At 35.5% G+C, this 144,179-nt stretch overlaps 1 protein-coding gene across 1 annotated transcript; it reads right to left on the reverse strand.

Annotated features, from left to right (window-relative positions):
• Window positions 1-5,717: 5,717 nt before the first annotated feature.
• On the reverse strand, window positions 5,718-71,476 carry ZBTB41 (zinc finger and BTB domain containing 41). The gene is made up of 11 exons (XM_001367611.4): window positions 71,258-71,476; window positions 69,423-70,673; window positions 49,217-49,424; window positions 47,729-47,798; window positions 39,335-39,482; window positions 27,434-27,563; window positions 23,160-23,255; window positions 20,736-20,842; window positions 19,306-19,411; window positions 17,539-17,627; window positions 5,718-12,379 (listed from the first exon to the last, which is right to left on the reverse strand). Exons 2-11 carry the CDS (start codon window positions 70,555-70,557, stop codon window positions 11,727-11,729), a joined length of 2,742 nt encoding a protein of 913 aa, XP_001367648.1. The 5' UTR covers window positions 70,558-70,673; window positions 71,258-71,476; the 3' UTR covers window positions 5,718-11,726.
• Window positions 71,477-144,179: the final 72,703 nt, after the last annotated feature.

Below are 144,179 nucleotides of genomic sequence, written 5' to 3' on the forward strand. Positions count from 1 at the left end.
TTATTGTAACTGTACACATTTATGCCAAAAGGGACTGCCCCTAATTTGGCTTTCTGTCAATGCACCTAGCAAACATTGGTTTTGCTTTCTTTTCTTTTCTATTTCCTCTCTCACTATTCTAATTTCTCTTAGAAAATTGAATATTGTGTATATCTTTAGTTAGAAGTGAATTTAGAACTACAAAATGATTATGTTAAATGATCAATGGGGAGACTAGTCTCCCAATGATCATCAGGGGGGATTGTAAACCTCAAAATTTCTTAGACTTATAAATGTTGGAAATTTCACCATTGGGAAATTTCATACTTGGAAAATTTCTTAGTGATAGTCTATTGGAATGTGAACCCAATTGACAAGGGAGGTTCCTCCTCCTCCCTTCTTAAGATTACTTTAGGACAGAAACCTTTTGCTGAACAATGGAAAGGGCTTTGACCTATGCTTAAGCACAGAACAGGAATTTCTTTGAGTCATGATTGATTTTAGAATTGATACAATAGAGATACTTGGAATGACAGAACCAGGTCTTGGAAAATACAATTTCCACCCCACTCAGTCCTAACAGGATTTAGGAAGGGCTGCAGCATAGAATAAAATTTAATTATTCCAATCTCTACCCTACTCAGGGTAACAGGATTTAGGAAGGGCTGTAGCAAAGGATCAAAGATTTAATTATTTGAGAATATGACCTTCAACAGACATGTGCAAAGCCACAGACCTCTGGGCGGTCCTAGGTTAAGCTAGAGCCACCATTGGCACAGGGAAGACATAGACAGTGATTGGTAGATGTGAGAACTGAGGGGAGGGAACTTGGATGGTTTCCTTAAAGATAGAGGGGTCTGAGGACTGGGAGGTGGTTGGTTGGAGAGTTTTGGCTCTGAGTGGTTGGAGAGGTGCTCTGAGAAGCTTGCTCTGAAGGAAGCTGGAGGTGGAGGCCCTTGAGACTGTTTCTCCATTTTGGTCACTTGAGTAATAGGGACTGCTCTCCTTTCTTTGCCCCAGCTATCTAAGGGCTTGGGCCTTTTGGCCCAGCCTAAACAGAGGGGGTATTTAAGCCCTATTCCCTTCTCTCCCCCCCCCCCTAATTCTTTCTTCCTCCTGTTTGAAATTAAACTCTATAAAAGGTTGACGGCTGACTTGAGTTTTCATTTAGGAATTACATAGCTGAATTCCTTGGCAACCTTAAATTAATATATATCAGTCTTTTAAAGTGATTTCCTTGTCACACCTGAGAGGCCCAGGTTCCAAAAACATTATGGTAAGTTTCTTGAATTCTGCTATATTACTGTGTTCAACTTTGAATGCTCCAGTTTAAGGAGCACACTGATAATCTGGGAAGCATGGAGAGGCAGTCAACCAAAACAGTGAAGGGCACTGAGTCCATTCTGCATTAAAATTAGCTAAAATGGGGTGTTTAGCTTGAAGAAAAGAATTAGGGGTACATGAAAACTGTGTTTAAGCTCTTCAGGTGAAGGGTTGACAAATAAAAGTAAGATTAAGCTTCTGTTTTACCCAGGGAGTAGATTGAGAAGCAAAAAAAGTGGAAGTTACAAAAAGACAAATTTGGGTTTGATATAAAAAAAAAAATCTTCCTAATAAGAGCTATCCAAAAGTAGGATGAGGTGGTGTCTTGGGAGACAGTGTGTTCTCCTAGTAGTTTTCAAGAAGCTGGATGATTACTTCCGTATTTTTATAAAAATCCAAGATTTAAACATTTTGTTCGAGAAAGATCTTCAAGGAAAGAAACTTGCTAACTCCTAAAATCCAGAGAATGAATTGTTTGCAGAAAGATGCCTGAAAAAGCTATACCACATCAAAAAGATCCAGAATGAACTTTGGCTGTGGTTGATTGAACATTTATTTCGAATATACACTCTTATGCCAAAGAGTTCTGCCACCTCATTGGTTTTTGTCAATTTGCCCTTTGCTGTCTGTCTCTCTTCTATTCTTCTCTTATCTCTAACTATTGTAATTTCCTCTTAGAAGGTGAAATTTTTGTATGTACCTGTAGTTAGAAGATTTAGAGGTTACAAGATGATTACGTTAAGTGATCAATTCAGGAGTCTAGTCTCCCAATCATCATTGGGGGGGGGGGGTTGTGAATTTTAGATTTAATCCACTCTGCTTAGTCTTTAAAATTTTAGCCAAGAGGAATGTATACACCCCCACTTAAGGATTAAGTATAGGGGAAGAAGGTCTATGACCTGCATGAGCTAGCAAGTGACAAATCAGAAACAACTGACCCCCTGGGCTGTCCAAAGCCAAGTTTGAGCCACCATTGGTACATGTGAGACACAGGAAGTGACATAAAGAACTGCCTTTATATTTCCAGTGACTTTCTGTGAGAGGGACTTGGCTGTGGAACTTGACTGTGGAGGAGCTCGAGTGTGAGATCTCAGACTGCTTCCCTTAGACTATCATGTGGTGAGTGCAAGGCTTACTCCCCTTTCCTTGGCTTTTCTGGAGGCACAAGCCTCTGGAGAGGCTCATCTCTTGGGACTACCTTTCCCTTGGCTTTCTGGAGGCACCAGCCTCTTAGGAGGTCCCTCATTTTGGAGGAGGCCTCGTGGCTGGAAGCCATGCTAGATTTAATCCTGTACCCCCCTACCCCCCTTGGCTGGGGACTCTGAACTCTTGCCTGGTATCTCTCTCCTTTTCCTCTCTTTCTTTCTTCCTCCATATCTTTACTCAATTGTAAATATACCACCATAAAATTCCATTCTGACTTGAGTATTTCATTGGGATTTAGAATTTAAAATCACTGGCAATCAACTAAAAGATATATTCAGTCCAACCATAAGTTTTACCCCTAACACTTCTCAGGTAGATCATAGTAGGCATGCCTTTCAGGTATAAGTTGGACTTGATCATCACGTAGATCCTTTCCAACCCTAAAGTTTTTTTTTTCTTCCAGAAAAGAAAAAAAAAGACTGGTACAGATGTAGTCATTGCTAAAATAACTGATTGTAGTCATATCTATCGTCACCTGAACAAAACAAGGGTTAAATTCAACATCAAACTGGAAAAAGGGAGCAGGTCAAAAATGGATGACTTTTTAAAGATAGAAAAAATGACAACAGGAAAATCACTGACTGTCACAGTTTTTCCCAGTATAAAATAGCTATCAAAATGAGACCAAAAGAACCCACAACCAATTTAGCCAGATACAGTCTTACCAAATGGGGATCCAGTGACCCAAGACAACAATGGCTAACAGAACAAGTTCACCTATAAAACAATACAGAGGAAGCAGATGGAAGACCAAAGCAATATTATCATCTCAAAAAATAATCAAATTGGTAAAGAAGAAGTACATAGTACACTTGCAATTCTAAAAGCATTTGTGGGTAAAACCTTAAAGAGACAACAACCAAATGCAAAATAGAACAGACACAGTGGCATTTTTAGTCAACTATTTTTATTTGAGAGGTTAGGACCACCAGCTCTGGATTATAACACATGAACACCAGATATAATTAAGGAAATCAAGAAAGCACTTTAGCCTTTTTGACTGTATCTGGCCAAATACACACAGAAGCAATAAATTCTAAAAGTACCCTAGGATCAATCGAACAAATATGCCAAAATGATTATAAAAATCATAAATGATGCTTTTAGCAAAAACAAAAAGGACAAGAAGCCATAGGCAACTACAAACCCGTCAGCTTGCTAATGTGACAAAACTGATACAGTATATAAATATTATTAACAGTACTGTTGCTGAAAATATTTGAACAGGGAACATAGTTTATTTTATAGAACATGTCAACAAAATGTCCTCAATGCAATACATGCTAACTGACAGAAAAAGGCTTAACCACATAACCAAGATAAAGTATAAGAAAACACATAGTCTCATTTATGCCATTTGGCTAGATTGATGCTCTACAGGGCAGATGCTGCACATCTTAGGTTACAGCTGGACAGGAGGAAACTGGACAGCACTATATTTGGGACACTTTGTGGTACGTTCAACAATCTCAAATTGGTCACTTCTGTGAAAGGCTATTTCAAATATCAATATTCTAATCATGTTAAAGTATGATCCTTAAAGAATCAAGATTACATGTAACCCAAGAAGAATATTGGTGTGTATAATAGGCAAGTTACCAATTGCAAATTTCAAAATGCTGTGTTAAAAGCTTTTAGAACATTTTTGGCTAGAAAAAAAAAGAAAGATCAGTTTTATAGTGAGGATAGATTTGCTAAAGATACTATCAGATATGACAACAGAAAGCTAATGTTTTTAGTACATTTTTGTTGTTGTTCAGTTGTTTCAGGCCCATCCATTTGGGGTTTTCTTGGCAGTGATTTTAGAGTAATTTGCTATTTTGTTCTCTTCTTCATTTTTCCAGATGAAAGAGACTGAGTGAGGCAAATAGGGTTAAATGACTTGCCTTGGGTCACAATGATAGTGTCTGAGGCCAAATTTAAACTCAAGTCTTCCTGGCTCCTGGATGGGCACTTTATCCACTATACCACTTTGCCCTTCAACAGTCACTAAAGGGGGTTTAATATAAAGATATAGAGTAATATATGGCATGTGATTAGGGTAGGGAAGTTGCAAGAAGAGAATACCCACAGTCAAAAACACAAACCCCAAATTCTTCAACATAGACAATATTAGATCCTGGTTGAAAGATGTGTAGAGTGATGATAAGGGTAGAACACATAACCCAAAGTAGAAATAATTCTAAGGGATCTGCACACTGAGGCAAAAACAAATCTTTTGATTCTTTCAGGTCCATTGAGGAAATTGGCAACCCAGAAATTACAAAAGTGACCAAGAGCACAGATATAGCTATGTGCATTTTCCCAATCATAAGAACTTGGTGGAGGCCCAGATACTTTGGAAAAAGACATGAGGAAATAATGACTAGGGAGTGGCACAATTGACCTGGGAAATCTTGCTGTTTTAATAGGCCAAGATCTGATATCAAAGGTATCCTAATTCCCTCAAGTGACCAACACTGGCTAAGAGGACCCTGGAGCTCATTCTACTTCATGCCCTAACTGTACTCTAGAACCTTGGCCCAAAATGATAAAGGAACCATATAAATAACACAGTGACACCACAATGATAAGGTTTGTTCAATTGGGAGTATATTGGAAGCCAGTCTTATAAAGTATCTCTGAAGCAAGTGTTAGCAGTTTCTAGGGATTACTGAATTCTTTAGCCTGCAGCATATTTAGTCACAGTCCCACAATTTGGAGCCCAGTACAGTTTTACCTATCCATTTAAATTTTTTGCTCTCTTCACTTAAACTATTAAATAATACATCTAGATCATAAACTTAAGTTAAGGATTCAAAATTTATTCCACTGTGCTCTTTCCACTCAATATGAGTCTCCTACCTTCCAGTTTCCAGAATGTGAAATCTTTCCATAGATTTAAATCCCAAAGATCCTGGTTCCTTCAGCTTTTCGCATCCAAGGGCTGGTACATCCTAAGGAAGAAAGCTTAATTTTGCTTGTTCACTTATAGGTTTTGCCTAGTTTGTATTGAACTAGTCAATCGATTAGTCAAATAATATTTTGAATCATTTTAATATAAATAAAATGCAAATCATGAGCAACAAAATTAACACAACTCTGAAGAATTTACTTGAATTCTACTTTTCATGTCTTTTAAATTAATTTTTTTTAATTACAGAGATGTAGTGCATTTGCAGGTTATTAAATTATGATTCATACCACAATAAAACCTAGGAAAGGCTTAATTAGGATAAAAAAATCCCAAATTTATTTTAAATTTCAAAGTAAAACAAAGGACTGATTTAAATTACAATATTCTTCAGAGAATTAATTCCTATTCTTCAGAGAAAGGCAAGTAATTTTTGCTAAAGATACTTAACATAAGACAATCTAAATATCTACAAAATTCACAAGATGTTTTACATAGTTGACAAAACAGCAGCTTTAGATGTCTTATAATTTGACTTTGCCTCTTTATTTTAAAAAAAAGTTTTAAGTGAATTCTAAACAGTTTATGATGTGGCCTTGCAAATTAAATTAGAAATTATCAATTATTTTTTACTTTAATGCAAATCATAAATCCCTTTTCCCAGAACATTCACAATAAAATAAGGAATCAGGGTAGTTAAACTCAGGTATACCTCTATACTCTTTGTTTGGCAGTAGTATTCACCAGTTCCTATACTTTATAACCATAAAAAAAAAAATACCCATTCAATTACTGGAGGATAAAACTAGGTCTATGACTACATCACAGTATTTGTCTATTTAAGCAAGCAGGGAGAAATTATCAGATATGTTTGTGTCTTGCACTCAAAAAATGTTCCAGAATCAATTTAAGTAAAATTTAAAATTCCATTTAACATGCTTCCCAAGAAATGTTCATAGACCTGAAAACAGATTACTTTTAAGAGAAAAAAACAAACATAAATTTTGTAGCTATAACAAATATTTTCAATTCTTCTTGGCTCTGAACATAATCCATAATTTCTCTTTCTGTAAATAAATGAAGGGATTAACATCTACTAGTATTGTCTACTGAATGTGATCTTAAATTTTTTTTGGATTTGTATTAGCTGAAGCCACCATACATCATTTTGTTTACCTCTACCAAACTACCTAGCTTCCATATAACCCAACTTTATTTCTATTGCTTCTAAATTTCTAAATAAGGAAAAGCAGAGAATATACTTATTATTTTACAATAAAAAGCTCACTTAAAAAAACCATGTATGCCAAGACATAAATGAAAAATATGTATTAAAAAGATGAGAATATAAGAATTTCTATACTTGGCAGTATATGTGCACAATTCCCACAAACTATGATTCAGTTTAAGAAACAAGCAATTTTTAAAAATGTTTCTATTTTTGAAAAAAGCTTCATTTCCTGAACACTGAGATTTTTAGAAAGATTTAAAATTTGGCACTAATCATAAAATAATTTAGACACTGGCTTTTCCACAGATTTGTATCTTTTCCTGAGCTCAGTAACTCAAGTTGTATGACTGATGGGATGAATATTGCTACATCAAAAAAAGCCCCACTGATTTCCTAACATAACTCCCTTTTCCATTTCAGTTACATCAAGATGGTATGTAGGATAGGTGCTAAGTTCAGAACTATTTAGTTAAGACAAACAGACCATCTGATGAACTAAAAATGACTTCTCTTATTTAGAAGATTGCCTTTGAGAGATATGCCTAGTAGGTAGATACACTGTACTTATAAAGGCTAAAATAAAGATAGAAATTATGACATTGAAATCATAAAAATGAATTTTAATATTAGCACTTGGTGCCACTCTACCTACATAAACCTCAAATAATTGCAAAAAACCATTGCCTGACCGGCAGACAAAACAGAACATCACTAAAATATAACAATATTGATATACAACTCATATATTTTGTATCCACCAGTACAATCTATCAACCAGAAGGAACATTCAACAACTATAATACACAAAAAGGCACATAGCAATTAATCAAGAAAAGATCAGATTTAAAAGGACACTATCAAAGAGCATATACACAAAATATAACTTCTACTAAAAGTAACATTCAATAATTTGGTGGCAAGAAAGAACAAGCTTATAAATAGTATATACTCAGTAGTATAATTGTGTAGTTTTTTTGTCAATTCTGTGAAAACCAAGGTTGCTTATACTCTAGCTCTTTATCAATTTATAAATGCCAGGTTACTATAAATCATCACTATTAAATATCCACATCATAGTGATATTAAGAAGCTTTCTCAGATTGATAAAAAATATACCAATTTTATGATTTGTCAATGTTTTGGTTTAAACTTGTGACTTCAGAAGAAATTCCCCATGGGGACTGTGAAGAACTTCCAGTGAAAAAACTCCCTCTACCAATGTAGATCCACAACTGTTCTGCAAACTATAGTCTTAAGTTGTCTAGGACAGTGAGAGGTAACTGATATGTTCAAGGTCACATGCCAGTATGGGTCAGAGGCAGAATTTGAACTAAAGTCTTCCTATCATTTCTGATTCTCTATCTACTAAGAAAGAAAGCAATGAAGAATGCATTGATTTAAAAAATCACTCAGGCTTATTCTAAAAAAATCTACCTTTTAATTCAGAATTAAACATCTCAATAACTTCTAAGAAAAGATCTTTTAATTTACTGGTTACCAACCTTGCTAAATTTTTTTAGCTTAAAGACAACCCACAAATTTAATCCCTAATTTTATTCTATAAAATTGCTTCAATTGAAATTTTAAAATAATTGCAAAAGGAAATATTTTCCATCAGTGGAATATAGAACAGCATTTGATAGTGTCCATTTAAAAGATGACTTTTAATTACTTGAATTAAACTCTAATCATTCTTACTTGATATATTTTACAGAGTATGTTCGCTTGTGTGTGTATATCCCTAAAGTATCTTCTGCTCTTATTTTCATAGAATACATACATATAAACAGACACACTTCATAATAATGCTCACTACTGATACTGAATATTTAAAAAAGTAAACTAGGACTTCAACTGTGCTTCTTTGGACAAGTCCTTACTCAAACAATGTAGAACTTAAATTATCTCCATCCTATTTAATATCTATTAGGATCTTTGGTGTTTTAAAGATAGAATCAACTAGGCTGACAATTTTTTCCATTTGATAAAAGTTAATTTATGGTGCTAATTAAGTGCTAATTTTCCTTAGATGAATAAATGAATTTAAAGGCTAAGTTGTGTTCCTGGAATGCACATTTCAGTTGTATAAGTAAAAAATTTTGACATGGTTACACTAACAATGTTATATTTAATTTATTGTTTTTCTAAAGACTCTCCAAATATCTGAAACAATAGTACAGCTGACAAATGCAAGCTTCACTGCATTTCTTCTGTGCCATGAAATCATCTTAAAGCACCTTTCTGTTCAGTTTGCCCAAATTTGTAAGGCTTTCAATAATTTTTGGATTCCTTAGAACTCTGGGGAATAAGAGGCAACAAAAGAGATAATGTCTTTAAATGGTACAGTGAAAAGAGAACCAATCAGAGAAGGCATCACAATACATGGTTTCTTGTTCTGCCACTAGACAAAAGCTTTCACTTATCTGTGTCCATTTTCTTAAGAGAAAAAAAAAAGGCAGCATGTATAATTGTCCTAACTATATTATAGAGCTTTGTGATAATTAAGTGAGATAATGTATTAAGATTATTAAGCGAGACAAATGTAAATAACTATTAATTGTAAAGTACTGTACAAATAAAAGATAATTTCACAAAATTCTGGAGATGTACTTCAATTTGCACCATGTATGCACTGCAAAACAAGTTTTATATAAATAAAATTACTGTAAACCAAAAATTTTGTAAAGCATTTAGGAAAGTCACTAAAGAAGAACCCTGTTGCAAAAATTTTGTAAAGCAAAAAAAAAAAGTCTTTTGTTACATAAAATTTAAAAATCACCTAAAACCTTAAATGTTTACAAATTAAGGAGAGATCTATAGATGTAATTTGTTTCTGTGGCATTAACAGTTTTAGTTAAAATAAAAAATATCTGTTATTGTGACTTTATAATTTAACTTTGAAGACTGAAAGTACTTCAATTATCCAATTCTCAATGCAAATTTGTTCCCATTGTTAAAAATAAGGTTTTAAAAAATGGGATGAATAAAAATGATCTAATTTAATTATTACCAAACCCTGATGAAAGAAAATTTGGGAGTAGGGGGTAAGAAAGGGAAGGGCAGTGTTTTGGTTTTCTGTTTTCTCTATTGTTTTAGCATAATCTTCATAGGTAGGCACATCTATTTATGAACATCCTGGTAAAATACCTCAATTTTTCAAGTATTTCACTAAAGAAATGTCGTTGGCCCTTCTAGTGTGAGGAAACCTTTAAAATTCCATTTTATTTATGACGTATGCAAGATCTGGCATGTTTACTAGCAAGTCATTACTATAAGACTGATGAGAAAAATTTTTTCAGTACTAAAATTTTTTCAAGTAGTCTCAAACACTTAAATTTATATATAAATACTATACCAATTAAAAATCTCTCAACCTCTTGCTGGTGACCCATATTGTTTGTTCTCACTACATAACCAGTTCATCATTCCTTCTGGGGATTCATCTAGTTCCTCTTATGAAATCCTTTATGCCACTTTCCTTCAAAAATTCTTCACTAATAACGGATGCAGCCTCCTCTTACCTATACACTTACACATTTTACCTATTCATTAAAGAAATTTCCCCAAGACAACATTTTGTTAACCTAATTGAAGTTTCTATACCTACTTGAAAGTAATAGAACTGTATTACTTTAAAAATATTCTGTAATTCAAGCTTCACCAACTTATCTTGGCTCCCTACTCCATCAATTATTTTGAAACAGTAAAGTATTTTAAGTAAAGATGGTACTACAACTGGTATTTCCTCACTCCTTATTTCTCAATAAGATAATAGTAATGGATACTAGGCATAAAGGAATTAAAATGAAAAAAACTTTAAAAAATGTGAATTATGACGTACAAGTGATATTTTTCTTTGCCTTTAATGAGGTGAAAACAACATTCAGTAGACTTGACCATAAATTTTAGGGTTTATCTTAGTTCTTTTTCTATTGATTAAACATGAAAAATCTTATTAATCTACTTATCAGAGCCTCAATTATCCAAGATTAGTAGAATGACAGGATAACATGAAGAGATCTTAGAGATCATCTAGCTAACCTCAAACCTCTCCCGAACTCCACCCACCTACCTAAACACAGTTTTGCAGATCAGGAAACTAAGGGTCAGAGCTGCCCATACATTATTCTTTCAACAGAAGTCATAAAGCTAGTACTGAAGTACTGAGTAGTAGAGCCAGAATTAGAACTCAGGCTCTAACTGCCAAACTGTTGTTCTTTCCATTATAACATCATGCTCCTCCAAAGGTGTCTTATCTACTCCTAATAAGGGAAATTTTTTTTGTTATCCAAACCTTTAAGAAATGAAGATAAAAGTCAGAAATAAAGTAGAGGCATTAAGTGCTAAAATCTAAAAAATAAATTTAATTATAAAAGAAAAATTCTAGACATAGAATGTTTTTTCTTTCTATATTTTTTCATCTTGGATAACTGAGGTATGTTTCTATTGTCACACGTTACCTTGCTACCTGACCATACAGTGTCAGTCTACTTTTTACTTTCAGCCTGTCAAAAAAGACCAATGGGAAACGCTGGCTAGAAATAATAAAACTATGAAAGCCAAAAGAAGCTTTTAAGCATTTTTTAAGGAAACTTAGGTGCATGATACTAATAAGAAAAACATGCATTTGGGGCAAGATCATGTTAATTTCAAGCTGGAACAAAAACAGCTGATAGCTTCCAGTACATTCATTTGTTTTTTTTTAAAGGCTTGTATTAAAATTAATTTTTTCACTTGGGGGCTAGAGGAGGGAAATGAAGAGGAAAGTAAGGATGAGATGAAAATGAAAAACAATCATAACCAAAAATATATCTAAAAATTCCTTTAAGTGAATATCTAAAAAACTATATCTAAGAAACTATTAAAAATTAAGATCTCAAAAGATTTTAAAATATTTAAAAATTATAAGATATACACTTTAAATATAATGCATCAAAATATGTCCACATAATGTTTCTTTGATCTTAAACTATACACAGAATTTTGGAGGTCAGAGAAAATGCAAACTATAGTAGCCCTATTAATTTAATAGCTATCAGCTACTGCTTGCAATCAGCATATAGCCACTAAAATTTTGTGGAATGTTAGGCCTGATCATGAGTGACGTTCATTATTAGCAATATTTTGCACAGCTGTAGTGTTATCAAGACCTAGTAACGTTCCAAGGTAAGACTGATCTCTAGGGTCAAGCATTTGTTCAGGACGAACTGGATGAACTATGTTTGTAGGCTGAGGAGTGAGAGTATATTTTTCCAGAAATGCTAAATCTGTTGTTCGTGGATAATCTGTTGGCTGTGGCTGTGTAGAAAGGATGCCCTGGGAGGGTGGTGGAAGTGCAGTGGTATGGCGCACCAGATCATTCTGAGTATCTGGCATCTGGACTGGAACCAATGTTACTGGAACACAGACTTCATTAGGAACATTTGGTAACATTGTTTTAGATTCTGATTGATATTTGGGCTGGTCCATGTACTGTTTAGTTTCTGTTTGGTAACCTTTCCCATCAGGAGGGTACTCCATTGGTAAGGATACAAGTTTCTCCTCAGAAGAAGTTAGTGGTTCATCTGGAGATTTTATTCCATGCACATGGTCAATGTGGTATTTCAACTTGTCCTTCCGTTTAAATGTGGCATTACAATGCTGACAGTTGAAGGGTCGAGCATCAGAATGAATAACCATGTGTTTTGTTAAAGTTTTCTTAATTCTGAAAGACTGATTGCAAATTTGACATTTGTAGGGCTTTTCACCTATGAAAAAAGAAAAAAGTAGCATTAAGTGAAAAAACCAAATTTGTAAAATGTATACCAAATGATTCTGTACTGTCTTTAGTAAATCTTGCTTTCAAGTTTTTTTTACGACATAGCTAACTGTCAATACAATTTGATAAGCTTTCTTGCATACTTTTATTTCCCCTTCCAACTGGCATGTCACCAAGAGGTACTTTCAACAATAACATTTAAATAGCATTGTCCTAAACCAAAAGAACACAAGAAACAGAGAAGTAGCTTAGGCTGCTTCTTTTGACCTAAATAATTTATCTCTAGACTCAGTCGACCAATTACAGAACAGGAATGGAATCTCCATATGTTTTGTTCACCTAATTTATTTATAATTTTCCTCTTTATATTTAAGTCATTTACTCATTCTGAATTTATCTTGGTTGTGGTGAGATGTTGATCTAAACCTAATCTCTGCAACTGTTTTCCAATTTTCCCAGCAATTTTTGTCAATTAGTGGGTTCTTGTCCCCAAAGCTGGGATCTTTGGGTTTATCAAACACAGTCTTGCTGAGGTCATTTACTCCAAGGCTATTCCATTGATCCACTCTTCTATCTCTCAGCCAGTACCATTTTGTTTTTATGATCACCACTTTCTATTATACTTTAAGATCTGGTACTGCTAGGTCTCTACCCTTCACATTTTTTTAATTAGTTCCCTTGATATTCTTTTCTTCCAAATGACCTTTGTTATAATTTTTCCTAATTCTTATAAAAGTTTTTAGGTATGGCACTGAATAAGTTGTTTTGGTAGGATTGTCATTTTTTTTTATTATCTCACCCTACCCACGAACAATTAATGTTTCTCTAATTGTTTAGATCTAGTTTTATTTGTGTGAAAAATGTTTTGTAGTTGTGTTAAAATAATTCCTGAATTTGTTATGGGAGATATATTCCCAAATATTTTATATTAATTAGAGTGATTTTAAATGAAGTTTCTCTTTCTAACTCTGCTGCTGGTTTTTACTGGAAATAAATAGAAATGCTGATGATTTATGTGGATTTATTTTATATCCTGCAACTTTGCTAAATTTATTAGTTATTTCCACTAGCTTTCGAGTTGATTTTCTCAGGTTCTCTAAGTATACCATCATATTATCTGCAAAGAATGATAATTTGGTTTCTTCATTGCCAATTTTAATTCCTTCAATTTTTCTTCTCTAATGGCTAAAGCTAGAGTTTCTAGTACAATATTAAATAATAATGGTGATAATGGGCATCCTTGCTTCACTCCTGATCTTATGCGGAAAGCTCCTAACTTATCACCATTGCAGATGGTACTTGCTGATGTTTTTAAACAAATACTGCTTATTATTTTGAGGAAAGATCCTTTTATTCCTATACTTTTTAGTATTTTTAATAGGAATGAGTATTGTATTTTGTTGAAGGCTTTTTCTGCATCTATTGAGATAATCATGTGATTTCTGCCAGTTTGGTTTTTTAAAACAAAACTTTATTGGTAATAGTTTTCAAATGTTTACAACAAAGCACATGGTTAAAGAGGAAATCAATTCTGTGGAACAAATTTCTTCAAATCACATAGGTAAAACTCCCAAGTACCCTCCACCTCCACCCCTACCCCTGGCCTATGAACTCCTTCAGGGATTGGGGGAAATTGAGAGAGGGGCAAAAAAGAGAAAAGGGTGAGAGAAGTGGGCTGCTCTCCACCCCAGCAACTTCGCGCGCGCGCGCGTGTGTGTGTGTGTGTGTGTGTGTGTGTGTGTGTGTGTGTGTGTGTGTGTGTGTGTGTGTGTGTGAGATGATGATAATAATTCAGATGCATCAACAAGGGTGCCTCTAGGGATAGGGGATTATGGGAAGGCTATCACAAACCAGGCTGCCTGGGTAGGATGAGAATTTTTTTTTCCAGTGCCCTAACACCTCAGGTGGGCAAAAAATGGGGAGCAGGGAAGATGTCTGGGTTAGGGGAGCTAATCATGAGGAAGAGAGACCACTGGGAGTAGGGGAGAGGGAATGTTGAAAGAGGCTAGGGCTCTTTCAAAGTTGGCAGGATACCCCTAAAAGGGGAATCTCACAATTGTTCCCACAACTCCCTGGTTGAGATCAGCAGCAAGAAATCCCCATCCCCAGGCCACAGACCCAGCTCAAAACCATCAACTAAGATCCCAGAGGTTAAAAGCTCCAGAGCCTTTGACCTAGGCAGATCCAGACACATTAAAATGTATTTGGGACAGGTAGGGAAGGTGGAAAGTAGTTAGAAAGTATAACTTAAATAACATTTTAAATTTTCTTTTATGTCAGTTAGGTGGATGGTTTTCCTATGTTGAACCAGATTTGCATTCCTGGTATAAATCCCACCTGGTTATAATGAATAATTCTTGTGATAATTTGCTAGTATTTTATTAAAGATTTTTGTATCTATGTTCATTAAGGAGATTGATCTGTACTTTTCTTTCTCTGTTTTTGGTCTTTCTGGTTTGGGAATCAGTATCATATTTGTGTCATTAAATGAATTTGGTAAGACTTTCTTTGCTTATTTTGTTTTTTTTGGGATTAGCTGTTCTTTAAAATATTTTATAGCATTCATGTGTGAATCCATCAGGCCCTAGGGATTTTTTCTTGGGGAGTTCCTTGATGGCTTATTCAATTTCTTTTTCTGAGATGAAGTTATTTAAATATTCTATAACCTCTTTTGTTAATTTAGGCATTTTATATTTTTGCAAATATTTGTCCATTTCACCTAGATTATTAAATTTATTGCCATATAACTGGGCACAGTAGCTCTTAATAATTATCTTAATTTCCTCTACATTAGAGGTGAGATCACAGTTTTCATTTTTGATACTATTAATATGATTCTCTCCTTTTTTAAAAAAAAATTAGATCTACCAGTACTTTATCTATTTTATTTGGTTTTTCAAAGTACAAACTCCTGATCTTATTTATTAATTCAATAGTTCTTTTACTTTGAATTTGATTAATTTCTCCTTTAATTTTTAGGATTTCCAATTTTGTTTTTATCTGGGGATTCTCCATTTGTTTTGGAATTAGGTTCTTTCATTGTTTCATTATTTTATTTAAAATGATGTGTTTCTCAATGATTGGACACATCCCTAATTAGATAAAAATAAGAAAAATTGTTTTCAAAACAAAAGGTATTTTTTTCTTGTTTTCTATGTGGGATTAATTATGGAAAACTGTTCAAAATGAAGACATTTCCAAAAAAAAGGAAGTTTCATAGCACAGTAAGAAAGTCACCAGTGTCAGTGGTGTCAAACTCAAAAAGGAAAAGAATTCTCTGGGGTAGCATAATGAGACTTAGAAAACTACATATTAACATTATCTATGTCTCATATTTTTATTTAGTTAAATATTTCCCAATTACATTTTTATCTGGTCAAGCACCATACTGTTCTGACTCAGATAAAAGTGTTCAACTTTATAAATATAAAATTAGATATATTGATCTATTTTATGTCCCACACCAAGGATGTCAAACTCAAATAGAAAGGCAGTGACTAAAGCATACATCAAGTATCTCTGTGGTCTGCTTATTAACTAAGAAAACCATTTATAATCATTATCTATATTTTACTTTATTCTTATTTATTTTGTTAAATATTTCCCAATTATGTTTTAATCTGGTTCAGGCCACTCTCAACAATGTTGCAGACACTACAAGGGTAGGTGTTTGATACCTCTGCCCTATACAGATTCAAATGAATTATGTTTCAAGAACTGGTATTCATTTCTATCTTAACGTTATTTATAAGTCTATTTTATCTACCCTGAAGGGACATAAAAATAGCTTCTTACTACTCTATAGGTAATAATACTCTGTAATTTTATATTACACAATATTAACATTAAGGATTAAGCACTTTTGTTCTACAGTTTCTTATCTCCAGCATTTAGTACAGCATTTTGCACATAATAAGCTAATAATACATGCTTTATATGCTCTCTCATGTGAATTCTCTCCAAGTTATTTATATCTCTCAAGCCAAAGTCCACAAATGGACAAAGTATTCTCTACCTTGGTTTGGCTAGTGCTGAGAATAATACCATCACAGTTATAACATTATTAATAGTTCTATTTCAGCATGGTAATATTAGATCTTTAAAAAAGGCTATGTTTATTAACTTAGTATTACTTTTCTTCTATAATCATTCCCTTATCTCTTTCTTTTTTTTTTTTTTAAAGAAAACCCACTGTTTTTCACCTTATGCAAGGTTGTTGTTCAGTTGTTTCAGTCATGTTCAATTCTTTGTGACTCCATTAAGGGGTTTTCTTGGCAGAGATAATGGAGTGGTTTATTCTTTCTCCAGCTCATTTTTAAATGAGGAAAGTGAGGCAAATGGGGTTAAGTGACTCACCTAGGGTCATATTACTAGTGTCTGACGCCTGATTTGAACTCAAGCTTTTCTGACCCCAGACCTGACACTCTTATCCATTGTGCCACCTGCCTGCCCAGAGCAATGGAATAACTAAGTACAAATCATAGATAAAAGAAAGTAAAATTATATTTTATGAGTTGTTTAAAATTTAGCAAATGCCACATATAAAAACAAAGATAAACTAAGGATTGCAGCATAACCAAATCCAATATTATTTCCGGAAATGGTATCACTCTCAAGTTCATAAGGAATAGAAAAAATAGAAAGTGGATTTTTGAAAACTGAAATTGTCATTCTCCTAGATACTTGCAAAAGGCATGATTGGTCAACAATGTTAACAAAGTACACAACAAAGCACCCTCTAAAGAAACTATCAGCAAAACCACTAGACCTGCTTTGCCTTGCTACTTAAAAAGCAGTATAAGAAAAGTAGTAAATGTTTGCTAAAGCAAAGGCTAGAGATGAATGTCTTCGAAATTGGCTTTAAAAATCACGAAAAATTCTTTGAAAAAATAGCTGCAAATGAAAAAAAAAGTAATAACTGACAAAGAAATACACATTAGGTGGAGAGAAAACAACCAATTTTCTCTTTGCAAATCCTTTTTATATTACCACTGTAAAAAAACTGAAGATCTGAGTTAATGAAATTAATGTAAAAAATAAAATCTTGACTGGCGTGCAAATTATAACTGAGAAAAGCATGTTTTGTAGGATCAGGTTTCATTCTTAATTAACCACTAAAATACATATAACCTACCCATTAAGTTTTACCTGAATGTGTCCTAAAATGCATTTCCAGACTTGATTTGCCTTTAAAAATTTTCTTACAAACATCACACTGGTGAAATGTTGCTTTATATCTAAGTAGAAAAAAATTATATTATCATTTTTTCCAATTAGGGCTTAAAAATTCAAATTAATAATATAATAATCTAGACAATATTCTTTCAAATATTCACATTATTAAAAAAAGAAAGAAAACCTAGAGGACAGAGGAAGGAAAATCCCCTTAGGTTCAGACTTTCCTTTTCTAGGTAGATGGTATTACAAAATGACTATTATAGAACAGTCATAAAAACTTTTAAATTCAGAATCTATGTACAAGACACTGCTACTAGATTGAAGGAAGATACAAAGATGATGAAAAAAATATTTATTCCTCTCCAGTTCTGATACTTTCAAAGTCATGTACCTACAATGAATTAAGTATTAACTGTTAACATCTATTTTATTTAACACACTCCACCAATTTGTCCTACCTTTCCTATCTGCTTCTCTCTCATGACATACCATGCCCCATACCAAATAAGGGAAAAGGGTTGTGTTTCACAGAAGAGGATGGCACCTGAACTGAGCCCCAGAGAGAAGGATTCTGAGAAAGAGATATGAAGAAGTGAATTCTAATCATGACAAAGAGTTTATTAAAGAAGAAATGTGGAGTTCATAGAATAGTAGGCAGTCTAATTTGACTTAAACACACAGAATATGTAATAGGAAGTAAAATGAGATAAGTATCTAAAGAGAAGCTGAAGTCTGATTTGGGAAAGCTTTCAACACCAGGCTGATGAATGTATATCTTAGATTTTAGAGCATGGAAATTACATGATCAGAATTGTACCTTAGGAAAATTATTTGACAATTGTGAGGTACAGATTGGAAAGTGATCAGGGTAGCCCTAAGTGCAGAGAGAAGGGAAAGGATGAAAAAGTTATTATAAATATAAAAAGGAGGGGTTTTGGAACTGACTGAACCTAAGATGCAAGAATGACTCTGAGGTTAAGAACTTGGGTGGCACAAGGATCAGGTAGTGCATTCAACTGAAATGGTTTAATAGTTTAAGTTGAATAATGGTGTAATTCCATTTTGGACTTGCTGAGTTTAACATGATGGTCAGAAAACGAAACTCTACAAACAACATATGTATATCTAGATGCATACCAGTTAAATGTGCTTATAAAATTTCTTTAGAGCCTCCTGACAATCCCAAAAGGTAGGTGTTATAGATATATTATTTCTTTTTGAAAGATGAGAAAACTGAGGTTTAGAAAAATCAAGTAACTCACTATGTGACTGTGGACAAGTATCAGAGGTAGGATATAAACCCAGGCCTTCTGAATGAAAAATTCAACACTTGTATTGTACCATAGGATGTTGAGGTGGTGATGTCTATTAGGCATTTGGTGATCATTGGATTTAGAATTCAAAAGAAAAGTTTGAATAGAAAGATGTGGTAACTACAGAGGCATGACCTAATAGTAGACAATATAACCAAAGACTTAAAATCTAACAGGGTGGTTGAAACAGGCAAATAACTATAATATTCAAATGATTAATACATAGGAAAGGTTGGAGTAGCATGAAAGATATGAAGGGATGGATCACTTTTAGGTGAAGGATCGAGAAAGTAGGGCAGACATCATGAAGAAGGTGTCATTTAATCTAAGTTTTTAAGAAAGAATAAAATTTCAACTAGATAATTAGTCACTAAATAACCAAAATTAATAACTAACCTATGAAAAGCTGAAGATTTTTACTTACTTTTGCCACACTTTCTCACCAAGGTGAACACTTTTATAATGAACAGTGAGATGATCCCTTCGGCCAAAACATTTTCCACATTCTTCACATTGATGAGCTTTTTCACCTTGAAATAAGGAGCCAGACAAAAATCATAATTAGAATACAATAAACATTCTAATTCACTCAGAAATATTTAAAAATCACAATGTTAATGAGAAAGATACCAGGAACTAAATAAAGCATCAGAATTTCATCCACCTTTTATTTTGGGATATACTCCCTTCTACTCCTCACCCAAACTTCTTTCTTCAAAGAATTTATGCTTATTTTCCTGGTTATGAGTCTTCTCCCAACTTGGAGAAGAAGGTGCAGCCTCTTGTTGGAGACTTCAAATATCACCTTTTAAAGTAATGGAGCAAGATAACTGAGATTACTTCAAAACTCAGTTTTCCCCACCATGGATATTTTTCGAGTTATCAAGAACTACAAAATGTAAATTAAATGCTATAAGAAAAAACTATATTATTTAAAATGGGGACCTGAACATTTTCAGATCTTTGTATTCTAATTTTAAAATGATTTTTCACCCTTGGGGATTTCTTACATTCCCAATGAGCCAAAATACAAAGTAAACTCTAGATATTTTTGCCTTCCCATTATTTTAAGGCATAATGATTTTCAAAACTCATGCCTGACCCAAATGCACAAGATACCATTAAGAATTTAGAAACTGAATCCTAGGGCTGCCACTATAAATGCATGAAGAAATCACCAGTTCCTTAGCATCTCTGATAAGTGGTGATAACAACAATAGCAACCTACCTCATAGAAATGTTCTGAGGAATAACTATTGATTATAGCATATTTGACATTTACATTATGTTTATAATAATAATAATCACCTGTTCTACTGTGCTCATAGTTGGCTCTCTCCCATTACTGTGCGCACAGAGTTGGCTCTCTTAGCACTTCCTGAACATCAATCTGAGAGGAAAATACGAGAGAAATCCCCAGAGTTTGAAAATTATAAATACAGTGTGAAGATCTGAAATTGATCAGGGTTACTACAAAAGAACCCTTTTACAGAGAGGGTTTCAACACTTGCCATGACATGAAAATCTCGAATACCTTACCCTCCTCCCCATTTCTCTAGAAATCAATTATCCCTTCAACATAACAAAAGTGTAAAATAGACTCTTGCCCTTTCCACCTAAAGTATCACAAATTCCAGGTATTTCACTAAGTATGAAGAATATGAAATAGCATAAGAATGTAGATTTTTTTCTAAATACAAAATATCATTTCAAATAGATGGTCTATATTCAAAACATCTTCAATATGAGTTAAATAATGAAAAGTAGTCAATACAAATACATAATCACAATATAATTTCCCTTCTATTTGCCTTATAAAGTGTTAAAAAATTATTATTACAAGATACTGCCTACCTGAATGTATTTTTTTATGTTTTGTAAGATGATCATGACGAATAAATGTTTTTCCACATTCATCACATTCATATCTCTTATCATCATGATGGACTCGCAAATGAAGTCTAAATATAAAGATGAATATTAAGAGGAATTTATACTGGTGTGAGAGTAAAAATATACACATATATATAAATATAACATAGTAATATAAAGGCTTCCTTTAAATATATACATGTATTATCAGCTTTGTATTAATGATTCATGGTATTCTCCCCACTACCCACACAACTGAATACAAAGTTACTATTTATTTCCCTACATGTTTCATCCAATATTTTAACACTTTTCCCCTCCCACCAAGCTTTTTAAAATGGCTATTCCTTACTATGAGATCTGGGGATTGTGAGAAGTATGTGAAGATGGAAATAACTCTCCCTTCACCTACTTTTAAATTTTATCATTGGAAGTGTATACAGCTTACTTAATGATTAAGTGGGGAGGTCTGCAACCCATGTGCTAAAGTGGGTGACAACTCAGAAACAACTGACTCTCCTCTGGGCAATTCTAAGCAAAGTTATAGACTGCATTTGGTCCCCATAAAGTGGAGGAAGGCACAGGAAGTGATGAAAATAAGGGTGTTTAAAAGTGGCTGCAACTTCCTGTGAGTCAGTAGTTGAGATTTTTTTTGAGGCTACAAAGGCTGGTGGAGGATCATCTACTTCACCGTGGACCTGGGACTCTAGCATTTGGTAAGACTGCTCTAGGACCTTCTCTCCTTGGACTTTGGATTGGTGAGTGGAAAAAGCTGAACTTCCTTTCCTGACTTCTAGAGAGATTAACACCAGATAGGCCTCCCTCTCAGAGGAGGCCGCATGGGTGAAATTCTTGCTTAATTTACCTCTGGGCCTGTCCAGTTGGGGCTTATGGAGCCCTGCCGAAGTAGAGCCAGGGACTGGAGCAAATATTCAGAGTGATAAGCCAGACTTCTCACTCTGCCCTCTTTCACATTTCTCTTTCCCTCCATTTTGTAAATAAAGCTGCTGAAAAGTCATTTTTGACTTGAGCTATAATTTTGGTGACCACATTCTCTTATATTTTAGTCAAATCATTATTTTAACTCTTACAAGTAGAAGGATTGAATAATGAAAGAATAAGCTTAGGGCTCAGAATCAGTAAATATAAGAGGTTTTTTAGTTTAATACAAGCCAAACAGTAAAGTTAAAAAATTCTGGGGTTAACATTTCTTTTGATAATATAGGAAATTATCATTCCTTTTCCTTTTAAAACTAGTAGTTAAACACATCATAATAGTAACTAATAACATACTAGAATTTTTTACTAGTATTTACACTTTAAAAAAAAGATTGATTTTTTAAATGGATATTTTATGTTTCTTCTGTCATCATACTAGTCCATGTATTCCTGTCTCTCCCCAAGTATTTATTGTTATGAAAACTCTGCCCCACCCCCTTACAAATCATATGGCTTATTTTAGAAAATCTGAAAAAATCATCTCCAAGTTACAAACAAGGGTCATTTATGGAAGGAAAAAACAAAACACTAATTCCTATTAGATAAATAGCTATTATATATATATATATTTGCTACTCAGAGCATAAAAACAATTGAGTAAATGGATGAACAGACCATATCATTTTTATTAACCTTAAAACCTTAAAATGGATGAAATTCATAGATAATATATAAGAAACAATTTAAAAATTCTGGTTTAAAATTCTTAAAACAGTATTAGTAAAGCAAAGATTATGTGTTCATTTTCATCATCTTCTACCTGTTTATCACCATCTCTCTACTCCCCTCAAAATCTCTCATAGAAATAAACTGTAAATATAGTAAGTGATTAGCCTCATAAAAAAGGCAGATGGATTATGACTATGCATGGCACAATTTTATGAAATTAAGAGAATGGAGGATATTTCCTAGAATGTACATTATCTATAAAACAACCAGAATCAGAGAAAAACAAAGTGGAAACTCCTACATAGATCTAATGAGTTCATTGTACATAAAAATAGCTTTATTAACTATGTATACACACACATAGGTATATGTATATGTGGGTATTCTCTCTCTCTCTCTGCACATATACATTAAGTATAATTTACCAAGAAAAGCACTGAGAGCACAGTAGGCTCTTACTGATGTGAAAATATCTCACAAATTATATTTATCTAAGGATAGTTATAATATCAACAGTTATACAAGTAAGAAACAGAAGGCCAATGCGCCTTTGTAAATCTGTGTAGATACCTAGGACAGTTATATCCTATACAGTGCTCAAGAAAAGGTTTTTGTTGCAATTAGTACTAAAACAATAAAAAGATATATAATGTACACATATGTATACACACACACACTATACAGACTGGTGACAATTTCACTTTATTATTTATACATGAATAGTTGGCTTTACCTTACCTATATGAGCTCCCATGGCGAAAACTCTGTCCACAAATACTACAGAGATGAGGTTTTTCACCACTATGAATCCTCAGATGTTCTTTTAAGGTAGTTCTGTATTAAAAAATAATGCATCATCATTTAATACTATTTAATCCTGTTGTTTAAATAAATCTTTGCTTTATAAATTAAAGCTCAAGGAAACAGTATCTTGGTATAAACAGTTTAGGACCTCAATGGTATTAAGAGAAAGCTGAAGAATTAAAACTAGTAACCAATTATTCTCTCATATTACTTATTACAAATGTTAACATTCATAACATATGTAAGCAATTTTATATTCATAAAGATATATTAAAGTAAAATTAAATGAGACAGGCAATAAAATGAATAATCAATTCTACTTCTGTCTATTATTGGAAATATTAGTTTTGTTATTACCAATGTGTGCTTTGTGCACCCAACTGAGGTAACTACCATAAGACCTGGGAGGTTACAGTTGAAGATGTACCAACAAATGGAAACATCTGTTCAGGTCTTACTGAGCTCCTTAAATAATTTCATTCAGCACCTTAATGATTTTGGCAATTTGACAAGACAGAATGGACTCTAAATATGCAAAGATAGAAAGACTTAGATAGTTCTAACAACAGATTTTAAGCCAGTCTTCTTAAGGCCATTTATTTAGAGTGTAAACACACACACACACACACACACACACACTATATATATATATATATATGTATGTTTTAAACCCTCCTTTTTAGTAGAATTGGAAATAGTATGAAATAAATACTTGGAAAAGCACTTTGGAAAAGTAGGTGATAGACCAAGGAAAGACAAAAATGTTTTCTTAAGGAAAATGGATTATGGATGATAAAACTTAACTATGGTCTGTCTATATGTGGTCTATGTATCACTGTGAAGACCCAGTAGTAGGTAGCTGTCATCTATTCTTTATATTAAAAAAGGATTAAGATAATGATGAGAGGGAAAGTACTACTCCAGGTTTAATTCAGAAGCTATCAGATGGTAACTAGGTTACTCAACAATTCTAGATTAGCCCAAACTGTATTTTTATATATTGCAATCTTTTTTCCTTAAGATTTCTACAAATGTTACTGGGGTATAGGAATATGTCGATAAATGTTTAACAGTGAAAATGCATGATACACACACTTTTTGTGTATCATGCATTAATCTGCATTAATAATAATTGTTCCATCACTTTCTTTAGATAATCAACAAAACAGTAAATCAAGTTCACACTGAAAACGTAATGATCAGCATTCCAAATCCATTATGAGCTCACTCTAGCACACCTTGGTATCTATGGGGAAAATTTTCTTCAGATGGTAAAGGAAGTCAGGAAGTATGGGGGAATTTGCTAGTTTGAACTTCTTTCCAAGCCAGAAATGTCTTCAATATCAATTCATGTTAAATTTTTTGGTTTTTTTGCAAACTTGAGCCTAAAACTGCAGAGTATATTTCAGTACTATTTTTTTTCTTCCCCACAATTAAGTAAGCATTTAATAAATATTTTGGCCAGGAGCAATAAAATTATCACCAGTTATGAATAGTCACTAAATGATGAATTTTTTCCAGTCAAAGTAACTCATGAAGACCCTGATGGAGTCCAAATTAACACCAACAAAATAACAGATGCTTAAAGTACTAAACAATTAGTGTCAATTAAAAATTGCTTTGTAATTATGTGGTTAAGAACTTTATGAATAAAGTATAAAAGTCAATAATGAGCAAGAAAAAACAAGGGAGTCAAATAATGCTATTATCCTGTTTTCTTTCCACAGACATAGAAAATATAAGTAATCTATACTTAAAAAGTAATAGAGATATAATGTAGAGGTATAATGATTCAGGAGGGGTGAGGGGAAGGAGTTATTGAGAAAAAAAAACAATTAAGAAGAACCAAGATAATTGGTCCTTTCTGAAATTATAGCGTGAATTTCCAAAATTACAGTGTACTGATTTGTTTGTTTCAGTATATAAAGACAGTATATTATTTAATAAAAGGCAATTAGGTGGCTCAGTGGATGGACCTAGAGACAGAAAAACCTAAGTTCAAATCCAACTTCAAACATTTATTATGTGACCCTGGGCAAATCATTTAACCTTTTTTTGACTTAATCCACTAGAGAAGAAAATGGTAAACCACTCCAATATCTTAGCCAAGAAAATTTCATTGACAATATGGTTCACAAGGTCATGAAAAGTTGGACACAACTGCACAATTAAATAACAATAAAAATATTCCTTAATGCAATCAGTAGCACTACCTAACCATTCTTTATCCTTAACAATGTTATAAAAAAAGGTTTTCCTAAACCCGTAAGCAGCAAAGAACCAATCACAGAATCTCAGAGTTTTAAGTGACCCCAAATGTTACCTAGTCCAACCTGTATTTGAATAGGAGAGTCTTCCATAACAGGTCTGATACCAAAAACTCTATTTGCCTCAGTTTCTTCATCTGTAAAATGGGGATAATAACAGCCCCTATCTAGCAGGGTGGTTACAAGAATCAAATAAGATATTTGTAAGAAGTGTTTTGTAGAGTAACTGGTACACAGTAGGTACTACATAAATGTTATTATTATTACTGCCACATAATTACAGTCTTTATCTTTTATAGTCACAGTCAACAAACTTTGTCTTTTCATCAGTCAGAGCTTTTTCCATTCCATCAAAAAAAAAGTTTGAAACTATGTGCAAACAGGGCTAAACCCAATTGAAGCTAAGAAAAGTCAAACTAAATCATGGTGCAGGAGTTAAGCAATTCAGTTTAGACCAGTGTCATTCTTCATCACAATAAGTATTCAATAAATAAATATTTCCTCTATATGTCATTTAATCACAGAAATTTTAGGAATTCTAAACTACGTAGGTGATTAAGGCCATGTGTTTCTAGGAAGCTACTTTATCTTGTTGCTCTGTTACTAATGAGGTAGGGGCTTCTCTTAGATAGAACACAGTCTGTAGGTAAATTGAAAATACATTAGGATTGTAAATTTTTGGAAAACTTTTGGAAAAGTATTACTTAAACCATATTGTTATGTTATCACTCTTATTTCTATCTCATATCCAGTATGTCTGAAAAGCAGTGTTATGAATTGAAGAAAAAACTGCCAGCAGATGGTGCTGTTAAAAAAGGCATAGTAACATTTGAATGGAAACAACAAAAATGTAACTCACTTCGCATCACATGGAAGTTGCAAATCAAATCCTATTATTGAGGTAGAATAATTACTTTCTCTGATTTTCTTTCCTCACCTGTTAAATAAAGAATAGACTAGATAATCTCTAAATTCCCTTCCAACTCTAAAGCCTGGGATACAATACTTTATCACTGACTTGTAGGATAAATTCAGAGATTTATTTTTATTACTTTTACTTTAGATTGTATGACTAATAATAGTAGGGAAGGCACCATGGAACACTTGAAAGAACACTGACTCTGGAATTAAAAGGACTTGGGTTCAAATCCCACCCCTGACACTACCTGTGACCTTGAACAAGTCTCTTAAATTTCTGTAGGCCTCAGTTTCCTCATCTGTCAAATAAAGGGGTTGGACTAGATGACTTCTGAGGTACCTTTCCAGTAGTTGTAGTCCTAATAACAAATAAAAATTCTTCTATCAAAACAAAGTGTTTTCAGTATAATATGCATACATACTTATGAGCTAATCACAGAATTTCAGTTCTAAGGGATCTCCAAAACCTACTCCAATATATACCTCAAATAAGAATCCCTTTCTACAACATATCCATGGTGATTATTCAACTGTAGCTTTAAGACAGTGAAAAAGAACAGTACATGGCATAACGAGAATGCTTAATAAATGCTTTTTTCATTCATTAAGGGGCAATCTACTACCTCCTAACACTAGAAATCCTATTTTTGCACAGCTTTATTTGTATGCTTTTTTCCTTACATCAACTCTAAATTAGCCTTTGCAATTTCCACATGCTGCTGTTGGCAATGCCTTCTGTGATAAAAAAGAAAGTTTAAAGTTTATCTTTCAGCTGATTATTCTGTCCAACATTAAGACAGAATATCAGCTGGAAGAGAAACTTAAAACTAGCTATCATATATCCCATAAGTTTGCTTTCCTCCAGGCTGAACAATACCAGTTCCTTCAGCCAGTGCTCTCACTTGATCTAACCTTCTACAAATGTTTTCCAATTTATCATTATCTGTCATTAAAAAAAATCATCAACTATATTTTTCTGATTAGCCTTTCAATTTGGAGTGAGGTCTCTAGATGATACCTCACCTTTCTCTTACTGATTTTCCACAGATGAAACAAGTCCATTTTCTCTTTCCACCATGAGTACATTCTATGTGTCGTTTCAGATTTCCAGTGTCATTAAACTGGCGACCACAGATATCACATGGAAATGGACCTAAACAAAGAGAGTAAAGTTTATTTATACAAGTTAAATGAAAACATACAAAAATAGATTAATCTTTTTATGGGGAAAGGGAGAGGTAGAACAGAGGAGAGAATAGAAAACACAAAAGGCTCTACAGCTAATATTGACATATAAAGGAAATTAATATTTTCAAAGAATTGCAATGTAATGCCCTATTCTAGCTTTAAGAAAATAAAAAATATTTTCTAAAGTAAATTTCTCTCTCTCCCATGTCACTTTCTTCATGTTACCTGGAGGCCAAATACCAGGGAGTAAATTAAGATAGATGAGCCACCACCAAGGGAAGTTAAGGGCCACAAGACAGGAAGCAATAAAGTCAAGAATCTCATGATAGAGTAGAGCAATTTCCTAGGCAAATTGAGAGACTGTGATTGGCTCCTGAGATGTGATGAGTGAGAGTCTATGGGAGGAGAAAAGACTTTATAAGGTAAGGCTCCAAGGTAGTGGGGGACTTTGGCATGGTGTCGATGTTTAGGACTAAATCTGTGGTGGAGTAGTGAGGAGGCCCACAATGGTGGCCACAGTTTAGCCAGCTAAGTACCTACCTTTCCCTCTCCTTCCACCTCCTCCACCTTTAGATTTAATAGAGTTGTTAAACTACAACCAGTCTCATAATTTTTAATCCTTATAGTCTCAATTACTAGGTTACAATTTCAATATTTATTTAAAACTTTTTTGTTTGGAAAAATATCTAGATGATGATTTTAAAATATTTAGATAAGAAAGGAGGACCTACTCATACAAAAATATTTATAGTAGCTCTTTTTTTGTGGTCACAAAGAATTGGAAATTAAAGGGATGTCCATCAACTAGGGAATGGTTGAATAAATTGTGGTATATGATGTTGATGGAATATTATAGTTGCTGTAAAGGAATGATGAACAAGATGATTTCAGGAAGCTGGCCAAACTTTCATGGATGGTCTGCAGAGAGAAATAAGTAGAACTAGGAAAAAATTGTGAAATGATCAACTGTGACAGACTTGGCTATCATTCGCAATGCAATGATCCAGGTCAATCCTGACGAACTTATGACAAAGAATGATATCTACCTACAGAGAAAAAACTGCTAGTCAGAATTAAGACGAAAGTATGCAATTTTAAAATTATTTAATTGGGTTTATGTTATTTATATATATATATATGTAGAGAGAGAGAGAGAGAAACAAACAATAAAGAATTATGTTTAGCATGAAGATATATATATATAATCCATATTGAATCATCTGCCAGCACTGGGATAGTGAAGGGAAGAAAAGAAGGGAGGGATAGAAGTTTGATCATATAACTTAGGAAAATTTGTGTGGAAATTTGTTATTATGTATAATTAGTAAAAATATATACATATATATAAATATTCAGGTAAATTTCAAGAGTTATTACCAATAATCAATCAATAATCATTATAAATTTACAATATGTCACATACTGTGTCAGATGCTGCGAATACCCTTAAAAAACCAAAAAGACTATATTATAATTAGAAACTGTATCCAGAGTATAAATTGTATGGAGTAGTATTCTATAGTGCAGAAGCATTCACTATGTGCCAAGCACTTTGCTAAGTACAAGATATAAAGAAAGGTAAAAAATGAGGTCCCCTCTCACAAAGGAAAATTATTGGGAATGAGTTTCTGAGCTCACTGAGATACTGATAAGTACTTATACTTTATTCAAAAGAATCAAATTATACAAACTCCCTCCAGAACAGAAGAGGGTAGTCCACTGCATCTTTCTTCCCTTGAAAGGGGGAAAACCATAATTTCAGAAGGTAAGATTTTTTTCTTTGTCTTTTTATGGGGACAGATTATGTAGCCACTGTTCCATATATGGTGAAAATAAAAATAGTCAAGATTATTCTATAGTTTCAAAATCAAATGAGATACCACATTCTCATGAAGTCAGGATATATTCCAGGATACAAAAGGTATGTTCAAACTCTCCTTGACAAAGGTATTTTGTAAGGCCCAAAGGGAATTCTTATTGTTTTTACTAAAAATATAATTATTAATTTTCATACACAGTTATTCAATGAATTAATAGTTAGAATTATTCCTTACTATTAATTCTACCACGATTACAATACTGAGTATCTAACAGGATTAGATGTGGAGGATATAAAGCTCTAAAAAGGAATACAATGAAATATAAACTGATAAAAGCTGCTTTACCACCCTTAATGAGCTCATATTCTAAAGTGGAAGTCGACACACAAACAGCTTTGTGTCTACAGGATACATACAAATAACAAGGTAATAATCTCTTCAAGGGAAGGCAGGAATTGAAGTTGAGGTGAGCAAGATGGGAAGAATGTGATGGAGAAGATCTGGAAAAGTATCTTATAAAACATGAGATCTGAGCCAAGTCTTTAAAAAAGTCAGGGGATTCATAAAGCAGAGTGAAAAGAGAGAGAGAGAGCAGTCCAGGTATGAGACAGATCCATTGAAAAAAAGGGAAACTATCATGTGGAAGAAATAGCAAGAATGTAGCTGTTGCTAGATCATAAAATATAAGGAGGAAAGTGAAGTATAAGACTAAAAATATAAAGATCAGCATGGCTATAAAGAACTTAAAAAAATTATTAAATTGTAATGAACAAGCATTTATTTTTCCTCCTTCTCACCTATATGACTATTGGAGGTTAAGTGACTTGCCCAGGGTTACAAATCTAGAAGTAGCTAAGTCACATTTGAACTCAGGACCTCATATTTCTAGGCTCTGTCACCTCCCTTTAATACAAAAACCTCCAACAAAAAAACAAAACAAAAACCTTTGTAACAAACATGCATAGTCAGGCAAAACAAATTTCTATATTAGACAAGTCCAAAAATATGCTTTCTTTTCTGTTAAACCCATCTCGTGATCTTCTTTAAGCTTATGGCTTGTTCTGTTATAATTAATTAATATAATTAATATAATATAATATAATTAATAATAATAAAAAAAGCTTATCTTTTGTCTTAGACTCAATACAAAGTATTAATTCCAAGGCAGAAGAGGTTCCTAGGTAATTGAGGTTAAATGACTTCCCCAAGGTTACACAGTTATGAAGTGTAACACTTTCTACTTGTCATGTTGTACGGTCAAATGAAAAATCCTTAAAGCATGTAACACAGTTTCTGCCACATACTAGGGACTTTATAAATGCTTATGCTCTCCCTTCTCTTTTACTTTCCCCCTGTAGCAGATAAAAATTAGTTTCTCTGCTAGAAGTATTATATTTTATGAGGTTTATTAAAGATTAAGAATTAATGAAAATACAAGTAAGAAAGCAAGTGCCTAGGAGCACCAAAAGGCCCATTCAATTTCATTTACATCATGAGAGACGCGTCTGCTTGGAAGCGGAAGTAGGAGGAGAGCTCAATAGACTTTTACAGCCAGTTAAATAGAAATTTTGATCTCGCCCAGGTGGAAATCTCAGTGAGATTAGAGGGCATCTTGGGAACTAGAGCAAGGACTTCTGGGGATTGAAGTCCGGGGTTCAAATCTCCATTTTTATATTTCTCCGTATGATCCTTGTGGGGAAAAAAATTTTTTCCCCACAAGGATCATGAAAACATAATCAACTTAAGGATTATAATAATTTGAGGATAAGAGAAAAAAAAAACCAAACAAACCAATAATTGTGAGACGCATTGACAAAAAGCCAGTTAGGGAGCAGTCCCCTTTGGCATGAAAGTATAGATACAAATAAATGTTCAATCAACCACATCCAAAGTTCATTCTTGATCTTGTGCAGCTTATGGTCTGGAGGCTTCTTCATTGTATCTTCTCCAACTGTTCAGTTTCTGGATTCAGAGAGGTAGCATCTTTCTTTACCTAAAATTCTTCTTAAAAGGAATTTAAACTTTGCAATTTAAATAATAATATTTTTTACATTTTCCCATCTTGAGGGTGATTGAAAAATACAGGATCACTTAGGGATGCATGGCTGAGTTATGAGGTATATAAATCAATTGGCAAGAGAAATTAAAAAGACATCAGAAAAATCCAAATAAAAAAATTACTGGATGAAAATATAGACTATCAAAGTCTTATGTGTAAAAATTCTAAGTCAAGGAAAAATAAATCTATAACAGGTCCTTGAATCAGGGCCTACTTAAAATGATCTAAGCAATGAAGCATTTACTCAATCAGTAGCCAGGACTACAGAAAGTTACCACACTATAAAAGATAGAAAAAGGGACCAGATTATAGGAGTCAAGTAGGAGCCAAATTTGGGGATACTCGTCTGTATTTTCAGAGTGAGTGTGGACCCAAGGAAGGCCTATGGCATAACAAATGTTAAACATAGCAACCTCAAGTCTTCACACTAGGTTCAAGACCTTTGTATTGGCTTGGAAGTGCATCAATCTGTCCTGGACTGGTTTTTCTTTGGCCCTATGCAATGGCTCTTTTGTGTATATCTTGTCCTGGAATCAGACAGAAGTATTAAGCAAAGTCCCATAATTATTTTAAAAATAATTAGTGGCATCATTTTTATAGTCTCAAGCCCTTTGGGGCATGCATTAGCAAATGTATCTTAAACTTATATTACTGCAAAATAAAAAAAAATTAAAGAAAATCTTAATACTGGTGACATGTGCTTCAAATATAAAAAAGGAGAGAAAAAATAAAATAAGACTGAAATAGTATATTGCACATGCAAGAAAAATAAGAGTTTTAAAAATAAAAATGTAGCTTATAATCATCGGCACACTGTGTCAGCTAAGAAAATATAGAATGCAAGGATTTCTCACCAAAAATGAGATCCATTTCCTCTTCATATCTGGTCATGATCCACTGTGAGTGCAAGTATATGAATTGAGCAGTAGTACAAATATGTGGTTTCAATATCCCCAAAATTCTCAATAGCCCAATTAATTACAATAGCAAACACACACACTATCATATTTATACGAGTTGCTGTAAGGCATTTTAAAAGCCTATGAACTGATGGATATTTGTCACAATTTTTTTACAATCATAGCAAATCTTTCAACTTTGGTGAATATCTTTTTAAACAAAGTAAAACTCATTTTGGGTTTTAGAACATCATCAAGAAATCTAGAGATCATTATGGTGGAAGTAAAATGAGCTGAAGAGTATAAATGAGAGATGCTCCTTTTTTGGAGGCTTTTTAGGGGTACATGCCCTGGGATTAACTGCCCAACTTCCAGTCACATTTTTAGAAATGTGGGAAGGTTGGGGTTATAAAATGTATTTCATTTCACATTTCAGCTGTTAAAATGGGCCTTACACCTCGTGTTAAGGGCAGGCAAAAATGACCAGAGATTGTTAAAAAAAATTCTAAAAATCATGTCTAAAGAACCCTTAAAATCAATTGAGATATTTAGCACAGTAATTTTTCCAAAGGTTGTTATACAATTATAGCAATTTTCTGATGGAGTCCATCTATCCTCTACAAAGTCAAAAATAGAAAAGCTGTTTTTCATATGGGCTTACTCAATGCTTTTTCAGTATGGTTATAGGGGAAAAGCAACAGAATTTAACAGTAGTTAAAACTCAGTACATTAAAATGATTCAGTGTAACAGAATAGCATTGAATGCAGTGATATATGAACTTAAAATCACAAAGTTAAACCATAAACAAAACAAAGAGTAAAATGCAATAGAATACAGAGATTTTAATAAAACACTGGAGTCTGAAATGCCTTGAAAATATAACCTTGGGTCTCTTTAAAGTTCCTAGGATTTTTATCCATTTATATGCCTATTGTCAAAAGGTAGGAGAATGGTCATGGTTAGGCAATGGGGTTTAATTGACCCATCCAGGGCCTCACAGCTGAGAAGTATCTGAGGCCAGATTTCAACTGAGGACCTCCCATCTCCAGGCCTGGCTCTCAATTCATCGAGCCCCTGAGTTTCCTCCCCATAGTAAGAGTGGATTTTCGGAATTTCAAAGTTGGCTAAAGAGTTGCAGGAAGCTGATTTTTTTCCCCTGGCACACAGGTGAAGTAAATGAAATTATCAATATAGTTAAAAGATATCCTTTTAAATACCCCATGCTTGTAAGTTCCTATTTGGAAAAGTCTCTTCCTTCTTTTCCTTTCTTTCTCCCCTCCTGTGATTCCCTGCCCCCAGTCCACCTGGAGGCTAATAGTAGCCTAAGGGAAAATTACTCCCACTTTTTACCAGCTGATAGAAATGAGTCCTGAAGAAATTGGGTCTGCTACCAGCAGCCTGGGTGATGAGCCATCTGGGTCGGAGGCCAGAGGTGCGAGAATCAGCTGGGCCAGGTGAGCAAAAGACCAGGAGCAGGGGCCACGGTGGTGTGTGTCACAGAAACAGGCAGGCAGCAGCAGGGAGGGTGGGGCAGCGGAGCAGGAGCGATTAAAACAGGTCCAGATTACAAGCAACAGTAGCCGAGTCAGGCTGGTGGGACGGCCGGAGTGAAGGCTGGAGCTGATCAAGATGGTTTTCTAAAAAAGCATCTTGGAGAAACGTGGCTTAAAAAACAAACTAGGCACTAGCTATTAAAGACTGAACTTAAAAGATCAGACGATTGAGGGTATTTCGTTTTCCCGAAGTGGTAAGCCAAACTGTAGCAGATAAAAACTAGTTTCTCTGCTAGAAGTATTATATTTTATGAGGTTTATTAAAGATTAAGAATTAAAAAAAATACAAGTAAGAAAGCACGTGCCTAGGAGGGCCAAAAGGCCCATTCAATTTCACTGTTTACATCATGAGAGATGCATCTGCTTGGAAGCAGAAGTAGGAAGAGAGATCAGTAGACTTTTACAGCCAGTTAAATAGAAATTTTGATCTCGCCCAGGTGGAAATCTCAGTGAGATTAGAGGGCATCTCGGGAACTAGAGCAAGGACTTCTGGGGATTGAAGTCCGGGGTTCAAATCTCCATTTTTACACCCCTTCCTTTTTTCTTATTTTCCTTTTGAGGTGAATGCATTTCTTCACTGTTTTCTACCCTCTGCCCAATTCACATGAAAGTGAGGTTCCAGGTTCACCTATTCTCCTCACTGTTTCCTCTTTTGCATTTATTTTTACTCCTACTCTCCAATTATATGAAATACTTCTCCACTCTATTCTTCCGTGGGGTATCCTTTTTTCCTTCCCTTTCTTTTTTTAAGATCATTAAAACAAACTGCTCCTAGGGTCCTTAATGTTAACCAGTTGTCCCCTAGACCCCTCATGTCATTAAAGTTCTGAAAGAATATTTTTTATCACCACACATCCCCTTTAGAATGCAAATACTATATAAACTTCATCCTTCTCTAATTCATTTTTTATTCGTGTTTACTTTTTATGTTTCTACTTACCCCAGTAAGCAATAATTTTTTTTTGTTTTAAGTCTTTTTGACCTTTTGAAATATTATAGTCCATGCTCTCCCCCATTTTTTGCAGAGATAGCTGCTAAGTTTTATCTAATACTGATCATATAGCTTCTTGGCACTCAAACTCGTTCTGGATACTTGCAGTACTTTTTCTATATATTCCTAGTTCTTAATTTTGGCTATGCAGTTCTTGGAACTTTTCATTTAGGGGTTTCCTTCAAGAGGTGATAGGTGGACTTTATTTTTACTTTGCCCTTTTATTCTCATATATCCATTCCTCTTCCTTAATCTCTTTTCTAGGAAGCACAGTAGATAGAGCTTCAGAGAAGGCATCAGGAAGACCCTAGTTCAAATTCATCCTCAGATACTAACCACCTCTGTGACCCCAGGCAAGTCACTTAATCCTGTTTGCCTCAGTTTTGTCATCTGTAAAATAAGCTGGAAAAGGAAATTGCAAACTACTCCAATAATTGCCAAGAAAACCCAAAATAGGGTTATGAAGAGTCAGACATAACTGAAATGACTGAATAATGTATTTTCCATATCAATTGTTTTTTGATAAATCTTATTTTTTCTTCTATTTTTTCAAACTTTTTATTTTAATATTTATTCTTGTCCCAAAGTCATTAACTATTGTTTGATCCATTCAAATTTTCATAACATCTGTTACTTGGGTTAGATTTTGTATTTCTCATGCTAGCAGTTCACTTTCTTTTCAAATCTTTCCTCTAAAGCTCTCAATAATTTTCTAAATTTTTTCCTCTCATGCTCTCATTTTATTCATGATATTTTTAATTTAAAACATCTCATTTCATTTCTTAGAGGGTCAAGCTTTGTCTTACTTTTAATCTTTGCTTGTTTCTTTTGAAGTTATTCTCTTCTGGATTTATGCCTTGGGCATCCCTGGCATCACAATAAGTCTTTATCCCTTTTTAAAAATTTACTCATTTTAATCCAACCTTATTTATCAGATTAAGAGTCTGTGTTAAGGCCAGGCCCTATACACTAACAGTAGGACTGTATTTTCTTTATACAATCCGAGAGAATTATCTATAGTTCTGATGTTACTTTCTCTAGGTACGGAATATGCTATGCTCTTCTATGTCCCCTTACCCCCAAAAAGTTGTTCTTCAGAGAAGTAAAAGGAATTTTTAATGAAATAAACAAGAGAAAAATTCCAACAAAATAAATGAATGCATGTGGATTTTAAGAAATTACTCACCAAAAGGTACAAAATGATAATAAAATCCAATATTTGAAAATGTCCATGGTAAACATTTAAAACATTGCATTTACTGAGAGAAAACTGTTTTGCTATGACTGAAGGATCAAAGGAATTTGAATCAAACTAGATCCTTCACCCATGTATAAATAGTCTAAGCATTATATTTCATGAAATAGTACAATAAAATTCCTAGTGTAAGAGGCAAAATTATGAAATGCCATAAATCTAATAATTTTATTCAATTAGAAAGGAATAGGAGAAAAGGATGGGGGAGGGGGGAAAGAGAGATATAGATTACTTTCCTTGCTGTTCCATTTGACTTGCTGTTCTGTGGCCGCCATGTGGACCCTCTACTTACTCATGCAGAAGTCCAGCCAACATCAAACATGGAGGAGAAGATACAGAAATCCTCTTGCCTCAGTTTATCAAACTTTTTCTCTGCTCACCGACTCTCATATGTCACATCTTAGGAGCCAACTGTGGCTTTCTATTTTGCCTGGATCACCTAGGGAGGCAGTTCAGGGGAAATCCACTCTGCTCCCTGTCTCCTGGTCTCTTATCTTCTTTTTCATTCTGACTAACTATAGAGGGCATCAAAGTTTTGATTCTATCCTCATGACCAAGTCCCCTCAATGATTTCCTTCACATACTAGAAATATCAAGGCCTACTATGTAACTAGGTGCTATGCTGAGAATAGGCATTAGGGATACAAAGAAAGGTGAATGGCAAAAATAGGACCCCCCCCCCAAAAAAAAACAAAAACAAACCAATAGTCCCTGCTCTCATGGAGCTTCAAAAACTAAGAGGGTAGACAACATGCAAACAACTATAAACAAGATACATACATATACACTGGAGTTCATCTCAGAGGGAGAGGGTACTAAGAATAAGGAATAATGAGAATGGCTTCTTTTATAGAAGGTGGGACTTTAGTAGTGTTATATATATTTTTGAATATAATGTTCTTATAAGGGTTTTCCATCGTAATTATAAGGTAAATTTGAATTATCTTTAGGTACTTTCATTTCTGTAAAATATCTGTAAATATCTATATGTAATATGTGATTTGCCTTTTTCAAGATGTTTTGATTGCTTTCTTTCTTTCTTTTTACTTTACTAATTGTAGAATACATTTAGTTTGAAAGATCCATTTGGGGAAAATATTTCTTCCAAAAGGATCTCAGGGGGGAATATGTTGATTTTAAGGATTTTAAACTAATTTATTCTGTCTCATTAAGAACAGATGTATTAGGGAAGAGGCAAAGTTGTAGTTTGGATACTGTCCCCTTTAAGAGGGAAGAGAGAGAATTTCCAGGGGCTTCTTTAAGAGGTCTAGATAAAAGAGAGGCAGTTGGAGAGTTCTGGACCTGTCTCTTGGCCTTCCTCTCAAGAACAGGTGGCTGGGTCTATTTTCTGACATAAAAAGAAGATTTTAATGACTTTAGATACTGTTAGAGAGATGAGATACTAAACTGATAAAGAGTTTTTACTGAGCTTTTCCTCTCTTCACCATAGGGGGCGCTGAAGAGCTGTTTTTGTGTGAACTGATATAGACAGTTGAGCCTTTTTACTTTGGCTTGGAGCTGAGAGGAGGCGCTAGGCCAGTCTCCTTTACCTGAGAAGAAATTGACAGTTGAGTTTTTGGGTTGACTGAAGATAGAGAACTAAAAAGACATTCATTTACTAAGAGGGCTCTTCTTTGAGAACAGAGCTAATTGCTAGACTGTCTGTGTTCCCTGAAAGCTGACAGCTTTCTCCAGTGACAGGCTCTCTGACTTGGGAGAGAGGTCTACTGTGTCAGATTCTCAGAATCTGACAGATATATCTGATAAGTTTATTTATATATATATATACATTTAAGGAGGATAAAGAAGACTGTATAAATTTGAATAGGTTTTAGAGAATGATTTATGATAGTTGAGAGTAAATTTAAGTCATTAATATTATATAACTAGTTATATAATAACTAGTTATTATATTATAAACTAGGAGAGTATTTTTAATACTATATTATGTCTAAAGTTCAAACCCTATGCTAAAAAAAGGAGAGAAAAAATAAGACTGAAATAGTATATTGCACATGCAAGAAAAATATAATAAAAGAGTTTTAAAAATAAAAATGTAGCTTATAATCATTGACACACTGTATCAGCTAAGAAAATATAGAAAGCTCCATGAGGAGCAGATTTTGGGGGGAATTTATTTAGATATATTAGCATAGGGTTTGAACTTTAGACATAATATAGTATTAAAAATACTCTCCTAGTTTCAACTCTTATTTCTACCTTCTGTTTTCCTTTTTATACCTCTCCTCCATAACAAATTCACATTGTATTATAGACTATATTCGGCCTTCATTACACCACCTGAAACCAGCTTTAGCTGAATAACTGGTCATTACCATATTATTATTAATATAATAGTTCTAACAGCTTAGTCCATACCAGCTCTAGTCTACTTGCTACAATTCAATATATCAGTTTTAGCTATATCAATAGCAGCTTCAGTTTGATCCTAACAGTAGGGAGATGCAGTATCTTATCTGAGGAATAGTAAAAAGGTCAATGTCTTAAGGTGTATAAGATTGGAAAAGTAGGAACAGGTTACGTTATCAAAGACTTCGAAAGCCAAACACTTTATTGCAACAAATCAGCATATTGTTTTGGTCAACTTGTCATCTTTCTAACAATACTGAATGATTAAACATCAAACATCAAATTGACGCCAGGTAGTCGACAGGAGATGATGTCATCTGTGCGACCCCAGAAAGAGGGAAGGATAAATTTCCTTTACATACACCCCCACCCCCATTCTTTGGGAGACCAGCATATTAAATTAACCTTGACAAATAAAATAACCAAATCATCATTGAGATTTCTGACCTATTTGCAAAATTATTAAAAAAAAAAACAACAAATTTCCAATCATGTATCAATAGCAACAGATGAATAGCCAAAGATCTTAAAATGTAAACAGACCTATAAAAAAGGCTTTTAACAGTTTAGATGGAATCACCTTAAACAGTCTATGGAAGAGTATGCACAAGACTTATAAAGAATCAATATGAAAAGGTTGCAATCTGCACTGATGAAAGAATGAGCAAAATCTAGGAGCTTACAAATCCATTAATGTGGTTAAGATATATTATTCTAGCATCAGGAAGCAATGGCTCAGAAAATCAGCTGCTGCCAACATCACTGATTACAAAAAATGATTTACATACCCAGGTGGAACTTTTCTTGGTGCTTTAGTCTTGCAAATCGTGATTTGAAATGCTCTTCACAATAGGTGCACTTAAAGGGTTTGTCTTGAGAATGAAGTATCATATGTTCCTCTAAGTGTGGTCTTCGAGTAAATGACTTCTTACAAATCTAAAAATACATTTTCAAATAAAAAAGTCTAAAATAAAAATTAAATAATAAAGAAAACAAGTCATAATATAAATAAGATACTTTTTTTGGAACAAATTTCTTACGGAAAAGATTTTCAAAGACAAAGTACAGCAAAAGCATAACTTTTACAACAGGCAAGGGATTGGACCTGTGTTTACACTGCAACAGAAAACTCAGAGGAAATTCCTTCTGCCAAAACAGGCTGATACCTTGCCAGCAACTTAAAAGTTTTAGAGAGTTGTCTAGTAAAAAGCCCAAAGTCAAACTGCCAATACATACCAAAAATAAAGCTTGAACTGTTTTTGAGGCTAGCTTTCTGTCCATTGTTTCATGTTGCTTTCCATTAAAATGACATTTTTTATTTAATCCTCACAACACCACTTTAAGGAAGGTCTTGTAATTTCCTCCCATTTTACAGTTGAGGAAACTGATGCAAATGATTAAGTGATTTGCCCAGGGTCACACAACTAGTAGTTTGAGTCTAGATTTGAATTCAGTCTTCTTGATTCCAGGCCTAATACTCTAACCACTTTGCCAGCTAGATTCTTCTTTTACCATGCTGTATCATGAAGTTTTGTCACCTTGTATATAGTTTGTTGTACAGTTACTTGCAAATGTTGTCTCCATTAAATTGTGGGGAGGAGAGCCAGAACTACCTTTTACTTTTCTATCTAAATTGCTTAGCACACTACCTAACACAGAAGGGGCACTAAATAAATTGTTATTAACTAATTATTCAAGAAAGTAATCATGAAAAAAAACCACTGTGTAAATGTTTTGAACTGTTTAATTTTTTTAAACAAATATTTAGTGATTAAAAAAAGGTTTCTAAAAGTATGGAAGAAGTCAAAATATTAAATAATTAAAAAAAAGGAAAGGTTGACCTTAGGTGTATATAAGTAATTAATAAATAACTTCATTCCAGAGAAAATTTTAAAAAGCCTATAATGAGAAGAATTAATCACTCAGTCTGCACATGATCTTCTCTAGTCCTGGACAAAGCTAAAAGTTGTTAGTCCCTAAGTTTCAGAAGAGAAATTCAATTTACTATCACCTGTGGCATTTCCTTTTACTTTTCTACCATGACAAATTTCATTCATTCAACAGATAATTGAATACTATGTCCACAGATAGAGAGCCTCAAAGCCAGCAAGTCCCATATCTGCCACATACTAGATGTTACCCAATCTCAGTGCTCTAGGTAACTCACTAAGGCTACAGGCTGGAGAGGACATACCGACTTGCTCTGTACAGGGTATTCCCTCACCTGGGAGCTCCCTATTCTACTTTTCTTTTCTCCCTGTGTTTGAGGCACTGTGAAAGGTGTTAATGATAAAAACATAAATGAAATACAAGTTTTTGCTTCAAAGAACAAATCAAGAGAAACAGGACAGGCATACAAATAACTATGAAACAAAGTACTATAGATAGGTATACAAAAAAAAATAAATTAGTATGCTTTATACATATGTGTGTGTGTATATAAATACAGTATAGTTAGGATATTAGCACACAAAAAAAATAAAGTTGCCCAGCAAATTTCGTCAGACTGATCCAGCTCTTTCATGTTGACATGACAGGGGAAGTCCTATCTGGTGGAGAGACTTCCGATCGCTTCAACATCTCCAATAGCGTGAAACAAGGCTGCGTCCTTGCTTCGGTGCTATTCAACTTATTCTTCACCCAAGTACTACGACATGCTGTGATGGATCTAAATCTGGGTGTCTACATCAAATACCGACTGGATGGCTCACTATTCGACCTTTGCCGCCTGACCGCAAAAACAAAGACAACAGAGAGACTCATCCTGGAAGCTCTCTTCGCAGAGGACTGTGCTCTCGTGGCCCACAAAGAAAATCATCTTCAAACCATTGTGGACAGGTTCTCCACCGCAACAAAACTGTTTGGCCTGACTATCAGCCTCAGCAAAACAGAGGTGCTGTTCCAACCTGCACCAGGGAGGCCAACGAACCAGCCGTGCATTACAATCGACAGCACACAGCTTTCTAACGTCAACACTTTCAAGTACCTGGGCAGCACCATCGCCAACGACAGGTCCCTAGACCACGAGATTAATGCCAGGATCCAAAAGGCCAGCCAGGCACTTGGGCGGCTGTGCTCCAAAGTCCTCCAACACAGAGGTGTAAGCACTGCAACGAAGCTCAAAGTGTACAACGCAGTGGTCCTCAGCTCGCTCCTGTACGGTTGTGAGACATGGACACTGTACCGGAAGCACATGAATCAGTTGGAGCAATTCCACCAACGCTCCCTCTGGTCAATCATGAGGATCTGATGGCAGGACCAAATCACCAACCAGGAAGTCCTCGACAGAGCCAACTCCACCAGCATCGAAGTCAAGGTCCTCAAAACCCAGCTACGATGGTCTGGACATGTCATCCACATGGACCCACAGCAAATACCAAGACAGGTGTTCTATGGTGAACTGTCAGCTGGACTCAGGAAAGAAGGTCGACCAAAGAAAAGATTCAAGGATCAGCTAAAGTCAAACTTGAAGTGGGCTGGCATTAGTCAGAAGTAGCTGGCGAACCCACATTAACCATGCCGCCACCACCTTTGAAGATGAACGACGTTGACATCTTGCCACTGCGTGTGAACACTGACACCAGGCCACAACCGCACCTCCCGTAACAACTGGCGTCCCAGGCCCCATGTGCCACAAACTCTGCGCCTCAGACTTTGGACTCCAAACCCATATGAGGGTACACCGTAGATGAAAACGCACAAAGACAATTGTCATTCTCGGTCACTGAGAGACTACTACTAGTTAAGTACACAAAAAAAGTATAAAGATGATATGAGATTTCAAAAGAGAGATTATTTTGAACTGAGAGAATAAGAAGCAGCTTTGTGGAGGTTGTATTTCCAATTCAATCTAGAAGGGCAAATAGGATTTCTGCCACTGAAGATGGAAGTATGATAATTCCAGACATAGGAGAAAGAATGAGAATAAAAGAATCAGATACTAGAGAATGGTAGGAATGAAGACATGGAAGAGGAAAAAAAAACCCTTTGATTTACTTATAATATGATAAGTAGCTCAATTTGGATAGTACTTAAGAGAATATCAGAGGAAATAAAATGAATGGTATACTAGAGTACAACTATAGTAAGCCTTAAATGCCAGGACAGGGAATTTGAACTTTATTCAGGAGACAGGGGCAGTCATTGAAGATTTTTAAACAATGGAGTTATAAGAGCTTTGCATTCAGAAGATAAGCAATGTATTGGAGTCTGATTTAACAAATATTTCAGGTGAAAGTTAATATAGGCCTAACCTGGGACAAACAAGAAAAGACAGGAGAGATGGATATTGTGGAAAATTGCAACAAATGTTCTAGTCTGATAATTTCTTTATGAATCCTAACTTTCTTGTCCATAACTTACACTATGTATGTCAAAGTCAGAATTCAAATGATCCTTTCAATCCAAAACATTAATCAAAAATCTCTTATTAAGCACCTACTATGTGCCAGGCAGTGTGCTAAGCAATGGGGATACAAAGAAAGCCAAGTCTAAAGGAGATGACAACATGCAAATAACTATGTGCAAACAAGCTACATAATGAATAAATTGGAGATAATTAACAGACAAAGAACTAGAATTAAGGGTAAATGGAAAAGGCTTCCTAAAGATGGGTGGGATTTAAAAGAAGCCATTGAGTCCTAGAGTAAGAGATGAGGAAGAAAAGAATTCTAGGCCTTGAGGAACAGCCAGTGAAAATGTGTAAGTGGGAAGATAGCATCTTGCTTGAGGAACAGAAAAGAGGCCAGTGTCATTGGATCACAGATAACAAAAAAGGGAATAAGGTGTAAGAAAAGTGGAAAAAGGTAGAAGGAAGGCATGTCATAAAGGTCTTTCATACCAAACAAGGAATTTTATATTTGATCTTGGAAAAGACAAGGAGTTACTGAGGATGGGAGTAAGATGCTGCACTTAAAGAAGATCACTTTGATGGCTGTGTGGAGGACAAACTGGAATAGGGAGAGACTAGAGGCAGGCAAATCCATCAGCAGGCTATTGCAAGAGTCCAGGGCTGGAGTGATAAGGTCCAGCACTAGGTTAGTAGCAATGTCAGAGGGGAGAAAGGGGCTCATATGAAAAATGCCACAAAAATAGAATCAGTAAGACTATGCAATAGATTGTAAAGAAGGTGAGAAGCAGTAAGAAATCAAGAATGAAATCAGGTTTGCAAGTCTAGATGAGTGGAAAGATGATACAATAAGAAAATTTGGAAGAGGGGAGGGTTTGAAAGGGAAGAAAATGAATTCAGTTTTAGATATGCTGAGGTTAAAATGTCTATAGGACAACCAGTTCAAGACATCTAATAGGCCAGTAATGGCAAACCTAAGGTATTGTGGACATGCCTGTAGTCACCCACTTACATTCCTCACTTCATCTGCCCCTCTGCTCAGCAGCCCAATGAGAGTTCTTCTTCCCTCTCCTGTCTGAGGTAAAGGGGTGGGGGTGGGGGATTGGTGTTGTAGTTGGGAGGGGTGGCTCACATGTTGCATAGGAGTGTGGCATGGATGGCAGCCTGTTGAGTCTGTGGTAATGGGGATTCCATTGTTGGAGAGGAGCTAGGTTTGAAGGGAACATAGTTCACAACGTGACACATAGCTGCAGGGGAGCAGAGCACTGGGGCCGATCTCCTCCCCCTCCTCTTCATGTGTGCTTCGCATTACCCTCCCCTCTGCCCAATGGAAGAGTTTCCTCCCTCCCCTGTCTGGGGTAAGAGTGGGGGAAGGTGCCCATGTACTCCATCTCTAAAAGGTTCTCCATCATTGCAATAGGCAATTAGAGATACAAAACAGGAGATTAGAGGAGATTATGGCTGCAGATACATGAATCATCAGTGCAGAGATAATAATTGAATCCCTAGGAATCAATGAGATCACTATAAGAGCAATGAATGAGACATGTAGGAGGAGAACCAGGCCAAATAAAATAACATTAAATTTATTCCTAGTAAATTTTAAGTTATACACTCAGATTATAAATTAACTTTTAAAAATATAAAATGGAGAAATCATGGATTCTATAACAGGCACATCTCAAAAAATTCGTGAATCACAAGTATAATAGGAGTAAGCAATATGACATGACTACCCAAAAATGCCAAGGCTCTTTCAGGCTGCATTAAAAAATATAGATTCCAAAAATAAGGCAATACTTGGGTTGTACTATGCCACAATTGACCTCATCAGCAGTAGTGTGCTCAATTGTAGGTGCCACTGGAGGATGGCTAATGATAAACTGGAGATTGTGACAGAGAGCAACTAAGATGGTGAATGACCTCATGTTTATGCCATGTAAGGACTGACTAAAGAAACAGGAGATATTCAGAAGGAAGAAGACTCCAGGTAGTCTGATAACTGCCTCCAAGATGCTGAAGGACAGTTACACGGAACAGAGATGAGATTTGTTCAACATGGCTCCAAAGAACAGAATGAAGAGCAACTTGTATAAGCAATAAAGAGACAGATTCAGTATTCCTCTAATAAAAAACGTCCCAACAATCAAAGCAAATCAAATACATAATCATCTACTTTAGGACATAATGAGTTTAGCCTAACAGAGTTTGTCTGATTTTAACTTTAAACAAAAGCTGGATAACCATTATTCAGGTATGGCAGCTAGGGGGCATAATGAATAAAAAACTGTACCTGAAATCATTAAAAACTACAATCCTATTTTAGACACTAGCTTCATAATCTCGGGCAAAACATTCAACCTCTCTGTTTCCTCATCTGTAAAATGGGGATAATACCTACTTCATAGGATTGTGAGGATCAAATGAGAAAAAATGTAAAAAGTTTTGAAAACTTTACAAGTGCTATATAAATGACAGCTATTATCAAGTATATATCTATACACACACACACACACACACACACACACAACTTTTAAGGTTTACAAAGCACTTTACAAATATTATTATTACTACCATACTATTTGGGATTTTGTTCAGGTATGTTCTAGACAGCCACTGGGAAACTCCTTTCAAATCTAAAATTTTAAGATTCTGTATGAGTGCTGGCCTTACAGTAAAGAAAACCCCTTACATTCTGCTGCATCTTTTTATGCAACTTGGGCAACTCACTTAAAGGTTAAACTCAAGGTGAATAAAATTACAAGCTAGTTTCTCCTATCTGTAAAATGGGAATAATAGTAGCAACTATGTCACAGGATTATTTTGAGAATATAATGAGTTAATGCACGCAAAACAAACCTTTGCAACCTTTATGACAGTATGTATATTTCAGCTATGATTATTGTTTTACACAAAGGAATCCAAGTCCTAAGGATGTCAAATGATGGTGCCAAGATCAGTGAAATGCTGTTTCCCTTATCCAGCATTAAATACATTTGGCTCCTGGGGTATGTAATTCTTAAATACTTAAAACGACCTACTATAGTAATTGCAAATCAAATATAAACTGTAATAGATAAGTACATCATATTCCCAGGTCTCTTCTGACACTGTCATTACCCTGATGCAGGAGAAGGTCCTTATTACCCCATGCCTAGGCTTCAATAGCTTGCGCTCCCCACAAGTCTATGACTCAAATCCATCCTTCACTCAGCTGTCAAAGGGACATCCCTAAAGCTTAAGTCTGACTATTTCTCTCACTCACACCCTGTGACTCCACCCCCCCCCCCCCCCGCCAACATACCCAATACTCATTAAAAAACTTCAGTAGATTTCCATCAACTCTAGGTTCAAAAATAAAATCCTTTTCATCATTCAAAGCCCTTCACAACTCTCCTCCCTTCCCACACTTTTCTAGTCTACTCCTTATAACTATACACTGTGATCCAGGAACACCGCCTTAGTTACTATTCCTTGAACAAGAAATTATCTCCCTGCTTGTGCATTTTCACTTGCTATCCTCCATCCGTGGGATGTTCTTTCTCATCTCCAACTTCTAGCTCTCCTGACTTTTTTCAAGTTCTAGCTAAAATCCTACCATCTCTAGGAATCCTTTTTCAATCCCCCTTAACTCTAATACCTTACCTCCATTATTTCCAACTTCTCCTGTATAAGGCTTGTTTGAACACAGTCATTAGCATGTTGTCTCCCTTAAGATTGAATTGCTTGAGGACAAGAATTGTTCTTCATCTTTCTTTTTATCCCAATGTTTAACACAGTATAGGCACTTAATATGTGTTTATGTACGTACTAACTAACTAACTAACTAACTAACTAACTAACTAACTAACTATATATATATATATATATATATATATATATATATATATATATATATCGATGCCAGTCAAGTTATTTCTTTTTTTTAAACCCTTATATATATAATGTATATTATATATATGTATATGTATGTATATGTATATGTATATATATGTATATATATATATATATATATACTGTGTATTGGCTCCAAGGCAGAAGAGTGGTAAGGGCTAGGCAATGGGGGTCAAGTGACTTGCCCAGGTTCACACAGCTGGGAAGTGGCTGAGGCCGGATTCAAACCTAGGACCTCCCACCTCTAGGCTTGGCTCTCAATCCACTGAGCTACCCAGCCGCCCAATCCACTGAGCTGGCATATATATATGACTGGCATATATATATATATAAATTTCTTTTGAATACAGTTAATAGGATAATTTGTGTGCATTATTTTGATAAAGTGTCAATAAGCTTCAGATCCATGTAAAATGTTTCGTCTTTGATACCTAGCTTTTTGGTACTTCAAAGAGTCTATTTCTTTAATGTGAATGCTCCTTTCATTAATGAAAATCACAACCTATCCATACCATCTCTCCCTCTGTAATAAATGTTCACTTTCTTCCATAATTCCTCCACAAAGGATCTAACATGTTAGAGGCCTTCCTCTGAATCTTTTCCTATTTTGTATATCAATGGAGCAGTCAGGCTGTCTATCCCTAGCCACCAATTTTTCTGATAATACAGTACCTCAATGATATCCCTTATACAGTTTCTTGCATGTAGATGATGACTGGAAAAATGCATCTCTCCATTCCCCTTTGTGTCATCTGCAACTCTGATTCCTCAGAGGTGGTGGTGTTCTAAGATTCAAAACCATAGCATATTCCTGGAAGAATATTTCTGTTTAAAAGATGGATTTATCTTATTGCCATAAAGGGCAGTAAATAGGCATAGCATGTTTTTTGTTTGTTTAGTTTAGTTTAGTTTTTAAAGAAAGAAAAAATAAGCTCCTTACATCACATTTCCAACTTTCACTCTTAGTCTTCTTGATGGAAATAAATTCTTGTGCATTCTCAGGATGAAATCTATAATGGAAAAACAAGGATGATTTGGATACATTATCCCCTTTATCAAAGTAATGCAATTCACAAAAATATACTTAATGATCAAAGATAATCAAGGATTAATTTTTCACTCAAAATATATGCATACATATTAGTAATTAATAAAATTTTAATGGAGTCAGAATTTTCTTTATGTAAGATATGTTTGAAGAGGGAATACACATTCAAGTTGCATAAACCAATATTTTATAGCAACCAATTCTAGCTGTTTTAAGAAAATCTGCTATGATTAAACATCATTTTATGGGACACAGTCATTTCACCTAATAGTTCTCAGTATAAGCATAAGCAAAATAAGCCTCCATGAACATGAATAAAATATAAACATATTAAGAGTTGGAACTATTTAGTTTTTATAAAACTGCTTAAGGCAGTTAGGTGGTACAGTAGATAAAGAGTGCTAGGCATGGAGCCAGGAAGATCTGAATTCAAATCTGGACACATAAATTTACTGGCTGCATAATCCTGGACAAGTCGTTTAACCCCATTTCCTTAAATTTTCGTGTCCTTGTTCTTAACAAGAGCTGGAAAAGAAAATGGTAAACCACTCCAGTATCTTTGCCAAGAAAATCCCAAATGGAGTAAGGAAGGATTGGACACACCTAAAGACAACTCGACAACAAGAAGTAGTTTTTGTATACCTAACATAAAGTACAGTACCTGTCTAATAATATGGATTTAAAGTTTGTCAAAATTAATCCACAATTATTTGTAAATACTATTGATCTGGATTTTTGTGCAATTTAAAAAAAAGCTAAAATACATCCACCCTTACGGATGCTGTCTAAATGTAGCTAACTCATAGAAACACACCCTATCTTTAGGCAATTAAGCATAACAACTTAACCAAAATAGAAAATTAAATGGACTCTTCACAAATTTGCATTTCTCAAAGTTTTAGATGGTACAATGAACAGAGAACTGATCATGGAATTGGGTAGACTTGAGTTCAAATCCTTCCTCAGACATGTAACAGTCGTGTGACCCTAGGCAAGTAACTTAGCTTCTGTTTGCCTCAGTTTTCCTCAGCTGTATAGGGATATCAATAGTACCTACCTTCCAAGGAACAAATGAGATAATAATTGTAAAGTACTTAGCACAATGCCTAGAATATAGTAAGCCACATATAAATGTTAGCTAGCACCACTACTTTATACCATTTCTACGTATTGCAGGTTAAAAGGTCTTTGTCAACTTAAATAAACTATATTTCTATATCTAAGATACATGGATTAAAGATAAATAAGAACTTCAATATTCAATCATTCTTTCTGCTCCATCCTTTCAAATTTCATTCACAGAAAGATACACACACAATTTTTGCATTTCCAGAAAAACATCTGGATATCATTTTTAAAGATAATAAAGTGAATACTTGCCTTTTAACATGTTTGGCTAGAGTCTTCTTGCTCGCATGAAGTTTATTACAGTAAGGGCATTTATGTTCCTTTTTATGAAATTCTGTTTCATTACTGTGCTTCTTTCTGTGAACAGTTAGGTTAGATTTTGTTGAATAACGCTGATGACAAATGTCACACTCAAAAGGCTTCTCACCTGTGTGAACACGGGTGTGACTTTCATACTTTCCTATAATAAAAAAGAGACAAAAATTAATTCATCTAATTTACTACATAGAATTTATTGGTTTATTTATAAAAAATAATTTATAGTCAAGTGTAAACCTATGATTTCATTAGTATAAGAACTTTCCTGGTGAAGAAACTGCCAAATGAGGAAATATTTTCTTTCTAACAAAGTTAGTCTCTTCTCTGTTTAAGACTTAGTTACCTATAACACTAAGATGTTAAATTGAACCCATGTCCTCCTAGGTTTGAGGCCAGTTCTTTATCATGCTTTACATTATGTTGCCTCTCATTATATCGTATTGGACACTAACCAAAACAAACACCATCTATGCCTTCAGCAAACCTCAAATATTAAAAAGCTACACCTCTCCTCACACCACACCCCCAAACAAAAGCAAAACTTACAAAACATTACAGTTCAAGGAAATTTGTGGATTAATAACTATGTAGCTATTCTAACAGTAAATTCCTTGAAGTCAAATATAAGATAAACTTTGAAATATAACTTATGTAAACATTACAAACAGGCTTTCCACAAAATTTTTATTCATCACCTAATTGTCCAAAACTTATCTGGACCATTAAATTCATGGAATAAAGGGGTTTCATAATTTTCTGTGTTTTAAATTTTTTTTAATTCATAAAGACAAGTTTAACTTAAATTAAATTCAGTTTTTATTCTTTCTACATATACAATTGCAAAGGATACTCTAAAACAGGGGCTCTTAGCTTTTTGTGTTAGAGACCCTTTCACAGTCTGGTAAAATCTATAAGACTGCTTCCAAGAATGTTTTTAAATGCATAAAATAAAATATATGACATTACAAAGCAAACCAATATTTTAGAGTATTTATATGTGTTTTACAGAGCAGAAGTTTAAAATCCCTGCTTTAGAAAATTTGGGGGACAGTTATTTCTATAGGTTCTTCCATGGACCTATTAAGACCTTGTACCAATTAAGCAACCTTTTCCCATTCTCCATTGGTAACATGTCATTCCAGCTTACCTTCAATCCTATTAGTTCTCCAAATCCTGTTTTCTAATTTAACCACTTTGGAGCATGAACATGCACTGTTACTTGTTCCTGATTAATGAGGTATGTAAACCTTAAAATTTCTTAGACTTATAAATGTTGGAAATTTCACCATTGGGAAATTTCATACTTGAAAAATTTCCTATTGAGAGTGGGAACTCTATTGGAATGGAAACCCCATTGGCATGGGAGGTTCCTCCTCCTCCCTTCTTAAGATTACTTTAGGACAGAAACCTTTAGACAATGCAGATCTGATTTTATTTACCGATGGTTCCTCTTTTATGAGGGATGGCATACGTTACACTGGAGCTGCCGTAGTCTCAGAATTTGCCACTGAATGGTCAGCTTCACTACCTTCTAACATTAGAGCTCAAGGAGCAGAACTCATAGCTCTAAAACAAGCTTGTATAATTGCCAAGGATAAAAAGGCAACAATTTATATGGATTCTAGATATGCTTTTGGCATTTGTCACTCAGTCGGGATGCTATGGCTCCAAAGAGGATTTTTAACCTCAGCTGGAAAATCCATAGCTAATGCAGAAATTATTAATGAAGTTCTTTCTGCTCTCAAACTGCCTAAAGCCCTAGCTGTAGTTCATTGCTCTGCCCATACAGGTGGCTCTGACCCTGTTTCTAGAGGAAATGACCGAGCAGATGCCGCTGCAAAACTAGCAGCCATAGAAGGACCTGGATTAATTTTAACATTAACAACCAGAAGGGGGCAAAGAAAGGAGATCAGTCCCTATTACTCACGTGACCAAAATGGAGAAAAAGTCTCAAGGGCCTCCACCTCCAGCTTCCTTCAGAGCAGCACAACCTCTCAGAGCCAAAAAACTCTCCCACCAACCACAACCATCCTCAGACCCCTCTATCTTTAAGGAAACCATCCAAGTTCCCTCCCCTCAGTTCTCACATCTACCAATCACTGTCCATCATTTTCCCTGTGCCAATGGTGGCTCTAGCTTAACCCAGGACCGCCCAGAGGTCTGTGGCTTTGCACATGTCTGTTGAAGGTCATATTCTCAAATAATTAAATCTTGATCTTTTGCTACAGCCCTTCCTAAATCCTGTTACCCTGAGTAGGGTAGAGATTGGAATAATTAAATTTTGATCTATGCTGCAGCCCTTCCTAAATCCTGTTAGGACTGAGTAGGGTGGAGATTGCAATTTCCAAGACCTGGTTCTGTCATTCCAAGTATCTCCATTGTATCAATTCTAAAATCAATCATGACTCAAAGAAATTCCTGTTCTATGCTTAAGCATAGGTCAAAGCCCTTTCCATTGTTCATTCTTGATCTTCTTGATGAAGTGTAGGTTTTCGGCATCTTTCTGCAACAGTTCATTCTCTGGATATAAAAATTTGAACATACTTTAGAGGCTACAGTAGTTATACCAGGGGCTATCCATACTCTCTTGACAGAGTCCACGATGCCCTGGGTGCCAAAGTGACCATTTTTATGAATAGATTGACAAATTTGGTTATAGAAACTTCTAGGGAGCAGGGGTTTTCCTTCAGATGACACCCATACTCCATTAACCTGTTTTGCTTTAAATTTTTGTTTCCATTTTTCCTCTTCCTTTTCATTATAGGAAAGTGATAAATTTAAATTATCAGTGGTTGTTACTGTTAAAATTAATCCAGGTCCTTCTATGGCTGCTAGTTTTGCAGCGGCATCTGCTCGGTCATTTCCTCTAGAGACAGGGTCAGAGCCACCTGTATGGGCAGAGCAGTGAACTACAGCTAGGGCTTTAGGCAGTTTGAGAGCAGAAAGAACTTCATTAATAATTTCTGCATTAGCTATGGATTTTCCAGCTGAGGTTAAAAATCCTCTTTGGAGCCATAGCATCCCGACTGAGTGACAAATGCCAAAAGCATATCTAGAATCCGTATAAATTGTTGCCTTTTTATCCTTGGCAATTATACAAGCTTGTTTTAGAGCTATGAGTTCTGCTCCTTGAGCGCTAATGTTAGAAGGTAGTGAAGCTGACCATTCAGTGGCAAATTCTGAGACTACGGCAGCTCCAGTGTAATGTATGCCATCCCTCATAAAAGAGGAACCATCGGTAAATAAAATCAGATCTGCATTGTCTAAAGGTTTCTGTCCTAAAGTAATCTTAAGAAGGGAGGAGGAGGAACCTCCCATGCCAATGGGGTTCCCATTCCAATAGAGTTCCCACTCTCAATAGGAAATTTTTCAAGTATGAAATTTCCCAATGGTGAAATTTCCAACATTTATAAGTCTAAGAAATTTTAAGGTTTACAGGTACCACTTGCAACTCTGACAAGTAGAGATGTAAGGGGTTAATAAGTAACCCTTTACTGTCTTACAATAATAACCCCTTACTATAACACTGATATAATATAATATGGCCTTAAAAATGAAAACTAAACATGGGAAGAGAAGGAATACAACAACCAGGCTTCATGATTTGTGGTACAGAGTGCCTTCCACCACATGCTGTTTCCATCTAATATTGTTTCCCTCATGAACTGCTACCTCCAAAAGGAATAGTTAAGGGAAGGAAAAGAATAGGAAGATCTATAAAGGCAACATCACAGAAACTGGATATTAAAGAATATTTCAGAATCAAGTACTTCAGACATCTTATATTCATGAGGAACACAATAAAATAAATAAGGTAAAAGTTAAGTTATAGCCCATGAATCAGAAAAAAATTAACAGAATAGAAAGGAAGAGAATGAGTAAAATACAACTGAAAATATGACAGCAAAAGAAAATTACACAAAAAAGTCTAGGATAAAAAAATTTGGAACCAATGGATAACCCAGTTTACTGGGCAAGGAAAGAGATGGATTAAAAAAAAGGGAGGAGGTGGAGAGAAGAGGGAAAAAAAGTAAGGGAGCGAGGAGTCTAAGTATAGTGTCTGGCCATTCTTTTGAAGTATTGGTTGTGAATCTTAAAAATTCTCAGACCCTTGTTACAAGGGAATCACTTTAAAAGACTGATATATATTAATTTAAGGTCGCCAAGGAATCAGCTATGTAATTCCTAAATGAAAAACTCAAGTCAGCCGTCAGCCTTTTTTGGAGTTTAATTACAATAGGAGTAAGAAAGGAATTAGAGATAGCGAGAGAGAAAAAGGGAGAGAAGGGAATAGGGCTTAAATACCCCTTCTGTTTAGGCTGGGCCAAAAGGCCCAAGCCCTTAGATAGCTGGGGCAAAGAAAAGAGATCAGTCCCTATTACTCACGTGTCCAAAATGGAGAAACAGTCTCAGAGGCCCTCACCTTCAGCTTCCTTCAGAGCAAGCCTTCACACCCTACTTCATAAGATTTGGTTAAGACCATTCCCCATTTTAAACAATGAAGGAACTTAGATCAGGAATGTGAGACCTTTACTCCACCCCTACTTAAGCATGCTTTAGGGGAAGAAACTCCTTGCTGAACAATGAAAAATACTTAAACCCATACTTATAGTAAGGCAAAAGTTCTTAAGCTGTGCCTATTTTTAGATATAATACAAAAGAGTGCTAAGTACCTATAAAGGTCAGGCAACTTGTGAATTTACAAGGAGCAAAGAGGTGAGAACTTACTCAGAGGTTTTTTCAGGTGTGAACTTAATCAAAAGTTTAAGTCTACTCAGGTGTGAATTAAGAATGGTCTGTCCTTTGGAAAAATGTCTACTGTGATTGGTAGATGTGAGAACTTAGGGGAGGTGACATAGGAGAAAATTCCCTTTAAAAGGAGGTCAAAAAGGAGGTCTCGGGACTCGGGAGGTCTCAGCTGGGAAAAGCTGAATTGGAGGAGGCAGCTGGTGTCTCTCTGAACACTAGAATCTTGCTTGGACAAATCTTGTGGTGAGTGGATAAAAGACTGACTGATCTCTCTCTTAGGGTTTTCAGCCTAGGCTGGCTCATGCTGGCCTAGGCTGGTCTAGCCCATGCTGCCCTAGGCTGGTCTAGCCCTTTTTCCCCATTATTTCCTTTTTCTCTCTCTTTCATTAATTCCTCATTTGTATTAATTAAAATCTCTATAAAACCCAGCTGACTTGGGTATATTTAATATTTGGGAATTTTTCCCTGGCGACCACCTTATATTTGATTTAAAACAAGACACTGTCTTGAAACCATATTTTCTGTGGTCACAATTCAAGCCAACCACTCTTTTATCTGTAACAGTTTATGATTCCCACTATTTTAATCATCACATAGTGTAAAGACTCACTTTTGGACAAAAATTATTGGAAAACTATAAAGCAATATGGTGGAAATTTGGTACAAACTTCTCACACTTTATATCAAAATAAGCTCTAAATAGATACATGATTTAGGTATAAAGGGTGACATTATAAATTAGGAGAACAAGAAAAATTATTTTTCAGGTTATGGATAATATAAGAAAATACTTCATGGCCAAATAAGAGAGAGATTACAGAAGGTAAAGTGGATGATTTTTATAGTACAAAATTTAAAAGGTTTTTGTACAAACAAAATAGATGCAGCAAAAATTAAGAGGAAAAGCAAGTGGGGGAAAATCTTGACAAAGTTTTTCTGATAAAAACCTTAAATTTAAGAAATATAAGGAATAGATTAAAATTTATAAAAACAAGAGTCATTCCCTAAGATATAAATATTCCAAGGATAGGAAAAGACAATTTCCAAATAAAGAAATCTAAGGTATCAACAGCCATATGAAAAAAAATGTTCTAAATCACTAATAAGAGAAATGCACATAAAAGCACCTGAATCTCGCAATGTTCAGACTGGCAAAAATTACAAAAAGGGAAAACAATAATTATGGGGACTTTTAGAAAACAAGCACACTAATTCACTGTGTGATTTGGGCTGACATTCTGGGAAGCAATTTGAACCAAAGTTACCAAAACAATGCATACCCTTTGACAGAGCTGTGCTTCTATTACTCCTATACCCTAAAGAGATGGAAAAAAAGAAAAGGGATTCTTGTACACAAAATTATTTATAGCAGCTCTTTTGTAGTAACAAAGTAGATGCTTCATCTATTGAGAATAAACAAAGCATGCTACATGAATGCTATGAAATATAATGTGCCATAAGTAATTATGAAATAAAGAGTTTAAGAGGACCCTAGGAAGATTTGTATTAACTGATACAGAATGGAATGAGCAAAACTTGGAGATACTAACATTATTCAGAAAAATATATTAAAAAAAATTTTTTTTAATCCTTACTTTCTGTCTTGTAATCAATACTGTGTATTGGTTCCAAGGTAGAAGAATGGTAAGGGCTAGGCAATGAGGGCAAGTGACTTGCCCAGGGTTACACAGGTAGGAAGCTGCTGCCCAGAAAAAATAATTTTGAAAGAATTTATAGTTCTGAATGTGAACAATGACCAATTATGATTACAAGGACTGATAAAATGTCCTACCCATCTTTTAACAGAAAAGTGATAGACTCAAGACAAACATTTTCAGGCTTTGTTTTATGCTTTGTTGTGTTTTGATTTTTTCATGGGGAAAGGGTAGAAAGACAAAGGAATAGGAATTTTAAAAAGAAAAAGGTAATTGAACAATCTTTATTTTTTAAGCAAAGATAAGTAGGACAGCTTTTAATAGCTACAGGTTTAACATTCTCAAAAAGAAAAGAAACTTGTACATAATTGAGATCAGTGGTTTCATGTGCAATTTTATTTTTCTGTCCATTACCATGTACACAGATGTGGTCAATTTATCTTGTCTTTAAGTTCATAATTTTTAAATAAAAAATATTAATTTATCTAAGCAAAATTAAAATATTTAAATAAGTTGTATTTGACTCCTAAATGTAATAAAAGAGAACTTTTATAAAGTGGGAAGAGTGTTGGACATAGGGTCACAAGTTATGAAGTCGAGTTCTAGCTTTGAACAAGCTTTTTAAAGTCCTTCACTTCCCTATTGTAAACCAGTAATAGTACCTGCACTATGTCCTTCTTGAGGCAATGAGGGAAGATCTTTGCAAATTGTCATATGCCATGCAAATGTAAATTAATATTACTAATATTAAACCATCAAGAACTATATGCAGAGAAGATTGAAGAAGAGAGAAGGGAAGAAAAATGGGACAGATATTGAGTCATTTAAATTCTTTTCATTCACATTTGAATATATATCTGAATTTTGAATTTATTCCCACTGCCTAGAGCAGTGATGGCAAACCTCTGACACAAGTGCTAAAGATGGCACTAGGGTACTAGTGGGTACTAGGCCACCCTCCCTCCCCACCCCCAGAGTTCATTACTAGAAATACAGAGGAAATTGGGCAGAGCTGCTCCCTTCCCCCTCTCCACTGTGCCTGATGACATTTTTTCACATCCCCCACCCCTCTGCATAGCAGCCCAATGGGAGTACACAGTGGGTAAGGTTGGCAACTTACAGGCAGCAGAGTTGGAGGGGAGTAGAATGCTTGGCTCCCTGAGGACATTCCTCACTTCACCTACCCCTTTGCCCAGCAGCCCAATGGAAGCACTTCCTCCCTTCCCCTGTGTGGGCTATGGAGGGAAAGGCATACCCAACATATGGGAAGGGGGAGGGTTACAGCATTTGGTAGGGATGGGCACAGTATTCAGTGGGGGTTGGGGGTGGGGCCCGGCACTCCATCTCTAAAAGGTTTGTCATTACTGGCTTGGAGGATCGAGAAACCAGATACAGCCTTTCCCAAGTAGGAATCTAGCACAGGAAAAGAAACAAAAAGAGAAAGTAAAACTGCAATTTGCTTTTACATCCTTACTCTAAAGAAATACTCATGACCCACCATAGTAATTCAATGCTATAAAATCAATCCAACTAGAAATTTCTTTCACATTTTTTAAAAGCAAAAACATACTAAAATGATAAACTCCTTCTTAAACAACTTCTGTTAAAAACAAATGAACAAATCAGTCATTCATATTGTAATTAGCCTATGTCAACCCAAGAGAATTTTTTAACACTTCTGACCAAGCTCAATGCTGTCTGAAAGTTTAATACCATAGGTTCATGGTGGCAAACCTATGGCACATATGTCAGAGTTCCTGACTAGAAAGCCAGAGGGACTGGAGTCAAGCTGCTCCCCTCCCCCCTCTCCACATGCCTGAGGACATTTTTTTCACATCACCTACCCCTCTGTGGAGCAGCCCAAAGGGAGTGCTTCCTCCTTCCACTGTTGCAGTAGGGGTGTGGGGGTGGGTGCACAACACTCAGTCTCTAAAAAGTTCACCATTATTGCCATAGTAATGATTTCAATAAATAATATATTGTACAATGATATACAAATATGTATAAACATTTTATTTACATACACATGGAAGAATATTCCAGAATCAGAGTGGCTTGAGGAAGTCGGAGAGGGCCAATAGCCACTACGGGAAGCAGCAGAGATGGAGACAGGCAGAGGAAAAGCTATCCAGAAAATAAATGTCAGCTCTGAGATCTTCAGCACTGAATTCCAAGCCTGGGGCTATGTCTGCCAAACATGGGAGTATTGGGATGAATATTGTGCCACTGAAACCCTTTTGGACTGTAGACCAAGGCATCGATTCTTGTTTCTCTTTCTCCCTAATGTGGTCCTATATTCACTTAATAAATGTTTATTGGATGATTTTCCTAGAAGCTGTGCTCCTATTTCCCAAAACATTATGTGTTTCTTAAAAGTTTCCTTATATTTATTATATCCTTTAAGTAAATAATTATGATAATGTGGTCTATATGTCATATATATATACACATAAATATATGTACATACATATATAGCCCTTCCTGGGAGATTGCCTTCAGTCTTGCTTCCTTAATATTTACATTTTCATGTTTAGCATTGTGCTTGATATATATGTACTTTAAAAAAGCTTTCTATATGTAGATATACATCAGAAACTGAACTGAGAATAATTACATTAAACAATGATAGGGAAAGTAATATTTTAATTTTAACTAAAACTAATCATATAACATTCCTTAATCAACCCTGAGATTTCACCTCATCCTTGCAAACTGACAAAAATGACCCCAAAATGGCAACAACTAATGTAGAAAGAATTGTGAGACGTATAGGGATCTTATTACATGGTAGAGTTATAAAATGATATAACCACTGTGGAAAATAATCTGGAATTATGCAAAGAAAGTGACTAGAATGCCTATACCTTTTGAACCAGTCTCCATTCTTAGGCTTATAACATAACACTGATAAGAAGGAAGTCTTCATATACTCCAAAATATAGCAACACTTTTTGTGATAGCTAAGAATCGGATTAAAAATAAATGCCTAACAATTAGGGAATGTCTAAACAAACTGTGGCATGTGAATATAATTGAATATTATTGTGTTGTAAGAAATTATGGAATTGTGATTTTCTTTAGGGTAAGTACAACCAAGATAGCCTCCCTAGTCAAAATATTCCAGTGGCTCCCTATCACCTACATAATCAAATATGAAATCCTGTTTGCTGTTCAAATACTACTAGTCATATGGTATGACACCCTGGGACAGGGTAGAAAGGGATATTTAGGCTAGTTATGGTAATGTAAGAAACAGAAAATAACAATAAAATTTATTTTAAAAAATGAACAAGAAATTAGCCTTGGCCAGAAGTACTGTTTGAAAATGTTAACATCATGTCTTGAAAATAAGAAAGAACTGAGTCTACTTCAAAGGAAAAAGTAAGAGATGGACAGAGGAGATGGCAATGGGAAATTAAGACAAATATAAACTGAAGTCTTATAAGGTTTTTTGCATATGTCAGCAAATGACTGAGGTTAAGACCATTCTGGAGTCTACTCTGCAGGCCTTCCTACTTTTTGGTGTGATTATGTAAGAACTGATGAAATGGCAAAAATACTAAAGCATCATCCATAAGTTGCAAATGAAGGGAGGGACAACTAGGTAACACAGTGGATAGAGTGCTAGGCCTGGAGTGCCTGGGTTCAAATCTGGCCTCAGAAAGTTCCTAGCTTTGTGACCTTTCACAAATCACCTTAGCCAATTGCCTAGTCCTTGCCACTCTTTTGCCTTATTATTGATACTAATATAGAAGGTATAGGTTTAAAAAAAAAAGATGCAATGAAGGGAGCCAATTTCATGAACATGCTACACTTTGGGACCCACAAAAATTTAGGGAAAAAGAGTCAGCAAAAATGATAAGATAATAGAATAAAAAGCCCAGGTTAGTTAAAAGTTCAATGGATCCAAATACCTGAAAAAGCAAATAATATAACAGCATTATATATATATATATATATATATATATGTTATTTATGCTAAATGCAAATAATTCAAACAAAATATTATTATTACATTCAACCCCTAACATAGACAAATCATATATAATGTGTTCTTGTTGTTGTGTAATCATGACCACAAAGAGCTCACAACTACTGCCAATGAAATTTTCATGGCAAGAATACTAAATGGAGGTTAAATGTCTTGCCCAGGGTAACACAGTTAATAAGTATCTGAGGTTAGAGTCCAACTTGGGTCTTTCTGACTCCAGACACAGAGCTCTATAGTTCTCAATTTGGACCTAAAATATATATGCTACATACCATCATTCTTCCCTCCTGGCTGGGGTCTAGTGCAAGGAAGCATCAAAGTAAACTTAACATATACAAAAGTGGCTAGATTTGGAGATCAAAAGGGCAAACCATAGAAACAGAAGATATCTCAAAAAGGAATCCAAACTCATTTTATAACTGATGAAACTGAGGCCTAAAGATGGAAAGGCTTTAATTTAACAAACATTTATTAAGTGCCTACTATATTTAAAAACTAAAACAGTTTTTGCCTTCAAGGAGTTTATAGTCTACTCTGGACTTAATTTATTCAGCTAACCAGAGACAAAGTAATTTGAGAAGGACAGAACTCTAGCCACTAAAAGGTTAGAAGGGAAAGGTAGAGATCAGCAAAGAATTCCAGAGGAAGTGAAATCTGAGATGTGATAAAAGATTCATAAAGACAGCAACTAAGAGAGAATGTATCCTAAAATTGTGGCAGGTTTTGTAATTGTGCAGTAGCCCAAGATAAGCTAAAGAAGGCTAATAACAAAGATTATAATTTGAGTAAGGAAAGGTAAATTGGGACTAGACTAGAAGAGGCCTTAATTGGTTAAGTTCCTGAACTTCAATGGTGATGGTATAAGTGGAGAAAAGGCAAGTAAATTTGTGAAATTTCAGTGTCATGTGATTAAAGATAATAATTTAAACCATCAAAGCTGAAGAAATCACTCTTTCTCTCCTTAGAGACACACAAAGGCAGAGACAGAGAAAAAGAAAGAAATGGGCCCAAGGCAGTACTGTCATATTTAATGTGCCTGGATGATGTTCTAGTAAAGGAAACCCAGTAGTGGTCAAACAGGAAGGAGAACCAGAAGAGAACAGTATCACAGTGGTATAAAAAGAGAGAAATTGATTAAAGTCAAAATCTGCAGTAAGATCATTGTATTTAGCAGAAACGAGGACACTGATAATTTTTAAGAAAATACTCTACACAAAGAGCTGAAATGGAAGTAGAGGCAGAAATTAAACACAAATATTGTAGAGTCTGGTAGTTGAAGTGAGGGAAAGTTATAGGATTGAGGTGGGAAAGGAAAGAGTAGCAGAGAATGAAATATCATTTTGTTAACAATGTTCTAATAGCTAATTGGCTCAAATACGGTCTAACTAGGTTTGAAAATAGAGAAACTATCATACCTCTCATGTGGGACACTGCATCTCTTAATAGAGTAAGATTGTGGTAGACTTTTAACTGTATTTTCACACTGCTGACTCATGTCCCCATTCCAATCGTCCACCAGTCAAGATGATCTTTTAAAAATAAGGTGCCGTATTTGGAACTATGCCCAAAGGGCGATAAAAGAATGTCTACCCTTTGATCCAGCCATAGCACTGCTGGGTCTGTACCCCAAAGAGATAATGGAAAAAAAGACTTGTACAAAAATATTCATAGCTGCGCTCTTTGTGGTGGCCAAAAATTGGAAAACGAGGGGATGCCCTTCAATTGGGGAATGGCTAAACAAATTGTGGTATATGTTGGTGATGGAATACTATTGTGCAAAAAGGAATAATAAAGTGGAGGAATTCCATGGAGACTGGAACAATCTCCAGGAAGTCATGCAGAATGAGAGGAGCAGAACCAGGAGAACATTGTACACAGAGACTAATAAACTGTGGTATAATTGAACGTAATGAACTTCTCCATTAGTGGCGGTGTAATGTCCCTGAACAATCTGCAGGGATCCAGGAGAAAAAACACCATTCATAAACAGAGGATAAACTGTGGGAATAAAAACACCGAGGAAAAGCAACTGCCTGACTACAGCGGTTGAGGGGACATGACAGAGGAGAGACTCTAAACGAACACTCTAATGCAAATATTAACAACATGGCAATGGGTTCAAATCAAGAACACATGTGATACCCAGTGGAATCATGTGTCGGCTATGGGGGGTGGGGGGAGGAAAAGAAAATGATCTTTGTCTTTAATGAATAATGCATGGAAATGATCAAATAAAATATTATAAAATTAAAAAAAAATAAGGTGCTGGTTTTTTTTCCGTTTTTTTTTAAACCCTTACCTTCTGTCTTGGAGTCAATACTGTGTATTGGTTCCAAAGCAGAAGAGTGGTAAGGGGTAGGCAATGGGGGTCAAGTGACTTGCCCAGGGTCACACAGCTGGGAAGTGTCTGAGGCCAAATTTGAACCTAGGACCTCCCGTCTCTAGGACTGGCTCTCAATCCATTGAGCTACCCAGCTGCCCCCTCAATTCTAATTGAATACTCTCCAACAATGCACAATGACATCAATGTACCCTATCATCCTTAGCTTTATGCCATATGCAAATTTGACAAATATTCCATCTCTGACTTTTTCAGCTCTCTGACTCATTATATAGACTCATTCCAAAGTGACACTTGAAATAACAGACCACTCTTTGGGTCCAGGCATGTTCAATTCCAAATCTGTCTAATGTTACAATCATCTAGTCTATATCTATTCATTCTGTCCACAAGAATAGCATGAAAGATTATCAAGTAACTTCTTGAAATCTAAGTACTATAACATTTTACTTACAAGTCTAAGTCAATCCTATCAAGAAGTAAATTTTTAGTCTGGTATGATGAAGTCCATTCTTGACAAAGTAATGTTGGCTCTGGGATGACAATTCCTTTTCTAAATGTTCATTAATATGTTCATTAAAAATCTCTGTAATGCAGTTCTAGAATTTGGCCAGAAATTGAAGTCTGGGTTGACCATTGATTTGAAGACCCTCAGATCTTTCTTTCTGAAGATAAAGGCAATATTTAACTTTTTCCTATCCTAATTTAAACTCATCTATTCCCTTTTTCTGAATAGGTAACTTATAACTCGAACATGAGAAATTCTTGTTTCTGTTTCTGTCTCCTATTACTTAACTTGAATCACTTCCATATGCTTGCCTGCTCCACTTCTTCATAGTATGTCTCCTTAACATAAAATACTACTCAACCAACATTTATTAAGTGCCTGTTATCTACCATGCACTGTGCTCAACCCCCTACTACTCTTGTTTTTCCAAGTTTTATATCTTTTGAATAATAATGTGATAGATTTCATCCTATCAAGTCACAGAGATAAAACCATGAAGTCATATTTTCCTCTTTGTAATAAGATTTTTGGTTCAACTTAATTTTAATTCATACTTTGTGCGTGTGCAAATTCTTCCTTGGATTTTGCTTCCTGTGAATTTCTGGCTGTCACAGCTACTCTATAGTATTAAACCTGGTGGTTCTATCTAGGCAATATTCTTCTTTCAAACTTCAGGGAAAATGGGAAGAAAAATGGAAAAATATTAGGCACATTTCATCTCTGGCCAGGAGTATATCATTTCTGAAATTTAAGCAATGGTTCAGAAATCCAAATTCTATTCTCAGACATTATCTTCCTAACTAACTCCTCAATTCCCAAACCTCCCTCTTTTCTAAAGCCTTTGCCTCATATCTGCAACTGTTATGAAACATTTTGAATTCTTGTAACATTATTAATTATATGTTATAATTAAAAATCACCACTAATCTTCTGGTTTGAGAAGTCTTGGAAGTGTCCATGTCACATCCTACGTATGACCTGGGAAGATAGACCACGTTTAGCACTTATCATATGCCTCAAAAAGGAGGAAAGTCACCACTACTCATCTTTTTCTAACCTGATACACTCATGGATCCATGTTATCACTTCTTGGAAATTAAGCACAATTTTCTCCTAAGAATTCATTCCCCTTTTTTTCAGGAAGAGCCTTATATGACAAAATGTTCAAAGGTCCTTCTAACTTTCTTCCAATACTTTATTCTACCCTAAAACTTCCTAGCACAGGTGTTCATCCTCAATGTTGCTTCAAATCCTTAATCTCCATTTTTATAATAGAAGTCATTCTTGTGTTTTTGGTTTGTTTTAAAGACCACTTCATCTTCTCTCATAACCTAGAGTGGTGAAGTGCTCAAACCTCTTCACCATTCAAGGAAGAACATCACCTCATTAAGCACATTGTAAACCTTAAAATTTCACAGACTTATGAATGTTAAAAATTTTACTCCACATTGAGGAATCCTCCAATTCCCTACTTGAAATAATTCCCTACCAGATAGTGAGAACTCTACTTGAATGTGAAAACTCCTTGCTATGGGAGTATCCCTACTCCACCCCTACTTAAGACTGCTTTAGGGCAGAAAACTCTTTGCTAAACAATGAAAGTACTTGAAAACCATACTTATAAAGGAAAGGAGTTCTTTGAGCCATTCCTGTTTTTGGAATTGATACAATGGGATGCTAGGTTCCTATAAAGGTGGGGCAACTTGTAAACTACTTAGACCTAAAAGGTGAAAACTTACTCAGAGGTTTTCTCTTAATGAAATTAGTTGACACAGCAGCATTTTTTTTCTGACTTACTAAAGAGATTAATTTACTCAGCTGTGAATTCAAAATGGGCTGTCTTTTGGAAAACATCTACAGTGATTGGTAGATGGAAGAACTTAGGGGAGGTGATATAGGAGATTTTGCCCTTAAAAAATAAGAGCTCAGAGAAGAGCTGGAGGTCATTCTGAAACATTCAGATTGAGGAAGGTCATTCTGAAACATTCAGATGGAGGAGGGAGCTGGTGAAAGCAGCTGAGATGATGCTGGCCTGGTGTCAATAGAATCCTTGCTTAGGCAGACCTTGTGGTGAGTGTTAAAAGACTGACTGACTGATCTCTCTCTCTTAAGACTCGGGTCTAGGCCATGTTGGCTTAAGGCCCTTCATACTTATTTCCTTTTTCTCTCTTTCTCTCTTTTCTTTAATTCCACATTTGTATTAATTAAAATCTCTATAAAACCCAGTTGACTTGGGTATTTGAATAATTGGGAATATTTCCCTGGCGACCACCTTATATTTGATTTAAAAACCAAGACACTATAGTGAAACGTATTTTCTGTGGTCAAATTTACTCATCCTCTCTTATATCTATCACAATTTATATCTTCCACTATTTTAATCACTACAGTTTAAGACCTCAACCATTTTAAATCTCACAACAGGTAAGAGTCACAGGTCAGGGGGGGAAAATGCTTTTTGTAGGTTCCTACAAAATTCTCCTTGTTCTACGAACTTTCTGGAGGGAATCCTTAATAATAAGATCATAGATTTAAAGTCAGAAGAGAGTTTAGGTCACAGAGTTCAACCCCCTCATTTCAGAGTTGAGTAAATTGGAATCCAGAAAGGTTAAGTGTCTTTGCCCAGGTTCACATAGAATGTGTCTGATGTAGAATTCAAGGACAGATTTTTTGACTCCAAGTTCAACGTTCTACTCACTATACCACACTAACTTATCATACCCTCTATGAGTTGTCCTAGAGAACTTCTAAGGCCAACTGCTTATTTAATTTTTAACTCTGGAGCTATAACTTTCCTTCATACCTCTTTAGCACCTTGATGGCCACATTCAGTTTTTTCCCCTGTCTTACTTTTTACACTGACTTTTCAATTTGTCTTTCCATATTTATCTTGTTTAATCAATTTCCTCCTCTTTCATCTTGAATACTTGTCATCTGTCTCTTTCTCAAGTCTTCCTCTTTAGTTCTTTCTTAGATCTTTATACTTGAATCCTCCTCTTCCAACTCCTGCAAGTTCTCCCAAACTTCCCCTCTCCTAATTCAACCTTTAGCTTTTGTCACAATTTCAAAACTCTCCAAATCTTCAAAATTATTTCTTCTTTGCACACAACCTTTTGACATTTAAGTTAGAACTTATGTATTTGGCTAGAAATAGAATTTTCTACCTGACAAAATGTGTGTGACCAAACTGATAGAAAAAAAAGAATGTTAAATAAGATTGACAACACTGACAGGCCACATCTTTATAAGAAAAGCAACTTAATATATATTAAAGTCTAAGTAAAATTTTTGCTAATGGTATATCCTTACATTAAAGTGTATTAAAAAGTAAAATTAATTAAAACAAAATTTAAATTTTTATCTTGATTTTTACAAATATTGTTTCATTAAATTCAAAATTATCCATCTTCCCTTGCTATCTTATTCAGGAAGCATAAACAAATAAAGCATCTAAAATACCATTCTGAAGAAATTATAATAAAGTTGTCAGGTAGTTACATTTTAAAGTAAAATAGTAGTCAAATTTTAAAACGTATACTTTCTCTATTAAACTTTTCTGTATAAATATGAGAAACAGTAGGATGAATTTGGTATTTCTGTGCATCTGCATATGTGTGTGACAGACAGAGGAAGGGGGAAAGAGGGCAAAGAAGCTCGAGCAATCATAGCTAACACTACCCAATAGATAAATTGATTCTAGAAGCAAACAAGAACAACAGACTGGACTGCTTTTAAGAAATTGCAAACTCAATGACCTCAAATTTCTTTCATAAGTGAAATCCCATGTTTTTAATACTAATATTCTGCCAGTGTTGCTTTATGGCCATGAGACATGGTCCTGGTTTAGATGAGGCAATGTAGTCATATAATAGGTCTATGACAGGCTGATATACATAATATGGAACTATGATGAAAAGAAGTAAAGGATGTCAATGAAAAAAAAAAGAGTTGGCTAAATATCAAGAGACAAGAAAAAGAAAGATGGATAACCTGAGTATACTATCAGCAGACTTGAAATAAAGGGAACAATCAAGGAAAACCTCAAACATTTTGGGGTCACCTATGATAAACTTATAAAAGGACATGATGGGTTTTGATCTTTATCAATGTAAAGAACATCCAAATCAATTAGATCATAGATGCATTCAAATATTTTCACTGACCCTGGTGCAAAGAGTGTTTTTTGGCAAATCAGGAAATAGAAATCACCAGTAGAGATGGAAAGATCAGAATAATATATACTGACTCTTTTATGGGCACCAAATCAACCTCAGGTTAGCTATAAAATAGGGATTTGCATTTAAATTCTGTGACCAATCTTACCATATAAATTTACTGACTGGCAGCACATCATGCCTGTCCATATTCTTGCTTTTATTTTCCACTGGTTTCTGTTATGGTAATTTCGAAGCATTTACAGGCCAGAGTCATAAGGCATTCTCTATTTCAGAAGGTAGCTAAGATGTGAGTCAATAAGCTTGGAAGAAGGGCATAATTGTATGAGACTTAATGTCTATACCTGTTGCTTATGACAGAAAAGGAAATAGAATCAGATGAGTGAAATAAAAGACCTAGTATATTAAGAGCAAATGCTTCTGAGCCTGATCATAACTTTTTGGGGGTCCTTCCAACATAGAAAAGCACAGATGGAGTAAGAACAAGATCAATTTGTTGGTTACAATTCACAATGTAAAGTATGGCCATAACCTAGTTAAGGTAGGGAAAACAAGTTAGGTATATTTATACTTTGGAATATAGGAGACTGGGTGAAGGAAGCATATACTCCCATCCAGGGAGACCTGGACAAAACAACTAGAGAACAAAGCTTGGGGGAGTCCTTTAGTCCAATGGCACTAGTATTTTGACCTCGATGCATTTCTTATGGCACAGTTCCAGATTCAGGCCCACAATCAACTAATTAATAAAGGCTGTATATCTATATCTCTCTTTATATATAGATATAGATATTATGTAAACTAAAGCATCTGGGAAAAAAGGAGTGGTCAATGGGAAAAGAGACTGAAAGAATTGATGGCTGCCAGAAAATTACAAAAAGGGTATGATTCAGTGTCAGCAGATCTCAAATGTTATATCATATTTTGATATTATAATGTTAACAGCATTTTATAAAATTGGGTGCCAAATAACACTGACAAACAGTAGCCAACTTCACAAAATGTCCTGAGATATATTCATGGTATAGTACTAACTTTACATGGTTGGAATGCATTTCAGCATTCTTGCTGTCATCATATGTTATAACAAAATAGATTTTTCAACTGCTCAAGTAAGAGTTTCTTTAGAAATAGAGGTTTTTAACTCATCTTATTTAAAAATACTCAGTGGTAAAAACTTTCACAAAAAAGGTCAGAAAATTATTTTTAATAAACAGAAAACTCAAAATGACTAATCCATGAGTTAAATTTGATAACTTTAAAAAATTCTATACATCATTCATACCCTGACTAGAATAGCAAAGTTGGTTTATCTTTATCCATAAATCATTGCTAACTGGTACTTTCTACAAAAGTTGTTTATCCAGTTTTCTTTGATTCAAAAATCGCTGCTAATTAGAATTTTCCATAATCTATTATATAATAAAGTGATGGTCTTAATTATGTCTCTAAAGTTCTGTAAGGCTGGTCTTAAATACTTTTTGAAAAAAATCAAAACTAAATTATATTCAGTGTTTTAATGCAACATGCATTTTCTTGTGTTCTTATTCTTTGTGAATTAGATATCCATTTATGAGCACATGTGGTTAAATAAAGATTTGAAATTAAGTTCTGTGACCTGCCTTACCATCCATATCTGCTTGCTGATAGCACAGCAACATCATGACAACACCTCATTCTTAAATCATGTTGAATATCAGAGAATTTAGTGAATAAAGAATTCATCACTAATAATCCCCCTAGAGAATTAACTAGTAAATTTTCATATAAACCATATAACTATAACATGGATTACTGCGTATAGAGGCATTCTAGTCCAGTGGAGAGAGCACTGGATTTGGAATCAGAAAAGTTAGGTTCAATTCTAGTCTCTGGCTCCAAGTTCACTTCTCTGGGTTTCACTTCCCTTATCTGCAAAATAATTACTATGGACTCCAGCTATAAATCTTACCAAAAAAAATTTGCTTTTTGTTCTTTAAAAAAATTGCATTTAAGAGATGTGAAAATATACCTCGGAATCATGAATTCAACTAGGAGGAAAAGTAAAAAAATTGTTAAATGGTAATTCTTCTAATTTCTTAAAAATGCTGCTCAGCCTTAGATGTTTTCTCCATGAAGTTTTCCAAAGAAGCTATTTCAAATGCTTGCATATTGTATTTTTATCTCTCCTATGCACTTAATGTGTCCCTCTGTAACTCCTTAACTAGTTTATTATCTCCTGTAGGGCAAAAATTATGTCTTATTCATCTTTATATCTATCCCTCCCTTGCCTAGAAAAGTTCCTTTGAACAAAGTATTCAATGAATATTTGTTAGCAGGAATAAATGGAATGGTTTACCTATAAGTTACTTTAATTAGCACTTTAAAAGCAAATTAGTGTTCTATAACTATATAAAACCAATAGTCCCATTTACAAATTTGCTTTCAGTTTCAGAGCAAGCACTTCAGAGACATAATTAAATTAATCCAGAATAATAATTGTATTTTTCATATCAAATAACTGCAAAATATATTAGAGAAGGATGTTAACCTATGGAATCTGAATAGGGAAAATAAAATATTTGCTCTAAGCTAACATATGAGTCAAGTGAAATTTCTAATGGCAAGAAACGTCTTCCCTAATCAAGCGCATGCTAAAAAAAATAGTTTTAAACTTCGCAATGAATTAACCAAATTTATAAAGTTAAAACAGCATTGAAATATGAGAGGGTTATTACTTACCTATTCGGTCAAATGTTTTATCACACTTAGGACACTGCAGTATTTTTTTGTTACTGTTCTGAATGACCACTGGAGTTAACCCTTCATGAATATTTCCTGCAGAATCAGCAATTTCAGGATCCTCTTCTGTATTATTATGTTCTTTGTCACTTTGCTCTTCCCCCTCAGAGTAATCATCTGAGATCTCTTCCTCCTGTGCTTCTGCATCTGCATTGTACTCACTTCCAGCATCCTCAGAGTCATTTTTATCTGACTTTTCTGTATCAAAAGTGACCTTATCCAAATTGTCTTTATCCAAATTGTCTATTTCATCACTTTCATTGTCATTATCACTGTCCTCATCAAACTTTACAGGGCACTTTCTATTCCTTGTTGATCTCCTTGCTGAAAAACCCCTTTCCAGCATTTTTAACCCATGTTTTTTCCCTATTAATAGGGATCTATGGGTTTTGGTCAAATGATTCTCTAGAGACTTCTTATAACAAAAATTTCTACTGCAGAATTTGCACTGGTGACTATTAGATAATCTGCCAGCCAATTCACTTAGCGTTTCTGCTGGTGATGCCTTTTCAGTTATTTCAGAAGGAAAATTAGAATTATTTTCATTATTTAGCAGTTTAACTGCATCTATAATGTCCAGAAACTTTGCAGCCTCTAAAACTAGAGGTATTTCATTTTTATACACAAAAAATTCTGAGGTGTAGAGAAATTCAAGCAAATGCTGAAAAACAGAATGTGTTACATGATCCAGAGTGACAACATCTGTGCTTGGATTTTTGCTCAAACAAGCATGAAAATAACTACTGCCAACAGCAACAACAACTTTGTGTGCACTGAATTCCTTGCCTTCTACAATTATGAGTAAGTCACAGAAAGATGGTTGCTTCTGTCTATCATCATTTAAATATTTCAGCAAATTCTTATTATACTGCAAAGAACTCAGAAGCTTTCTCTGATCTGGTGATGGAGGAAGCTGCTGATAACACTGAAGATCTTCAGGAGCAGATCCTTCTATAGAATGACTAAAGGTCACCTGGTCACTATCCGCTGCACTATTTCCATCAGAAGAGTCTTTATGATAGCCTAGATGGATCTTCTCGTCAAAATTTGCAGTAACCTTTCTCCTTTTCTTCATTGCAATAATGCAATTTCAAGACAAGAAGCTTCATAAGTGTCTCAAGAGACTTAAAAAGGAAAACTAGCTTCGATCTTGGGTAACCCTTGGAGAGGTATGAGGAAGGGTTTCATGGTCTGCAAAACAATAAGAATCCTATAACATATCTTCGCTAGCGACTTAAATGCATTTGTTCAAAATTCATTTGTCTATCATTAAATGAACAAGGAAACAACGACCAAAGAAATCAGGTTACACACATAAGAGTTTAAACATCTTGGGGCTGGGAGAGAGGAGAGGGTGAGAATGCTGACAAAAGAAAAATTTTAAAGGAAACAAGGCAGAGCCCTTCCACCTGCCAAGTCGTACTCACAGGAGAGTGGGGAAATGAGGGCACCTGAGTGAGAAGCCCTCAGTGAAGGGGGTGTGGCTGGGGGGGGGCGGGGGTCCAGTGTTTGATTGGGTCATCCAGGTCCTCCGCATGCTACAATTTTCCAGGAGGAGTTGGGGGAGGGGAAGGCCTTAACACATTTGTCCCCTCAGATTAGTCCCCTCCTTAACAGGAGCCCAAGCTGTGACAGCACCGGGACTGACTAGACACAGGGACAACAGAGGACGAAAGGGAGAAACCCCTCCCCGGACAAGGGACGCCCTTGCCCGGGATAAGCCAGCAGCGCTTCCCACCCCCGGTTCCCGGGACAGCCGCCCCAGGCCCATTTACCGCCTCCTCGGAGCTCCTCCGCAGCCTCTTCGCCACCGAGCTTCACTACAAGCGCGCTCTCTCTGAGCATCTACCCACTTCCGGGTTCGGGCAGCCTCCCTGCCCCGCCTTCCTTTTCCTCTTCCCTTTTCCCTTTCCCTCCAGTGGCCACAACTGCGACCTCAACCTCGGGACCCACCCACCGCGCAGGCTCTGAACTAGCCCAGCAACTTGTTCCCGAACCCCACTGGGGCCATTGCGCATGAACACTCACGCCCTTCAGCGCATGCTCACTAAATCCGCCCTCTTCTCTCCCCTCTCCCCACCTCTGGAGACATTACTAGATCTAGCGAGCAAGACTATGTGCTCCGGGTTTTCCTGGTTTCCAGGACTGGGCGGGGTTCTAGGGATTGATGTGTGGCGTTGTACACTGGTTGACTGGCAGAGGACCCTAGGCGGCGTAGTAAAGGAGAGAAGCGATAGGAAAAGAAGCCGAGGGGAAAGTTGACCAGCCTTGACATAAAGAGAGGCTGTGGCACTAAACAAATTTTGTAGCAAAATCTTGGAACTGAGGCCGCCTCGCGAAAGCGTGTTCTGGGCCTCCGCGCGTGCGCTATAGAGCCTCTTCGAAGCCTGTTCCTGCGCTGACATTGACACGTACGCACACGCTCACACTTTGGAAGTTGGCCCGGCGCTACAGCTTCTCTGTGAAGCAGTACCTTCCCTTTTTTCTCCCTGGTTTCGTATGTCCAAAGGCCAGATATTGCTAAACAGGCACACTAGGTTGTCCATTCACACAAGCGCATACAACAATTTAAGCCAGGTGATTTGACCTAAAGGGCAATGTGAACCTTCACATTATTTTCTCCAGTACCACTGAAGTTACTCCTCAAGAGTCTAGGCCACTTAAAGCAATCTGCACCGCATTTTTGATGTCGCTATTGAAATTTGCGTTTTCATGGAAGAGGGGGGAAAAAATCTTAAAATTAAAAAACAAAAACAAAAACCAAGAAATGCTCCCTCTTCTCTAGGGCAGCCCTATAAGACTACATAGTATGGAGGAAAGAAGTGAATCAAAGTGACCAGGTGAATTGATTAAAGAGATCTAAAGATTTAAGGGAAAAGGCCCTCAGTTTGCAGTTTCCAATGGTGAACCAGTAAAGCTATCAATTATTTTTCTGAAGTTAAATACATTCTTTTGAAATTGTTCCCATCCAACTTAATAAGTAAGGAGCAGAGTACTCTTGTCTTCTGAATATGACTATTCTTTATTATATATCTAACCCGAAGACTAACTGCTTTTAGATGCCTTCCCTGATTACCTTCCAATATATCTATATCTCTAAATATTTTGTGTGTGTATATATGTGTAGATAATAGTATGTAAATTATCTTGATAACTGTTGATATGCTAGAGTTGCCTTTCTATATATGATGATGTGTAAGACTGAGACTCTGTTTACCTGAGACTCAGAGTTATTTGAAGAAGCTGATTGTCCTTGGGACTCAGAACTGTCTGAAAACCACAGTCTGGCCAGACAGCCTCTGACTCATCCCACCAACCAGCACTCTCTCTGAGAACCAGAGTCAGTGTTTTGTCTAGTCCAAAACTTGGTATCTCTGCTTTCTGGTCCCATATTCTCTATCTCTGAGTTTATCAGTTGGCCTCAACTATGGGATATCTGTCCCTAATACTCAGTTGGTCATTATATTGCTGAAGCCTTGAGACTGGACCACTTTATACTCTTAATCTTGCTGTCTTACACTAAAAACAAGTACCATGTCTTTGTTCTCCCTTACACCTGGGAATCTGACACTGTTGTTATTTCTTTGCCCACACCAGCCCAGATTCCCTCCCAGGATCATTGCTTTCCAACCTCTTTCCCACCTCCCTTCACTAAGAATTAGAGTAGCTGCTGGTCAACAGTACTTTGAGTGCTTAATAATACTAGACTGATTTTCTCCCATGTTCCTGTAAGTCCCAACTTTATAAAGATTATCTTGATTTTAAGACACTCTATCTCTGTTATCTCTTGATTTTGGAAAAGTGGGATGAAGGTCTCTAAGGGATCTCAGAGCCCCTAAATTCCTTAGAATTTATGCCTATTTATAATAGAGAGAATGGGAAGGGAGAGAGGCATTCTGTCACATAATAAACACTTAATAAGTACTTGTTAACTGACAACATAATGAGCAGAATTGAATATCTGTTCTATGAGAAGAGGATAAATGAAATGGAATGCAAGGGAATTGATAAAGTCAATAATTAATACCTATCACATTAAAGTTTTCCAAACATATTACATAGATTATTTTATCCTTGCAACATCCCTATAAGATGGGTACTTTGAGTATATTTTCATTTTACAAAAAAGGAAACAGCCTCATAGAGAATAAGTGATCCTAGTACTCTAGACTATAAAAAAGAACATTAAGGTTGGCATTAAAGGTTACAGACTCAAATCCATGCTTTGCCCCTTGTTATCTGTGTGACTTTTAGCCAACTGAAGTTTATAGAGTAGAGGACTGATATGTTGGGAAGACTACTTTGACAACAGAGTGGAAGATGGACTGGAGTGAGGACATAGTAGAGAGACAACCAGCTGGTTATTGTAATGGTACAAACATAAGGTGATGAGGACTTGCATCAGTGTGATATATCAGAGGAGAGATGGGGAACTATATTCAATAGATAATATAATTTTTCAATTGATTGGATAAAAAGAGTAAGAAATTAAGGATGACATCAAGGTGGTGAGCTTGGGTGACTGAAAGGATAAGTACTCACAACCATAATGAGGAATTTAGAAGGAGGGGAGGATTTAGGTAGAACTATGAGTTCACTGTTAGACATGTGTTTTAAGACATCTACAGGACATCTAGTTTTAGATATATAATAATTAGTTGGAGATGTGAGGCTGGAGGTCTAGAGAGAAGTTAGGAATACAGAAATAAATGTGAGAATCATCTGCATGGAGATAATAATTGAATCTCAAGGAAGTTGATGAGATATCTCTTATATAGAGGAAGAAGAGAAGAGGACCCAAGAGAGAGCCTTTGGGAATCAAAGTTTTCAGGAATCACTGATAACTCAGAGTTAGTAGGCATTGTGTGAATGAATATCCACAAAGAACACTGAGAAGTCACACAGAAGAAATGATAGGAAAGAGTAGTGTCACAAAAATGTAGAGAGTTTTAAAAGCTGCAAAGAACTAAAGCGATGAGAATTGGATTAAGTAAAAAGTCATTAGAGTTGGCAGTATATGAAATCATTAATAAATTTGGAAGAGCAGCTTCATTTGAATGGTGAGGTCAAAAGATAGATTGCAGAGTATGGAGGAAAGGAAGAGAAATAGAAGCACCAACTGTAGATGACCTCCAATTTAGCCACAAAAGGATGGAGAGATATCTAGTAGTATAGAGTTGCATAGAGAATAGAAGAGAATTGCACTGATTCCAGCAAGGCAGGGAGAAAAGTATAAATAGTGTCAGAGTGTTGGCCTAGAAAATAATGGAGGACTAAAAGGTTTAAGATTAAGGGGAGGATGGAGGAGTCATAAGGTACAATGAAAGATGGAATAATAATGTATGGTTGGCAGAGTATGGTGACACATGCTTGTAATCCTGCTTCTGGGGAGGTTGAGGCTAGTGGATTCCTGGACTTTAGAAGTTCTGAGCTGCAATAAGACCAAATCTGGCACCAGTATAATGAATGCCTTGGAATATGGAGCTTCAGGGGTAAATTAGGTCAGGTCAGAAATACAGCAGGTCATGGAAAGACTTATATGAAGTAATGCATGGTGAAATGAACAGAACCAGGAGAATGTTGTACACAGTAACAGCAATGAGGTATAATGATCAACTATGAATGACTTAAATATTATCAGCAATGCAAGAGTCTAGGACAATTCTGAAGGACTCAAGAGGGAAAAGGCTATTCCCATAGAATATAATTAATTAATTTCTAATTAATAAACCAGTTTATATTCATTGTTTTATACCTCTGTATGACTGTATATTCAATGCATATAATGCTATTAGAGAATTAGCATATTAGTGAAAAGTTGTAAGGAATAATCCCAATTATTAATTTATTAAATAATTGCTTATGAGAATCAGTAATCAATAATCATATTGTAAGTAAAATAATGAGGAAAATCCTCTGAAATGCCTTGACAAGACATCCTTGTCAAGTGTGAAGTTGGGATTAACGCTCCCTTGCCCATTTTTAGATTTAATCACCAGAAGCCTATACACCCCACTTATTCTTAAGTATGGGGAGGTCTGTGACCCACGTGTGCTATAGTGAGTGATGAATAAAAATGGACTAACTGCCCCCAGGAAGTCCTAAGCAAAGCTATAGTTGCAATTGGTCCATGTAAAGTGGAAGGAAGGCATAGGAAGTGACAAAAGGAAGGGTCTTTAAAAGTGGCAAGAACTTCCTGTGACCAGCCCTTTCACCTTGAAACTTAACCTTAAGGGAGCTCTGTCTTGGGGACTTCAAACTGCTCTTCGATTTTCCCTTAGAACTACCAAGTGGGGGACTTCCGGTTAAGATGGCGGCTTAGAGAAAGCTAAAGTTCAGATCTCCGGAAAACCCTTCCCGACCGATCTCAAAATATAAACTCCTAAGGCGCCGAAATTCAAAACGATCAACAGCACAGACCCTGGGAACCCTCCTCCTGGACCTGGACCCGGTTCAAAAGGTACGGCTCCCCTCAAAAGCCAGAACCCGAGATCACTCGGACCTCAGGGGTAGGAGCGCAGAGTCCAAGGCTCCCGGAAGCCGCAGCCCCGCCGGGCTCAGAGAGCAGGGTCCTGGGAACAACAACCCTCAGGGCCTTCTACCCGAGTCCAGGTGAACGTTACTGCCTGGGGCTTCAGATGCAGAGAGCTGGTCGAAACAACAGCAACCCTCAGGGTGGGCAAGACAGCCTCACAGGCTGGATCCTGCTATCCAAGTCTCAGTGAAAGTCCTTGCCCTCGAGCTTGGGAAAGCTGCAGCCCATCCCCCCGCAGGCTGACGAAACAGCCTCACGGCCAGCGATTCTGAAGGCAACTTCCGGAAAGCGAGCCGGGGGGAGAGTGTCCGACCCTTCCATTCCAGTTCCAGTGAGGCATATTCAGTTTAATCCAGGGAAAGCTCATAGAACCAACATCTGCCCAGGACTAAAGCCTCTGATCACCAGACAGAGATAAGGAAAGCTAATCCTCCACATTCAGAGATGACAAACTCCACAGAAGCACAGAAGCCCCAAAATACCAAGAAAAATAAGAAGAAAGGGGCGACTTTGGACACATTCTATGGAGCCAAAATACAAAATACAGAGCAGATGGAAGATATACAAGAAAATTCTCCAAAATCTTCCAAAGGAAATAGAAACTCTCCACAAACCCATGAAGAATTTGAATCAGAAATGACTAAAAAGATGGAAGCCCTCTGGGAGGAAAAGTGGGAAATAATGCAAAAGAAATTCATGCATCTACAAAACCAGTTTGACCAAACTGTAAAAGAAAACCAGGCTTTAAAGCAAGAACTAATCAAGCAAAGCCAAAACACCAAGAAATTAGAAGAGAACATAAAATATCTCACCGACAAGGTGATAGATCTGGAAAATAGAGGGAGAAGAGAAAATTTAAGAATAATTGGACTCCCAGAAAAGCCAGAAATAAACACCAAACTGGACATGGTGATACAAGATATAATCAAAGAAAATTGCCCAGAGATTCTAGAACAAGGGGGCAATACAGCCACTGACAGAGCTCACAGAACACCTTCTACACTAAACCCCCAAAAGACAACTCCCAGGAATGTAATTGCCAAATTCCAAAGCTATCAAACAAAAGAAAAAATCCTACAGGAAGCCAGAAAAAGACAATTTAGATATAAAGGAATACCAATCAGGGTCACACAAGACCTTGCAAGTTCTACTCTGAATGATCGTAAGGCATGGAACATGATCTTCAGAAAGGCAAGAGAGCTGGGTCTCCAACCAAGAATCAGCTACCCAGCAAAACTGACTATATACTTCCAAGGGAAAGTATGGGCATTCAACAAAATAGAAGACTTCCAACTTTTTGCAAAGAAAAGACCAGAGCTCTGTGGAAAGTTTGATACCGAAAATCAAAGAGCAAGGAATACCTGAAAAGGTAAATATTAAGGAAAGGGGAAAAATGTTATCTTCTTCTTTTACTCAAACTCTCTTCTATAAGGACTACATTTATATCAATCTATGTATACTAACATGTGGGGAAAATGTAATGTATAAATAGGGGGTAAAGAAAGACCAAATAGAATAATGGTTCTCACACAAAGATTCACATGGGAAGGGGAGGGGAAGAAAACTCCTATAAGAAGGAGAGGAAGAGGGGGGGGGGTTACTTAAACCTCAATCTCAGGGAAAACAACTCTGAGAGGGAAAAACATCCAGATCCATTGGGATCTTGAATTCTATCTTACCCAACAAGGGTAAGGAGAAGGGAAAACCAAGGGGGGGAGGGGGAGAGGGAGAACAAAAAGGGAGGGAAAGAGAGGGGGGAGGGGGAGGGAAGAAAAAGGGAGGGACTAAAAAGGGAAACATCAAGGGAGGGGACAAGGGGCACTGATTCAAAGTAAATCACTGGACTAAAAGGTAGAGCCAAAGAAGAAAAGGTTAGAATTAGGGAAGGATATCAAAATGCCAGGGAGTCCACAAATGACAATCATAACTTTGAATGTGAATGGGATGAACTCACCCATAAAACATAGACGAATAGCAGAATGGATTAGAATCCAAAACCCTACCATATGTTGTCTTCAAGAAACACACATGAGGCGGGTTGACACCCACAAGGTCAGAATTAAAGGATGGAGTAAGACCTTCTGGGCATCAACTGAGAGAAAGAAGGCAGGAGTGGTAATCATGATATCTGATAAAGCCAATGCAAAAATAGACCTGATCAAAAGGGATAGGGAAGGTAATTATATTTTGTTAAAAGGGACTCTAGACAACGAGGAAATATCATTAATCAACATGTATGCACCAAATAATATAGCACCCAAATTTCTAATGGAGAAACTAGGCGAATTGAAGGAAGAAATAGACAATAAAACCATACTAGTGGGAGACTTAAACCAACCATTATCAAATTTAGATAAATCAAATCAAAAAATAAATAAGAAAGAGGTAAAAGAAGTGAATGAAATCTTAGAAAAATTAGAATTAATAGACATATGGAGAAAAATAAATAGGGATAAAAAGGAATACACCTTCTTCTCAGCACCACATGGCACATTCACAAAAATTGACCATACATTAGGTCACAGAAACATAGCACACAAATGCAGAAAAGCAGAAATAATGAATGCAGCCTTCTCAGATCACAAGGCAATAAAAATAATGATTAGTAATGGTACATGGAAAACCAAATCTAAAACCAATTGGAAATTAAACAACATGATACTCCAAAACCGTTTAGTTAAAGAAGAAATCATAGAAACAATTAATAATTTCATCAAGGAAAATGACAATGGCGAGACATCCTTTCAAACCTTTTGGGATGCAGCCAAAGCGGTAATCAGAGGCAAATTCATATCCCTGAAAGCTTATATCAACAAACAAGGGAGAGCAGAGATCAATCAATTGGAAATGCAATTGAAAAAACTCGAAAGCGATCAAATTAAAAACCCCCAGCAGAAAACCAAATTAGAAATCCTAAAAATTAAGGGAGAAATTAATAAAATCGAAAGTGATAGAACTATTGATTTAATAAATAAGACAAGAAGCTGGTACTTTGAAAAAACAAACAAAATAGACAAAGTACTGGTCAATCTAATTAAAAAAAGGAAGGAAGAAAAGCAAATTCACAGCATTAAAGATGAAAAGGGGGACAGCACCTCCAATGAGGAGGAAATTAAGGCAATCATTAGAAATTACTTTGCCCAATTATATGGCAATAAATACACCAATTTAGGAGAAATGGATGAATATATACAAAAATACAAACTGCCTAGACTAACAGAAGAGGAAATAGAATTCTTAAATAATCCCATATCAGAAATTGAAATCCATCAAGCCATCAAAGAACTTCCTAAGAAAAAATCCCCAGGGCCTGATGGATTCACCTGTGAATTCTATCAAACATTCAGAGAACAGTTAATCCCAGTACTATACAAACTATTTGACATAATAAGCAAAGAGGGAGTTCTACCAAACTCCTTTTATGACACAAACATGGTACTGATTCCAAAACCAGGCAGGTCAAAAACAGAGAAAGAAAACTATAGGCCAATCTCCCTAATGAATATAGATGCAAAAATCTTAAATAGGATACTAGCAAAAAGACTCCAGCAAGTGATCAGAAGGATCATTCACCATGATCAAGTAGGATTCATACCAGGGATGCAGGGCTGGTTCAACATTAGGAAAACCATCCACATAATTGACCACATCAACAAGCAAACTAGCAAGAACCACATGATTATCTCAATAGATGCAGAAAAAGCCTTTGATAAAATACAACACCCATTCCTATTAAAAACACTAGAAAGCATAGGAATAGAAGGGTCATTCCTAAAAATAATAAACAGTATATATCTAAAACCATCAGCTAATATCATCTGCAATGGGGATAAACTAGATGCATTCCCAATAAGATCAGGAGTGAAACAAGGATGCCCATTATCACCTCTACTATTTGACATTGTACTAGAAACACTAGCAGTAGCAATTAGAGAAGATAAAGGAATTGAAGGCATCAAAATAGGCAAGGAGGAGACCAAGTTATCACTCTTTGCGGATGACATGATGGTCTACTTAAAGAATCCTAGAGATTCAACCAAAAAGCTAATTGAAATAATCAACAACTTTAGCAAAGTTGCAGGATACAAAATAAACCCACATAAATCATCAGCTTTTCTATATATCTCCAACACAGCTCAGCAGCAAGAACTAGAAAGAGAAATCCCATTCAAAATCACCTTAGACAAAATAAAATACCTAGGAATCTATCTCCCAAGACAAACACAGGAACTATATGAACACAACTACAAAACACTCACCACACAACTAAAACTAGACCTGAACAAATGGAAAAACATTAACTGCTCATGGATAGGACGAGCCAATATAATAAAAATGACCATCCTACCCAAACTTATTTATCTATTTAGTGCCATACCCATTGAACTACCAAAATACTTCTTCACTGATTTAGAAAAAACCATAACAAAGTTCATTTGGAAGAACAAAAATCAAGGATATCCAGGGAAATAATGAAAAAAAAACACATACGATGGGGGCCTTGCAGTCCCTGACCTAAAACTATATTACAAAGCAGCAGTCATCAAAACAATTTGGTACTGGCTAAGAAACAGAAAGGAAGATCAGTGGAATAGACTGGGGGAAAACGACCTCAGCAAGACAGTATACGATAAACCCAAAGATCCCAGCTTTTGGGACAAAAATCCACTATTCGATAAAAACTGCTGGGAAAATTGGAAGACAGTGTGGGAGAGACTAGGAATAGATCAACACCTCACACCCTACACCAAGATAAATTCAAAATGGGTGAGTGAATTAAACATAAAGAAGGAAACCATAAGTAAATTGGGTAAACACAGAATAGTATACATGTCAGACCTTTGGGAGGGGAAAGGCTTTAAAACCAAGCAAGATATAGAAAGAATCACAAAATGTAAAATAAATAATTTTGACTACATCAAACTAAAAAGCTTTTGTACAAACAAAACCAATATAACTAAAATCAGAAGGGAAACAACAAATTGGGAAAAAATCTTCATAGAAACCTCTGACAAAGGTTTAATTACTCATATTTATAATGAGCTAAATCAATTGTACAAAAAATCAAGCCATTCTCCAATTGATAAATGGGCAAGGGAAATGGATAGGCAGTTCTCAGATAAAGAAATCAAAACTATTAACAAGCACATGAAGACGTGCTCTACATCTCTTATAATCAGAGAGATGCAAATCAAAACAACTCTGAGGTAACATTACAGCAAAGGAAAGTAATGAATGCTGGAGGGGATGTGGCAAAGTAGGGACATTAATTCTTTGCTGGTGGAGTTGTGAATTGATCCAACCATTCTGGAGGGCAATTTGGAACTATGCCCAAAGGGCGACAAAAAAAATATCTACCCTTTGACCCAGCCATAGCACTGCTGGGTCTGTACCCCAAAGAGATAATGGACACAAAGACTTGTACAAAAATATTCATAGCTGCGCTCTTTGTGGTGGCCCAAAACTGGAAAACGAGGGGATGCCCATCAATTGGGGAATGGCTGAACAAACTGTGGTATATGTTGGTGATGGAGTACTATTGTGCTAAAAGGAATAATAAAGTGGAGAAGTTCCATGGAGACTGGAACAACCTCCAGGAAGTGATGCAGAGCGAGAGGAGCAGAACCAGGAGAACATTGTACACAGAGACTAATACACTGTGGTATAATCGAACGTAATGGACTTCTCCATTAGTGGCGGTGTAATGTCCCTGAACAACTTGCAGGGATCCAGGAGAAAAAACACCATTCATAAGCAAAGGATAAACTATGGGAGTGGAAACACAGAGAAAAAGCAACTGCCTGAATACAGAGGTTGAGGGGACATGACAGAGGATAGACTCTAAATGAACACTCTAATGCAAATACTATCAACAAAGCAATGGGTTCAAATCAAGAAAACATCTAATGCCCAGTGGACTTACACGTCGGCTATCGGGGGTGGGGGGGAGGAAAAGAAAATGATCTTTAACGAATAATGCTTGGAAATGATCAAATAAAATATATTAATAAAAAAAAAAAAAGAACTACCAAGTGGGTGAGTGAAAAAGGCTGACTCCCTTTCCTGCCTTTTCTGAAGGTATTAGCCTCCACAGCAGCCCCTTGTTTCGGAGGAGGCCTTGTGACTAGAAACCTTGTTTAATTAACCTTTGGGTCCTGCCTGGTTTGGACCTGGCTGGAGTAATTATCTACTCTCTCTTTTATTTCCTTACTTTCACTCTTTCTCCTTTTGTAAATAAATTACCATAAAAAAGTCATTCTGACTTAAGATATATAAATTTTGGTGACCACATTTTTATACATTTAGGCCAACCCTTTAATTTTTAACCCTCACAAAAGGCAAGTTGTGCACATGTCTTCAGTGTCCTAGAAAGTATCCAGATGCTGCTAAAGTAGGACATTTATAACAGAATAACCTTGGCTTGTTAAAATATTACCATATGTAGGACAAATGTAATCGCCCATAAGAAGACAGGAAGAAAAACTTTATTTTTTGAAAGAAAGAAACCTAGAAGGGGTAGCTTTCTCCCTAATCAAAAATATCCAGTTGATCTTTGTCCTCTTTCGGGGGAGAGTTTTTATAATCTGAGTCTCTTGCATAATGTATATAAACTCAGTCATTTCCTTATAGGTTATTGACCTTATAGGTTATAGACCTTATTATTGGGCATATTTTTGACTCTGGTGTTTGCAGTTTACAGCTCCTTCAATAAATATCAGTTTGAGGTCAGAAATTGCTTCCTAATATTTTTCTTTTACAGAGAGAACCGATGGAGAATGAACTAAATGCAGACTGAAGCATACCATTCTTCATTTTATTTCCTTCATTAATTTTTCTCTAGTATGATATGTATCTTTTTGCACAATATGATGAACATGGAAATATGTATTATATGGTGAAACATGTATAACCTATATCATGTTATCTGTATCTTAGAGAGAAAAGAAGAGTGGGTGGAAGGGAGAAAACACAGACTGAAAAATGTCCAAAAACAACTATTAAAATTGCATCAACTTGTAGTCTAGAAAAAAATTAATAATTTAAAAAAATAAATGGAAGAGGGTAAATATTTCATGTCTCTCAGCCCCCAAAGAGCTTATATTTAAATCAAAGAAGATAACACACAAAAGAAAGCAGAAAAGCTTCAGACAGTGGTAAAGCAGAGGGAGAGGGAAATGAAATGGGAATTTTTTGAAGTCCAGAAATAGGCCTAGGAACGGAATAAAGGCAGTCCCATCTAAGACTACTTACAAAATGGACTGGCAATACCTTGGCAAGAATGTAATGGGCCAGGCCTCAGCCTCCGGACAACTGAATTGGCATCACCAGTTTCCAGAGCTCTTAGCACACAGAAAGCAAAGAGGACAGACAGCTGGTCAGAAGGAAAATACAAGATTCCTGTTGCTGGCCTTAGGAGCAGTACTCTGTTACATCACCTAGGGGCAGATTCAGGTGAAAATCTTGGATCACAGTCATAGGGAAAAAAGGACAACTAGCACACCAGAGCTTGTGGTAACAGGGGAACAAAGATCATAGTCATAATTCTAGGGCAAAAATGAATGTATATGGTGGCTCACAGACCAGAGCATAGGCTGCGAGAGTACTAAATATATCTTTCTTTAGATCATACCATCTTGAAAGAACTGAAAACGTAAAGATCCCCCTGGAGCAGTTCTAAAAACAGCTATGCAAAAAACTTGAATCTTTGGACAATTTCCCCTCTCTACTTCAGGAGCAGAGCCCAACTTTAACATAAATTAAAAGTCAAAAAAGAGGCTGAGAAAATTAGCAAACAAAAACTAACTTTATCATATAAAATTGTTATGGTGAAAGAGGAGTCAAAACACAAACTCATGCAGACAACAGAGGCATGTAACAGTTAAAATTAGTTTCTCTGCTAAAAGTATTATATTTTTAGAGGTTTATTAAAGATTAAGAAATAAAGAAAATACAAAAATAAGAAAGCACGGGCAACCTACATCTTTCCTGCTAGGTAGAGAGCTGTGTGTGCCTAGAAGTGGAAGCTGAAAGAGAGAGAGAGAGAGAGAGAGAGAGAGAGAGAGAGAGAGAGAGAGAGAGAGAGAGAGAGAGACACGCCCAAAGTAGGCGGAGAGTCAGTTTAAATACCCATTTTGTTCTTGCCCCAGGTGAGGACCTCAAGTGAGATTTTAAGGAATTCTGGGAACTACCAAGGACTTCTGGGAATTGAAGTCCGGGGTTCAAATCTCCATTTTTACATTTCTCCACTTGATCCTATTGGGAAAAGTTTCCCCAAAAGGATCATGAAAACACAATCAACTTAAAGATTACAACAATTTGAGGATAAGAGGAAAAAAAGAACAAAACCAATAATTGCTTGGCTACAAATGGGTAAGTGAAATATAACTGCATTCTGTCCTACAGACTTGTGGGATTAGAAATTACTTAACTAGACCCTAATACAGGGGCCTGTGAGAAATTTATTCTTGCTTTCTCAAAATTTTGTATACATAGATTTTTGATATTTTGATACTGATTTTGAATTCTTCTTTAAAAATACATACATATATATAGATTAAATGGGTTTAATTTTTCTTTCTTTTGTCTTTGTTTTTGATTTTGTTTTCATTTTTATTTTTGTTTTCTTTTGAATTGACTCACCCCCCCCCCCCCCAATAACAAAATCTTGCAATCTTGCATCCTCACCTGAACTGGATGTTTTTTTCAACACTTTCCTTCCCCCCCACCCCCAATTTAAACATTATTTTATTTTGTCATTTTCAAATATTGTTCCTTAGAAACAAAGATCATTTTCCTTTCCTCTCCCCCTCCCACCACCCCTCCCCCAGCCAACGCACGATTCTACTGGGTATCACATGTGTCCCTGATTCAAACCCATTTCCATGTTGTTGGTATTTGCATTAGGGTGTTCATTTAGTCTCTCCTCATTCATGTCCCCTCAACACCTGTAGTCAAACAGTTGCTTTTCTTTGGTGTTTTTACTCCCACAATTTGTCTTTTTCAACACTTTCTTCAGGGGGGATTGTATTTTCATAAAATCCAAGATTTAAATTTTGTTTAAGATAGATCTTCGGAGAAGAAGCTTGCTAACTCCTGAATACAGAGAGTGAATTGTTTGCAGGAAGATACCTAAACCCTTACACTACAGGAAGATCCAGAATGAACCTTGGGGTGCGTTTGATTGAACTGAAGGTTGATTGAACATTTATTTTGAATGTACACTCTTATGCCAAAGGGGACTGCCCCCTAATTGGTTTTTGTCAATGCGCCTAGCAAAAACATTGGTTTTACTGTCTCTCTCTCTCTCCTCTATTTCCCCCTTATCTATAACTATTGTAATTTTCCTCTTAGAGGGTAAAATTTTGTATACACCTGCAGTTAGAAATTTTTGGGGTGCAGGGCGCTTATGTTTAGTGATCAGCTGGGGAGACTAGTCCCCCAATCATCATCAGAGGGGATTGTGATTTTTAAATTTCCTCCATCTTCTTTGGTGCACCCAATAATGTGCAGACCTACACTACACGGGCATATGCTAGCTAATTACAAATCAGAAACAACTAACTGCCCCCCTGGGCTGTCCTAAGCCAATTGGCACATGTGACATACAGGAAGTGAGGCAGAGAACAGCCTCTGGAGTTCGCTCACTTCCTGTGGAGGGGGCTAGACGCCAGTTTGATCCTGGAGCTTAAGCTGGGAGGAGGCCCACAGACAGCTTTCCTTCAGATCGGTTACATGAGTGATAAGGACTGACTCCCTTCTCTGCCTTGGCCTTCCAAGGCCTAAGACTCCCTCTGGCTCAGCCTGATCCAGAAGGTTGAGTTAACCTCTTTCCTTCTCTCCCTCTTTTCTTCTCTCCCTCTCTCTCCCTCTAATAATTTCTTACCCCTGTTGTAATTAAATCACCATAAAATTCCATTCTGACTCGAGTGTTTCATTTAGGATTTAAGAAATTAAATCCTTGGAGACCAAAAATATAATTAATATAATCAGTCTTAAATCATAAATCTAATCTAACAGGCAAAACTGCTATAGCCAAACCTCAGAGAAAAATATGAATTGGTCCCAGTCCCAAAAAGAATTCTTAGAAGAGCTCAAACAGAATTTTAAAAATCAAATAAGAGGAATAGAGGGAATATTGGGAAAAGAAATGAGAATGATGCAAGAAAATCACAAAAAAAGAGTTAATAGCTTAGCAAATGTGACACAAAAAATAGTGAAGAAAATAAGACTTTAAAAACTGAACAGGCTAAATGATAAAAGAGGCACAAAGATTTACCGAAGAGAAAAACTCTTTACAATACAGAATTGGACACATGGGGAGTGGGGAAATATACAAAAATTCATTGAAAAAAAGAACTTCTTAAAAAGTAGAATTGGGCAAGTGAAAACTAATGATTCCATAAGACATCAAGAAACAAAGTCAAAAGAATAAAAAATAGAAGTAAATGGACTATCTCATTCCAAAAACAATTAGCTTGGAAAATAGATCCACAAAAGCTAATTTAGGAATTGTACTACCAGAAAGCCATGATTTTTTAAAAAGGCTAGATATCATCTTTCAAATAATTATCAAGGAAAACTGCCCTGATAGGATAAAATAGAAATTGAAAGAATTCACAGATCACTGTCTGAAAGAGATACCGAAATGAAAACTCTCAGGAATATTATAACCAAATTCCAGAGCTCCTAAATCAGAAAAAATATTACAAGTAGCCAGAAAGAAATAGTTCAGATATTGTGGAACCACAGTCAGAATTACACAGGATTTAGCAGTTTATACATTAAAGAAGTACAAGGTATAGAATACAATATTTTGGAAGGCAAAGAAACTTGGATTATATCCAAGAATCATCTACCTGGTGAAACAGTATAATCGTTAAGGTGAAAAATATGGTAATTTAGTGAAATAGAGGACTTTCAAGCATTCCTGATGAAGGAAACAGAGCTGAATTGAAAATGTGACTTTCAAATATATGTCTTGACAGACATAAGGTAAATAGGAAAGAAAAATCACTAGTGAACTCTGAGGTATCACACTTCACCTATCAGATCGACAAATATGACCCCACCTATCAGATTGACAAATATGACCAAAAAGGAAATGATGAATGTTGGTGGAGAAGTTGGAAAATTGAAACACTAATGAAACATTGGTGGAATTATGAACAAATTTAACCATAGTGGATATCAGTTTGGAACTATGCCTAAAGAGGTATAAAACTGTACATATTCTTTGACCCAGTGATATCGTTATTAGGTCGGTATTCCAAAGAGAAGAAAAACAAAAAGGAAAAGGACTTATATATACAAAAATATTTATAGTATCTATTTTTTTGGTGGCAAAGAATTGGAAATGGAGAGGAAACTCATCACTTGGGGAATGACTAAAATAATCTGGGATATGATTGTGATGGAATACTATTACACTATAAGAAATGATAAGCAAGAGACTTTCAGAAAAGCCTTGAAATACTAACATGAACTGCTGTAAAGTGAAGTTAGCAGTAACAGTAACAATGATATTGTACAATGGTCAACTGTGAATGACTTAGCCTCAGCAATAAAATGATCCATGACAGTTCTGAAGGACTTTTTTTTTTTTCATTTCTTATTGTCAGACAAAATACAATTCAATATTGATCATTGTTGTAAAAGCAAATTGTTACATTACTCAAACCCCCAAACAAAACTATAAATACTCTGATGTGAAATATGACACCAAAAGTTCTTTCTCTGAAGGTGGATAGCATTCCTCACCAAAAATCTTTCAGGATTATCCCAGATGAGTGCCTTGCTGAAAGTAGCCAAGTTTTCACCAATAATCACCATCCAACATTGCTGTTACTGTGCACTCCTAGTTCTGCTTATTTCTCTCTGCATCAGTTCTCACAAATCTTTGCAGCTTTTCCTAAAATAATCTTGCTTATTTCTTATAGCACAATAATATTCCATTACTAAACATGTACCACAATTTGTTCAGCTATTCCCCAGTTTATGGACATCCTCTTGTTTTCCAATTCTTTACTACCATAAAAAGAGCAGCTATTAATATTTTTGTACAAGTAGGTCCTTTTCCCTTTTTAAATCATCTCTTTGGGATATAGACCCAAGAGTGATATTACCAGATGAAAGGCTATGCACAGTTTTATAGCCCTTTGGGTATAGTTCCAAATTGCCCTCCACAATGGTTGAGTCAGTTTCTGAAGGACTTATGATGAAAAATGCTATCTACCTCCAGAGAAAGAACTGATTGAGTCTGAATGAATATCAAAACTTACTTTTAACTTTCTTTATTTTTCTTGGGTTTTTTTTGATCCATGTTTTCTTTTATAACATGACTAATGTAGAAATATATTTTTCATGACAACACATGCATAACATTCATTAAATTGGCTGCCAGGTTTCTCCATGTAATTGGGAAAAAATAAGATTTTATTTAAAATAGTATTTGAATTTTTCCCATCCTTTTGTAGAATACCCTCTTTTAGATACCTCAAGAACTGATTCCTCTATAATTGTAAGGACTTTACATATTGTAGATGCTTTATTCAAATCAATTGAACCATAATTTATTAAATATCTGTGATAAAGTAGGAATCAGGGATACAAATGTGAAACCAGACTCCTTCCTCTAAGGAGTTAGTAATCAAAGAAGGATAAGATATGAAAATGATTTTTTTAAATTTTTAAATTAAATTAAAATTTTTATTTTTATTTTAAAATTTATTTATTTGCTAAATTAAAATACTCAATTCCATTCTTCTCTCCCCCTTTCCCATTAGAAAAGGCATCATTTGTCAAAAAGATATAGTAATATAATTTTTAGTAATCATTTTCTGACATTTTGACATCCTCTCTTCTTTACTTCCTTGCTCCCTTCATAGCCTCCCAGATGGCGAAATATGATATAGGCTACAATATGTAAAAAGGCATATATCACCTCTATGGTGATATGGTGATTTGGTGATATGGCATGCATCAATTTGCATTCAGACTCCATCAGTTCCTTCTATGGTGGTGGCATCATAAGACTTTTGGATTTGTCTTGGAACTTGCATTGCTAATAATAGTTGTTATTCTCAGTTGATGCTGTGAACTTTAGATTACTCCACCCTACTTAGTCTAACAAAAATCAGGAAATTGTGAACTTTAGATTACTCCACCCTACTTAGTCTAACAAAATCAGGAATGTCTACACCCATACTTAAAGATTAAGTATTTAGGAGGATGATCTATGACAGACATGTGCTAGCAAATGACAAATCAGAAACAACTTACAGACCCCTGGGCTGTCCCAAGTCAAGCCTAAGATATCATTGGTACATGTGAGATGCAGGAAAGTGATGCAAAACCATCTATATATTTTGCCTCACTTCTTCTCCCTGGGCTCTTTGACGGCAGAGAGGTGGTTGATGGCAGCTTGCTGAGCATGTCAGCATCTTGGCATGGCAGCTGCTAATTTCCGGATTTAGTGGTGAGTTTTCCTTGATACCATAGTGGAGAAAGCCTAGTAACCTAATTCGGTGAGGCTCTTCTCTGAGATCTCTTGGAGTTTAGGCTGATTTTTCTCTCCTTTACTTTCCAAACACTATCCTCTTAGAGAAAGCCTCTAATCTTCAAGGACCTCATGGCAGAGGACTTTCAACTCACCTGGCACAGGCTGGGCAGGAGAAATCCTGTACTTTCCCTCTCCCTTCTCCTTGATTTCTTCCCTATATGTCGATTAAATCACCATATATTTCCAAACTGACTTGGGTATTTTATTTGGGATACCCCCTGGTGTCCAAAATTCAAATTTAGATTAGATCACAACCCTAAATTATCCTTACATTGATATTACTGTACATAAGTTTTTAATTCTTTGGTATCACAAAAAGAGCTGCTATAAATGTCTTTTTACAGGGAGGTTCTTTTCCCCTTTCTTTGATCTCTTTAGGATGTAGAACTAGTTGTAGAATTGTTGGGTAAAAGAGCATGCAGAGTTTGATGTCCCTCTGAGCATGCTTCCAAATTGCTCTCCAGAATGATTGTATTAGCACCCCAATTTTCCTGTATTCCCTTCAACATTTACCATTTTCCTGTTTTTGTCCTATTAGCCAATCTAATAGGTGTGATGTGATACCTCAGATTTGTTTTAATTTACATATCTCCAAAATTAATAGTGATTAGAAACTTTTTTCATATGACAAAATAGTTTTAATTTCTTCTTCTGAGAACTTCCTCTTCATATATTTTGACCATTTATCAATTGGGGAATGACTCATATTATGAATTTGACTTAGTTCTTTATATTTTTGAGAAATAAAATCTTTATCAGGGTTATTTCTTATTAAAAATTTCCCAGTTTGTTGTTTCTCTTTTAATCTTGGTTGCATTGGTTTTGTTTCTTCCAAACCTTTAAAATTTAATATAGTCAAAGTTATCTTTTTGACATCTCATAATACTCTTTTTGATTGGTCATTAATTCTTCCTTTATCCATAGGTCTGACACATACACTATTTTGTGTTCTGCTAATTTGTTTATAGTATCACTTTATTTTTAAATCACATATCAATTTTTACTTTATTTTGGTATGGTGTGAGATATTGGCCTATACCTAGTTTCTGACATACTGTTTTCCAGTTTTCCCAGCAGTTTTTGTCAAATAGTGAGTTCTTCTTCCAAAAGTTTGGATCTTCGGGTTTGTCAACCACTAGATTACTAAGATTATGGGCTTAATGAGGACCTAATCTTTTCCATTAGTCCACTACTCTATTTCTCAGCCAGTAATAGATTGTTTTGATGTTGCTACTTTACAATATAATTTGAGATTTGGTATTGCTCCCTTTTTAATATTTTTTTTCATTAATTTCCTTGAAATTCTTGTCCTTTTGTTTTTCCAGATGCAATTTTATTCTTTTTTTTCTAACTCTATGAAATAATTTTTGGTAGTTTGATTGGTATGGCATCAAATAGGTAAATTAATTCAGGTAGAATTCACATTTTTATTATACTTAATCAGTTTACCCATGAACAAGAAATATTTTCCCACTTGTTTAGATCTGACTTTATCTGTGTGAAAAGTATTTTGTAGTTGTGTTCATATAGTTCCTGAGTTTGTCTTAGCAGGAAGACTGTAAGATACTTCATACTTTAGTTATTTTGAATAGGGTTTCTCTTTCTCTTTCTTGCTCTTGGAATTTACTGGATATAAACAAAATTTGATACCAGATAGAACATTATAGGGCTAAAGGGGGTGTTTAGAAATAATGGTCTAAGAAAATATCTTTTTCCATCTGAGAGATCAGGAAATATTTCATGAAAGAATTAGTACATGAGAAAGAAATGAATGAATGTAAAGTATACTCATTACAAATTTATTAAATTCAAATGCCCTAATGGAAATCTTTTCATTTTTTAAGTTTCTTTCTTAAAAGGATACTATTTTTTTAAGCAACCTTCAGCAGATACATTTTCTTTTCTGTAATGCTGCCTTTGACTTGTTCTCTTGGCATTACTGCATGTACACATTCCATGAAGCACAGAAAGGAGAACTCTAAAAGTAAGTTTGTTAGAAGCAGAATTAGATGAAAGTAATAACTCCCTCAATCATCTTAAAGTCAAAAGATATGCACAGTTTATGGCTTTTTGGGCATGGTTCCAGATTGCTCAATTTTCAATTCTTTGCTACCACAAAAAGAGCTACTATAAATATTTTTGTACAAACGACCCTCTCTCCTCTTTTCATTCTTTGGGATGTAGACCTAATAATGGCACCGCTGGTCAAAGGGTAAGCTTATTTTTATATCTGTTGAGCATAATAGCCCCAAATTACTTTCCAGAAGGGTTGGATCAGTATATAACTCTACCAACAGTGCATTAGTATCCCTATTTTCTTATATACTTTCCAACATTTATCATTCTCCATTTAAGTTATAGTAGTCAATTTGATAAAAGTGAGGTGGTACCTCAGAGTAGATTTTAGATAATTTTTGCATATGATTATACATAGTTTTAATTTCTTTATTTGAGAACTGCTAAATTCACAACCCTTGACCATTTATCAATCAGAGAATGACTTATTCTTACAAATATGACTCAGTTCTCAATATATTGAGAAATGAGACCTAAGTCCTGAGTTTATCTTGGCACACAAATTCCCAAGTATTTTATATTGTCAAAGGTATTTTAAAAGGAATTTCTCCTTCTGCCTCTTGCTGCTGGATTATCTTGGTAATATATAGAAATGCTAATGATTTACGGGGGTTTATTTCATGTCCTGTAATTTTGCTAAAGCTGTTAATTATTTCAACTAGTTTTTATTCTCTAGGATTCTTTAAGTATACTTTTAAATTATCTAAAGAGTGATAGTTTTGTTTCCTTTATTGCTTATTCTAATTTCAATTTCTTTTCCCTCTCATTGCTATAGCAAACATTTCTATTACAATATTGAATAATAATGGTGATAATAAGCATCTTTGTTTCACCTCTGACCTTACTGGGAAAGTTTCTAGTTTATCCTCATTACAGATAATGCTTGTTGCTGATTTTTGATAGATACTAGTTATTTTAAGGAAAGCTCTGTTTATTCTTATGCTTTCTACTGTTTTTTAATAAGAATGGGTATTGTATTTTGTCAAAACATTTTTCTGCATCTATTAAATAATCATATGATTTCTGTTAGTTTTGTTACTGATATGATCAATTATGCTGAGTTTTACTATATTGAACCAGTTCTGCATTCTTGGCATAAATCTACCTTGTCATAGTAAATGATCCTTGTGTATTGCTGTAATCTCCTTACTAGTATTTTATTTAAAGTTTTTGAATCAATATTCATTAAGGAAGCTAGTCTATAATTATATTTCTCTTTTTTCACTCTTTCTGGTTTAGGTATCAGCACCACATTTGTGTTGGACTCCTTTGCTTATTTTTCCAAATAATTTATATAATATTGCAATTAACCATTCTTTAAAAATTTGGTAGAATTGTGAATCCATTTGGCTGAGGAAACCTTTTTCTTAGAGAGTTCATTGATGGCTTATTCAATTTCTTTCTCAGAGACAGTTATTTAAGCATTCTATTTCCTCTTCTTCTAGGCAACATAATTGTATAAATATTTATCGATTTTGCTTATTGTCAGATTCATTTATGGGCAAAATAGCTCTTAATAATTGTTTGGTAGTAGTCTCTCGGTGTATAGATGAGTGCACAAAGACACTTGTGGGTGAAGGAGATTTAAGTGGAAAAGTCGATGCACAGAGACAATCCCACTCTCTCGGCGTTGGAAGCCTGGGTCCAATGGCTCGAAAAATCTTTACACTTGGAGACTTCCTCAGCTGCTTTGGATGGCTGTGTTGTCCTTTGTGCTCCAACATGCCCTAAGCACTCCACAGTGCTTTGCTGCGTAGCCATCTCAGCCGTTGAACCTTCTTATTGGTTTCTTCCCTCTTTCAGCCGAAGCAGTCTTTACATGCTGGGTGAGCAAAGCCTTGGTTCACCAGGGGTCGACGACCTGATGCCAGAGAAGGGGTTTGTACCCTGGATCTGTGACTTCCAGGCTTATGGGACACAACTTACTGCTACCTTCCTGGACTTTACTTTTCTTCTCTTAGAATGAGGGAGTTGGACTAGATTAAAATTCCTTCCACCTCTAAATCATCTATGTATTAAAATAGTAACCTCTTCATATAGTAAAACCTTTTCTGACCAGATCCCAACTGCCTGGTGATTTCATCATGCAAGAAGTTGGGACTACAAAGATAAAATGACAGTTCTTGTTGTTCTATTAAGGAATTTTCTTATCCTAGAGCTAAAAAAAAAATAACAAAAAGAAGTTAAATACTAAGTAAGGGCTGAGAATAGCAAAGAGACCTAAATAAAATGCTCTAAGAATATTTGAAGAGGAAAAGAATATTCCTAATTGGGACAATTGGAAACCAGGTAAGAAACCCCAGCCTTAAAGAAAAACACCAATTATAAAAGTTAGAGATAAAAAGAGAACATATTCCATATCCCAGGCAGCCTGTATAAATTCAGAAGTAGAAAATCACGTGATAGATGGCATGAGGTTTGACAGCTAATAGACTCATTTAATTAAAATACAGAGAGAAAAAATATGTGTGAAATAAAGCTAGAAAAGCAACTACGAGCCAGATTATGGAAGACTTTAAATGCAAGGTGAAGGTAGTTTTTATCTTAGCTACAAAAGCCTATAAAGGTTTTGGAGCACAAGAGTGCCTTAAACAGGCCTGGGAAGTTTATATTCATAGCAGAATGAAGAACTCATTGTAAAAGGAAATTGCTTACTCAAAGGTCATCAGTGAACTCAGTTTTTAAATCTAGGAATCTAGGGGTTTTTTTTGTTAGTCCTCATATTCTCATTTGTGTAGCTTTCAACATTATTGATTCCTTTTTGGATAGTCTCCTTTCAGGGTGTCTATAATGCTGCCCTGCCCTGCCCTGGGTTCTTTTCCTACCTGTCTTAATGTTCATTCTGAGTCTCTTACTGTTTATGATCATTTTTCCCATTCCCTAAGTTCCCCTGTTTTGGGCCGCTCTTTACTTCTCTTTGTATAGAGTAAACCCAATTACATTCTCAAGCTGTTAACTATAATTTTTTAACAGATAAACCCCAGATCTTTAAGTCATTCCCAGCATAGATAGCTCTGCCATCAAGTTCAACATGTCCCAAATTGAACTTACCCTTCTTAACACATTTCTAAACTTTTCTATTTTTGTTGTTCCTGATAACTCTGGTTCAGAACCTTGGAGTCATCTTTGATTCTCCTCTCCTTTATGTTGTATAACCTGGTCATTTGGCAAGTTCTGCAAATGTTACTTCCATAAAATGCCTCACAACTCTCCACTTCTCTTCCCTCATGGCCATTGCCTGTCCTTATCACTTCATTTCTAGACTCTTATAAAAGTTTCCCAAATAATGAATAATTGTTTTATTTCCTCTTTATTGATAGTGAATTCTCCCTTTTCATTTTTGATACTTGCAATTTGAGTTTCTTCTTTCTTTTTTTAAAAATCAAATCAATCTATGACATTTATTTTATTTTTTTAATAAAACTAACTCCTAGTTTTATTTATTAGTTCAATGGTTTTCTTACTTTCATTTTATTAATCTCATCTTTGATTTTCAAGATTTCCAATTTGGGCTTTAATTGAAGCAGTTAATTTGTTCTTTTTCTCATTTTTTTAGCTACATGCTTAATTCATTTATTTGCTCTTTATTTTATTAATGCAAACATTTAAAGACATAAAATTTTCCTAAATACTACTTTGTATGAATCCCACAAATTTTAGTGTTGTCTCATTATTGTCACTCTTTTTAATGAAATTATTGTTTATATAATTTGTTCCATAACCCACTCATTGTTTGGATTAATTTCCAATTAATTTTTACTCTATCTTCCCAGCTTTTTATTGAATATAGTTTATTGCATTATTTCACAAGAAGAACGTGTTTAATATTTATGCTTTTCTGCATTTAGTTGCAATACTTTTATGACCTAATACATGGCCAATTTTTTGGTAGTTATCGTGTACTGCTGAGAAAAAAAAAATTCTCATTCCTTTTTTTCCAGAGGTCAATAATATCTAGCTTTTAAAAAATTCTACTGACCTCATTAACTACTTTCTTCCTTATTTTTTGTCTTGATTTATCTAATTCAAAGAGGGGAAAGTTGAGAGTCCCTCCACTAGTATCATTTTAGTATCTTCCTTCTGTAACTCATTTAACATCTTTAAAAATTTGGATGCAATATCATTTGATGCATGTATGTTTAATATTGATATTACTTCATTGTAGTACCTGTTAGCAATCTCTTTTATTTATCTTCTCTCTTTCAACTTAATGTATTTCTATTTTTGCTTTGTCTGAGATTATGATTGCTACCCCTGATTTTTTTTTTTAAACTTCAGCTGAAATAAAATAATTTCTGTTCCATCCCCATATGTTTACACTGGGTGGGTCTTTCTGCTTCAGATGTGTTTCTTATAAATAACATATTTTATGATTCTGTTTTTTAATTCTTTCTGCTTCTGTTTTAGGGTGATTTCATTCTATTCACATTCACAGTTATGATTACTAACTTTTTATTGTAGATTTTTTTTGGTATATATTTCCCCTTGTTTATCCTTCTCTCTCCTTTCATCCTGTCCATCCTCATGAATGTTTTGCTTCTGACCACTGTCTCCCACAATCTGTCCTCCATTCTATCAGTACTCTCCCACCTCTTTATTCCTTTCCCCTACTACTTTTTTATAGGGTAAGATAGATTTCTATACTCAAGTAAGTGTAAATGTATTTCTTACATAATTTCCTCTTTGAGGCAATTTTGATGAGATTAAAATCCAAGTGTTTCCCCTATATCTTCCTTTCTACTCTAATAGCACTTTTGTGCATTTTAAATTTATTTTTTGTGAGATGATTTACACAGTTCTGCCTCTGTCTTACTCTCTCATCTCTCCCACACTTTAATTTTTAAAAATTTAATATCATCCTATTATAGTCAATTCACACTTGTACCCTCTATTTTCATATATTCCTTTTAACATTCCTAATAGTGAGATAAAGTTCTTAAGAGTTATATATACCTTTTTATGATTATATTGACTCATACTTGAACATCAGATTTTCTGTTCAGCTATTGTCTTTTCATCAGGAATGCTTAAAAGCCCTCTATTTAATTAAATGGTAATTTCTTTCTTTCTCCTCCCCCAAAGAATTATACTCAGTTCCACTGGGTAGATAATTTCTAGATGTAATCCTAGCTCCTTTACTTTCTGGAATATTGTATTCCAGATTCTTCCTTTCTTTAATATAGAATCTGCTAAATCCTATGTAATCCTGACTATGGGTTCTATGATAATTATAATATTTCTTTCTGGCTGTTTGTAGTATTTTCTCCTTGAACCATGTGCTCCAGAATTTGCTATAATATTTCTAGGTGTTTTCATTTAGAAAGTGGTATGTGCTTTCCTTCAACTTCTATTTTATCTTCTGGTTCCATATTAGGGCAATTTTCCTTGATAATTTTTTGAAAGATGATGTCTAGCCTTTTTTTTTTTAATCATGGCTTTCAGCTAGTGTAGGATTTCCTAAATTATTTCTCATGGATCTATTTTCCAGGTCAGTTGTTTTCCAAAAAGATATTCTATTTTTTCATTCTTTTAATTTTATTTGTTTACTGATGATTCACAGAGTCTGTATCTTCCATTTGCCCAATTCTAATTTTTAACAATTTTTTAAATAAGCTTTTGTACCTCTTTTTCCATTTGGCCAATTCTTCTCTTAAGAAAGTTTTCTTCAGTGAATTTTTATTTTTCCTTTTCTTTTTTTTTTAGTTTTTTAAAATTATATTTTATTTGATCATTTCCAAGCATTATTCATTAAAGACATAGATCATTTTCTTTTCCTCCCCCCACTCCCCATAGCCGACACGTAAATCCACTGGGCATTACATGTTTTCTTGATTTGAACCCATTGCTTTGTTGATAATATTTGCATTAGAGTGTTCATTTAGAGTCTCTCCTCTGTCATGTCCCCTCAACCTCTGTATTCAGGCAGTTGCTTTTCCTCGGTGTTTCCACTCCCATAGTTTATCCTTTGCTTATGAATAGTGTTTTTTTCTCCTAGATCCCTGTAAATTGTTCAGGGACATTACACCGCCACTAATGGAGAAGCCCATTACATTCGATTATACCACAGTGTATTAGTCTCTGTGTACAATGTTCTCCTGGTTCTGCTCCTCTCGCTCTGCATCACTTCCTGGAGGTTGTTCCAGTCTCCATGGAACTCCTCCACTTTATTATTCCTTTTAGCACAATAGTATTCCATCACCAACATATACCACAATTTGTTCAGCCATTCCCCAATTGATGGGCATCCCATTGTTTTCCAGTTTTTGGCCACCACAAAGAGCACAGCTATGAATATTTTTGTACAAGTCTTTGTGTCCATTATCTCTTTGGGGTACAGACCCAGCAGTGCTATGGCTGGATCAAAGGGTAGATATTCTTTTGTCGCCCTTTGGGCATAGTTCCAAATTGCCCTCCAGAATGTTGGATCAGTTCACAACTCCACCAGCAATGCATTAATGTCCCTACTTTGCCACATCCCCTCCAGCATTCATTACTTTCCTTTGCTGTTATGTTAGCCAATCTGCTAGGTGTGAGGTGATACCTCAGAGTTGTTTTGATTTGCATCTCTCTGATTATAAGAGATTTAGAACACTTCTTCATGTGCTTGTTAATAGTTTTGATTTCTTTATCTGAGAACTGCCTATCCATGTCCCTTGCCCATTTATCAATTGGAGAATGGCTTGATTTTTTGTACAATTGATTTAGCTCTTTATAAATATGAGTAATTAAACCTTTGTCAGAGGTTTCTATGAAGATTTTTTCCCAATTTGTTGTTTCCCTTCTGATTTTAGTTACATTGGTTTTGTTTGTACCAAAGCTTTTTAGTTTGATGTAGTCAAAATTATTTATTTTACATTTTGTGATTCTTTCTATGTCTTGCTTGGTTTTAAAGCCTTTCCCCTCCCAAAGGTCTGACATGTATACTATTCTGTGTTTACCCAATTTACTTATGGTTTCCTTGTTTATGTTTAAGTCACTCACCCATTTTGAATTTATCTTGGTGTAGGGTGTGAGGTGTTGATCTATTCCTAGTCTCTCCCACACTGTCTTCCAATTTTCCCAGCAGTTTTTATCGAATACTGGATTTTTGTCCCCAAAGCTGGGATCTTTGGGTTTATTGTATACTGTCTTGCTGAGGTCTCTTTCCCCCAGTCTATTCCACTGATCTTCCTTTCTGTTTCTTAGCCAGTACCAAATTGTTTTGATGACTGCTGCTTTGTAATATAGTTTAAGGTCAGGGACTGCAAGGCCCCCATCATATGTGTTTTTTTTTTCATTATTTCCCTGGATATCCTTGATCTTTTGTTCTTGCAAATGAACTTTGTTATGGTTTTTTTCTAAATCAGTGAAGAAGTATTTTGGTAGTTCAATGGGTATGGCACTAAATAGATAAATAAGTTTGGGTAGGATGGTCATTTTTATTATATTGGCTCGCCCTATCCATGAGCAGTTAATGTTTTTCCATTTGCTCAAGTCTAGTTTTAGTTGTGTGGCAAGTGTTTTGTAGTTGTGTTCATATAGTTTCTGTGTTTGTCTCGGGAGGTATATTCCTAGGTATTTTATTTTGTCTAAGGTGATTTTGAATGGGATTTCTCTTTCTAGTTTTTGCTGCTGAGCTGTGTTGGAGATATATAGAAAAGCTGATGATTTATGTGGGTTTATTTTGTATCCTGCAACTTTGCTAAAGTTGTTGATTATTTCAATTAGCTTTTTGGTTGAATCTCTAGGATTCTTTAAGTAGACCATCATGCCATCTGCAAAGAGTGATAACTTGGTCTCCTCCTTGCCTATTTTGATGCCTTCAATTTCTTTTTCTTCTCTAATTGCTATTGCTAGTGTTTCTAGTACAATGTCAAATAGTAGAGGTGATAATGGGCATCCTTGTTTCACTCCTGATCTTATTGGGAATGCATCTAGTTTATCCCCATTGCAGATGATATTAGCTGATATATACTGTTTATTATTTTTAGGAATGACCCTTCTATTCCTATGCTTTCTAGTGTTTTTAATAGGAATGGGTGTTGTATTTTATTAAATGCTTTTTCTGCGTCTATTGAGATAATCATGTGGTTCTTGCTTGTTTGCTTGTTGATGTGGTCAATTATGTGGATGGTTTTCCTAATGTTGAACCAGCCCTGCATCCCTGGTATGAATCCTACTTGATCATGGTGAATGATCCTTCTGATCACTTGCTGGAGTCTTTTTGCTAGTATCCTATTTAAGATTTTTGCATCTATATTCATTAGGGAGATTGGTCTATAGTTTTCTTTCTCTGTTTCTGATCTGCCTGGTTTTGGAATCAGTACCATGTTTGTGTCGTAAAAGGAGTTTGGTAGAACTCCCTCTTTGCTTATTATGTCAAATAGTTTGTATAGTATTGGGATTAACTGTTCTCTGAATGTTTGATAGAATTCACTGGTGAATCCATCAGGCCCTGGGGATTTTTTCTTAGGAAGTTCTTTGATGGCTTGTTGGATTTCATTTTCTGATATGGGATTATTTAAGAATTCTATTTCCTCTTCTGTTAGTTTAGGCAGTTTGTATTTTTGTATATATTCATCCATATCACCTAGATTGCCATATTTATTGCCATATAATTGGGCAAAGTAATTTCTAATGATTGCCTTAATTTCCTGTTCATAGGAGGTGCTGTCCCCCTTTTCATCTTTAATGCTGTTAATTTGCTTTTCTTCCTTCCTTTTTTAAATTAGATTGACCAGTACTTTGTCTATTTTGTTTGTTTTTTCAAAGTACCAGCTTTTTGTCTTATTTATTAAATCAATAGTTCTATCACTTTCGATTTTATTAATTTCTCCCTTAATTTTTAGGATTTCTAGTTTGGTTTTCTGCTGGGGAGTTTTAATTTGATCGCTTTTGAGTTTTTTCATTTGCATTTCCAATTGATTGATCTCTGCTCTCCCTAGTTTGTTAATATAAGCATTCAGGGATACGAATTTACCTCTGATTACCGCTTTGGCTGCATCCCAAAAGGTTTGAAAGGATGTTTCGCCATTGTCATTTTCCTCGATGAAATTATTAATTGTTTCTATGATTTCTTCTTTAACTAAACGATTTTGGAGTATCGTATTGTTTAATTTCCAATTGGTTTTAAATTTGGTTTTCCATGTACCATTACTAATCATTATTTTTATTGCCTTGTGATCTGAGAAGGCTGCATTCATTATTTCTGCTTTTCTGCATTTGTGTGCTATGTTTCTGTGACCTAATGTATGATCAATTTTTGTGAATGTGCCATGTGGTGCTGAGAAGAAGGTGTATTCCTTTTTATCCCTATTTATTTTTCTCCATATGTCTATTAATTCTAATTTTTCTAAGATTTCATTCACTTCTTTTACCTCTTTCTTATTTATTTTTTGATTTGATTTATCTAAATTTGATAATGGTTGGTTTAAGTTTCCCACTAATATGGTTTTACTGTCTATTTCTTCCTTCAGTTCTCCTAGTTTCTCCATTAGAAATTTGGGTGCTATATTATTTGGTGCATACATGTTGATTAATGATATTTCCTCATTGTCTAAAGTCCCTTTTAACAAAATATAATTACCTTCCCCATCTGTTTTGATCAGGTCTATTTTTGCTTTGGCTTTATCAGATATCATGATTACCACTCCTGCCTTCTTCCTGTCAGTTGAGGTCCAGAAGATCTTACTCCATCCTTTAATTCTGACCTTGTGGGTGTCAACCCTCCTCATGTGTGTTTCTTGAAGACAACATATGGTAGGGTTTTGGATTCTAATCCATTCTGCTATTCGTCTATGTTTTATGGGTGAGTTCATCCCATTCACATTCAAAGTTATGATTGTCATTTGTGGACTCCCTGGCATTTTGATATCCTTCCCTAATTCTAACCTTTTCTTCTTTGGCGCTACCTTTTAGTCCAGTGGTTTACTTTGAATCAGTCCCCCTTGTCCCCTCCCTTGATGTTTCCCTTTTTAGTCCCTCCCTTTTTGTTCCCGCCCCCTCCCCCCTCTCTTTCCCTCCCTTTTTGTTCTCCCTCTCCCCCTCCCCCCCTTGGTTTTCCCTTCTCCTTACCCTTGTTGGGTAAGATAGAATTCAAGATCCCAATGGATCTGGATGTTTTTCCCTCTCAGAGTTGATTTCCCTGAGATTGAGGTTTAAGTAACCCCCCCCCTCTTCCTCTCCTTCTTATAGGAGTTTTCTTCCCCTCCCCTTCCCATGTGAATCTTTGTGTGAGAACCATTATTCTATTTGGTCTTTCTTTACCCCCTATTTATACATTACATTTTCCCCACATGTTAGTATACATAGATTGATATAAATGTAGTCCTTATAGAAGAGAGTTTGAGTAAAAGAAGAAGATAACATTTTTCCCCTTTCCTTAATATTTACCTTTTCAGGTATTCCTTGCTCTTTGATTTTCGGTATCAAACTTTCCACAGAGCTCTGGTCTTTTCTTTGCAAAAAGTTGGAAGTCTTCTATTTTGTTGAATGCCCATACTTTCCCTTGGAAGTATATAGTCAGTTTTGCTGGGTAGCTGATTCTTGGTTGAAGACCCAGCTCTCTTGCCTTTCTGAAGATCATGTTCCATGCCTTACGATCATTCAGAGTAGAACTTGAAAGGTCTTGTGTGACCCTAATTGGCATTCCTTTATATCTAAATTGTCTTTTTCTGGCTTCCTGTAGGATTTTTTCTTTTGTTTGATAGCTTTGGAATTTGGCAATTATATTCCTGGGAGTTGTCTTTTGGGGGTTTTGTGTAGAAGGTGTTCTGTGAGCTCTGTCAGTGGCTGTATTACCCCATTGTTCTAGAATCTCTGGGCAATTTTCTTTGATTATATCTTGTATCACGATGTCGAGTTTGCTGTTTATGTCTGGCTTTTCTGGAAGTCCAATTATTCTTAAATTATCTCTTCTCCCTCTATTTTCCAGGTCTGTCACCTTGTTGGTGAGATATTTTATGTTCTCTTCTAATTTCTTGTTATTTTGGCTTTGCTTTATTAATTCTTGCTCTTTTACATGATCGTTGTCTTCCAGCTGGCTGATTCTGGCCTTTAAAGCCTGGTTTTCCTTTTCAGTTTGGTCACACCAGTTTTGTAGATGCGTGAATTTCTTTTGCATTATTTCCCACTTTTCCTCCCAGAAGGCTTCCATCTTTTTGGTCATTTCTGATTCAAATTCTTCATGGGTTTGTGGAGAGTTTCCATTTCCTTTGGAAGGTTTCGGAGCATTTTCTTGCGTATTGTCTTCTATCTCCTCTGTATTTTGTATTTTGGCTCCATAGAATGTGTCCAAAGTCGCCCCTTTCTTCTTATTTTTCTTGGGATTTTGGGGCTTCTGTGCTTCTGTGGAGTTTGCCATCTCTGAATGGGGAGGATTAGCTTTTCTTATCTCTGTCTGGTGTTCAGAGGCTTTAGTCCTGGGCAGATTGTTGGTTCTATGAGCTTTCACTGGGTTAAACTAAGTATGCCTTAAGGCAATGACTTTCACTGGAACTGGAATGGAAGGGTTGGACCAGGGGGCCACACTCTCCCCCGGCTCTCTCTGTTTCCCTGTTGTTAAGGTGCCCCCTCGATTGGGTCGGGTTGCTTTTCAGAAGTTGCCTTCAGAATAGCTGGCTGTGAGGCTGTTTTGTCAGCCCTGAGGGTTGCTGTTGTTTCAGTGTGGAGGAAGGGGCACGGCTTCCCGGAGCTTTGAGGGCAGTGACTTTCACTGGGACTCATATAGAAGGCCCTGAGGGTTGCTGTTGTTTCAGAGGACCCTGCTCTCTGAGCGGGGTGGGGCTGCGGCTTCCCAGAGCCTTGGACTCTGAGCTCCTACCCCTTAGGTCCGAGTGATCTTGGGTTCTGGCTTTTGAGGTGGGCCATACCTTTTGATCCGGGTCCAGGTCCAGGAGGAGGATTCCCAGGGTCTGTGCTGTTGATCGTTTTGAATTTCGGGGCCTTAGGAGCTTATAGTTTGAGATCGGTCGGGAAGGGTTTTCCGGAGATCTGAACTTTAGCTTTCTCTAAGCCGCCATCTTGACCGGAAGTCTTGTTTTTCCTTTTCTTTGCATTTCCTAAATCTACTTAAAGAATTGTTTTCTTTGGTAAACTATTATACATCTTTTCACATCTTTTTTGTGTTTTCTGTACCAAGCTGTTGACTCCTTTTTCATGATTCTCCTGCACTACCTTCATTTATTTCCCTAGTTTTACATCTTCCTCTCTCTCTCTCTCTCTCTCTCTCTCTCTCTCTCTCTCTCTCTCTCTCTCTCTCTCTCTCTCTCTCTCTCTTTGATTAAAAACAATTTTTTTGAGTTCTTCCAGGATTTCTTTTTGGGGATGAAATCAGTTCATAATTTTTCTTTAAGTCTTTTCATGTAGCCAGTTTAACATTGTGTAGTGAACCTTCCATGAACTCATGGGAAAAGTGTTCCTCTTCCCAGGTGTTTGTGACATATTATTCCTGCTGAGTATGCCAAAACATAGAAATCTCAGTTCAAGGCTGCATAAACAGTTCCAAGAACTCCTGAGAACAGGTTAACTCCCCTGTTCATATTCCTGGGGAGGGTAGATTGTTTCTCTCGAGGAGAGCTTTATATCTTGTATAACTGCATACAATAAACATTCATTATCCCTGCTCTGATAATGTTCCAGTCTTTTGTTCTTGAGACTCCATAGATGTCCCTGGCAAGTGATGCCCTGAACAGGGACCCCCCTCTGGTTCTTTTATTAGAATCCCCTGGTTTTTCCATGAACCTCCCTCAGTTCTTTTTGGTGAACACCCCTTGGTTCTTTTTGGAGAACCCCCGACTTCTCCAGTTCTTCCATGAACCCCCGACTTGTCCTGTTCTTCTGAGAACCCTGGATGCTGTGTGCTGGTCATGCAGAATTCCGATCCTCTGGAGATCCCCTTGGTTGTGAGTATATGATACTTTAAGGGTGACAGGGAAATTACATATCAGTTCTTTTAATTTGTATTTTAGTTGGAATAGGTCTTGGTCTTTTGCTAGTATTATTTTTGTTGTTGTTGCTATTTCCCCCCTGATAATTGCATTTGTTTGGTATAAATAAGATGGGTAATATTGCGGTATTCATCTCAGATGAAGATCAGGTTGCAAGAAAGCTACTCAGAATAGTCCTAGGGTTACATGGAGTTAAAGTAAAAAGGAGACAATTAAAAGATTTTGTCCAGTATGTCCAGAGATTAGCCCCGTGGTTTCTGGATCAAAATAGAGTGATTCCAGAGGATTGGGAACGGATTGGATCCAAATTTAATGGCAATGAAGAACCACAGCCTGAATTTACGCTAATTTACAATGTTGTTAAGTTATGTTTGGAGGACAAAGAGGCAGAAAAGAAAATTCTGTTGAGTTTTTGTTGTTTTTGTGTGGCTAGATTAAAGAAAGGAAGAGGCAGAAAGAGTTTAAGATAACAGTTTCACAAAAGGGAATTTCTTTTGTGGTGGCTGTTCCCCACTCCCTCCACCTACATTCCAACTGGGCTGGCTAGGAAAGAGAAGCTTTGCCTGCTCCAGCAGAAAGCTTCCAAGCAGGAGAGAGAATCTGAATAGGAGGGGATTTTAAAGTTCCTTCTGTGAGAAACCCAGTCAGCCTTATGAACAGCTCACCCCCATCCCCAATTAGGAGGAGATAGTAGTTTTGTTCAGATACTACAGGAACATTTTGTTAGAATTCACAGTCAAAAGAGAGAAAGTTTAGATAGATCAGCATGTAGAGTTCAGGGAAAGGCAGGGAACCAGAAAGTCAGCTCAGCCAATCAGATGGCTAATCTCAGTAGCTTAATTCAGCACGGCTTCCTCAGTTAAAGAGGCAGTACACTGAAACTGCTTTAATGATTTCTCTCCCTGCAAATATTTCTTCTTAAAAATGGATCCTAAAACACTGATTTTTTTCCTTTCAAAACATGCTTGTCACAATGTTGTATGTTTCTGTTTAACATTGTCTTTGTCACAGTCTTATCTCTATGTATTCTTAAATTGGACACTCACAAAAAGAAAGAAAAAAAATGGAATAGCTGCTATATTGAACTTCCCACTGTCAAAAATCCTCAGCAGAGGACAAAAGCAAATACCTGTTCAATGATTTTTTCCTCTTTCTTCCTTTGGATGGGCCCCTGAAGGAGCAAAAAAGAAAAATTCAGAGCAGAAAAGGGAGATTTTTATTCCACATTTGGAGTCTACTTTTCACTTAAGATTAATTCTAAGGTTTGATGTATGCAATTTGGGAGGATTGCTAATGATTTTGATATGATACAAATATAATTTCATGTATTGTGGTAACTGTCAGTTAAATGTGTAATGTTAACCAGAGTTTATTGAGCATAACAAAACTCATGGTTAGAAATTCGTTTTGTTAGATCTTGCTATGCATAATGTTTTCAGTGAATTTGAGAATTATCTAAATGTGACTGATAGCCAGACTGACACAGAGAGGGAATGGTTTATTCTATAAGGACAGAAATTGTACTGGCTACTTTATAGATCTAAAAGTCATCCAGAAAAAGTTGTTATGTTGTTGAGAAGAACTTATTCTAGAATTTAAGTTTGGGATTTTTTCAAATCAGATTTATCTTAATGCATGTGCTGTCAGAACTAGTAACAAGAAATCATATGACACACAAGAAGTTTTTAAAGTGGTTAATCTGTGCATGGGATTTAATAATACAAGTACTAAGAATTTGGTATTTTGCAAGAGGGAATTTCTAACCGATGTTGTCTTTGACTCAGTTTATATGAATTACTTTTAAAAATGTGTACAATGTATAGGAAGGAATTTAAAGGTATATGATATGCAAACTGTATATTGTTAACAAGACAAATTTGACCAACCCTGAAATCAAGAAGGGCTTGTCATGAGGATTAAATACAATTCAGTATAGTACCTTTCCTCTACTTACAATAATGGTAAAGAGGAGGAGCCAGAAGAAATAAGAGTATTGGATAGAGATACTAACTGATACTATGAATTCTAGTGTGAAATAGATATGATAAATTATAAATTGAAATACTGTTGATGGAATTAATCAGGTATGTAGCAATGTTCTGAGCTAAAAGAAAACTAAACTGGAGGTTCTATTCTACTTTAGACAGAGGTTTGAGAGGAGTGCAGGTTAATGCTTTGAACTTCAGTTTGGTTACATACTGAAAAATTGCTAAAGGACTTAATCAAAGTTATTTGGGAGTTGTGGAGTTCAAACTAATATCCACTGAGAGTAAATTTTATGAAGGGGGTTTGATATATTCAAAATTTTAAATTGTAGTAAGCTCACTTGTTAAAGAAGGATGAGAGGGGGCAGCTGGATGGCTCAGTGGACTGAGAGTCAGGTCTAGAGATGGGAGGTCCTGGGTTCAAATTTGGCCTCAGACACTTTCTATCTGTGTGACCCTGGGCAAGTCACTTGACCCCCATTGCCTAGCCCTTACCACTCTTCTGCCTTGGAGCCAATACACAGTATTGACTCCAAGATGGAAGGTAAGGGTTTAAAAAATAAAGAAGAATGGGACAAGGTTGTCAAGTAATAAAATGTAAATTGAGCCAAGGAGCCTTAGGATAAATTACTCAGAAGCTATTTACCCCTTCCTTGCACACAGGAAGGAGAAAGAAGTGCTTATAATTGTTCCACACTGATACTTAGGGACTGAAATAGGGATCTCAAAGAGTTGACAACCACTGTGTGATAGAACTTAAAGATGACTATATTTTAATTGTATATTCAGAGGTTTTAAGATGCTCAAACAAACAAACTTTGCCAGCCCTATCTGACCAAGTAGCTTGTTTGAAGCTGTGGAATCTTAATGCAAACATTCCATGTCCAGAATGATAAGATTATTCAGAGTTTTTAATGGGCTTCCTGCTTGATGGGAGAAAGAACTTCTCATGTTATTAATCACTGCTTAATGACTTTTCAGATGGCTGGTTCCCCCAGAACATTTAAAACAGATAATGGACCTGCTTATACTTCCAAACAATTTTTTCTTTTTTGTCAAACTTGAGGTATTTAACACCTCACAGGTATCCTGTACAATCCACAAGGACAAGCTATTGTTGAACTCAGTAATTAAATACTAAAAACATTTCTTTTAAAACAAAAAGGGGGAGACAGCACCCTGCATCAACAATTGACAATAGCTGTATATTCTATAAATAATTTGATCTTTACTTCCAATAATATATCCAAAGCTGAAAAAATTTTCTCTGCATTTTCTTATGAACAAAATTCAGGCACCACTATTCCTGGGCCCCATGCCACAGAACAAAAATTTGTCATGTGGAAAGATGATAATCAGTCTTGGCAAGGACCACCCAGTGGTCCTGCCAGGCCGAGGTTTTATTTGTGTCTCCACAGGTAAAGACAGAGTATGGCTCCCTTCCGGCTGAGTTCAAGAAATTGACCATAAAGAGAAGGACAAGGAGAGGATGCAGGAAGCCTTGCAAGGAGACTTGACAACGTCTCCATAAGATACTGACTCTTCTGCTTCTATTACAGAATTTAAGTACAGCTACTGGAATAAAGAGATGTTTTTTTTGGGGGGGGGGGAACAATCACCTTGGGTAGAGTATGTTGGCATGGGACATGCTTTACTGGAAGTCATCTTATATATAAAAAAAAAACTAACTCTGGTATTCCTGGCATTTACCATTTTGAGAGACAAGCTAAGGACAGCAATCAGGCCAATAATTTGTGTCTTTCAATTGGACTGGACTAGTTGAGGCACCCCTAGTGTACCTCACATGAGACCAACCTGAATGCCTGCTCCTCAAATCTCTGCACCTGTCAGACTCTTTCTGGATAGGACCTTATCGTGTAGACAAAGGGGTAAAATATGAAGGTTACGGGCAACTACAATATTTAGGATGGTTGGGGGAATTGTGTAACAGTACTTAAGGACAAGAAAGACCTATTTGTCCATATGTGATGGAATATGAACAAGGAGACACTGTTAATATGTTTCCGCCCTTGCTATCCTGTAAATCTAAGAGGGCGTCATGAATTCATTGGTAAAATATGACTTGAGTGTCTTGGCATAATGACACAAGGTGTGTTGGAAAGAAACTGGATTCTTTTAAATTTCATGATTGTTTTATAGGAAGATACAGCTTGCCTTTGTGGATGATACTCCCAGAGCTAATTGGTTACGTTCTGCTAATTTCACACAGACTTTGACTGATTATGGAAAGATAGCCCTGGCATTGGATAAAGTGAATATGTCTCATTATGTTAATGTTACTAATAATGGGAAAGTCCAAAAACCAGTAAATAGAAGTGTTACATTAGACATTCAAGTTTGCTAAACAGGGGCGTATGCTTTTATAACTACAGTAAAAAATCATCCTGAAGCTTTGAACATTACTGAAATAACAAACAAAGGAGTTAGATATTGGAATGTAACCTGTAGCAATTGTAAGGTCAGTTATTGTGTAGGATCACAAGTGGATGGGCCGGTATTAATCATCAAGCAACCACGCATGGCCCTTTTTACCACTGAACCTAAAGATTAATGGTATGGTAGTCCAGGGGATCAAATTCTTCATGTATTACAACAAAAAATAAGACAATGATGTAAATGATGTATTACTTATATTGCATTAGGCATAGTAGCATTAGTTTCTGCATTGGCTTCTACTATAATAGGTTTTGTATCTTTGGCACAATCAGTTTCTAACTTACATACTCTTGAGAATGATGTCAAATATTTGAAAGCATTGGCTGCTAATGTAACCTTAGCATTAGAAAGACAAAAAGAAATTGATATGAGTTTTTATAAAAGTATTATGATGTTACAGAAAAATATGATTGATCTAATGAATGAAGTAGAATATTTGTCATTAAAAACATGCATGAAATGTGATTATAGATATACTGCATTTTGCTTGCTACCCATAAAAGTAAATAATGATGCAGAAACATTGGAAAAAAATTAAATTACAATTACAGGGATTATGGGACCATGAAAACATCACCAAAGATATTAATGATCTCAGTATACTAATTCAGAATATTGATTCATCCTTACAAGAGGATCTTGAACCACAGCATATTATAGATTCTTTGTATAATTGGATTGAAACAGGAAAAGGATTGCTTTCCTCCTTAGTTTATGATATTACTCTTCTTGTAGCTTGTGATTTTGTTTATCTGCTTATGCCTGCCTTGTTTACTAAAAGCTTTAATGACTAGTTTGCTGTATTGCAAAAAAACTATTAATGGGATCCTGTACCAGAGGGAATTGGATGTCTTAAACAAAAAGGGGGAATTGTAGTGAACCTTCCATGAACTCATGGGAAAAGAGTTCCTCTTCCCAGGTGTTTGTGATATACTATTCCTGCTGAGTATACCAAGACATAGAAATCTCAGTTCAAGGCTGCATAAACAGTTCCAAGAACTCCTGAGAACAGATTAACTCCCCTGTTCACATTCCTGGAGAGGGTAGATTGTTTCTCTCAAGGAGAGCTTTAAATCGTGTATAGCTGCATACAATAAACATTCATTATCCCTGTGTAAAAAATAGACTCGAATACAGGACTACAATCCCCATGAGCCTTTGCTCCACTTCCCCAGAATGCCTTGTAATCTCACCTGGGCCGAGATCGAGAAGATATTTAAGTGGATTCAAAGGCTTTTCTTGGCTTTTGGACTTCCGTTTTGGAGCAGAGGCATCTCTTCCATGGTGTGAGGTTATTTTGTCTAGGCTTCTGGCCTAGGCACATGTTTCTTACTTGTATATTCTTAATCTTTAACCTTTAATAAACCTCTAAAAAATATAATACTCCTTGCAGAGAGAAACTAATTTCTACCTGCCTCAGTCTCCCCATCTCCCCTAAATTCTAATCTTGACAGTTATGGCGACCGAATGGGAAAAAAAAAGAACTTCCAATCTTCTGATTTCTTTTCTGATCTTAAATTCAGTTTTAATAGCTAGTACCTAGAAATTTTTTTTGAGCCATATCTCTCTGGCCAAGGTTTTCTACCCTCGCAAAACTGCTACAGGCTCCGGACCTGCCCCGCCGCTTCCTGCCTCAGCCTGCAGCCCTGATCGTCCTCACCTGGTACCTGGTCCCGGCCTTGACCACCCCCGCAGCCACTCCTGCTCCTGGCCTCTCACCGGCCCGCTGCCTGCCTATTTCTGCACCCCAGACCCATGAGCGTGACCCCAGCCGGCTCATCACCCAGATCCTTGGAGCAGATCGCTCAGGACTCATTGCGACCAGCTGGTAACAGTATTGGCCACGTGGGCGGAGGGGAGAGACCAGAGGGAAAGGAGATTTTCCCTTAGGCTAAGCCTCCACGTGGCTGGGGGTATTGGCCACAAGGGGATCAGAGGGGAAAGAGAGAAAAGACTAGAGAGAAGAAACAGACTTTTCAAACAGAAACCTAAAAAGCAATGGGCTGTTTAAAAGGATTTTTGACTCTTCTGGCAATTTCATTGATTTTACCTGCCTGTCTGGGAGCAGACTCAGCCCAAAGATTCAATTTTAACTTTGGGGAGGAAAATGGGTGGCCCAGCGAACTGGAAGCCAGGCCCAGAGACGGGAGGTCTCTAGTTAAAATCTGGCCTCCAATACTCCCCAGCTATGGGGCCCTGGACGGATCCCTTGAACCCCATAGCCTAGCCTTTACTACTCTACCTTCGGACAATAGACATTTAAATGGATAATTAAAAACAAACAAACAAACAAACAGCAAAAAAAAAACCCCAAGGAACTTTGAAGAGACTAAAGGCTATATTCTAAGGCATTTCAAACTCCAATGGTTTATAAAAAATCTCTGTATTCTATTGCATTTTTTGTTTAAGGTTTAACTTTGTGATTTTAAGTTCATATATTACTGGATTCAATATTATTCTGCTTGAACTGAAGGTTGATTGAATTTATTTTGAATGTACTGAGTTTTGAAATTCTGTTGTTTTTCCCCTATAACTGTTGAACAAATATTGTTGTGAATAAGCCCATATATGAAAAAACAGCTTTTTTTATTTTGCTGAGGATAGATGGACTTCAGAACTGGTTATAATTGTATTAACAACCTTTGGAAATTTAATGTGCTAAATACCTCAAATGATTTGATTTTAAGGGTTTTTTAAATATGATTTTTGGAATTTTTTTTAACAGTCTGGTTATTTTTGCCTGCCCCTACCACGAGGTAAGGCCCATTCTAGTAGCTGAAGTGAAATGTATTTTATAAACCCCAACCTTCCCACATGTGAATGGAAGTTGGGCAGTTAATTTCAGGGCATTTGTACCCTTAAAAAGCCTCCAAGAAAAAGGAGCACCCCTTTATTTATGCTCTTCAGCTCACTATTTTACTTCTACCAGAATGATATATAGATTTCTTGATTATGTTCTTAATCCAAGATGAGTTTTACTTTGTTTAAAAAAAAAATATGTTTATTACCAAGGTTGAAAGATTGCTACGTTTGTAAAAATTGTGACAAATGTCCATCAATTCATAGGTTTTAAAAATGTCATATAGCAACTTATGTGAAATATGAAAGTATGTTTGTTTGCTATTGTAATTAATTGGGCTATTGAGAATTTTGGGGATTTTGATATCTACATATTTGTACTACTGTATTTTTAAAGATGAAAAATTGTTAACCTTGTTCAATTCATTTGCCTTCTACTCACAGTGATCATGGCCAGATACAAAGAGGAAATGGATCTCATTTTTTGGTGAGAAAGCCTTGTATTTTATATTTTCTTAACTGACACAGAGTGTCAATGATTATAAGCTATATTTTTGAATTTTTTAAAGCTCTTTTATTATTATATTTTTCTTGCATGTGCAATATACTTTTTCAGTTTTTTTATTATTTTTTCTCTCCTTTTTATATTTGAAGCACATGTCACCAGTATTAAGATTTTCTTTAACCTTTTGATTTTCAGTGCTACAAGTTTAAGATACATTTTCTAATGCATGCCCTAAAAAGCTTGTGACTATGAAAATGATTCCACTAATTATTTAAATAAATTATGGGACTTTGCTTAATGATTCTGTCTGATTCCAGGACAAGAGCTACACACAAGAGCCATTTCATAGGGCCAAAGAAAGGCCAATCTAGGATGGATTGATGCACTTCTAAGCCAATACAAAGGTCTTGAACCTAGTGTGAAGACTCAAGGTTACTATGTTTAACATGTGTTAAGACATAGGCTTTCCTTGTATCTACACTCACTCTGAAGATACTCACAGAGGAGTATCCCCAAACCTTGGCTCCAACTTGGCTTCTATAATCTGGTCCCTTCCTTTTCTGCCTCTCATAGTGTGGTACCTTTCTGTAGTCCTGGCACTGACTGGGTAAATGCATCATTACTTAGATCATTTTGATTGGGCCCTGATTGAAGGACCTGTTATAGATTTATTTTTCTTCTACTTGGAATTTTTACATATAAGACTTTGATAGTCTATATTTCCATCCAGAAATTTTTCTTTTCTTTTGGATTTTTCTAATATCTTTTTAATATCTCTTGCCAATTGATTCATATACCTCATACCTCAGCCATGCATCCCTAACTGATTCTGAATCTTTCAATCACCCACAACACGGGGGAATGTAAAAAAAAAATCATTATTTAAATTGCAAGTTTAAATTCCTTTTGAGAAGAATTTTAGGTAAAGAAGATGCTACCTCTCTGAATCCAGAACTGAACTGTTGGAGAAGCCACCATGAGGAAGCCTCCAGACCACAAGTTGCACAAAATTGAACTTTGGGTGTGGTTGATTGAACATTTATTTGTATGTATACTTTTATGCCAAAGGGGACTGCCCCCTAATGGCTTTTTGTCAATGTGTTCAGCAATTATTGGTTTTATTCTTTTTTCTCTTATCCTCACATTATTGTAATCTTTAAATTGATTATGTTTTCATGATCCTTTGGAAAAAAATTAATTTTTTCTGCAAATGATCATACGGGGGAATGTAAAAAAATAGACTCGAATACAGGACTACAATCCCCATGAGCCTTTGCTCCACTTCCCCAGAATGCCTTGTAATCTCACCTGGGCCGAGATCGAGAAGATATTTAAGTGGATTCAAAGGCTTTTCTTGGCTTTTGGACTTCCGTTTTGGAGCAGAGGCGTCTCTTCCATGGTGTGAGGTTATTTTGTCTAGGCTTCTGGCCTAGGCACATGTTTCTTACTTGTATATTCTTAATCTTTAACCTTTAATAAACCTCTAAAAAATATAATACTCCTTGCAGAGAGAAACTAATTTCTACCTGCCTCAGTCTCCCCATCTCCCCTAAATTCTAATCTTGACACCTGCTTTGATAATGTTCCAGTCTTTCTTTACTGTGACTCCATAGCTGTCCTCAGCAACATTGTTATCATCTCCTTAGTTTGTGTTTTGATCTTCTCTGTCATTGTAGTTATTTTCTATGGTAAGTTTCTTTTTTAGTTTTTGTTTTCTTTGAAAGGATTGGGAAGGGGGGGTTGATAATTTTCTTAGCCAATTACTTAACTTTTAATTTTATGTTAAAACTGAGATTTCCTCCTTGGGAATGGAGTGACATTGGTCCAAGCTTCTGATTTTGTTATGCTGCTGTTTCCAGATCCATTTATGGGGATCTATAAGTTTTTAGTTCTTCCCAAGTAGTATGATCTAAGGAGAGATGTGGTCACTGTTCTCCTGGCCTGTGCTCTGATCTTTGAGCAACGACAAGCACTCCTTTCTGCCCTGGAACTGTGACCAGGATCCCTGTTCCCCTGTTGATTAAAGATTTAGTGTGCTTGTGCTCCTCTTCTTCCCAAGACTTCATCCCTGGGCTGGCTGTGACCAAGACTTGGGGAATGCAAGAGTCCTATACCTACTGCCAGCAAAGTGCCCCCTATAATCTTCTTCTTACCAGTTGTCTGACTCCCTTATTGTCTATAGTCTGAAAACTCTAGAAGCCACTTCTGAATCATTTGCTCCCAAGGCTTACATTGACTTGTTGGAGTAGGGTCTCATTGCCACCTGTGCTGGATTGTGCTCCTCTCTTACTTCCGTGAGACCTCTCCTCTTTACCATCTAAGTTGTCTTGGGCTGGAAAATTATTTTATCCCTATCCTTTTGTTGGGTTTATTACTATGTCATTCATTTTGAAGTATGTTTTTTTAGTCATTTGGAAAGAAATTTGGGAGCACTTAGATGAGTTCTTGACTTAGTTCCCCTTTTGGCTCTACCCTCTTTTCAAAATATATTTAATATGTGCATGTTGTATCCCCTAATTAAATGTAAATTCCTTGAGGATAGGGACTAGTTAGCTTTTATCTCTAGTATCAATGCCTTTTAGAATGCCACAATTTTGTAGGCAGTCAAAAATGCATTTTGATTTGTTGTGTAGGTATTTTAATTTTAATTTTAACTTTGTTCAAAGCTCATTGGTATGGTGCTCTCTCCTTGTGGGAATAGATAAGTGCTCTCTCTTGTGTGAGGGGTCAGTGGTGAGATTTCAGAGAGCCATAACCTTCTTCTGATCCTTTTGGGATTCTATAAGCTTCAAATTTTCTTTGGATTTCTTTGAACATTAAATTGTTTCAGGATTTTCTGGCTTCTAGCTTAGAGAAGGAAGATGGAGGAGGCCAATTCCACTTCAGGTTATTAAAGAAAATGACTGGGAACATTTGAAGTTTGATGAGTTTCCCTAAAAGATTAAGAAGATGGGAGCTTTCCTGATCTTGCCAATTCTTCCTGTCCCCACTTCACACAGAACAGGGCATTCACTCCCCAACCCCTTCCCAAATAAGTAGAGACTATACCAATAGGCTATTAGCCAGGAATTGCTTAATTATTTTTATGCCATCTTTGTGGTAATATAACTCACCTTTTTTGGACTTTGAAAAAACTCCTTTTTTCTATCTATCTATCTATCTATCTATCTATCTATCTATCTATCTATCTATCTATCTATCTAGCTATCTATCTATCTATCTATCTATCTATCTATCTATCTATCTATCTATCTATCTATTTATCTATCTTGCTTGCTTGCTTGCTTTCTCTCTAACTTTCTCCAGTGATATGATGTTGAGAACCTTCTATAATGAGCTTGTTGCCCTCCATTTTTCCATTTCATCAATGTTCTAATTCTTTTTTTCAGAAGGGACAATTTCCAATTTTCCAAAAAAAGGGAAATCCTGTTGTTTCTTATCACTCATGTAGTGAATACTGTCTGAAAAGATTTGGGTTTGAATGCTGTTTCATTATTATTTATAAAATATCTATTTTACCAGATTGTAAGTATCAATGAGTTAATGTGTATGAGGATTTATAAACCTTAACGTAGTGTATGTTGGCTACCATATTTTTATTTATATTTATTATAGTTACTATATCTGGTTTCTAGCTACAACTATTTTCTCTCCTATTTATTTTTTTCTATATTCTTTTATATTTTTCCCTTTTACCCCTCAACACCCCCCAGCTCCTTGAAGTCCATTTACAGGGCAATGAAGAGCATTTCAGTTCTAAGGAGGGGGAAGCAATGTCACAGGGTCAAGAAAGCATAAGAATAAAAATTAGTCCAGTTTGAATAGTGTACAGATTACATGAAGGGAAGTAGTTTAGGATAACATTGGAAAGGTAGACTGAAATCAGACTTTGGAGAATATTGAATGCCAGGTTAAATAGCTTAAACTTAAAGCTAGCCCAATTGTACCTGCTTCCATTTATTCATGGTAAAATCATGAATAATTTTCATAGCTGTTTTATTCCAATTAATTCAGACATCTGTTAAGTATCTATTCCATACAAAGCACAATATTGGATATATAAATACAAAACAAGATAGTCCCTACACTGGATTGCAATTTGATTGAAAAGAAGACTAAGGACACATACACTAGAAAGCCAAGGGCATGGATAAAAAGGCAAGATGATAAAAAAAGGAAGTACCCAAACTATTATGAAAACTATAGGGTATAGAAGATGTCCTCCATCTGTGTATCTGTGGGTCTGTGTGTCTAACTGAGAGGGTAGGAAGGAAAGGAGAACAGGCTTAATCGAAAATGAATTGAGCCTTGAAAAAAAGAGATATATGTGTGAACATTACACATATGGCATGTGTCTGTGATAAGGGGAGGAATGGTTTAACTATGTGCTTGGTTTTTAAGAAAATGACTATTATTTGGGACAGCAAAAGCTATGCTATGAAAGTAACTCAAAGAAACTATTATCAATTTTAATGGATAGTTGAGAACTATGTTTCATGTGTGGAAGACAAAGACAAAATACCTCTTATAAAAAAAGATTTTCTGTGAATTTCTTTATTCCTTCCTCCTTTATTGTCTGAAATAAATTCTCCTTAGCTTCCCCCCACCTAATCTTTTTCTAAATACACTCACAGATCCCTTAACATGAAGGCACCCTGCTCTCTGATGTTCAACCATGACGCTAGGAGTAGTTTCCTTTGATTGGCTGGATCATAGGTTGCATCTTTAAAACTGGCCAGATTAAGACAGTGGCTTTCTTTGTCTTTGGTTCTCTTTCCTGTCAAATCTAGAGGATGAATATCAAAGTTAACCCAAAACATGAGTAACAATGAACTTAATCTGGATGAAGGATATCTTTATCCTAGAAATATGACTATGGGTGTTTGTCTTCCATTTGCTCTTTTCAGTTTCAGGCACCAGCCTGAAACTCCAGGACTGGAGTTTGAGTCTTGGCACCCTTGGAATTGGGATTCCAGGATAGATGCTATAGCTATCCAGTCTGCTTGGCAGAGGAGACCTGGGAAGCTAAGGTGCCTGGGATTTGAAACTAAGGAGATTTTTAGACTTGGAACTTAGTGTTGGGCTTTATAAAAATAGAGTTAAACTATGAACTTAATCCCTTTCTTGTTCCCAGAGACTGAGGGAATATGGAGAACAGAGGGAAAGTGAGGATAAAGCCACACACATTGAAGTAAGTTTGTATATGTATGATTATAACTTTTGAAATAAATATTCTTTTGTAAATGCTAATCTTAATATTAAGAGGCTAAATGTATCTGAGGTGCAATGGACTTTCCCATATCATTTGTGGGATCTGGAGCCATTTGCAGAGAACCTAGACACCCCATACCCCTTTAGGACACCAAAGAATCCTGAAAGAAGGATGAAATGTAACGCCTAACCTTCAGACAATGGAGACAGAGTGGTCAGAGAGTATGTGTGTGGGTATAATGAATGTACATATAATTGTATATGTGTATGTATATATTGTATTCTGCATATATATTTTTAAACATATATATATATATACTTAACCCATTTTTTTCAAATGAATTCTAAAATATTACTAATTCTTAAGGTCTTCATTCCCTCTATGGTGTTATATTCTGGGAATAACTTCCATACAGATCAACTTTCCCCTGTATCACCGAGATCTTTGAAATTCTGTTCTCCCACTTCTATCCCAAGATATGGCTCTGGAATCTCTTGTAAATAAGCTATTATGGTGTTTGCTTGAACAGGTTTCCTATTATCATCAAAACCTTCTTCTTGCCCCATGGTTTGTAATGCACTTGTATAACTAGTAGATGTTTCAGGTTCTCCAGATATTATAGTATAATCTACCATCCCCTCTTCAATTATTCCACCCTCATTCAATGCACTATTACTAACTAGCTCTGTATCCCTTTGGACCACTGCTATCTGTGAGCTAACAGCTTGCTTAGAGGAAAGGTTTGTGTTTGTGTTAATTTCAGTTTGAGAACTGATTGAATGATGTTTCACTATCAAAGACTCTTCTGTTCCCACTCCCTTAACTTGCTCTTCAGCCTCTGATTCAGGGAATAGACAGTCATTGGAAGTTTGGTTATTGATCTATGCTAAACCCATCCCCAGAACTGGTGTCTTTGAGTGTTATAGGATTTTGTGGGTAAAAGTCTTTGGCTTTTGGGTTTAAGTTAGTTCTCCCCTCATTTCTTTTTCTTTCCCCTCATATATGTATAAATGTATCAGCTTCAAAGTCTCTTGCAACAATGTCTTGTCAGAATGGTGTGGATACTTAAATTGCTATTTTAAAGATTTGCTTAGCTCTGTTTGATTTTCCACTCCCTAGACCATTCTGCAAGCTAAGAAAATTTCTAACAAGGTTTTAATCTGTTCCTTGTTTTTCTCCATACAGTTTTGAGTGCCCATGTGTTGTGAACCACAAATGTCATGTTTCATGTCTGCTATTATCTGTGCAATTTCATTCTCTACCTCAATTCTAGACTTTTGTTTTGTAATTAAGTTGCTTCCCTTGGCATTTTGCCCAACTATCTGTTTCTCCATCACTAAAATTTTAACGTTTTCTTTTTCTTCTCTACCATCTCCCTTTTTGCATTTTATGCTTCTGCCCTCATGTTTCCTCCTTGGGGTACCTCCCAAATTCATCTCTTTTTTACTAGATAATGCTAGAGCCTGGCATCATGTGGTATGATTATGATTCCTCACTACAACTTCTAAATAATGGGGTTTTGCTCCTTAAGCTATTGCTGCTTCCATGAATTTCAGGTCTAGGGTTTCCTGTTCTCTCAGTCTGAAGTGAGAGAAACACTGCTTGTTATTAGAGTCCTGTCTCCCATATTTTTTGTTATTATATACTTTTCCCTGATAATATGCATTTTGAACTTTCCCATCTCTCTTATTTTGGCCCTGTTCATAGCACTGTTTCATTGGGCAGTTTCTTAGTAGGTGTCCTTGACAAGAACATAAAAAGCAAGTTCTAGTGTCTCTTTGCACCCTCTGTTGACTTTGGGGTATCTGTCTATACTGTTTGGTTTGTCTGTTAAATGTCTTAATTGTAGCCAGACTCTTAACCTCCTGTAATTCTTTCTGCCTTAATATTTCATTGATCTCTTGGAGTTTTTTCCTTTAGATTGTCCTTTTCTCTGTCCTGATCTACTTTGTTATCATGTAGATAGGTGTCAATGTCCCTAAATTCATTAAGTGAGATGGTGTCAAACTTAGGGCAATAGTTCCTGAAGAAATCCCTCAAGTGCTTATCACAGCCCTTGAGAAATTGTTTCCTCACATGTGCCTCTGATTATTTTGAATCAGGGTTAAAATCCAACAGTCCCTCAGTTTTTTCTATAAGGCAATTGATAAATGGACTTAGGTGTTAATTTTTTTATTGGAATAACCTGTCAAATTTTCCCTATGCATTGGGTCTTTCTGACAATTGCTTCATTCCCTGCAATAGATCCTCACAGCATTTTCTTAAATAAGTCATTGATCTTGGATTTGAAAAAATCAGATCCTCAAAAATTTCTGGCCAGCTTGTGAGTAAGGAATCTTTTCTAGTTTGCTCAATAAAGTTTTTATGTTTTTGGGGCATAAAAAGTTCAGATAAATGAGTTTCTATATCCTCAAAATCTGGTTCATAGAGACGAAATGCTCTCTTTAGTTCTTTAAATGTGAGATGAGGCTCTAATAAAAACCTAGGCATGCGTTTAAGTAAAGACTCTAAGTCATGGGTGGTGAATGACTTATGAAACTTTGCATGTAAGATGCCAGAGTTACCAGTGACCTTAACTACATCACGCAAAGGCATAATCTTTTGAACCTCTAATGAATTTGCAAGATTGTTAGCATATGCATTAGTTGGTGCCTAGTTGTTTTGTGCCTGTATGTTATTGGCAAGGTCATTTCTCCCTATTGCCCCTAATGGTGTCCCAGTATTAGTATTAGTATTAGTAGCTACATCATCCTTACTAGTCTGTCCCATCATGTCCCCAGACTCCATATTGGTTCCTTTTCCCATGACTTGTTTTCTCTGGATGTAATCCTGGCAAATCTCAGTTATAATAGGGATATGATCAAACAATGCCTCTAATCTATTATTGGTGACTAGAGCATGTACAGTTTTCTTTTGGAAGATCAGATTGACACCAGCTTTGATGTACTTTAAGATTTTAGTCATTGCCACAAACACAACATAGACTTGGGGTATGATTTGCCAGAGGTAATTCACATCTAGATAAATCATTGGTAACTGTGTCCATCCCATAGTTATATTGGTTAATATCCCCAGAACATTGTCTATCATCCCTGCCACTATATTATAAATGATATAGTAGTCCTAATAAATTGCAATTATTCCTACCACAGCAGACCATAGTATTAGTTGTAACATGGTTCCCATTAGATCTTTCCTAGGCTCTAACTGCCAGGAGTTAACAGTTAGAAAATGGTTATTCCAAAAGTTTTGCTTCTAGACAGGATCTAAGATGGCTAGATACTATAAGCTAACAGCCCTAGTATAGCCTCCCTTTTACAATAACCTCTCTTCCTCAGTTTTCCAACTGACCAGAGTGGCAGTTGGTAACTAACTTGTACCCCACAAGGAATCAAGATGTTTTTGATCCTGTGCGGAAACCCCTAGGCAGAGCCAGTGACTATGGCTACTAGCCTCAGGAGTTACAGCTGACAGTTGGTGACAGTGACAGTTGGTGACAGTTGGTCACTGAAGTTTTTTTTTTTGAATGGGGGTTCTTTTAAGTCTAGGGTACCATTTGTATTCTAGGGATGGTTAAATCAGTATAGAGAGAGGAGAAGAGACTGGAGACCCCCCTTTTCAAAACAGGGTTCAGGGGAGACAGCTGATGTTTAAGGTTGGCTCAGAGAGAGAAGAGGGGGGTTTGAAGATTTTCTCCCTTCTTCTTTCCCTCCTTAGCTAAGGTTGCTCTCCCAGATTCACTATTGTCCCTTTTGTCCCCCCTTCATTCAAGACCAAAGGGTCTCCCCTTGATCTATTCACTCACACTCAGTTTAGGGAAAAGATAACTATTTTAACGTCAACTTAATCAGGGTAATACAAAGGAACAACTAGCAGGGAAAGAATGGGAAAGGAAGATGGGGAAATGGGGTCCCTGTCTCTTTCTAAAACCCTTTTCCCTCCCTCCTTGAGTTTGGGAGGAACTCGGGCTTTGGCAGCCTAAACCCCCTAAGAGAAAGTCAGGTTGACTCACCCTGGGATTTGCCCCTTGACCACAGTTCAGACTTAGGGCAACAGGAACTGAAGTAAAGTGTGACAGAGATTTAAAATGTATTTCTCAGGTTTCCTCCTCAATAGTTTTTTTCAATTTGGAAGTACTGGGGGGAAAGATTTCCAGTCACCAGCAGGAAAAGTGGGTAACCCTCAGGAGAAAGTTTTTTCTACCTTCTCCCTGTGAATTTTAAAATTATTCCACCCTAATCAGATCGTACTTTAGAAGATCTGATTTAGCTATTTCCTAATCAATAACAATAGAGATACTTGGACTAACAGAATCAGGTCTTGGGAACCCTGTATTTCTTTATCCTCCTTAGTTTAACAAGATTAGGAAGGTCTGCAACAAACTCAAGATTTAATTATCTGAGGAAATGGCCTTCAACAGACATGTGCAGAAAAAGCAGACAGACCCCTGGGCTGTCCTAAGTCAAGCTAAGCTATCATTGGTACAGATGAGATGCAGGAAAGTGATGTAAAACTGTCTATATAAGGCATGTCACTTCCTCTCTCTTCCTCTTTCCCTGGAGAGGCAACTCTGGCTAGCAGCTTGCTAGGTGTTCCGACAATCTTGGAGTGATGGCAGTTATTTTGTCTGGGTTTGGTGGTGTTTGCCCTGGAGCTGATTTCAGATTCGGGCATCTTGGCTTAGCCTTTTCCTTTTTGGAGTTCAAGCTGACTCCTTCCTCCTTCATACTCCAAAACCTTATTTCCTAATCTCTCTACTCGGTATTAGCCAGGCAGGGGTGGGTGGGGGTGGGAGGTGGGGAGAGAAAACCTACTCCTTTCCTTCTTCCTTCTCCTTAATCTCCTCCACTATCAATTAAATCACCATAAAATTTCCAGCTGACTTGGGTGTTTCATTAGGATTCTATAAATAAAATCCTTGGTGACCAAAATAATTATTACATTCAGTCTCAACCATAATTTTAACCTTTACATCTCTTCCGCTTCTCAAGACTGAGAGACCAACTGCTCTTCCAGTCAGAATCTTCTGCTCCTCAAGATTCCAATCCCTTAGGGCCCCTTCCTTGTCGAGCTGATCAGTTTCACACACTTCAGCCTGGCACTTTTCTTTTAATGCTAGCCTCTGTAACACCAGCCAAGGCTTGGTATCATCTCATAAAGTTCTTCCAAGCAGCTCTGGTCCTTTTCCTTCTGAAATAATCTAAAAAAACAATACAATCTCATGACTGATCTTTTAGCTCACAAACCCCTTATTTCTTTCCATAATTATTTCTCTTATGTTCTTCTCATCTTTTTTGATTAATTTCCCAAGAAGTAGCATATCTTGTGCCCCCAGAACTTGCCCTCTTTGTGGATTGCTGTTCTGATCCATTGTATACTAAATTCTCAAAATAAAATTTCTCTTCCCCTATCTCTTCCTCCCCTCAGAGAACCTGTATAATTTTTCTTCTCTCCCTTTCATTATTCTGTGCTTGGGTGGTGTGGTGTGAAAAACAAAAACAGTAAATATTTGATTCCTTTCTTTTTTCCCTTTTATCATCCACCTCTTCTTTTTGTCATTTTTGCCCCAATTCTTCAGTTAAAAAACTATCCTATTTTAAAGGTTCTATATCTAACTGATGATTAATATTAATTATGCATGGATATTCCCACTGAGAGTCAGTTAGGGCTGTTCTTGTCCTATCATTCTCTTTCTTTTGCTGCCAAACTGAATAACTGCCCAAATTATATTTTCCTTATTTTCTAACTCCTTAGCTGCCTATGTAAGTAGCTATAGCAGCTCTTCCCTTCTCTTCTTTCCACCAGTGATTCTGCTTGTTCCTCCATATATATAACTCATTCTCGTAAGTGAAGCTACTGTGACCTAAATAGGGTACTAGTCCTATTTCTTCAGAGTAGTTAAAACTTAAAAAATTTTAGTTGACTCCATTATTGCAAGCATAATAGATTTCTCTTCTTATTTGAGTTCTGGAGGTAAAGAAGACTTAGAAGCATTTGACTTTACACTATTGCCCATTGTCTGTGTAAGGATTACAGGGGGAATGCTTTCCTTCATTAACATGAACATGTGAAACGAATAAAGGATTGACTATTGACCCAGCAGTTGGTTGTTAGTAAGCTTAATTGAAGCTATTATAAAGCACTTTATAGGCAGTATGGTTGTAAGGAAGTATCAGTGCATAGTTGTTTTCTTTAATAATATACCATGGACTTGATTTCGTTGGAGCTCTTAGACCCATCAAATTGGAATACACCATTCTAAAATGCAGGAGCTTTTTGAGCAAAAGAGCCAAGTTATTTTTGAGTCTAATTACCCACAATAATATGAATTTAAAATGTTTTCTAGTAGTTGCCTGTCAGGAAATGGAGTTTATTTATATCAGTGGGAAAGACTTGGCTATTTCTTGCTCTCTATAATGTTTAATCAATTAGTCAACAAATATTTGTTAAGCTTTTATTATATACCAGTCACTGAGCTAGGTACAGGAGATACAAGTACAAAAAATGAAAAAAAATCCTTACTTGTAATGAGTTTACATTCCAACAGTGAGATAAATCTATATAGAGTAAATACGACACTAAATTGTGTTCATGTACATGGCATATTATTTATATATGTATGTATATATGTATATATATTTTAGTTAAGTACTATTTTTTCTAGTATTATTCAAGATACAGAGCCCACTAGATGGTACACTGGGTAGAGCTTTTGGTGTGTCAAGACCTGAATATAAATCTAGTCTTACATATTAACTAGCTATGTGATCCTCAAGTCACTCAACCTTTTTGCTTCATTTTTCTCAAATACCTTGTGGGATTGCTGTGAGGACCAAATGAGATAATATACATAAAATACCTCGCACAGCACCCAGCACATAGTACATACTATATAGTTGCTATTATTAGCAGTCAGTGGTTATTATTATTATTATTATTAAAGAAAGAACTAACATGAGGGAATGGGGATGGAACTCTGGAAACCAGATAGAAATTATTAATGTAAAAATTGAAAATCATGTAATAGCCATAAAAAAGGAATAAATATTAACTAGTCAGCTTATTAGATTTTACTGACAACTAGTAAATGTTTGTCTCCAATTTGGAAAGAAATTTTAATTCCTACCTTCCCCACTTCACACACACTTTTTTGAGGGGCTGTAAACCACTACAGAGCAGCCATTGTTTTTAAGACAGTATAAATATATGTGTCAATAGTTTGCCCAAAGTGTTTGCTATGAAAAACAAAGTATGATACATCTAAAATTTTCCCTATGCTTATTTATAATTTTTTTCTGTTAAAATAAAAATGATATTGAAAATAATATCTGAGTGAATAATAAAATAGATTCATATGTATGCAGCTCCAGTCCTCCAGCCATTAGCCCTAAAGCTTTCACAGCTCTACTCTGGCACTTAGGCTTCCATTGTTGTTTGAAACTATCGGTAGCTCCTAGGGACATAGAAAAGGTAGAGGTAAATTGAGCTAAAGCTTTAAAAAACCATAAGGTTTCTTTTTCTTTTAAAAAGTAAAAAATTCTTGAATATACCATTAGTGATGGGGGAAAACTATACAAATGTTTAATAGCTAGATCTTATTTCCACTGGAGGGTGCAGTTTATTAGCATATGAAGGGTTTCACAGTTCTTTTAATTGGTATGCTTCATAGTCATGAAGAACTGATTGTTTATGACTATAATACAAAGTGCCAAACATATTTCATGGAAGCTTTAAATAAATATAATTTTGATAATAGGAATCTGGGCTTTATTCCATAATATCCTTGTAATTTAATTAAGGCCATCTGATTTATAAGATGATGATAACTTTATTCTGTCAAATTTAGCTTATGTATACTGTGTGTATCTTTTTTGGTTATTATCACTGCAAGAAGGGTACACTAATAATTTCTGTCTAAAAGGAAAACACTCCTTCATATTACATTGTGCAATTTTGGCTTTTTGATTCCCTAACAGTCCCTAACATATGTTGGTTTGAAATTCTTTTAAAATATGATAATTATTTCAGTTAAAAAATTTTTCCCTTCTACCACAATTGATAGTTCATTGTCTTGTAGTTAACCCTGAGTCCTTTTTTTTTAACCCTTACCTTGCATCTTAGAGTCAATACTGTGTATTGGTTCCAAGGCAGAAGAGCAGTATAGGCAATGGGAGTTAAGTGACTTGTCACACAGCTAGAAGCTAGAATGTCAAATTTGAACCCAGGGCTTCTCATCTCTAGGCCTGGCTCTCAATACACTAAGCCACTTAGCTGTCTCCAAACCTGGATTCTCAAAGTCTATGCCAGAATAGTAAAAACTCTATCAGATCCTACAAAGCTCAAATGGCATAATTTATTACAGAGTTGTCATCTGAAAATCAGCCTAGCTAAGTTGAGAGAATCTTATCACCAAGTTGGCTAAGGATCAGAAGCTCTCCAGTTTTCTAGTCTTTCAAAGATCATCCACAAAAGTTCAGTAAGAATGCTTGCTTCATTATCCTGATATTTAATTCATCTGGGCCTTGAGACTTGAACACATCAAGGACAGCTAAATGTTTTATTTCTACCTTCCTATTTTCTTGCCATTAAATACTTATTGTCCATTTTTTTATTCTGTCCTTTCTAATAAAAAAAATCATCCTTCTTGACAGGGAAAAATAAGAAAAAACATGCCTCTACCTTCTGTTGTTGGTTATCATTCCATCCAACCTGAGCATTGATCCTATCCCTTGTTTGATCTTCATTTTTTCCCCAATACACTTTTTAAATTTCTGTGATCTAACTGATGTGAGTATCCCCTCCAGTGTTGCAGATCAAAATCTATCCAAGTCTCATATTGTGAAACTTTTATACATATTTTCCTATAAATTATCTATAGACAATTAACCTAATCTGCTGGAGGCTTTCCTTATGATATGACACAGATATGCATGGAACCCACATGAGCATTCTATTGATTATTCTTTGCTTTACCATTTCCTTTTCTAGTTAAACATGTTTCTTTTCCTCCAATAGAAAAACAAAGGCAATTCTTTTATTATCCTTGCCATTTTCAATTTATTCTATGCTTCATTTCTTACAAGACAATGTAAAGTTTTTGTATTCATATCGATATCAGATTGTAAGCTCCTTGAGAGCAGGGTTAGTCTTTTGTCTCTTTTTGTAGCACAGTACCTCACTCAAGCAGATGATTAATAAATACTTTTTGGCTGACTAACCCTTTGACTGACATTCTGACCAGAGAAAGAGATCATATTTGAGACATGTTGAATAGATGGCATCAATAAAATTTGGGAACTGATTGGATGAGAGGGGAGCCACTAGCTGAGTGACTTCTAGTTTGTGAACCTTGGTGATTGGAAGGACATTGTTTCCCTCCTCAAAGAAGTTGGAAAAAGATGTAAATTGTAGGGGAATGATGCTGTGCTCTCTCTTGAAGATGTAGAGTATGAGATATCTTTAAGACATGCAGGTTGTAACCGCTGAAATGTGGTTGCCAAAACTGTGAATGTTAAAAACTGTAAGTGCCAAAGTACAGTAAAAGTTTTGGCCAAACTGTAACAATAATTTTTGTGTTTTGACTTAAAATATAAATAAGTGGTCGCCATGGGAAATTCCCAAATATTAAAAAATACCCAAGTCATCTGGAATTTATGGAGATTTTAATTAATATTAATGAAGGAATTAAGGGAAGGAGAGAAAGAGAGAGAGAGAGAGAGAGAGAGAGAGAGAGAGAGAGAGAGAGAGAGAGAGAGAGAGAGAGAGAGAGAGAGAGAATAGCCAAGCAATAGAAAAGGGCCTAGGCCAAAATGGCCTAGGCCTGAGCCTAAGGGAGAGTGAGTCAGTCTTTATCACTCACCACAAGATCATCTCCAATCTGGGTTCAATTGTGAACTCAATTCAAAATGTCCTCACTTCAACTCCGAACTCCAACTCCGAACTCCAACTAACTCCAATTACAACTGACTTCCAATCCAAAACTCAATTACCTGAACTGACTTCTCCTTTTAAAGAAATTTTCTCGTATGTCACCTCCCCTAAATTTTCACATATACAAATCACAGTAGACGCTTTTCCCCAGGACTGCCCATTCTTAGTTCTCATCTTCTTTGGTTCTCACCTTCTCTGGTTAGATTAAATCCTCTGAGTACTTCACACCTCTTGTTAAGCTTGCCTTTTGTAAGTTGCTTAACCTTTTAGTGATTAATTCAACATTTTATAGGTACTTAGCACCTTTTTGTATTAGACCTAAAAATAGTACTAGCTTAAGGTTCTAGCTTTACTACGAGTTGGGGACTTTTCATTGTTTAATCAGGAGTTTGCAACTTTACCTTCCTCTAAGGCACTGTCTGAGTAGGGTGGAGTAATTTTAAAAGTTCTTAATACATTCCTGATCAAGTACCTCCATTGTTAAAAATGGGGAATAGCTTAATCAAATCTTCTAAGTTACAGTCCGAGCAGTTTTTAAGATTCACAAGGTGGAGATGTTATGTAGACAATTGCAGATGCCTAGAAATGCAAATTGCAAATTATCTGCAGAGAGATGATAATTGAGCCCATGAGAACTGATGAGATCATTGGGAAAAAGCATAGAGAGAAAGTAAAATAGGACCTAGGACAGAACAATGTACATACCCACATATGTGTAGAATATGAGACAGATAAAAACTCATATGAAGTAATTAGTATCATTATGCCAGTTTTATTAAAGAGATTGAGTTATTTGCCCAAAGTATCATAGCTAGTATGTGCCAGAACTCAGAGTAAAACCCAAATCTTTCTGACTCAAAATACAAGTTCTCTTTCCACTTTAACTTTTTGCACCTTGAATAGTGACTGTCAGATTGTAGTCACTAGAGATTGGCAAGAGCAGTCTTCAAGTAATAGGTACAAAATGGTGGCATGGACATTTTATGATTCAGTAAATTTGGTAGGTCTATTCCACAGAATCAATTCATAGAAATAATTAATGGTTGATGATTTAATTCATTAACTTCTTAAGGTTCAGTTTTTTTCATGAATTTCTGTTATGAGAAATATGATTTCCACCTATATCAACTTTTGCCCTTCATGAAAGAGTTAATAAGAGGAAAATTACCCCCAACATTAAATGATCCATTACTATGATTACAAACAATTCTGTTTTTTTTAAATCAAGTGTCCTTGAACTCCTGCATAGTTATTATTTTGTTTCAGCAAAAATTCTTTTTTTAATGTGCCAGAGAAGATATATTTTACATGTACACAAATATTATAATGTGTATTTCATTGTCTTCTAATTATTTTGCATGATCTATTTCCCTTATTAGAAAATCTATCAGGTGATTCAAATAGAGAGATTTACTTGAAAATTAAGTAAATGAAATAAGGCAAATGAGCTTTACTTTTTGTATACCTATAATGCTATTATTGGACTCAACAGCTAGATTAAATTATTAAAAACACCAACAGCTGGTGTTTTTAATTAAAACCAAGTCTAATAGACAGTTTAAAGATTTATATTAATTTTCCTTCTACAAACTATATGTTCATAATAGATTTTTAAGCTAGAACAGATCTTAGAAGACATCTGGTTGAACCCCTTAATTTATAGATGAAAAAAAAAACTGGATCTAGAAATTAAATGATTTGTTCAAATTCACATAGATAGTGTACTAGGGATGAAAACTTGGTGAATTATAGTGGGGGGAAATTTAGAGAAGTTGCACCAGGAAGTAAGCAAAAGAAAGAGACTGAATCTTGAGCCCCTCCCCTATACTACTTCCTGTTTCTTCCTTCCCAACTGTTTTTATGAAAATTTTCTCATAGATGGTAAGTTGTAAATTTCCCCACTAATAACCAATCCTACAAACTAGTACTTTAACTAAAGGATCTTTTATTCTTTGGGGAGAAGGGGGTAAGATGAGGCTGGGGAAAGAGGGAAATTAGGGTCTAATTTTAAGTTATCTTGTTGATTGAAGGCTTTGAAATAAAGTCAATTCAGAAAACAAAAACAAAAAATTATCTTCCCCAAAGGCTAGATAATAACAGCACTGCTAACAAATCTCTTTTGGGCAAGACCAAATATCTCTTCAGCTCACAGTAGAGGTAGAAGGCAATGGCCAGAGAGGAGATGAAGGAGGTCTTTTTTTCCACCTTCAGGCAGAAACAACCAAGTCAATTTCCAGGCAGCTGGAGTCCTAACTGCCTTTCCTTCAAGCTTCCATTGGTACAGTCTCTCCCCTTCTCCAATGATTTGTGTGTTCCAAAAGTTCTGAACTTTCATTGCTTTTGCAGATCCAACTTTTTGTCTTTGCCCATGCTTCTTCACTCACACTATGAAACAATAGATAGGAACCTTAACCCTTGTTTAGTAGATTACTTAGGGATTTTTTTTAGTAGTGAGAAGAGATCTAGGCTTGGATTAGGGGGTCTGCCATGAATCATGTGACATCAATTCACCCCAACATTTCTATGTCTTCATATTCTCATCTATAAAATTAAAATAATGTCCGTAGCCAACCTCATAGTATTATGGTGAAAATTAAATGTTTGTACATATAAAAGTGCATCAAAAACCATTATTGCCATTCTCATAGCCAGTCTTCCATGGAAAAATCCTTTACCTGGTTGCCATATTCAGAAAGGCAATGTATGTGCATATCTGTGAGACTGTAATTTCGCTTCCTGAATTTGTTCTTCCTTGATAAGAGAGTAGACATAGAAAAAGGAGAGTATCCCAGAGTGACATACTAAGAAAAAAGTCTCTCTATATATTAGTCTGTGAATTGTTTTAACCTGTGGTTGTCATTCCTGGCATTTATAGTTATGGCTCTCCTCTTTCTTTGACTGAGACAATTAGCATCTTATTCCAAGAATCTCAGAATTTATTCTGTAGGCTGCATCTATGTGTCTTAATGTTTACATTTGTTGATTCTATAAAACTTTCTAAACCATCACATCATAAAATGAATAGAAATAGTCTTATCTTTATTGGGAAAAGTTCTTGCATGTCTCCACTGGTGCAATACTTGATTTTAGTTTTAGATATATATTTTAAAATAATATTAAAGAAAAGGTCCTTTTATGGCTATACTTTATAGGTTTTGTTTTTGCTTCTCATAAACTGAGTATTGTGCTTTTCAAGGCTTTTCTTGCATCTATTGAGATAATAATGTGGTTTTTGATGTTCAAAATATGATTGTGTTATTTTCTGAATGTTGAACTATCCCTCTATTACTGCTATAAATATAATTTAGTCATAATGAATGACTTTTTGAATGAATCACTGTCACCTATTTGACAGAATTTAATAGAGATTTTTATTGATATTCATAAATGATATTGGTCTATAGTTATGTTTCTGTGCTTTATCCTTCTCTGACTTAGGAATTAGGACTATATTTGTCTCACAAAAATGAATCTGATAGAGTGACACTTTCTCAGTTTTTGTGAACAAATTAGTAGTATGATCATAATTATTCTTTTAAAATTTGACAAAATTCTCTTTTGAATCCATCATGGTAGTTACTTAATAGCTAGTTCTATTTCATTTTCTGAGTCAGTTATTTAAAATTTCTATTTGGTCTTCTGATAGTTTAAGTAGTTTATATTTTTGAAGGCCTTCCTTTATTTCTTTTGTGTTCTTGGTTTTGTTATCATGTAACTGTATTATAGATTCTGATTGAAATTATTTTCTAGTCTTGTGATTTCAATTAGCTAATTTGTTATTTTATTGATTTGATTTTTTTGTCTTCTTTAATTATACTGGCTAAAGGTTTGCCAATTTCATAGTCTTTTCAAGAAACTAACCTTTAATTTTATTGTCATTCTTTTGTTTTTTTTTTGGTTTCATCTATTTCTCCTATAATTTTAACAATTTTCTCTTAATGTTTATTTGTCATCTTCAATTTTGAAATGCATATGCAATTAATTAAGCTTTTTATCTCCTTTTCAATGTATGTTTGTAGGGGTATGATTTTCCCCCCTAAGACTTATTCATTTAGCTACATCTCAGAAATATTGGCAAATTTCTTCATTATTATTTTTCTTCATATAATTATTAATTTTCTGTTATATTTCTTTGATTTACTAATTTTTTAAGATTTCCTGATAAGTCCCCACTTCTACATCTTTTGTTTGTGTTTCCTGTATCTATCATTATTTTTATTGCTCTATGATCTATTAAGGATGTTTATTAATATTTTTGGATTATTTTTATGTCCTGATATATGATAATTTTTAAAGCCCCATATAGTGATGAAAAATATGTATATTCTTTAGGAGTACCATTTAGAAGATGACATAAGTTTTTTAGCTCTAGGTTCTCCAGAAATTTTTTCAGTTCTAGATTCTTTTACTTATCTTTGTTAGACATCCAAAAACTGAGAGAGGGATATAGAAATCTTGTTCCACTAGTGTGCTCCTATCTATGTCTCCTTGTAGTTCAGTTAATGTATTCTTTTTGAATCTAGATGCTAAGGCATTAGGAACATATAAGTTTAATATTGATATTGGTTTGCTGTACACAGTTCCTTTCAGTTTATTGTGGTTTCCTTATTTATCTCTTTTTTACATTTTGAATGTTTATTTTTTTACTTTATATGATAGCATGAAGGCAACTCCTGTTTTTTTTTTGGGGGGGGTGGGGGGTCAATTAATACATACACTTTTACCAGGCCCTTATTTTTTCTATGTATGCTATTATTTTGAAAAAGTATTTCTTAAATTTTTATAACAAAATTCTCTGACAAAGGTCTAACTTCTCTAATATACAAAAAAATAATTTATATCAAACCAAATCATTCCCCAACTGACAAATGAATAGGCAGTTTTGAGATGAAGAAATCAAAAATTAATAATCATGAGAAAAAATATTCTAAATCCCTCCTGATATGCAAATCAAAACAATTCTGAGGTACCATCTTACACTTAGCAGAGTGACCAATATAACAGTAAAGGAAAAAAAAATGTTGGAGGGGATATGGCAAAATTGGGACACTAATGCATTGTTGGTAGAGTTGTAAATTGATCCAACCATTCTAGAAAGCAATTTGGAATTATGCCTAAAGAACTTTAAAAGAATTTATGCTCTTTGATCTAGCAATACCATTACTGGGTTTGTATCTCAACGAGATAAAAAATGGGAAAGGTTCTATTTGTACAAAAATATGTATAGCTGCGCTTTCTGTGGTGCCAAAAAATTGGAAAGTGAGGTGATGTCCCTTGATTGGGGAACAAATTGTGGTATATGACGGTGATGGAATACTATTATGCTATAAGGAATGATGAACTGCTTGATTTCTATAAGGACTGGAAAGACCTACATGAACTGATGTGTAGTGAAATAAGCAGAATCAAGGGAACAATGTACACAGAGATTATAACCTTGTTGGATGATCAAATGTAATTGTCTTCACTGCTAAAAGCAATGCAATGATTCAGGACAATTCTGAAGGACTTACAAGAAAGAATGCTATCCACATCTAGAGAAAGAACTATGGGAATAGAAATCCAGAAGAAAACATAAGACTTATCACTTGTTTATATGGGTATGTGATTTGGGGTTTTGGTTTTAAAAGATCATTACAAAAATGAATAATATGGAAATGGGATTTGAGTGATAATAGATGTATAACCCAGTGAAATTTCTTGTCAACTCTGAAGGGAGGCAATAAGAATCATGTAACTATGGGGGGAAAATTAAAATAAATAAATAAAATGTATTTCTTATGAGCAACAGATTATAAGATTTTGTTTTCTTATTCAAAATGGGACTGTTTCATTTTATTGGATTGCTCAGTCCATTCACATTTAAAATTATGAGATTTAGGCTTATATTTTTCCTCCTTTATATATATGTCAAGTATGTATATGTGTGTATATACATATATATATATATATATTTGAAAATTAGGAATTTCCCCTTCTTTCCCTATAAACAGTACTATGACTCTTCTATTGTTTTAGTTTGCACTATTTAAATTATTTTATTTTCCCCAATTACATGTAAAATAATTTTCAGCATTCATTTTTAAAAAAGAATTTTTGAATTATGAATTTTCTCCTTCCCCTTTTTCCTTCCCTTCCTTGCTGAGATGATTAGCAATCTGATGTAGATGTGCAATGTGCAATCATATAAAACATTTTTCCATATAAGTCCTTTTATGGAAGAAAACATGAACAACCAAAAAAAAATAAAAGAAGGTAAAATATAGTATGCTTTGTTCTGGATTCAGATTCCACCCTTCTTTCTGTGGAGGCAGATGACGTTTTTCAACATGAGTCCTTTTTGAGATTGTCTTAGAGCATTGTATTACTGAAATAGCTGTCATTCACTGTTATACATTGTACAATACTGCTGTTAACATGTCCAATATTCTCCTAGTTCTGCTCACTTCACTCTGCACCACATCTTTTAAGTCCAGGTTTTTCTGAAATCATTCTGCTTCTTATTTCTGATAGGACAATTATATTTCATTACAATCATCTACCACAACTTATTTAGTCATCCCTCAGTTGATTGGTATCCCCTCACTTGACAATTTCTTGCCACCACAGAAAGAGCTGCTATAAATATTTTGGTACAAAAAAGGCCCCTTTAAAACATCTCTTTGGGTAGTTTGATCTATTTTAAGGCAACTGTATTCCCATCAGCTTTCTTTCCCTCACTCTCAAGCCTTCCCTCCTAATTCTTACATTTTCCTCTTGTTTTTGAGTTTTGCTTGTTAGTTTTCCTTACTTGCTTTTATGTAGTTAGTCTAAACCTTCCCTTTCCCCCCTCTCAGTTATGTAGTCAAGTAAAAATCTTTCTTGCTCTCATGTTTAACTTGTATTTTTTGTTTTAATTTTTTTTATTTTCTGTACCTTTTTTTACAAAGGATTTTGTTTTCTCATTCTCTTCATTATTTATCTTTCCTTTCTGTTTATTCTAGCCTTTTATTCTTTGATTCTTATTCCTCATACTTATTTATTCTTCTTTGGTGTCCATATTCCTCATGGAATTAAATCTTCTAAGTACCTTTTTTTTAGATTCCTTCTTCTAACAGTTTCTATGTTACTGCCATTGTAGATCTCTGGCTCTCCATTTTTTTCTTTTATACTTCTCTCAGAAATAACTATTTTCTGGAAATGCTAGAGAAGATATTGCCTCGTCATAGGATTGGAATTTTCCTTCCTGATTGTGCAGTCCATTATTGTCCTTCACCTTCCCCATGATGATTTTTTTCCCCTCATTTTTCTTGAAATCTTCTGAATATATCACCTCTGGATCTTCTAGGCATCAGTTAAACCAAGGAACTCTGATTCCCCTTTACCTGAGACATAAGTGGTCTCTGTAAGCACCAAATCTCTGCAGATTATAGCTACTATAATGTTCTGGTCTCTACTAATAGAATATCTTTCTTCTTCCATGGGAATATTTATCAGTGTTAACACTCTCACCACTGAAGCATAATTTCCCCTTTTCATTCACCTTGATGCTTATTCTCTTGTAAGCCTTTTCACTCTGAGAGACTATAGCAGTTGCTTTTATTTTTATTAGACTCCATAATTTATTATATTTATTTTCTTCTCTCCTATTTTATACACCCTCTTATTCTGTAATACAGAAATGACTGATTCACCTGTAGGTGGTGTATTATGAGCTTTAGTCTATATAAAGTTTCAGGACTGTTTTTCCAACATTACTTCTATATGACTTTTGCTTTCATCCTTGTTTCCTTGTGTGCATTTAGAGTTATTGAGTTATCTCTTAATGGCCTCTCTTGTTATTTTATTATTGCTGTAGGTTTTGATTGCTATATTTGTTTGCCTTTCTTGTATTTCTGTTGTCTGGGATATTTGAGAAGCAAATCATTTCTGCAGGTCTAGTTTTCTTTAAGAAAATGTTTTGAATGTTTTCTCTATTGAATTTTCTTTTTATTTTTTTCATTAGTTGTTAGACTCAGATTTGCAGGGTAGGTCACCTTAGGTTGTGACTTGAGATTCTTTGATCTTTATAAGACATTATTCCATCCCCTTCTGATGGTTCTGGTGAGTGTTACTATCTTGTGTTATCTGAATAAACTTTCCTTTATATTTGAAAGTCTTTTTCCTGGTCATCTGTAGAACTTGTTTTTCAGTGAAATTATCAAATTTAACCATTATCTCCCTTGTAGGTTGCAACATGGATTCCCCCCCTAGAGCCCATTTGTGTATTCTTTCAATGGGAATTTTGTTTTCTGAATTTAGAAGTTCTGGGCAATTTTCTCATTTATTTCTTTTATTATGGTACTCAGGTTTTTTACCTTTTCATGTTTGTCCATCTTCAATAATATGTTTTGCTTATATAGACATTTTCTTTTGATATAATTGATTTTTGTTTCTCTTTCTCCAAATCATCTTTTGTTTCCATGTATTTGCATTCTGATCAGTTTTTCTTCCATTTTTTTTTCTTGTGGGACTTGACATCATGAATTCAAATTTTTTCTTTTGCCAATTATTTCTACTATAAAAACCATATTTTATAGCAGGAACATCTTGCTATGGATTCATGCTTTCTTGGAAATCTAGAGGGTCCTATGACTCATCAGGTGTTGATTTATTTTCCTTTGTGTTATAATACTTATTCAGAGATGCCTGAACTATTTCTGTCTAATGTAGAGGTTCACTTATTAATATTTCCCTCTTTTGCTTTTGGTCAAGATCTTAATTGAGTAGTCTTCCTCTTTAGCTCTTTGGTAATTTCAGGCTTTCCCTGTTATGTCCCCTTATTACTCACTTTCTAACTTCTACTCCTTTTATGGCAGTTTATGGAGGAGCTAAACCTCAAAGTCATTTCTATTTCCTCCACACACTGGGCAATTCACTGTTCACCAGCCTAGTTCTCTTTCTCAAATGATTTTGGGAGGTGGGAAGTGGGGAGGAGGCAAAATTGGTCCCAGTGATATGCTAGACTCTTTCTCTCAGGCTTAGTGGAGGGCTACTCAGACTCACATGTTTACTGAAACAGATGCCTCTGTTCCTCAATTCTTCAGTTCTCTAGTGGAGTTCTGGTGGGCACAGGGTTCTGTCATGCTTCTCTAATGTTTGATAGAATTCCCTTTGGAATCCATCAGGACCTGGGGATTTTTTCTTGGGGAGTTCATTGATGGCTTGTTCAATTTCTTTTTCTGAGATGGGATTATTTAAGTATTCTATTTCCTCTTTTGTTAATCAAGGCAATTTATATTTTTGTAAATGTTCATCCATATCACCTAGATTGGCATAATTATTGCCATATAATTGGGCAAAATAGTTTTTAATGATTGCCTTAATTTCCTTTTCATTGGAGATGAGTTCTCCCTTTTCATCTATGATACTGTTAATTTGGTTTTCTTCTTTTCTTTTTTTATTAGATTGATCAGTACTTTGTCTATTTTGTTTGTTTTTTTAAAATACCAGCTTTTAGTCTTATTTATTAATTCAACAGTTCTATCACTTTTGATTTTATTAATTTCTCCCTTAATTTTTAGGATCTTTAATTTGGTTTTCTTCTGGGGGTTTTTAATTTGTTTGCTTTCAAGTTTTTTGATTTGCATGTCCAATTCATTGACCTCTGCCCTCCCTAATTTGTTCATATATGAACTCAAGGATATAAATTTTCCCCTGAGTACTGCTTTGGCTGCATCCCATAGAGTTTGAAAGGATGTCTCATCATTGTCATTTTCTTCAATGAAAAATTTTTTTAAACCCTTACCTTCGGTCTTGGAGTCAATACTGTGTATTGGTTCCAAGGCAGAAGAGTGGTAAGGGCTAGGCAATGGGGGTCAAGTGACTTGCCCAGGGTCACACAGCTGGGAAGTGTCTGAGGCCAGATTTGAACCTAGAACCTCCCATCTCTAGGCCTGGCTCTCAATCCACTGAGCCACCCGGCTTCCCCCTTTCAATGAAATTTTTAATTGTTTCAATGATTTGTTCTCTAACATGTTGAATTTATTATTTCTCCTTTTCTGAATTTGTATGCCATGTTTTTATGACCTAGTATATGGTCAATATTTGTGAATGTACTAAGTGCTGCTGAAAAGAAGGTGTATTCCTTTTTGTCCCCAATTATTTTTCTCCATATATCTATTAACTCTATTTTTTCTAAGATTTCATTAACTTCTTTAACCTCTTTCTTGTTTATTTTTTTATTTGATTTATCTAAATTTGATAGTGGTAGGTTCAGGTCTCCCACTAGTATAGTTTTACTATCTCTCCTTCAATTCTACTAGCTTCTCTTTTAGAAATTTGGATGCTATACCATTTGTTGCATACACCTTGATCAGTGACATTTCCTCATTGTCTATACTGCCTTTTATCAGGATGTATTTATCTTCCATATCCCTTTTAATCAGGTCTATTTTTACTTTGGCTCTGTCAGATATTATGATTGCAACTCCTATCTTCTTTCTATTGGTTGAGGCCTAATAGTTCTTGCTCCAACCTTTAATTCTGACCTTGTGAGTTTCTACCTGCCTCAGGTGTGTTTCTTCTAGACAATATATGGTAGGATTTTGGATTCTAATCCACTCTCCTATTCGTCTATGTTTTATGGGTGAGTTCATCCCATTCACATTCAAAGTTATGATTGTCACTTGTGAATTCCTTAGCATTTTGATATCCTCTCCTAGTTCTGTCCTTTCTTCATTTGCTATATCCTTTTAAATCAGTGGTTTACTTTTAATCAATCCCGTAATGCCCTCCCTTGACATGCTTTCCTTTCTGTCCCTCCCTTTTTGTTCCCTTCTTATTTTTGGGGGGTGTCTGTTAAGTTCCCTCCCCCCTCTCCTTCCTTCCCATTTTGTACTCCCTCCCCCCCCCCCTTAGTTTCCCCTTCTCACTTACCCTGTAGGATAAGATAGAATTCAAGATCCCAATGGATCTAGATGCTCTTCCCTCTCAGAATTGATTTCACTGAGAGTAAAGTTTAATTATTACCTATTAGCACTCTCTTCCTCTCCTTCTTATAAGAGTATTCTTCCCCTACCCTTCCCATGTGTTTCTTTGTGTGAAAAAGATTATCCTATTTATTTTATTTCTTCAAAAATTTCTTGGTACCATCTTCAATTCCCCCCACCCTTTTTCTTTTTTTTGCATATCATCTTATAGCCCTTAATGCCCTAATCTTTTCCTATGAGTGATTCTTCTAATTACTATATATATATATAATGTATAATAATAATATATATATAATATATAATAATAATATACTATATATATATAATGAATACAGTTTTTGAGAGTTACAAATAACATTTTCCTAAAATATTTATACACACACACACACACACACACATATATAATTTGATCTAATTGTAGCCCTTAAAGAATAAAGTTTGAATTAAAAAAAATTTTCCCTTTTCCCTCTCTTTCTTATTTACCTTTTCATGTTTATTTTGATCTTTGTGTTTGGATATCAAACTTTCCACTTCGTTCTGGTCTTTTCACTTTCTCCTGGAAGTATATAGTCAGTTTTGATGAATAGGGGATTTTTGCTTGAAGACCCAGTTCTCTTGCCTTTCTGAATATCATGTTCCAGGCTTTTCATTCCTTTAGTGTGGAAGCTGCCAGGTCCTGTGTGATCCTGATTGGTGCTCCTTGGTATCTAAATTGTCTCTTTTTGGCTTCTTGCAGAATTTTCTCCTTAGCTTGAAAACTCTGGAATTGGGCAATTACATTCCTGGGAGTTATCTTTTGGAGATTTAGTTTGAGGGTGTTCTATGAACTCTTTTAATGTCTATTTTGCCTCCTTGTTCAAGAACATTAAGGCAGTTTTCTTGGGTGATTTCTTGTATTATGATATCAAAATTTCTGTTTATTTCTGGATTTTTAGGTAGACCAATGATTCTCAAATTGTCCCTCCTTCCTCTGTGTTCCTGATCTGTCATCTTGTCAGTGAGATATTTTATGTTTTCTTCTTTTTTGTCAGTCTTTTGACTTTGCTTTATTAATTCTTGCTGTTTTGCAAGATCACTGGCTTCCAGTTGCTCAATTCTGGTCCTTAAGGCCTGGTTTTCTGCTTTAATCTTTTGATTTTCTGCTATGTTTTTTTTTTAATTTTCTCTTTGAACCATTTCCTACTTCTTTTGCCAGAAGGCTTCCATCTTTTTGATAAGCTCCAATTTAAATTCTTCCAGAGCTTATGAACAATTTCCATTTTTTAGAAGGTTTTGTCTGTGTTTGAATTTCCTCCTGTATTTCCTCTGTAGCCTGGGTTTTTCCTCCGTAAAAATTTTTGAGGGTCACTGCCTTTTTTTTTGTTTTTCTTGGAGGGTATTTGTTGGTAATGTGCACAATTTGCCATCACTGTGGAGGTTTTACTTTTCCTTTTTAGTCAGAAATCTGAGTGAGCTGGACAGGTTCTCTGTGTATGGAGTTAAGGAGCAAGCATTTTGCTTGAGGCAAGTTTTCCAATCTCCACCTCTGCTGTTTGCAGTTCTTCTCTGTGCTGCCTTCCTGGGAGTGCCCACAGTCTGTGCTCCCCCTGCCCACTGGGGTTTCAGATGTAGCTGCTCTCAGGGTTATATCTTTGGTGGTCCTAGTCAGCTCCCAAGGAACTAGAGGTTCCCCTTGCTTGCTCTAGAGGTGCCCCTCATTCACTATCTGATTCTGTTACACACTGGCTCTGACTCTGGCTCTGTTGGTGGGGTGGGGGAGGGTAGATTGGCTCACATTTGGGTGGGAGCTTTTTCACCCCCTCATAGTGTGGAAATGCCCAAATCCCATGGACCTTCAATGCTGCACCTTACTGTAGAGTCCCTCCATTCCTATGAAAATGTTTTTTTTGGTCTTTTGAGATAGTCTATATTGGTGGGTGCTGAGTAGCGGATGCATCCTGCGTCTAGACTGCTGCCATGCTTACCCAGAAGCCCCTAACTTGGGATTTTAAATTTGTTCTTTTTCTAGTTTTTTTTAGTAGCATGATCATTTCATTGATCTGTTTTTTTCTCCATTTTACTGATATAAGCATTCAGGGATATAAATTTTACCCTGAGTACTGCTTTGGTTTTCAATATGTTGTCTCCTCATTGTTAAACTTTTCAATGCAATCAGTGATTGTTTCTATAATTTGTTCTTTGACGCACTTGTTTTGAAGAATTATATTATTTTGTTTCTAATTAATTTTTATTTGCCTTTCCATGAAACCTCATTGACAATAATTTTGTTGCATTATGATCAGAAAAAGTTGCATTTATTATTTTTGCTTTTGTGCATTTTGTTGTGAAGTTTTTATGCCCAAATATATGGTCAATTTTTGTATATGTACCATTGGCTCCTGAAAAGAAGACATATTCATTTTTATCCCTTTTCAGTTTTCTCCAGATATCTATTAAATCTAACTTTTCTAAAATTTCATTCACTTCCTTTACTTCTTTCTCATTATTTTTTTGTTTACATTTATCTAGTTCTGATAGGGGAAGACTGAGGTCCCCCACTAGTATATTTTTACTTTCTATTTCCTCCTTAAGATCCTTTAGTTTCTCCTTTAAAAATCTGGATGTTATACCATTTGGTGCATATATGTTAAGCAATTATATTTCTTAAGTACTTATATTCCTGCCTAGTCCCCTTTCACTCTTTCCTTACACACCAGAGTTTTTGCTTTTTATCATTCCCTTTATTCTTCCTCCTTTATATTATTCCCCCTTCCACCACTACCCTTCTAATTCCACCCCTATTCCTCTTTATGGAAAGATAGGGTTCTATATCCCATTAAGTCTGGCTGTTCTTCCCTTTATGAGCCAATTTCGATGAGAGTAAGGTTTAAATATTACTCATCATCACCTTCCTTCTCCCCTCCATTCTAATAGTATATCCCCTGACCCACACCTCTTTATGTGATATAATTTAGCCCATTTTACTTCTCTCTTCCCATTTCTCTTTGTACAATCCTCTTTTTTAATCCAATTTTTGTTTTTTTTTAACATATCATCCTAAACAGCTTACTACAATACCCTCGGTCTATGTATACTTCTAATTACCATGATAATGATAACAGTTTTTAAGTTGCAGATATCATCTTTCTATATGGGAATACAAACAACTTGACTTCATTGAAGTCCTTAATTTTTTTCTCTTTCTCATCTTCATTTTTATGCATTTCTTGAATTTTGTGTTTGGACATCAAAATTTCTGTTTAAGTCTGGTCTTTTCTTTAGGAATACTTGGAAATCTATTTTATGAAATGGCCATATATTCTCCTGAAAGAATATAGTCAGTTTTGATGAATAGGTGATTCTTCATTGTAAAGCCAGTTCCCTTGCCTTCTGAAATATCATATTCCATGCCTTCTGATCCTTCATTGTGAAAGCTGCCAGATCCTGTGTTGTCCTGACTGGGGCTTCATGATGTTTGAAATGTTTCTTTCTGGCTGCTTGCAAGATTTTCTCTTTGGCTTGGGAGCTCTTGAACTTGGCTATAAGATTCCTGGGATTTGTTATTTGGCAATTTATTGCAGGAGGTGATTTGTGGGTTCTTTCAATTTCTATTTTACCCTCTTGTTCAAGAATATCAGGGCAATTTTCTTGAATAATTTCTGATGATATGATTTATTGGCTTTATTTTTTCTGGTCATTAATTTCAGGTTGTCTAATAATTTTTAAATTGTCTCTTTTGGATCTGTTTTGTAGGTCAGTTGTTTTTTCAGTGAAATAGTTCATATTTTCTTCTATTTTCTTGTTCTTTTAATTACATTTTATTGTTTCTTCTTGTCTTGTGAAGTCATTAGCTTCTACTTGCCCAATACTAATTTATAAAGACTGAATTTCTTCCTTTACCTTTTGATCCTCCTTTTCCATTTGGTCTGTTCTACTTTACATGGAAATCCTTTCTTCATTGGATTTTTGTGCCTTTTTTTCCAGTTGACCACTTTTACTTTTTAAGCTGTTTTTTTCTTTTTGCATTACTATTATTTCTTTTCCTCATTTTTTTCAACCTGTCTTATTTGATTTTTGAATTCCTTTTTGAGTCTAGAGCTTGAGGCCAATTTCCATTTTTCTTGAAGTTTTGCAGGCAGTTGCTTGGATCTCACCATTCCCTTTTGATTTTTATTCTTTTTTCCCATAGACATTTTTGAGAGTTAAGTGTTTCTTTTGCTGTTTTCTTGTTTTCCTTGCCTTTTTTTTGCCTCTGGACTAGGAATTCTGAAAGCTGCTTGCTAATCCTGTCTCCTCTGCCACTGGCTTGAAGGGGTTGACATTGTGAGCTATTTTGCCTTGTGTCTAGGTCCTCACCACAGCAGCTTAGGCTTGGAAGGGTCTAGTGATAAATCTGGAAAGGACTTCTGGGTCTCATTGCAGGCTGGTACCAGGTCCTAGGACTGCAAGGGTTGGGTTTGAAGTGCTCTTTTGTTGGTGCAGCCTGCATCTTGGGATCCCAAAATTAGCCTATGCCTAGTCACAGAACCTAGAGCAGTAGGTGGAGGGGTGGTGGTGGTAGCCCAGTACTCCTCTGTGTGCAGTTTTGCTTCTGGTTCCCCCTTATCCAATGAAAATCAATTCTCTATCCTTACCTTTCAAATTGTCTTCAGAAAGTGAGCCCCCTTACTCCATTTTGCTGTTTGCTTTTTACTCTTGTCATTTTGAGATGCTTTTTAAAGGTTGATTTGGAAGGATCATAAGAGTGGTTTCAGCTTTTGCTGCTACTAGGCCACCATCTTGACTCCTTATCTGCCATGCTTCTCTTAGAGATCGAGCATGTTTCAGTATTTTGGATTTTGAAGGGAAAAGGGGATGGGTGTTAGCTGTTTTGTAATCCCATGAGATAGTTTGTATTGCCATGCAGCTGGAACTGCATGCTTGGTGGGGAAGAATATGTTGAGTGAAAAAATTAGGGGCTATGAATTTTTAGCTTTCTCTGTTTTTCATTCATTGAATCATTTTATCTCCTTTGAATTATTGGTGTCCTAGGCTAGATGTGTCAAACACAGTAACTCCAGGGCTGAATACAGCCTAAAATATTCCTGATTATCACACAAGTTAGATTAAAATGTTATTGAGAAATATTTAACAAAATAATATTTAAAACAATGAAAATGTAACATTAATATTTTGTTTTCTAAATCAATATGTGGCCTGTCAGAATCCTTATGTAAAGTTTATTGTCCCCTATTTCTATTTGAGCTTGAAACCACTCTCCTAGACTGCAAAGACAGCTGCAGTTGTTTTATCTCTTATGCATAATTACTATTATTATTACCATTACTATTGTTTAGAGGAATTACAAGATCTAGTCCTCCATATTATTATCTGGAAATCCTTTCCTAATCAATGTGTTTTTTTTCATTCATTTGCTCCTCACTCTGACATTTCAAAACTTATTAGTTCTGTCTCTGAATCCATTCTCTTTTCAATATCCTCCTTACAACTATAGCTTTTATCTTATCTGTATGTTTGCAATATTGTTCCTAACTTCAAAATTAAAAAATATATTTACAAACATTGAAAAAGGGAAATACTGGTTAGCATTTTTTTTTCATCAAGAATAGGTCATGACAAATTAGACCTATTTGCTTTTTTTTTCTAATAGGGTTACTTGGATGGGTAGATTGGTGAGAAACAATCAAAATAGCAAACCTATATTTAAGCAAAGCATTTGAAAAATCCTCATGCCATCCCTGTGGGCAAGCAAAGATATAGATTTGACAGTATTACAAATATGTGCA

This window comes from Monodelphis domestica, chromosome 2 (assembly GCF_027887165.1).
Source record: "Monodelphis domestica isolate mMonDom1 chromosome 2, mMonDom1.pri, whole genome shotgun sequence".
Taxonomy (NCBI): domain Eukaryota; kingdom Metazoa; phylum Chordata; class Mammalia; order Didelphimorphia; family Didelphidae; genus Monodelphis; species Monodelphis domestica.

Coding starts and splice junctions, on each gene's coding strand:
- ZBTB41 (XM_001367611.4), bottom strand. CDS start 70,557: ATGAAGAAAAGGAGAAAGGTTACTGCAAATTTTGACGAGAAGATCCAT. Junction 47,799..49,216: donor CTAGCCAAACATGTTAAAAG/GCAAGTATTCAC, acceptor TTTCCATTATAG/ATTTCATCCTGAGAATGCAC. Junction 23,256..27,433: donor GGAAAATCAGTAAGAGAAAG/GTGAGGTATCAT, acceptor TTTTTAATACAG/AACTACCTTAAAAGAACATC.